At 40.8% G+C, this 135,106-nt stretch overlaps 1 protein-coding gene across 4 annotated transcripts; it reads left to right on the top strand.

Moving 5' to 3' along the window:
* Positions 1 to 61,192: 61,192 nt before the first annotated feature.
* LOC134343967 (mesoderm induction early response protein 3-like) lies at positions 61,193 to 133,876 on the top strand. Of its 4 annotated transcripts, none has more exons than XM_063042954.1 (13): positions 61,193 to 61,221; positions 65,427 to 65,451; positions 73,986 to 74,131; positions 77,971 to 78,105; positions 78,221 to 78,341; positions 87,169 to 87,251; positions 90,081 to 90,153; positions 102,981 to 103,132; positions 104,844 to 104,925; positions 105,024 to 105,118; positions 106,491 to 106,618; positions 114,484 to 114,629; positions 129,870 to 133,876. In XM_063042954.1, exons 1-13 carry the CDS (start codon positions 61,213 to 61,215, stop codon positions 130,328 to 130,330), a joined length of 1,656 nt encoding a protein of 551 aa, XP_062899024.1. In that variant the 5' UTR covers positions 61,193 to 61,212; the 3' UTR covers positions 130,331 to 133,876. The 4 variants fall into 4 exon arrangements, with proteins under 4 accessions (XP_062899024.1, XP_062899025.1, XP_062899026.1 ...); XM_063042955.1 differs by lacking the exon at positions 61,193 to 61,221 and adding an exon at positions 62,623 to 62,711; XM_063042956.1 differs by lacking the exons at positions 61,193 to 61,221; positions 65,427 to 65,451 and adding an exon at positions 68,867 to 71,498.
* The last annotated feature ends 1,230 nt before the right edge of the window (positions 133,877 to 135,106 follow it).

The raw sequence follows: 135,106 nt of genomic DNA, 5'->3' as shown, positions 1-135,106 counted from the left end.
ACAAAATAGTTACGTTTTGAAGGATCTTTTGGCCCTTTAAAGTCCGTAGGCTCCGTCCAAGAATAACCTACCCGGACTCACTATTCTGTCCTCCATGCATTGTCTGGCAAACGCTTTCCTTTTGGATACTTATGCTACATGTCTTTGAACCTGAATCCACAATTATCCCAAGACATTCATTCTCAACTGTGACTGGATATTACAAAAAATCCTCATGATTTTTTGTTTGTTTGCCCATCACTTTCATTGTTTATTTCCTAATTCTTGATCACTCTGCCAATAGAGTTTCTAGCTTCTCTGTGAATATTCTTCATAATTTAGAAGTTGTCCATCAGATATTCTTGTAAACTTCATTACTCCAAGCAAAGCAATAGCGATTCCCTACCATTGTAGCAGAGGGACATCAGGGACTGCTGTGTACTTTGCTTCTGAGAAATATGGCTCACTCCTGCAACTTTAGACGCAATGCTGTGGCCTGATAGTTTTGATAGCCTTCCTTGCTGTCATCTACAAATTTGCTGATCCAATTTACTACATTATCATCCAGATCGTTGTTATAGACGACAAACAACAATGAACCCTGCACCAATCTCTGCGGCACACTGCTTGTCACGAGCTTCCAGTCAGAGAGGCCGCCATCATCTACTACCTCTCTCTGGGTTCTCCTGCAAAGCCAATGTCTATTCCATTTTACTATGAATGCCAAGCAACTGAACCTTCTTGACCAATTGCCCACGTGGGACCTTGTCAAATGCTTGCTAAAGTCTATGCAGACAACTTCCACTACCTTGCCTTCAACAACTTTCCTGGGAACTTCCTCGAAAAACTAGATTGGTTAGACACAACCTATTAGATACAAACCCAAGTTGACTATCCCTAATCAGTCCCTGTCTATCCAAATATTTATACAATGGATTTCAGTTTATTTGCACACATCAGGACCAATAAATTTTGACCCAATTAAGCAGCTGCCCTAATTAGCTGAAGTTTCATGGAAATAATTAAAAAGGTATAAAAAAGTCAAAGTACCATTTAACTGTGTAACAAATTATGTATTTAAATGAAATACAGAACAAATGAAAACACTACCAATTCTACTACAGTACAATAAAACGGTATATTAATTAGTACCTCAACAGAGGAATTTATCCAGTGTACAATTCTTTTGATTGACAGTAAATGAACAAAATCAGCACACTTAGTGCAAATAATGGACTGCCTTCATATAATGCTATTGATGGTTGCATCCTCCAAATCTCCTTTACATTGTAGAATTTAAGATCATTATTAATACCTTCAAGTTCTTCGTAGTTCCTAGCTCGTTGAAGTAGTGAAATTGGTTTATTTTGACTCTTATCCTTTTTTGGCATCTCCATGCCTGAATGCTTGAAACAGCAGTAATCAAGATAGTTCTGAATTGCCTGACTGCTTATTTCTCACAACATCAGTGACGAAAACTTTTCTGATGACAAACACACGTAACTGACACTACTTTAAAACTTTGCATTAAGCATAGAGTGGTGTGTGACAGTCATACAAGTACATGTGACTGACAATAGTTAGAAACTGTTCAGCAACAGTCTCTGTACCAATTAAGCAGCATAGAGTTCCAAATAAAGAAGTTGAATCCTGGTAATTTTCTCAATTAGTTTTTGTTCTTTAAGAGTTATCCCAAATAAGAGGCTGCCCCAATTAACTAATAGCCCAATTAACCTGTATCTACTGTATATTCGGCCCCTTGGAATACCTTCCAATAACTTACCCACTACTGATGTCAGTCTCACCTGCCTATAACTTTCTAGCTTATTTTTAGAGCCTTTCTGAAACAATGGAGCAACCTTGGCTATCCTCCAATCCTCCAGCACCTTAACTGATGCTAAGGATGTTTTAAATATCCATACTAGGGTCCTCTGCAGTTTCTGCATTAGCCTCCCACAAGGTCTGAGGAAACACCTTGTCAGGCCTGGAGGATTTAACCACCTAATTTCCCTCAAGACAGTAAACACTTCCTCCTTTTTAACTAGCAACTCCCCCACCCCAAGGATATTGGTTTCCTTCCAATTCAGTTGCAAACCAATTTGATTGTTTAGTCCCACATTCCCTGGAATAATCATACATCTGAAGCTTCCCTTCTGCACCATTTCCTTAGCAACTGCTCTAACAAACTTGCTTCTTTATTTTATGACAATGATTTATTCTTTAAGTGGACATCCATACTTAGCTGGAACCTTCCACCTACTTTCTTAAATTTCTTGTCTGTACTCAAAATGACCAGATATTCTGGGACACAAGTCCTAGCCTGCTTTAAGTATAGGTCAATCCAGAAATGGTGCCAATATCCCATGGATTCCACACATCACTCTTGGAGCCAAACATTGCACCCTCTGATATGTTCAATTTGCACTTGTTTCAAGGATCGATCTACAAATTATTAAGCCTGATGACATGCATTCTAATTTAGTCCATAACTGCTTAAAGTGTTTCAGCAAGACATCATTCCTTTTGGGGTCAATATCATAAATTCTTCATGGACTTCACTCTGTAGAAGCCACCCAACCTTTGAGCATCCAAGTACAGTAAAGGCTATGAAGAAAAGCATCTATTACCGTAACCATACCTTTCTCCTTCCAACGCAGTGTTCTTTCTCATTCTCAGTTTGAATGATTTCATATGCCAAGGTTCAAAGTCAGATTGTCCATTCTGCAAAGACAGAGTCCCTCATACCTGATGACAATATCAAGGCTGAGGTTTCTTCCAAATCACAGCTAGAAAGACTCAATGTCCAGCAATGGCAAATGTTTTCTTGTAATATATTGCAAGTGCTAGTAGCAGATGGTGCTACAACAGTAAATGTTTTCTCCCACATGTTGCAAAAGAGTGTTTCTTATACAATGTCTGCCAGATCTCAAGAGACAGCCCAGAAGAGACAACAGACTAGTAGGTATTGGTCACTATAGAGTATTCTAAGGCATTCCTAGGAAATCCATGACTTACAGAATTGTACCCTGATGACTTCAATTGTTGTCTTGTGGATGTGCTTGCAATGAGACTTTGGGAGTTAATTCAGGTATTTTTCTGATTCTTATTAATTCGTTCTTTAGATAATGTATATCACTGGCAAAGCCAATATTATTGATCATGCCTAATTGAGTTGATTACCAGAGCAGTTGGAATCACACATAGACGAGGTAAGGGCAGGACATTACTTTCCCTAAAGAACCGAATCAAATGTTTTGTTTTAACAATTGAGTGATTTTATGATCATCTCAACTGATACTAGCTATAATTTCAAATGTCTGTCATAAATTTAAATTCTCCAGCTGTTGTGGAATTCAAACTTGTATTTCTACAGGGATAGTCCAAGTCTTTAGATACAATTATAGTAAATTGATCATGATACTGCTATACCCTAATTATTTAGCTCACTTAAGTCCTGTAGTTAAAGTACAAATGTACACACATGAATATGAGCAATGAGGCAAAATGTTCAATTAGTGTGTGATTTGCTATGCAGGAATATAATTTACTTCATGTGGATTCTCCAATTAGTGGCTAGTACGCCAAACGAAACAGCATTAGCTACAAAGTGATGGCATTGAAAGCTGTAACAGCTGGTGAAACTGAGGGTGGGAAATGATTATTATATAGAGTTTCCAAGGATGTGAGTGCAGTTAATGTTACCCTGCACCTGTTGGAAATAAGTGGCTCTGGAAGCTAGCTTTTGATCTTCATGTAGTAGGGGCAAAATAAAATCATGGATTAAGAAATCCACCTGACTGTGACAGTGGTCTTCTTTCTAGTGTGCATTGACTTGGCTGATGTGACAAATTACCTGAGGATGTCAAAAAGGAACCAAAAGCAACGTCACTCAATTAAGCAACACACACAAAATACTGGAGGAACTCTGCAGGCCAGGCAGCACCTATGGAAAAGAGTACAGTCAACATTTCGGGCCAAGGCCTCAACTTTTTTTCTCCAATCCTGCCGAAGGGTCTTGGCCCAAAACATCAACTGTACTCTTTTTCCATTGATGCTGCCTGGCCTGCTGAGTTCCTCCATCATTTTGTGTGTGTTGCTTGGATTTCCAGCATCTGCAGATGTTCTCTGTGATTGGGTAACTCAGTTAAGTTGTTTTAATGTGGGCAGTGGTATGCTTACAGTGAGCCTGTGGTGCAAATATTTGTTTTTCAGCTGGACTTTTTTTTAAACCTTCAAAACAATGTAAAGCCATCTAATACACTATCAAGTTGAGAAAACAAGGTAAGATTGAGCTAATTGGAATGGATATTTGCACTGATGCCTTGATTATTTGTCACTTTTTTCACAACTTCATTATTCCCTTCTAACCTAACAAAGAACAAGATTCATATACAGTTTTAAACAAGATGGCCCAGCAGCTTCTGTGGTCCAATATGTTTTGAATCTATAGTACAGATCTGTACTAATTAACTAATTTTAACTAAGACTTATAATTGATATCTACGCTAATCGGTATCTAATTAACCTTAACAGTTCTTAGAACATGTACTACTAGTAAGTCTTCATTTAAAAAAACAACAGTTCTGCTCAGAGGCAATTTTGTAGTCCAGCTGTTCTGTGGTAAGACCCCAGCCAAGTCCCACGGGTGCTGGGGTAGAGAACTTAATCTGTAATAATTACATAAAAACAACTCATGAAACAAACTGGTCTTACATCGTTTGATGCTCTGCGGACGAACATATTATAGAATTTTGTATCAGGTTTGATCACGATTTAGAGTCAAGAACTTTTAAATCTGAGTAAAGCAAATTATGTTTCAGGGACAAGTTGGCTATGGTAAATTGGAGAACTAGATTAAAAGCTATGACAAGGAATCAATAGAAAACAGAAGGAATTCATAATTCTTAACTTCTTATCATTGCGTTCAGGAAAAACACAACTCAGGTGGATGGAAGTGTAGGAAGTGCAGGAAAATTGGATTAGAGGAAGAGGCTAATGAAGCAAACAGGAATAAGACTGAAGATTGGGAGCACTTTAGAATTTACTAAAAACAAGCAAAATGAGGGAGAGAATGCAGAATAAGAGTCAAACAAAAAAATAATGGAAAAGCAGGTTGTGAATGTTCCATTAGATGTGATTTTTTTTTAACTTTGTAAAAGTATAATGAGAAATGGTTTACAAATTAGGAGCTGGGGTAAAGGCCCCTCATTCCTATTCTGTCATTTAATAAGATCATGTGTGATACAGCTGTAACTTCAGCTCCACACTTACAACCACCTGTGGTTAACCTTTTACCCTCTTGTTTATCAAGTATCTTTCTACCTCTGCCTGAAAATTGTGAAGCAATTCTGATTCTGATTCCTTTATCCTTTAAGGAAGAAAGTTCCAGATATTCTCAATTCTCTGAGAGAGAGAAAAAATTGTCTTATCTCATTTTAAGCCATAACCCCTGGTTCTAGATTCTCCTAGAGGAGGATACATCAACACATCAAGTATACATTGTTGTGTCCAATGCACAGCTATTTGTGATTTCACATGGTAATATTAGAATTGGCTGAAGAAAAGAACTTGTGATTAAGTGAATCTCAGAAGAGGTAGTGAAAGATCATACACGACACTTCTGCTGAAGCTACTAATAATCTAATGTTATCGTTCACATCTCCAGTGTGCTATGCTTGTTTTGTCTTCTGGGAAAGTCGATTTGATGTGCAGGACTAGAAATAGCTAAGGCTCTGATAGTATTATTTATGGCATTACAATACTCCTCCACTAAAGAACCCTTGGATGGAAATGTACATAATTTAAAGCTGCTGCTGTAGATTCAGATGGAGCCCTGAAATATGAAACAACTAAGGTGCAGAGCAAACAACATACAGAGGAGCTCATGACTCAATGTAATATATGAACCATTACAGATGGCAAAAGGCATTCATCTCTTTCCAGCCTGTCTTACACAATACTGTAATGCTCATTGTCTTCCAATATTTTGTTTTGCTTATCTAAAAGCCATGTGATCTCTCAATTAGAAGCAACAATCCAGATTAAAAAGTTAGACCAATTAGCAGCAGAAAAACATCTGGAAATTCTTCTCTGATACTATGCTGTTAATAAAACAAATCTAGCTGAAACAAGTGAAGCACTCAATTTAGGGAATCCAATAAACCAGCATTGTCCATACGTACCAATCTGTACCTATAAAGCATGCTTCGGAGGAACAGGTAACTTTCGACTAATGGTTCACAGCTTGATTGCATTTGTAGAATGTATAAATGCTGTTACATCAGGATGAGATCAGAAACTAGATACTTTAAACTAACTGATTCACTTATTTTTCCCCCAAAGTCTTTGCACCACCTACAAGATACAAGTCATGAGTAAGCACTTCCTTAGGTGATTGCAGCTCCAGTTTTGCTCAAGAAGCTCATCACCTTTCAGAACAAAACCACTTAAGTTTATTATTTTCATTTTCCTAATAATCCGTTTTCCCTTTCAGATGATTTCTCTCCAAGATAAAACAAAAAGAAGTTCTCCAGTGTTTCCACATAACTCAAGACATTTAACTCTAGAGATCAGACTTTTAGATCTCTGTTGCACTATCACGCCAGTTCAGATACCCCTTTACATCATATCTACAAAACTGGAATTCTGTACTCAAACATCATTTCATCCATTTTGGTCACATTTTACTTTGATTTGTTTTTTTCATTTTTGGTAATATAGTTCAATACCTTCTTAACTATGTCAATTACATTAGATCAACATAGTGAAAGACACTATAAAAATTGTCAAATCTGTTTCAATTTCATTGTTGGCTGTGTCAAAACTATTTATTGAGTATGTGTAGTGGTTTTCCTTACCATGTGCAATAAGTTTAGAAATCCAAATCTTTGTGTATCATCAAATTCTGGGTATGTTCACTCTAAACTACCCTTCATCCCAACATATTGTCCTTGTTGCTTCAGTCAAATAGTTAATTTAAGTTATAACTCTGTTAAATTATTTTTTTTAAACTTATTCTGTTAGACTTTCTTCCCAATCATTTGCTGCATCTGTGCTGTTGGTTCTCCCAAGACCATGCAAGATTTTCACTAATGTTTTCGTATTTCCACTGAAAGATTGAAGCTGCAAGATAGTGTTAAAGAAAACTTAGATTTGTGGTTGCAGTGCACTGGAATAAATGACATTTGTTGGAGCAAGAAAGAAGCACAGATAATCAGATCAGTGGCAAATGGACTGCTCTGACATGGATGCAGTGGAATTTCTTCGGTAGTGTTATTGCTGCTAACTTGAAACTTCATATAACTGAAAGGTTTTGTGGTGTCAGTGGAATCCATTCAGAGAATAAAATCATAGAAAGGTTATAGCATGAAAGGAAACTATTTAATCAGATTTTTTGTCCCTCCATATTCTTTATGCTGAAGGCAAATCTCTCTTTTGCCCATTAGTATCTGTTGATCAGGCTCTATGTTTCCCCTTCACAAACTTGAACTTCTCATAATGACATGACATATCAAAAGCATTGTTTCTTCCCTTTGTTATTACCATGTCATCCTCCGAATCATCTAGCCTGCAGGTTAAGAAGTCTGAACTCATCAGCAGACTGTACATAGCTCTTTGTTCCACAACAGAACTGAGCTACATGATTCAATTTCTATTTTTTATTATTTCTATTTTGCACTATACTTTTCTATCTGAGTGAGGGAGGGGTGGGTGGTGGGGGGAAGAGAGAGATATCCTAGCGCCACCAAATTAATATAATCACGAAGAAGGCATGCCAGCAGATATACTTCATTAGAGTTTGAGGAGATTTGGTATATCACCAAAGATTCTAGCAAATTTCTACAAATGTACAGTAGAGAGCATTCTGATTGGTTACATCTCCTCCAATACACAGGATCAAAAAAAGGTTCAGGGTGTTGTAGACTCAACCAGCATCATCATGGGCACTAGCCTCCCCGCCATCAAGGATATCTTCAAAAGGTAGTGCCTCAAGAGGAGGCATCCATCAGTAAGGACCCTCACCATCCAGGACATGCCATCAGGGAGGAGGTACAGGCACACACTCAATAGTTTAGGAACAGCTTCTCCTCGCCGTCATCAGATTTCTAAATGATCCATGAACACTACCATAATTTTTTGCTGTCTTTTTGTACTATATTTAATTATATATTTCTGTTTGTAACCTGTGGTAATGCTGCCGCAGAACAACAAATTTCACGACATACGATACGTCAGTGATAATGAACTTGATACTGATAATAAACCAGATTTTGAAGCTATGAAAACAACAGGAATTCTGCAGATGCTGGAAATTCAAGCAACATACATCAAAGTTGCTGGTGAACGCAGCAGGCCAAGCAGCATCTATAGGAAGAGGCGCAGTCGACGTTTCAGGCCGAGACCCTTCGTCAGGTCCTGACGAAGGGTCTCGGCCTGAAACGTCGACTGCGCCTCTTCCTATAGATGCTGCTTGGCCTGCTGCGTTCACCAGCAACTTTGATGTTTGAAGCTATGACTCTTTTTAATGATTCCTGTGCAATGAGAACAGTTCTTAGCCTTTAACTATTATTTATGAGCAAGCACCAGACTTTTAATTGTATAAAAACATCAAGATGACATTACAATTTAATTCAGTAACTGTCTTCTTGAATGAAGTGTGTTTTGTTTACTATGCTTCCGGTAAGAAATGTCGTTCTGTACCTTGATCTTTCGAAAGAATAAGGTAGTTAATTTTTGTGAATCTAGTTAACTCTCACCTACTTTGACTAAAATTGTCTTTTGAACACGTGAGGAAACATCTTGCAGAATTTTTCAGAAGTTTTCCTTCTAGCAATCTTTTCTACATTAAAGTATAGGCATTTCATCCAAAAGCACCTGAGTGTCATTGTTCAGTATTATGCTTTGATGCACACAGAGTCAACAAAACCACGGATTAGTTGTGGACTTCAGGAAGGAGAACTGAGCGAACACACACACACAAACACACACACACACACACACACGCACACACCCTTCAGTGAAGTGGAAAAGGTGGACACCTTCAAGTTCCTGGGTGTAAAACATCAATACAATCATGAAGCACGCACATCAGCAGCTCTACTTTTCTGAAGTTTGAGAAGATTTGGTACGTCACCAAAGACTCAAAACAAATTTCTATAGTTGTATGGTGGAGAGTATTTTGACTGCCTGCTAGGGAGGATGGTAAGAGGCTGCAGGCAGTTGTGGACTCAGCCTGCTCCATGATGGGCATGATGCTGCCCATCATCAAAGACATCTTCAAGGTGCAGTCCTTCAGAAGGTGGCATCCATCACTCAGGACCTTTACCTTTCATAACATTCCCTCTTCTGTTTAATACCATTGGATGAGTAGGTACAGCAGCCTGAAGACTCACAGTCAGCCATTCAGGAACAGCTTCATCCCCTTCACTGGCAGATTTCTGAATAGTTCAGAAATCCATGGACATGATTTTGTTATTCCCATTTTTTTGCACTATTTATTTTTAGAATTCAAAGTTATTTTATGTCTCCGATGTACTGCAGAAAACAACAAATTTCAAATCATCAGAGTCTGTCATAATAATTCTGCTTATAATAATGCTTTGGCTTTTTTTCTTGCATGACTCCCAGTTCATCACTTTGGAGATGCGTTTCGGAACAACTACCAAGTCATAGATGCCATTTGCTACGTTAAATTGATCCCATGTGAAAATCATGTTCATAGGGACATGAGAAAAGTAAAATAATACAAGAACTTTTAATGTAGGTTAAAAAAAAAGCAATGACTAGCAGGGAACAGTGCAGTAATAACAGGGTCATCGTGATGAGAGATTTTAATTTCCGCAATGTTGATTGGCATCTCCCCAGAGCAAGGGGTTTAGATGGGGTAGAGTTTGTTAGGTGTGTTCAGGAAGGTTTCCTGACACATTATGTGGATAAGCCTACAAGAGGAGAGACTGTACTTGATCTGGTATTGGGAAATGAACCTAGTCAGGTGTCAGCTCTCTCAGTGGGAGAGCATTTTGCAGATAGTGATCACAATTATATCTCCTTTACCATAGCATTGGAGAGGGGTAGGAACAGACAAGTTAGGAAAACGTTTAATTGGAGTAAGCAATCCGCTGACAAATGCAATCCAGCTGGTCTTCCACTGAGTGAACACTGGAGGCAGCACCAAGAGGAAGGCCAGCCCCCTATCCAGCATGTTGCATCACAGCCTCTCCGGTGTCTCCTCTCATGGGCAGTTGCAACATCGCAGCATGAAGCCAAGTGTGCACTACAACCGAGGCTACACAGTGCCCCCACCGTTGGTCTTTCCATAAACCAGTGAACTAGATTTGCACTATTCTAAGTTACCAATGTCCAACAGAGTCTTGCAATCACAAGAAAAATGTCCAAGACAATCACTCACTGTTAGACCACGCACTGCCTTTGTGCACTGACTCGGACTCCTTTCTGTAGCAGGCAGCAACATGGTCCGCACCAAGTCCAGCTCCTCCTTACGAGCAACTTGGTAACGGGGTAGACCTTCATTACTTTAAGTTTGTAATGTCCAGCAGTGTCTTGTGATCATAAAAAAGACATTTTAAAAAGACCCTTGGTTGGTCCCAGAGAGGCTGCTGCATCCAAGCATGCCAGCTTCTTATTGAAGCCCTTTTATATCATCCTCTATGTTCACAATCTCATCTAAATTTGTATCAGTTCTTCAGACAAATTGTTGACACAGATTTTGAATTTCTAAGTCCCAGACGTTGTTTGCTGCGATAGTTTATTAATCACAGCCTGCCAAAGGGAAAAGAGTCTTAATATTCCCATTCTATGACCAATTCACAATCTATCTCAGAACATCACCACAATTTCACGATCTGTATGGGATTTTAATAAAGGGATTCCAGAAGTAGTCCAAATAGATAACATGTTGGTTCTATTCTAGTCCCAGCTTCAGTGAACTCCAACGTTGTTGTCAAACATGACTTCCCCTCATTAATCCATGCTGATCCTGCTTAATCCTATTATTCTTTTGTAAGTGTTTACTACACCATTCAATACAGATTCCAGCATTTTCCTTACCACTGAAGTTAGGCCAACAGAGTGGTATTTCCACGTTTTCTCTCTGCCTCCATTCTCAGGTTTTCCATTCAGTAATCAACAGGAACAATTCAAAGATCTGAAGAACCTGAAGAGATGATAACCAGAACAATCACCATCTTAGAAGCCAGCTCTTTTAAAATTTTGGGATGTAGATCATCAGGCCCTTGGTATTTATCAGCTTTCAAGCTCGCTAACTTCTCTAATACTAATTGTTAACTAAAACATTCTCTAATTCTCATTCTAATGAGACCCTTAATTCTCTAGTCTGTCACAATCTTACACAAGTATAAGTTATCCTGCATTTTCCAGTAAGGAATGTACATTTGCCCTACTAGTCATTGCTTTTTTTTTAACCAACATTAAAAGATCTTGTATTATTTTATTTTTCTCATGAACATGAGGAATGTACATTTGGAAACACAGAAACCCTAGAGCACAATACAGGCCCTTCAGCCCACAATGCTGTGCCGAACATATACTTAACTGAGAAATTACCTAGGGTTACCCATAGCACTCTATTTTTCAGAGCTCCATATACCTGTCCAGGAGTCTCTTAAAAGACCCTATCAGATCCGCCTTCACCACTATTGCTGGCAGCCCATTCCATACACTCACCACTCTCTGCGTAAAAAACGTACCCCTGATATTTCCTCTGTAGCTACTTCCAAGCACCTTAAAACTGTGCCCTTTCATGTTAGCCATTTCAGCCCTGGTAAAAAACCTCTGACTATCTACACAATCAATGCCTCTCATCATCTTATACACCTCTATCAGATCACCTCTCATCCTCCGTCGCTGCAAGGAAAAAGTCGAGTTCACTCAACCTATTCTGATAAGGCATGCTCCCCTATCTAGGCAACATCCTTGTAAATCTCCTCTGCACCCTTTCTATGGTTTCCACATCCTTCCAAAAGTGAGGTGACCAGAAATGAGCACAGTACTCCAAGTGGGGTCTGACTAGGGTCCTATATAGCTGCAACATTACCTCTCGGCTCCTAAACTCAATCCCATGATTGATGAAGGCCAATGCACCGTATGCTTTCTTAAATACAGAGTCAACCTGCGCAGCAGCCTTGAGTGTCCTATGGACTCGGACCCCAAGATCCCTCTGATCCTCCACACTTTCAAGAGTCTTACCACTAATATGATATTCTGTCATCATATTTGACCTACCAAAATGAACACCTCACTCTTATCTGGGTTGAACTCCATCTGCCACTTCTCAGTCCATTTTTGTATCCTATCAATGTCCCGCTGTAACCTCTGAAAGCCCTCCACACTATCCACAACACCTCCAACCTTTGTGTCATCAGCAAATTTAGTAACCCATCCTTCCACTTCTTCATCCAGATCATTTATAAAAATCACGAAGAGTAGGGGTCCCAGAACAGATCCCTGAGGCACACCGCTGGTCACCGGCCTCCATGCAGAATATGACCCGTCTATAACCACTCTTTGCCTTCTGTGGGCAATCCAGTTCTGAATCCACAAAGCAATTTCCCCTTGGATCCTATGCCTCCTTACTTTCTCAATAAGCCTTGTATGGGGTACCTTGTCAAATGCCTTGCTGAAATCGATATACACTACATCTACTGCTCTACCATCATCAATGTGTTTAGTCACATCTTCAAAAAATTCAATCAGGCTCATAAGGCATGTCTTTCACAAAGCCATGCTGACTATTCCTAATCATATTATGTCTCTCCAAATATTCATAAATCCTGCCTCTCAGGATCTTCTCCATCAACTTACTAACCACTGAAATAAGACTCATTGGCCTATAATTTCCTGGGCCCTTTCTTGAATAATGGAATAACATCCGCAACCCTCCAATCTTCCGGAACCTCTCCTATCCCCATTGATGATGCAAAGATCATCGCCAGAGGCTCAGAAATCTCTTTCCTTGCCTCCCACAGTAGCCTGGGGTACATCTTATCTGGTCCCAGTGACTTATCCAAGTTGATGCTTTCCAAAAGCTCCTGCACATCCTCTTTCTTAATACCTACTTGCTCAAGCTTTTCAGTCGGCTGTAAGTCATCCCTTTGATTTCCAAGATCCTTTTCTATAGTGAATACTAAAGCAAAGTACTCATTAAGTACCTCTGCTATCTCCTCCGGTTCCATACACACTTTTCCACTGTCACACTTAATTGGTCCTATTCTCTCGAATCTTATCCTCTTGCTCTTCACATTCTTGTAGAATGCCTTGGGGTTCTCCTTAATCCTGTCCGCCAAGGCCTTCTCATGGCCCCTTCTGGCTCTCCTGATTTCTTTCTTGAGCTCCTTCCCGCTAGCCTTATAATCTTCTAGCTCTCTATCATTACCTCGCTTTTTGAACCTTTCATAAGCTCTTCTTTTCTTCTTGATTAGATTTACAACAGCCTTTGTACACCATGGTTCCTGCACCTTACCATCCTTTCCCAGTCTCATTGGAACATACCTATGCAGAACTCCACACAAATATCCCCTGAACATTTGCCACATTTCTTCCGTATATTTCCCTGAGAACATGTGTTTCCAATTTATGCTTCCAAGTTCCTGCCTGACAGCCTCATATTTCCCCTTACTCCAATTAAACACTTTCCTAACTTGTCTGTTCCTATCTCTCTCCACTGCTATGGTAAAGGAGATAGAATTGTGATCACTGTCTCCAAAATGCTCTCCACCTGACACCTGACCAGGTTCATTTCCCAATACCAGATCAAGTACAGCCTCTCCTCTTGTAGACTTATCTATATATTGTGTTAAGAAACCTCTTAAACACACCTAACAAACTCCACCTCATCTAAACCCCTTGCTCTAGGGACATGCCAATTGATATTTGGGAAATTAAAATCTCCCACCACGACAACCCTGTTATTATTACACCTTTCCAAAATATGTCTCCCTATCTGCTCCTCGATGTCCCTGTTATTATTGGGTGGTCTATAAAAAACACCCAGTAGAGTTATTCATGTGTGGTTGAATGATAGTTCAACTTGAACTTGAAGGGGGTATAGACAAGTAACATGAGCAGATGAGAAGTTGGAACAAATGTGGAAAAATATGAGGTAATTTACATTCGTGCATATATCAGGAAAACAAAGTTTGTTTTAAATGTTGAGAGATATGGTCATTTTGAGGTCAGGTTGAAAGGGTTGAAGGTCTGCATATACATACGTCACTAAAGGCCAGCATGCGGGTGTAGCAAGTAGTTGGGAGTACAGATTATAGTTTCATGATTCAAGTTTATCTGTCGCCTGCATATCAAAACATACAGTGAAGTACATCATTTGCATCAATATCCAACATACCCAAGGATGGACTGGGTGCAGCCACAGATTCTGGAACCGACATAGCATGCTCACAATGCTCGACAGAATAACACTAAACACAGCAAGCAACAAAACAATAATAGCAAAAGCTAGCGCTGTTCCTCCCTCCCACACATGCAAATACACCGTCCTTTAACCCGAAGACAGGCCTCCACTTCCAGCCTCCAGCAGACATGGGCTCAAGGCTGCAGAAACTGGGCTTTGACCTTCCCAGCAGAATTGCAGGGATTCACAATCTCTGCTCTGGCTAACGGGCCTCGACTTCTGGACCTCCGATTCGACCCTCAAGCCTCAGTCCTCGGTAGCGATCACAGGACACACCAATCATCAAACACTAGACTTCAAAACTCCAGTCTCACGGATTCAGGAACCCAGGGTGGCATCAGAACTCATACCTCCCACCCACATGGAACTGCGACAACAGAACCCACCAACAACTCGCTTACTGGTGGGGAGGTGGTGGGGGCGCATTCACTCTTTGCAGGTCTGAGGCTCGACCATGGATGTACCACATCCGTACTGCCGGTTTTTGAACATGGAATGGCGACTTAGACTCCAGTCTCACCAATAATTTCCCCATACCCCTACCACCAAACTCCAACTCCCCACTCTGTCCTCAAAACCATCCTCGTGAACCTAAAACCAATTCAACAATTAAAAAGCAACGTAATCTGAGCTTTGACTCAGCAGAGGTTGTCCTTTATTAGCAGAAGTTTTGATTATAGGCTGTGTGCATAGCATACAGACAGAACCTAAAAATCAAGGCTCCAGAGATCAAGACAACTAAGAGGTGGTCATGGGAGGCAAAAGGACAGTTACAGGATTGCCTTGAGTCAGTGGACAGAGCTGCGTTCAAGCACTCATCTGTGGGTCTGAATGACTACACCAGGGTTGTAACAGACTTTATTGTAACAGCTGTAGATTGTGTGGCCCCAGGGTCTACCCCAATCAGAAGGCCTGAATGAACCATAAAATACAGAATTTGCTGAGAGACAGACCAGAGGCATTCAAGTCTGGAGGTCAAGAATGCTGTAAGAGATGCAGGTATGATCTCCAGAAAGCCAGCTCATGGGTGAAGTGGAGGTTATGGACTAGACTGGAATCAACGAAGGATGTTCAACCACTGTGGCAGGTTCTGAAGGCTGTAACCTCCTACAAAGTTAAATCTAGAGACATAGGGGACAGCAGAGCTTCATTTCCAGATGAGCCCCAAGCCTTCTATGATTGCTTTGACCATCAGAACAGAGAGGAACCATTGTGCACTCTCAATACTCCTGATGATCCTTTGGTCTCAGTATCTGAAGATGACATGTAGGCTGCCTTCAAGAGAGTGAAGCCAAGGAAAGCATCCGGTCTGGACGGAGTACCTGGCAGAGTACTGAATACCTGAGCTGCCCAACTGGCTGGTGTGTTCACGGCTATCTTCAACCTTTCACTCTCACTGTGGATGAGCCAGGAGGTACGTCATCTGCTGAAGGCTAGATCTGTGGCATTCAAGTCTAGCGACCCAGGTCTGTACCAGAAAACCAGGTATGACTTGCGGAGGGCTATTTCAAGGGTGAAGAAACAATTTAGAATGAGGTTGGAGGCAGCATCGGAAGCATAACAACTCTGGCAGGGTTTGCAAGACATCACTTCCTACAAAGCAAAACCCAATAGCATGAATGGCAGCAATGCTTCACTATCAGATGAAGTCAATGCATTCTGTGCCCGCCTTGAAATGGAGAACACAACTACAGCTGTGAAGATCCCTGCTGCACCTGATGACCCTGTGATCTCTGTCTCAGAAGCTGATGTTAGACCGTCTTTAAAGAGAGTGAACACTCACAAGGTGGAAGGCCCCGACGGAGTATCTGGTAAGGCTCTGAAAACTTGTGCCAACCAACTGGTGGGAATACTCAATGACATTTTCAACCTCTCACTGCCATGGGTGGAAGTTTCCACTTGCTTCAAAGAGGCAACAATTACACCAGTGCTTAAGAAGAGTAGTGTGAGCTGCCTTAATGACTATCACCCAGTAGCACTCACATATACAATGATGAAATGCTTTAAGAGGTTGGTCATGACTAGACTGAACTCCTGCCTCAGCAAGGACCTGTACTCACTGCAATTTGCCTATCATCACAATAGGTCAATGGCAGATGCAATCTCAATGGCTCTTCACACAGCCTTAGACCACCTGGACAACACAAACACCTACATCAGGGTGCTGTTCATCGGCTATAGCTCAGCATTTAACACCATCATTCCCATTATCCTGATTGAGAAGTTACAGAACCTGGGCCTCTGTACCTCCCTCTGCAACTGGATCCTCAACTTCCTACCTGGAAGACCACAATCTCTGTGGATTGATGATAACACCTCCTCGCTAACGATCAACCCTGGTGATCCTCAGAGGTGTGTGCTTAGCCCGCTGCTCTAGTCTCTATATACCCACGACTGTGTGGCTAGGCATAACTCAAATACCATCTATAAATTTGCTGATGATACAACCATTATTGGTAGAGTCTCAGATGGAGATGAGAGGGTGTACAGGAGCAAGATATACCAACTAGAGGAGTGGTGTCACACCAACAACACACCAACTTCAGAAAGGGTAAGACAATGGAACACATACCAATCCTCATGGAGGGATCAGAGTGAACAGCTTCAAGTTCCTGGGTGTCAAGTTCTCTGAGGACCTAACCTGGTTCGAACACACCTATGCATCTATAAAGAAGGCAAGACAGCGACTATACTTCATTAGGAGTTTAAAGAGACTTGGCGTGTCAACCAAAATACTTTATACTTTATTGTCGCCAAACAATTGATACTAGAACGTACAATCATCACAGCGATATTTGATGCTGCATTTCCTGCTCCCTGGATTACAAATCGATAGTAAATATTAAAAATTTAAATTATAAATCATAAATAGAAAATAGGAAAATAGAAAGTAAGGTAGTGCAAAAAAACCAAGAGGCAAGTCCGGATATTTGGAGGGTACGGCCCAGATCCGGGTCAGGATCCGTTCAGCAGCCTTGTCACAGTTGGAAAGAAGCTGCTCCCAAATCTGGCCGTATGTACCATGGAGAGCATTCTGACAGGCTGCATCACTGTTTGGTATAGGGGGGAGGGGGGGCTACGGCACAGGACCGAAAGAAGCTGCAGAGGGTTTCGTTTAGTTTAGATTATGAGAACACTCAGCCTCGTGTATTGTCACTTAGAAATGCATACATGCATTAAGAAATGATACAATGTTCCTCCGGAGTGATACCACAGAAAAACAGGACAATCCAAAGACTAACCCTGACAGATCCACATAATTATAACATATAGTTAAAGCAGTGCAAAGCAATACCGTAATTTGATGAAGAGCAGACCATGAGCACGGTAAAAAAATGTCTCAAAGCCCCGATCGACTCCCGAGTCCCCGATAGCAGGCGGCAAGAGGGAGAAACTCCCTGGCATAAACCTCCAGGCACCGACAACTGTCGATGCATTTGAAGCATCCGATAACAGCCGACACTGAGTCCGTCCATCCGAAAACTTCGAGCCTCCGACCAGCCCTCCGATACAGCCTCCCGAGTGCCATCCTCTGCCGAGCGCCGTCGACCTCGCCCCGGCCACCAAAACAAGCAAAGCTGAGGATTCGAGGCCTTCTCCTCCGGAGATTCTGGACCACATAGTAGCAGCGGCAGCGAAGCGGGCATTTCAGAAGTTTTTCCAGATGTTCCTCTGTACTCTCACATCTGTCTCTGTCAAATCAGAATTGTGCACGGTACCCTACTTGACAGATTACAGATATCATTCACCGGAGAGGCCGCACGCGTTGCGTTGCGCTGCCATCTTCTCCTCCTCCTCCTTGGCTCCATCTTGGCTACTAGCCAACAAAGTACCCAGGACATCTTCAAGGAGCAGTGACTTAGAAAGGCAATGTCCATAATTAAGGACCTCCAGCACCTAGAGCATGCTGTTTTCTCACTGTTGCCATTAGGTAGGAGGTACAGAAGCCTGAAGGCACACACTCAGCTATTCAGGAACAGCTTCTTCCCCTCTGCCATCTGATTCCTTAATGGACATTGAACTCATGAATACTACCTTACTTTTTCATATATATTCTGTTTTTGCACGATTTTAATCTATTCAATATACATACACTGTAATTGATTTACTTATTTATTTATTTTTACCTTTTTTCCTTCTATATTATATATTGCTGCTAAGCTAACAAATTTCACAACACATGCCAGTGATAATAAACCTGATTCTGATTCTGACAGTGCATCATACCCACCTGCTTCAAGCAGACTTTAATCATACCAGTGCCAAAGAAGAGCCTGGTAAGCTGCATCAATGATTATTGCCCAGTAACGTTTACATCCATGGTGATGAAACATTTTGAGAGGCTGGTGTTGAAGCATATCAGCTCCTGTCTGAGTGGATCCACTCAATTTGCCTCCCAAAGTAACAGGTCCACAGCAGATGCCTACTCACTGGCTCTTCATGCAACCCTAGAGCATCTGGACAGCAAAGATGCATACATCAGGATGTTCTTTATTGATTGCAGCTCAGCATTTAATACCATTATCCCCTCAAAATTAATCAGTAAACTCCAAGACCTGGGCCTCAGTACCTCCTTGTGCAATTGGATCCTGTATTTCCTCACATGTAGACACCAATCAGTTCAGCTTGGCAAAAACCTCTTCTCCACAATCTCCATCAGCACAGGAACACCACAGGGAAGTGTGATTAGCCCCCTGCTCTACTCACTTTACATCTACGACTGTGTGGCTAAGTACAGCTCCAACACCATATACAAGTTTGCCGATGACACCACTGTTGTGGACTTTATCAAAGGTGGTAATAAATCAGCATACAGGAGGGAGATTGAAAATTTGGCTGAGTGTTGTAATAACAGCAACCACTCACTCAATGGCAACAAGACCAAGGAACTGATTGTAGACTTTAGGAGAGGGAAACTGAAGGTCCATGAGCCAGTACTCATCAGAGGATCAGAGGTGGAGAGAGTCAGTAACTTCAAATTCCTGAGTGTCACTATCTCAGAGGACCTGTCCTGGACATAGATCGCAAAGAAAGCACAACAGAACCTCTACCCCCTCAGGAGTCTGCGGAGATTCAGCATGTTATCAAAAACCTTGACAAACTTCTATAGATGTGTAGTGGAAAGTGTGCTGACTGTCTGTATTAAGGCCTGGTATGAGAACACCTACAAAAGGCAGTGGATTTGGCCCAGTACATCACGGGTAAAGCCTTCCCAAACATTGAGCACATCTACATGAAACGTTGCCACAGAAAAGCAGCATCCATCATCAAAGATCCTCACCACCCAGGCCATGCTCGTTTCTTGCTGTTGCCATCAGGTAGAAGGTACAAGTTCCTCGGGACCCACTCCACCAGGTTCAAGAACAGTTACTACCCTTCAACCAGCTTGAAAAAAGGGGATAACTACACTCATTCTATTTCTGGTGTTCCCACAACCGATGGTCTCACTTTAAGGACTTTTTATCTTGTTATTTCATGCTCATTATTTATTGCTATTTATTTATATTTGCATTTGTATAGTTTGTTGTTCATTGATCCTGTTTACAGTTACTGTTCTATAGATTTGCTGAGTGTGCCCACAGGAAAAAGAATCTCAGGGTTATATGTGGTGACATGTATGTACTCTAAAAATAAAGTTTACTTTGAACTTTGAGCATATTTCTGGTGTCTTCACTTATTGATTTTTGTAAGTTATGTGCATTTGGAGTGGCTGTGTCAGTTAAATAAGTTGTTCTTATTTATGCAACACAGACAAAATGCTGGTGGAATGCAGCAGGCCAGGCAGCATCTCTAGGAAGAAGTACAGTCGACGTTTTAAGCCAAGAACCTTCGTCAGGACTAACTGAAAGAAAAGATAGTAAGAGATTTGAAAGTGGGCAGGGGGGAGGGGAGATCTGAAATGATAGGAGAAGACTAGGGGGAGGAATGAAGCTAACAGCTGGAAAGCTGACTAGCAAAAGGGGTACAGAGCTGGAAAAGGGAGAGGATCATGGGATGGGAGGCCTGGGGAGAAAGAAAGGGGGAGGGGAGCTCCAGAGGAAGATGAAGAACAGGCAAGGGGTTATTGTGAGAGGGACAGAGAGAGAAAAAAGAGAGAGAAGAAAAGGAAATAAATAGATAGATAGATGGATGAATAAATGGATGGATAGATGGATAGATAAATAAACAAACAGATAGATAAGGGATGGGGTAAGAAGGGGAGGAGGGGCATTAACGGAAGTTAGAGACATCAATGTTCATGCCATCAGGTTGGAGGCTACCCAGACAGAATATAAGGTGTTGTTCCTCCAACCTGAGTGTGGCTTCATCTTTACAGTAGAGCAGGCCGTGGATAGACACATCAGAATGGGAATGGGACGTGGAATTAAAATGTGTGGCCACTGGGAGATCCTGCTTCCTCTGGCAGACAGAGCGTAGGTGTTCAGCGAAACAGTCTCCCAGTCTGCATCGGGTCTTGCCAATATATAGAAGGCCACATCGGGAGCACTGGACGCAGTATATCACCCCAGCAGGCTCACAGGTGAAGTGTCGCCTCACCTGGAAGGACTGTCTGGGGCCCTGAATGGTGGTGAGGGAGGAAGTGTACGGGCAAATGTAGCACTTGTTCCGCTTACAAGGGTAAGTGCCAGGAGGAAGATCGGTGGGAAGGAATGGGGGGGACGAATGGACAAGGGAGCCGCGTAGCCACCAAACCTGATGGCATGAACATTGATTTCTCTAACTTGCATTAATGCCCCTCCTCCCCTTCTTACCCCATCCCTTATTTATTTGTTTGTTTGTTTATTTATTATTTTTTATCTTTTTTTTCCTCTCTCTTTTTTCTCCCTCTGTCCCTCTCACAATAGCTCCTTGCCTGCTTTCCATCTTCCTCTGGTGCTCCCCTTCCCCTTTCTTTCTCCCTAGGCCTCCTGTTCCATGATACTCTCCCTTCTCCAGCCTCGTATCCCTTTTGCCAATCAACTTTCCAGCTCTTAGCTCAATCCCTCGCCCTCCTGTCTTCTCCTATCATTTCGGATTTTCCCCTTCCCCTCCCACTTTCAAATCCCTTTGCAAGTGGGAGGAGCAACACCTCGTATACTGTCTGGGTAGTCTCAGCCCCTGGGCATGAACATTGAATTCTCCAACTTCTGGTAATTCCCTCCCCCTCCCTTCCCCTATCCCTATGTCACTCTGCCCCCTCCCCCAGCTGCCTATCACCTCCCTCTTGGTTCCGCCTCCTTCTACTACCCATTATGTTTTCCCCTATCCCTTCTTCACCTTTCCTGCCTCCACTCCCCCACCCCTTTATCTTTCACTTTGCTGGTTTTTCACCTGGCACTTACCAGTCTTCTTCCCACCCTCCCTCCACCTTCTTTATAGGGCCTCTGCCCCTTCCCTCTTCAGTCCTGATGAAGGGTCTTGGCCCGAAACGTTGACTGTTTGTTTCCACAGATGCTGCCTGTCCTGATGAGTTCCTCCAGCGTGTTGTGCGTGTTGCTACAAATCTCTTACTATCTCTTCTTTCAGTTACTGCTGACGAAGGTTCTCGGCCCGAAACGTCGATTGTACTTCTTCCTATAGATGCTGCCTGGCCTGCTGCGTTCACCAGCATTTTGTGTGTGTGTTGCTTGAATTTCCAGCATCTGCAGATTTCCTCGTGTTTGTGTTCTATTATATCCAGATGATTATTATGTATGGTCCTATCTGTAATAATGGATCAGTCATAAGATAATTTTTTGGAATCTGATTCTAAAACTGGATCAGGTTTGTATTTATAGTCATCATCATCATCAGGTGCCATGCCCAGTTTCAGCTTTGACTGCCATGGCCCACGCACTCCTGTATTGGGTCAAGTGGATCAGTTCATTGGTATTCATATACAGTTTTCTGGCTGCTGTCTCCATCAATCTATGTTCCGTCCCTATTCTGGTATCTGTCCCTCACTTTTCCTTCGCTACATCGACGACTGCATTGGCGCTGCTTCCTGCACGCATGCAGAGCTCGTTGACTTCATTAACTTTGCCTCCAACTTTCACCCTGCCCTCAAGTTTACCTGGTCCATTTCCGACACCTCCCTCCCCTTTCTAGATCTTTCTGTCTCTATCTCTGGAGACAACTTATCCACTGATGTCTACTATAAGCCTACTGACTCTCACAGCTATCTGGACTATTCCTCTTCTCACCCTGTCTCTTGCAAAAATGCCATCTCCTTCTCGCAATTCCTCTGTCTCCGCCGCATCTGCTTTCAGAATGAGGCTTTTCATTCCAGGACGAGGAAGATGTCCTTTTTTAAAGAAAGGGGCTTCCCTTCCTCCACCATCAACTCTGCTCTCAAACGCATCTCCCCCATTTCACGCACATCTGCTCTCACTCTATCCTCCCGCCACCCCACTAGGAATAGGGTTCCCCTGGTCCTCACCTACCACCCCACCAGCCTCCGGGTCCAACATATTATTCTCCGTAACATCCGCCACCTCCAACGGGATCCAACCACTAAACATATCTTTCCCTTCCCCCCGCCCCCCCCCCGCTTTCCACAGGGCTCGCTCCCTACGCGACTCCCTTGTCCATTCGTCCCCCCCATCCCTCCCCACTGATCTCCCTCCTGGTACTTATCCTTGTAAGTGGAACAAGTGCTACACATGCCCTTACACTGCCTCCCTTACCACCATTCAGGGCCCCAGACAGTCCTTCCAGGTGAGGCGACACTTCACCTGTGAGTCGGCTGGGGTGATATACTGCGTCCAGTGCTCCTGATGTGGCCTTCTATATATTGGCGAGACCCGACGCAGACTGCGAGACCGCTTTGCTGAACACCTACGCTCTGTCCGCCAGAGAAAGCAGGATCTCCCAGTGGCCACACATTTTAATTCCACATCCCATTCCCATTCTGACATGTCTATCCACGGCCTCCTCTACTGTAAAGATGAAGCCATATTCAGGTTGGAGGAACAACACCTTATATTCCGTCTGGGTAGCCTCCAACCTGATGTCATGAACATTGACTTCTCTAACTTCTGCTAATGCCCCAACTCCCCCTCGTACCCCATCCGTCATTTATTTTTATTCACACATTCTTTCTCTCACTCTCCTTTTTCTCCCTCTGTCCCTCTGACTATACCCCTTGCCCATCCTCTGGGTTTCCCCCCAACTTGTCTTTCTCCCCAGGCCTCCTGTCCCATGATCCTCTCATATCCCCTTTGCCAATCACCTGTCCAGTTCTTGGCTCCATCCCTCCCCCTCCTGTCTTCCCCTATCATTTTGGATCTCCCCCTCCCCCTCCCACTTTCAAATCTCTTACTAACTCTTCCTTCAGTTAGTCCTGACGAAGGGTCTCGGCCTGAAACGTCGACTGTACCGCTTCCTAGAGATGCTGCCTGGCCTGCTGCGTTCACCAGCAACTTTGATGTGTGTTGCTTGAATTTCCAGTATCTGCAGAATTCCTGTTGTTTGTGTCTCCAGCATCATTTGTCTTTGTCTTCCTCTTGCTTTCTTCCCTTCAATTGTTCCCATAATTACCGTGCATTCTATCTCCTCTTTCCTAATCACATGTCCAATGAAGTTACACTGTCTTCTCATGATCTCATACATTATTTCTCTTTTTTTGTTTGCTCTGTTCATGACATCCTCGTTAGATATTCATTTCATCCTTAATATTCTTTGCATCCTCCTCAAAAACCACATCTCTGCTGCTACAATTCATTTCCTCATGTTACTAGATATTGTCCAACATTCTGAGCCATAAAACATTAATGGATAAACGTAACATTTCAGTACTCTGAGGTCGGTTGTCATGCATCATGCCTAGTTTAGTATTGGTCAGTGTACTCTTCATTCTCGTAAAGGTGTCTTTTGCCATCCTTATTCTTTTTTTGATGTCCATGTCGCACCTGCCATCTGATCTCACCCACCTTCCTAAGTAGCAAAACTTCTGTACTTGTTTTATGTCTTTTCCATTTGTTCTCAGCCTACAGATAGGATTCTCCTTCTTTTTGGATATCACCATACATTCTGTCTTTTTGCAATTGATAGGAAGACCCATTTTTGCACTTTCTTCAACAATTATATCAATTGAGTTTTGTAGTTCTTCCACCGTACTTGCAATTAACACAGTGTTATCTGCATATCTGAAATTATTGGTGTTTTCACCGCCAACTTTGATTCCCAAGATGTCTCTTATTTTTTGTAATATTGTTTCACTGTACACATTAAATAAATCAGGGGAGAAAACACATCCTTGTCTAATGCCTCTCTTGATTTTTGCAAACTGACTCACTTCTCCATCTATTCTTACAACGGCAGTTTGTTCCCAGTACAGATTTCTGATTAGGTGGAGGTCTTTCGAATCCAGATCTAGAGTTTTCTATAATATTTCCAATAACTTATTGCGCTTCACTTTATCAAATGCTTTTGTGTAGTCGATAAAACAAACAAATCTTTTTGCACTTGAATAGCTCCTTCTTAACATCAATACTGTGTTTCTTGTACCTTTGTCTTTCACAAAACCACTTTGTTCTTTGCCTATTTCAGCTTGTATCTTACCTTTAGCTCTTGTCATCAGAATTCTTAGAAGTAACTTGGTGATATAACTCATTAAACTTATGGTCCTATGTAATTCACATTCTTTTGCTCCAGGTTTCTCAGGAAGAGTGATAAATACTGATTTTTTCATCTCTTCTGGTATTATTCCAGTCTCATGAATGTCATTGATTAAATCAGTAAGTTTTTGATTCCATAATCTTCAAGGGCGATAATTTGTTCTATTACTAATTCATCAGGACCTGCTGCCTTTCCTTTCTTCATCTTATTTATTGCATTACGAACTTCAGATTTTAAAATACTTGGACCTTCAATGTTTTTCTTAATTTCTGGTTTTTCGCCTCAATCGTCTTCAAACAATTCCTGAATATACTCAGTCCATCTGTTCATAATCTCATCTTTTTCCATGATAATGGTACCGTCCTTTGCTTTCAAACATCCACCTGAAGAACAGAGGAGCTTTTTACCAGTGATATTCTTGATTTGTTGTTGTACCCTTTTTGGATCAGTAATAGGGATTCTGTCTATTTGCTCACATTCCTGGTTTAACCATTCTTCTTTGGCTTTTTGACATAAGCTTTTAACTTTTTTATCCAACGACTTATATTCTGTAGGATTTGTTTTCTTCTGTCTCCTTTCTTCGATTAGATTTTTGATTTCATCTGTCATCCATTTATTCTTTGTGCTTTTTTTCTTTTTAGGAATCACCGACTTTGCTGATTCTACCAAGCCATCCTTTAGAGCATTAAATTTCATTTCTACATGATTGCTATCATCTTTCTAGACTTTGGAATCTATTCCTTACTTCAATTGTAAATTTTTGTCTTAAGTTTTCTTCTTTAATTAATTGCAAATAGTCAAAGGATTGTTCAGGTTTTTGCTTCTTTAGTTTTTTTAATTTTACTTTTACATGACGTACTACTGGGTTAAGGTCACTATTACTGTCTGCACCAAGATATGTTTTGCATTGAGTCAGTGAGTTTCTAAATCTTTGGTTTATAGTAATAAAGTCAATTTGCTTTCTAGTGTTATCACCTGGACTTTTCCAGGTCCACAATCGTCTTGGATGGTTTTTAAAGTAGGTGTTCATAATGACCTGATTATTCATCCTGCACCATTCTACCCATTTCTCACCTCGTTCATTTCTTTCCCCTAGTCCAAATTTTCCTATGGTATTTCCATCAGCACCTTGTCCTACTTTAGCATTTAGATCTCCCATGACAATAACAATATCTTGAGATTTGCATCCATTCTTTGCTTGTTCATGCTCTTCATAGAATTTATCTATATCCTCATTTGTTCCCTCTGTTGTTGGTGCATATACCTGTATAATTGCTAAATCAAATGGTTGTCCTCTGAATCTAACAAGGAGCACTCTTTCTGATATTGCCCAATGTCCTAAAACACTTTTTGCCATGTTTTCATCCATAAGAATTCCTACTCCATCAGTATGGGATGTTCCACAAGAATAAATTAGTGTTTTATTTCTATTCTAACATGTTCCAGCACCTATCCAACGAACTTCGCTAATTCCCATGATGTTAATCTTTAGTCTTTCCATTTCATTTATCACATTGTCCAATCTTCCTGCTTGATATTGGGTTCTTACATTCCAAGTGGCAATAATTTTCTTTTGTGTTACCTGAATTTTATGAGCAGTAACTTGATGACGGTTGGGGATCCCCTGCTGACCAGAATCAACCCTACCAAGCAAAACATTTTCAAAATTGTCTTGAAGATCCTCTTGACGCTGTTGTTGTGTGATACATTTTATGAGTTTGACCATGGTTTTCTTAGCAAATAGATTCTAGGAAACCTAGTATCTAGCAATGGTGGTTTGCTATTGCTTACCGTTGGGCGAACTAAAAAAATTGTCATTTCTCTTCCCAAATTTTCATCCGTCTGTACTATAGCCGTTGACATTTGAGATCGTAGCTCATCTGCCTTCTCCATCATAAGTTCAGTCACTGAACCTGCTGGATCTGCTGTTGGCCTTCGCTCATATCCTGAGCAGAAACCCTTGCAGGTGCTACCGTTCCGGGTCAGAGCGGCCCTGGGAGCAATGAATGACTAAGGAGTGACTAAGGAGACCAAAAGCTCTGAAAGTCCCCAATCAGAGCCTCATCACTGGTTGCAGTTTCAAGTCATACCCAGGACAACTATTTATAGTAAGATATAGTTTCTTTTATGAGTTTGTATTTTAAAGCAAGATTTTGAATGATGTTTGCCACTTGATTGTGCCTGTGTAAGTAATCAGATTGAGTTAAACTACTGCAGGATCTTAGAATGTGTTGGATTGTTTGTGGTTTTTCTTGAGATTTTCTACATTTATCGTCTTGAATTTGTTGGTCTTTTATTAAGTACTTCTGATAATTTTTGTCCTAACCACCTGGTCCTGTATTGTCACCAGGAACCCTTCTGTTTCTGGGAAGAGGTATCCAGCTCTGAGCCAGCTGTTTGTCACTTCCTTGTCACATCTAGTGTGCACAGATTGTAGAGGACCAGGCTCTTCTGTTGGTTAACTTTTTCTTCTGTGATGATAATTTCATTTTTCTGAGTTGTGCTTTCATTTAAATTCAGTGGTGTGCACTTCTTATCAGAATTGCATATGCTTGCGTGGAGTGCTGAATCCTGTTTTTGTTGATAGAAGTATATCCTTGGAAGCTTTATCTGACTGTTGTATAAATTTTTTATATCTGTTATTCCTCTCCTCTTTCTGCCCTCGGTTGTGTTAATCTATGTGTATTTGTGTGTACATAGTGCTTTTTAAAAATTGTCATTTCAGTTCTTATTTTTCTTTGTAAATTTTCCAGATTAGTTTTAGACCAAGATATTGTGCCAAAAGAATGTGTTAATGTGGGTATAGTGGTAGTGTTTATTGCCTTTGTTATATTTCTACTACTTTACTTTATACTTTATACTTTACTTAACTTTATTGTCACCAAACAATTGATACTAGAACGTACAAACATCACAGCGATATTTGATTCTGTGCTTTGCGCTCCCTGGAGTACAAATTGATAGTAAATATTAAAATTTTAAATTATAAATCATAAATAGAAAATAGAAAAGGGAAAGTAAGGTAGTGCAAAAAAACCGAGAGGCAGGTCCGGATATTTGGAGGGTACGGCCCAGATCTGGGTCAGGATCTGTTCAGCAGTCTTATCACAATTGGAAATAAGCTGTTCCCAAATCTGGCTGTACAAGTCTTCAAGCTCCTCAGCCTTCTCCCGGAGGGAAGAGGGACGAAAAGTGTGTTGGCTGGGTGGGTTGTGTCCTTGATTATCCTGGCAGCACTGCTCTGACAGCGTGTGGTGTAAAGTGAGTCCACGGACGGAAGACTAGTTTGTGTGATGTGCTGGGCTGTGTTCACGATCTTCTGCAGCTTCTTCCGGTCTTGGACAGGACAACTTCCATACCAGGTTGTGATGCACCCTAGAAGAATGCTTTCTATGGTGCATCTATAAAATTTAGTGAGGGTTTTAGGGGACAGGCTAAATTTCTTTAGTTTTCTCAGGAAGTAAAGGTGCTGGTGGGCCTTCTTGGCAGTGGACTCTGCTTGGTTGGACCAAGTCAGGTCATTTATGATATTGACCCCGAGGAACTTAAAGCTTTTGACCCGTTCCACTTGCACACCACTGATGTAAATTGGGTCGTGCAGTCCGCTACTCCTTCTGAAGTCAACAACCAATTCCTTCGGCTCGCTGACGTTGAGGGATAGGTTATTGTCTTTGCACCATGCTACCAGGTTCTTAATTTCCTCTCTGTACTCAAACTCATCATTACCCGAGATACAGCCTACAATTGTGGTGTCATCAGCAAACTTATATATAGAGATCGACGGAAACTTGGCTAAACAATCATGGGTGTACAGTGAGTACAGCAGGAGGCTGAGTACACAGCCTTGTGGGGCACCGGTGCTCAGAGTGATTGTAGAGGAGAGCTTGTCCCTTATTTTTACAGCCTGGGTCCTGTCTGTGAGGAAGCTGAAGATCCAGCTGCAGATCTGAGTGCTAAGGCCCAGGTTCCGGAGCTTAGGAATCAGTTTATTTGGAATGATGGTATTAAAGGCAGAGCTGTAGTCAATGAAAAGGAGCCTTACATATGCGTCTTTATTCTCCAGGTGTTCTAAGGAAGAATGTAAGGCCAGAGAGATGGCATCTGCCGTTGACCAGTTGCTCTGGTAGGCGAATTGCAAAGCATCGAGTTTGACTGGTGGACTGTGGTTGATGTGTGCCATAACGAATTGCTCGAAGCACTTCATAGCAATTGATGTCAGAGCCACAGGCCGATAGTCATTCAGGCATGCCACCTTGCTCTTCTACGGCACTGGGATTATCATTGCCTTCTTAAAACACGAGAAGGTCTCAGACTGAAGCAAGGAACAGTTGAAGATGTCAGCAAACACTCCAGCTAGCTCGCTTGCACAGGCCTGGAGAACCCGTCCCGGGACGCCATCTGGGCCCGTCACCTTCCTTGGATTTATCTTCAGGAAGGCCCTTCTAACGTCCTCCTCGGTGATGATAAATTTCGATGCCACCAGGTCCGGTTCATCCGGAGGGAGCGGGACGCTCCTCTTCTGTTTGAATCTTGCGTAGAATACGTTAAGTTCGTCAGGAAGAGAAGCACCACAGTTATTGATATTCCCAGCCTTTTCTTTGCGCCCAGTGATCTCATTTAGACCCTGCCATAGTCTACCGGCATCCCTCTGGTTAGCCTGGGCTTCCAACTTGGCTCAATATTGCCTCTTGGCACCCTTAATGGCTTTCCGGAGTTCATGCCTGGATTCCGTGTAGTGACTGGTATCCCCGGACCTAAAAGCCGCAGCTCTAGCCTTTAAAAGGGACTTGACCTCATAATTCATCCAAGGTTTCCAGTTAGGGAATACCTGGATCATCTTGCGAGACACACAGTCCTCCGTGCATTTCCAAATAAAGTCCGTGACAGCTGAGGCATACTCATCGAGGTTAGCTACCGAGTCCGTGAATACTAACCAGTCCACCGATTCAAAGCAGTCACGGAGGACCTTATCCGTTTCCTCCGTCCAACGCGACACTACTTTTGACACCATGACCTCCCGCTTCAGTTTCTGTTTGTAAGCCGGGAGGAGGAGTACGGCCTGATGGTCCGATTTTCTGAAGCGAGGTCGTGGGACAGAATGGTAGGCATCCTTGACTGCTGTGTAGCAGTGGTCAAGTATATTTGGGCCTCTAGTGGGGCAGGAGACATGTTGGTATAACTTTGGCAGCGCCTTTCTGAGGTTGGCCTGGTTAAGGTCCCCGGCTGTAATGAGCAAAGCCTCCGGATACCTGGTTTCAAGTTCACTGATGTTGGCATACAGTATGTTCAGAGCACACTCCACGTCCACCTGGGGGGGAATGTAGACCGCTGTTAGTATGACCAAGGTGAATTCCCATGGCAGATAGTAGGGATGACACTTCACCGACAGGTGTTCCAGATCCGGGCTGCAGGAGCTTGTCAGTGCCACTGTGTCCAAGCACCACCCAGTGTTGATCAGTAGGCAGACACCACCTCCCCTCGTCTTGCTCAAAGACGCCGTGCGGTCCATCCGATGGATCGAAAATCCCTCCGGTCGGATGGCACAGTCGGGGGTGGCAGGGGAGAGCCAGGTCTTGGTGAAACAGAATACACAGCAGTTCTGCATCTCCCTGCAGTAGGTGAGTCTCCCTTTAAGATCATCCACCTTGTTCTCTATGGCTTGCACATTAGCTAGTAGGATGGTGGGCATAGGGACCCTGAAGCCCCTCAGCTTCAATCTGACCAGCAGCCCAACTCTTTTCCCACTCTTCCTCGGTAAATAGTGCATCTTTCCAGGTTTCCATTGATGCAGTGTGTTATTGGCAGCTCTTTGAGGTTGGTGGACGCGTCCCGCGGGGATCGATCGGTGGGTCGCGTTGTCGTGTGCTCCGGGTCGGGCCGAGTGATGGGGGAGGCTCCGCTGCCACTACCAGCTGCCGGGGGCCCAGGCTGTCAATTGGGTCAGGCCCCAAAGCCAACACTTAATCCCGGATGGCCGGGCTCCTGGCTGAAACAAGTTCGTGAGCTGAGTCATGGTTGCGGAGGCCTCCGCTCCAGCCGAGCCTCGGGCTCAATTTCCAAGGTCGGCAGCAGAGGCCTCTCTTCTGGCAGCTGTAGATGTCCACCAATGGGGCTTTATGGTGGTCTCTCCGGGGAAGCGTCTGGGGCACCTTGAGGTCTCCGACATCACTTCTGTGTGGTCGTGTGCTCCGGAGAGATGCTGGTCAGAATGAGCTGCGTCTCCAAGTTCTCCGGCATGGTGGCAGACCGCGGGTCTCTGAGAATGTGGTGGGCCTTGGACCAGGCCTCGCTGGTCGGGTCTAGGTGCGGTCCGGAGTTTAAGAAGCAATTCTGGCGCAGTGATCTCCAGCTGGGTCAGTAGCTTCGCCAGGGTGTTGTTGATCTTGCTAGATGTAGGAGATTGTAGGTTTAGAAGGGTTTCTCGGGTATAGGATAGTGTGGAGGGCAGTTTGCTCGGAAGAGCACGCACAGAGTTGCCAGTTACCAGTGCCATCTTGAATGTATTGAGCTCTGTTTGGCAGATTTTCGTAAGCCTTGAAGTAAATTCTGCAGAAAATTTTCCCTTTATCCCTCTATGATCTATTTTCTTTGCTTGTTGATATCTCAAGTACTTATATGTTTTATATTCATCCATCGGTTGTATTGTATCCTGCTGCTCTGTTTTGTTTTCTATTAGCTCTATTGCACCTTTCTTTATGTTTAAGATTCTGCACCTACCTAGTCCAAAGTTATCTATCTTTCAAAAATAGTTCTACTATTTGAATTAATTGTTTTAGCTTTACTGATGAAACAGCATATCAAATCATCCATTATCATTATTATTATTATTATTTCTTCATCTGATTTTTGTTTTTGCACAGTTGTCTTTTGCACGCTGGTTGTATGCCCAATTGGTTCGGTCTTTCATTGATTCTACTATGGTTTTTGGATTTATTGAGTATGCCAGCAAGAAAATGAATCTCAGGGTTGTATCTGGTGACATATATGTACTTGGGTAATAAATTTACTTTGAACTTTGGAAAGACAACGGGCCAAATTACTGCAGGGAATTTAAAACAAGGTGAATTTAGTTCACTTTGTTATGTTCACCATTAAGATGAGTCTACAATGACAGAAGAATTTGCACTTCGGTAAAACTTTCCCAATCTCAAGTGCTTTATAATCAATAAATTACTTTTTGACATGCAGTCATGTTAACAGCATTTGTGTACATAGAAATCCCTCAAACAGTACCAAGGTCATCAAGCAGTCTACTGGGGGATCTCAATGGGTCGAGCAGCGATGTTTATGACTCCAGATTGCAACATCTGCAGTCTCTTTTGTTTCCAGTACAAAACCATGTGTAGCCTCAGGGTCGCTCGGCTCACTGTCGTCTAGGGAAACAGCCCTCAGCCCCGCCAAACTGGGTAATTAGTTTGTGTGGATGCTGTGTGATGTACCCCACCCCGCTCAAATAACAGACAATACACCAGATATGATTAAAGGATTTACAGTTATAGATATTACTGGAACTATATAATTAATAGAGAATAAAATATAAAAGCTAAATAAAAGGCGCCACACTTATCAAAGTTCAATCTCTTCGTGCACAAACAGTTGGAGCTCAGGACCCTTCTTCTTCACCCTGTGACCCCTCAGACCACCTCGACCGGCCGCCAGAGACCAACAACAGTGGTTGACCAGACACTCCACACGAGTCCGTCTCCGTCTCCTCTCCTTGCCGAACGTCCCGCTCGGGGTCCGACCCCGTTAGCGGACTCACAGCACCCGGTCCATCCTCTGTCTCTCTCTTTTCCGCCTTCTGCCCCAAAACCCCGTGCATACAATATCCTCAGACACACCAAAAGCATAACAACTATCGCAATTGGTTCATTTGTCCGCATATCAATAGATAATCCAAAACAAACTGCTAGCAGGAAGGACTTTCTCAGCCATTAACATAACAAAGAAGCCCTTTCAATTATAACATAACAAAGAAGCCATTTAAATTAGACTACACAGTGACATAAAAAAAAGAAACCCCTTACACTCTCCCCCCACCAAATAAAGTATTGTTCTCATGACTTCTAAATAACTCGCCGACCCGTCCTGAAGACACAGAAACCCATCCAAATACACACAGTGACATTGCTCCCCAAACAGTGGACCTTCCGCCGGTCCATGGGCGCTACATAGGCCAACCTATCTGAGAGCTTCCTAATCCTCTGAGACCTCCGCACCCCCTCACCTAAACCCTAAAGGCTCAGACACTACTAGGGATGCCTTGGAGCAACACACATAAAAGTTGCTGGTGAACGCAGCAGGCCAGGCAGCATCTCTAGGAAGAGGTGCAGTCGACGTCTCGGCCTGAAACGTCGACTGCACCTCTTCCTAGAGATGCTGCCTGGCCTGCTGCGTTCACCAGCAACTTTTATGCGTGTTGCTTGAATTTCCAGCATCTGCAGAATTCCTGTTGTAGGGATACCTTGGGCCTGCTTGCCAACTCCTCTCTCATTCAGGCCACCATTACAACTCGGAGCCCCCTGTCCCATGTCCGGGGCCCCGCTTCTTTTCCTTTCTGGTCCTGTTGTAACTCAGACTGCCCACAGCTAGCACTCCCCCCTACACCTGACTCAGTGGGAGAAGGGCTAAAGGTCTCTTCCTCAATCACGGGGAAGTAAGCGAAAGGCAGCATGTACACATGTCCAGCACAACATCCTTCGAATCCGTATTCTTCCTCATTCCCTCGATCGGTAGCTGCTGTTTAGGTTTCTCCAAACTGAAACATTTAGCCAGGGTTACTCCTTCAGCTTCCTGCAGTCGAGACGTCAGCTTCTTCGGGGACTCCTTCAACTCTCGCCACAGCCTCCGCAGTTCTGGCTCACGGTTCTTGGCCATCTCAATCTGGGACGCAGTTACCCCACCAGCTTCTTCCACCCTGACCTGAAAAGCAGCAGTTAAAGGATGTTTAGCCTCCAGTTTTTTCTTCCTGATGATGTCTTCCAGGTCAACTTTCAGTTTTTCCACTTCATTTAAACTGTCGACAGTCGTCTTCAGGTTCCTTTCAAGCGTCTGCCTCCCTTTTCCGAGATCTGTCCTCCATTTCTTCACCTCCTCGGGAGTGTAGTCAAACTCCCCTCCCTGGGCTCTCGGTTTTCTGTTGGCCTGAGTCAGAACACTTCCTTGATCTTCCCCAACTTGTAAGTCTTCCAATCTTTTCTGAATCAACGTCTTGAGTTTCTGCTGATCCCTTCGAAGGTGGGTCATTGTTTCTTCTGGATTAATTCATCAGTACATGACCGCAGTGCCGGCTCGGAATTCCGTTGCTCCTTCTCCACGTTGACGAGCGTGAATTCCAAGTCTGCAATGGTCGTCCCACAAGCGCGGCACTCAGTCTCCGGCCGGCATTTCTGAGCACTCAGTTCAGCAGTGCAAATCCCTTCTCTCCCCTGTGTCTCATTCAGATTGACGACCTGGGTTTCCACCCCCAGGTCCACCACCGTCTGTTCCAACACCAGGAAGTTCAACTGGTATGTCGGGTCATTTTTCTCACATTGCACCAAAATCCTCCAGCCAAAAGCTCCTCCACATTTGACATTTCGCTTCTGTCACCCGGGCTTAGCCATTCGTCTCACCTCGCCTCATAGTCCCCCAGGCGAATCCAAGCTCTAGGCGGTCATCCACATACGCCAAAACTCCACACACCTTCACTTCCCCCATGGTCTTCCTCATGCCCTGCGGGAAGGATGCAGGTGCTCCGGATATGCCCTTGGGCATCTTTTTGGATCGGAATAATCCTAGGGAACTAATAATGGCCACCTTCGGCTTGGCAGCTGCACTCCTCAGGATCTGGCAACATCCACTCCTCAGATCCAGCACATTAAACCACGTCGCATAATCCACACACACACTGCCTTCATCTTCCATGGCGCCAGGGTCCAGTTGCCGCGACCTCTCTCTCACTGAGGTGTCTTCAGCGGTCAACTCCCCTCCCTCGTGGTAGTTTGGAGTGTCTACTAAGAGGGTCTCACCCTCAGCTACTTTCCCCAGGCCGTACCACCGCTGGGTCTCGTTTAAATTCGGTACCGGCTCAAGGCTGCTACACACGTCCTCAGAAGCAACTCGACACGCTGGGTGCCCAGACAATACCCCATGAACTCCAAGGTCATTAACCAATCATCGTCTTCTGGATAACTACTGGCACTGGTACCCAAAATCTCCAGTGCCCTTGCAGTTGTCAGGGGCAAATGCTTCAGACACCGGTTGTAAAACGAACTGTACAACAACTTGACCTGCGCCCCGGGGTCGAGGATAGCTTTAGCATCGCTCACCTCTATCTGTAATGACACCCTGGGGCGTGGTCCCTCTAAGCTTCAGGAATAGGGTCTTTTCCTTTCGGAAGTTCATTGGTACATTGCTGGGTGCATGCTTCCCCAGAGACCCCAAGCCATTCCCCCACTGGGCCTCCACTAAGTTTCCCGACACCTCTCTGATCAGCTGAGCAACTGGGGGAGGGGCTGATCCCCTGAAATGATCCCCCTGGTGCTGCAAGCAATTTAGCTGCCCTCCTAGCCAGAGAAGGTACACTGAAAACTTTCCCCCCTCTTTCAAATAACTGACAGCTGTCACTACGGTGTAAGTGAACCTGATAGCTCTAACACCGTCACCAGCCCGCCTACCTAAACTTTCAACCAATCCCTGTCACTCTCCCTCAACCGAGCACTGCCACTCACCTAACAACTGAGAGATCTGCTCCGCCCACGTCTCGCATGCCTCCGCCCCTCTTGGGGTGGACACTATCCCAAACGCCAGGCAGAGCCTGTCAGAGCTAGAACATTTATTCACAGACACTACCTCCAAATCAGAACACTCTTTCCTCTCTCTCCCAACAGCATGGACAGCCCTGAGTTCCACCTCCAACTCGTCAATACTAGTCTGAACTTGAACAAAGACCTCACCCGCCATGTATGCAGCAATAATCAGCAAATAACCCACAGAGACACACATTACTGATTTAAACAGGGCCACCACACAGCATACCAGTAGATCCAATCCCGGACGAGCCCCCACAATGTAGCCCCACCCCCGGCCAGCCTCAGGGTCGCTCGGCTCGCTGTCGTCTAGGGAAACAGCCCTTGGCCCCGCCAAACTGGGTGAATAGTTTGTGTGGATGTTGTGTGAGGTACCCCACCCCGCCCAAATAACAGACAATACACCAGATACGATTAAAGGATTTACAGTTTATAGATATTACTGGAACTATATAATTAATAGAGAATAAGACATAAAAGCAAAATAAAAGGCACCACATTTATCAAAGTTCAATCTCTTCGTGCACAAACAGTTGGAGCTCAGGACCCTTCTTCTTCACTCTGCGGCCCCTCGGACCACCTCGACCGGCCACCTGGGACCAACAACGGTGGTCGACCAGATGCTTCACACGAGTCCGTCTCTGTCTCCTCTCCTCGCTGAACGCCCCGCTCAGGGTCCGACCCCATTAGTGGACTCACAGCACCCAGTCCATCCTCTGTCTCTCTCTCCCGCCTTCTGCCCCAAAACCCCGCGCATACAATATCTTACAGACACACCAAAAACATAACAACTATCACAATTGGTTCATTCGTCCTCATATCAATAGATAATCCAAAGCAAACTGCTAGCGGGAAGGACTTTCTCAGCCATTAACATAACAAAGAAGCACTTTCAATTATAACATAACGAAGAAGCCATTTTAATTAGACTACGCAGTGACATAAAAAAAAAGAAACCCTTTACACATGTCCAGCACTGCTGATTCAGGACACCAGTCAGACTTAGCTGGTCTTATCTCAAGGGTGTTATCTTTACTCTAGAGTGCAAATTTATCATGATTACAGTAAAAATCTCATAATACAATGCATTCAGGACTTCGGTGGTGCAGAAATGGCAGATTTCTGGACTATCAGATGTTATTCCTAGTAACGGTTCAAGAAACTTTTAATTCACTTTTTTTTAAGATGTTGCTCAGTATTATGATACATTTTCCAGATAGCCATCTAAGTTTAAAGGAAGTACAGGAACCAGGACCCTGTTCAATTGACAGGGAACACAAGGACTGGGGACCTGTGAGTAGAGAGAGTGCACAGGTGCTCTGGTCAGTAGAAACAGAGTGTGGGTACCATCGTCCTGGTGAATGGAAAAAGAGCACAGAACCAAGGGAGCAGTGAGTGGGAAAGGAGCACAGAACCAAGGGAGCAGTGAGTGGGAAAGGAGCACAGAACCAAGGGAGCAGTGAGTGGGAAAGGAGCACAGAACCAAGGGAGCAGTGAGTGGGAAAGGAGCACAGAACCAAGGGAGCAGTGAGTGGGAAAGGAGCACAGAACCAAGGGAGCAGTGAGTGGGAAAGGAGCACAGAACCAAGGGAGCAGTGAGTGGGAAAGGAGCACAGAACCAAGGGAGCAGTGAGTGGGAAAGGAGCACAGAACCAAGGGAGCAGTGAGTCCAAAAAGAGCACAGAACCAAGGGAGCAGTGAGTGGGAAAGGAGCACAGGAAGTGGGGACTCACTGAATTCAGAAAGAGTGCACAACCTGCGACCCCTGTAAATTGAATTAGAATGGAGCAAACCATACCAAGTGAATGGGATGAAGCACTAGAATTTCAGAATAGTCAGAGAGGGAATTATTAGAGTTTTACTGTATTCTGAAGATGACAATGTCATATTCCCTCAATACCACATTAAAGTGTTAGCCTCAGTCCCTAGAGAAAGAGTTGAACCCAAAATTGATTCAGAGCTGAAAGACCACCAGCTAGATACAAGCTCCAAATAATTAGCTGGCACAGACCTCTGTATGACTATGCGAATTATCTATGAATCGGTTTACTGTTGTTTCTTACACTACAACATAGATTATATTTGAAAAGTACTTCGTGGGCAGTAAAAATGCAATGTCCTAGGGTCATAGGCAGTAATTTATAAATATGATTATTTATTTCCTTTCCAAACTCAGACAGCCATCCAAAACGTCTATTGAGTGGAAACTGTCTTCCCTCACAATCTAAGTCCTTTTTTATTTATGCTTGAAGGAGAAAACTGTATATAGTGACAATTATATAAAAAGAGTCACCAGAACTAGAAACTTGGACTCCATTAGGGTTACTTATGAATAAAGCACATCCTGTGGAATGTGAAAACAACCACAGAAGTGTCTGATTATAATAAAACTTAAGTGGTTCACAAGTGTCCTTTAGGAAGGGAATGAGCTTGTTGGGCCTGATTTATGTCTGGTTCTTGTCTCACATCAACATGGCTAAGTCTAATTGCTCTTCGAAGTAGGCAATTGCATCAAACATCAGCAAGTGGTTCAAAACAGGCCATTATTAGCTTTTCAGAGCATTTGAGAGTATTTAAGAAAAAGGGTAGCCTTGCAAAGTGACCCGTTGTGGAGAAACGTACTAAAGAAGTAAACTGAGAAATTGCTCTTTCTCAATCAATCTGAATTTGAAGAGATCAACTTACACTTTGTTCATTAAAAAAATGTTTTGTAGCAAAAGCCAAAGAAAGTTACAAAAATAATGCTTACATCATGACTTAAAGTTAAAGTTGATAATCTAGATAGCAACAATATGAACTTTAATATATCAGCTTTAACATAGCCAAACATTACAATGTGATTAACTCTGGCATTAAGCCACATAAGAAGATATCATGGCTAGTGGTCAAAAGCTTGATCCAAAATGTAGTTCTAAGGAGTGGTTTAATTGTTAAAGGAAAACATAAGATTATGAGAAATAGGAGCACGAGTAAACCATCTGACCCTCCTGTGCTGACATTGACTAAAATAATAACTAATCTCCAAATCAGGAAACTTTTTCCCTTACCCTTTGCCTCCATTAATGTCCAGAAATCTGTTCACTTATATTCCTAATGAACACAAGGACTGAGGCAACTCCATTCTCGTGAGCAGACAGTTCTAAAGGTTCACCACCCTCCAAGTAAAGAAATTTCCCCTTATCTCAGTCCAAAGTGGCCTACCTTGTACCCCTGGTCCTGGGCTTCTCAATCAAAGGAAAAGTCCTCTTTATTCTAGCCTGCTAAGCTCTTTTAAAATTTTGCAAGTTCCTCATACTCATACTTTTCTAAAATCAAAATTATACTTTTGAAAACTGTTTGAAAGTTCAATCCTGGCAGACATTTGATCCAATGAGATTGAAATATAATGCTGAACAAAATACATCCATTCATCTTGTATGTTTTTCCATAGTAAAGATAACTATCATCCGGAAAATGTACTTTCAGTGCCTTTGGTTTTAGCTAGAGTTTTGGTGAAACTCATTGTTTTGTTAATTGATTAGGATTCTACATAAAGCACAAAAAAATGATGCTACTCAAATGGCCATTTATTAGCTGTTTGAAAGTGCTATATAATTAATTCCACTCACTATGCAGTCCTGCAATGCTTCTGGATGCATTATATTTGTGTGGGGACATATGGAAGTGTCCCTTTAAGAATGGAGTGTACCATATCAACAAGCACAAAATGCTGGGGGAGCTCAGCGGGTCAGGCAGCATCGATGGAAACGAATAAACAATCGATGTTTCAAGCCAAGACCCTTCATCAGGACTGGAAAGGAAGGGGAAAGAAACCAGAATAAGACGGTGTGGGGGGCGGGGGGCGGTGGAGGTGTAGAAGCACAAGTTAGAAGGTGTTAGGTGGCTGTGGGAGGGGGGATGAAGTGAAAATCTAGCAGGTGATAGGTGGGAAAGATAAAGAGATGGTGAGGGAGGAATCTGATTGGAGAGGAGAGTGGACCATGGGAGAAAGGGAAGGAGGAGGGACACTAGGGAGTGGTGATAGGCAGGAGAGGAGAACAGAAAAGGTAAGGGGGGGCCAGAGTGGGGAATTAAAGAAGAGGGAAGGGGTAGGGGGAAAATTACTGGAAGATGGAGAAATCGATGTTCATGCCATCAGCTTGAAGGTTACCCAGATGGAATGTGAGGTATTGCTCCTTCAACCTGAGTGTGGCCTCATGGTAGCAGTAGAGGAAGTCATGGATAGGAATGGGAATGGAGATTGGAATTACAATGATTGGCCACTGAGAAATCCTGTGGTGTACCACATCATACAACTTCTTGATACATTGATGACATCACTGTACCTCGGCCGAGAGTTTAATGCTGTCAGTAAAGGATTTTCTATCATTAACTTTATCTCCTCTTACTTGTCTTTTCAAACAGCAACCTTAAGGACAATGCATTGGCACTGAGTTTGGAATGCTGCTACTTGAGGGAATAGCAGGAAATAAGAAGAGGGACTCCCTCAGTAGAGCAGTGATGATCCTGCACAGCCCAGTCAGACAGCTTAAAAGAAATGGAGTGATATAGCTATTTGCCTATGGGTGAAATAAATGGTAACACTCCTGCAGGTGAATAATATTGTCAATGTCCTGGGTGAGAAAATAGAATTGCAACAGTACATGAAGGCTGCATTGTTGTTAGTGTTGTGGGCAGAAATAGATGAGATTTGAAGTCTAACTCCTCCATAAGCTGTACACAGCATCTCATATGAGTACTTTTTAGTATCATCAGAGCTTTGTGTGACCTGAGTAACCTGGAACCAAAGGAAATAGCTGCTGATTGTGGTGAGGTCGAAAACTAGCTGAGAAAGATGAAGAGTCTGAACTTTCTGTTGGAGAAGGCTTTGTGAATATTCCTAGCGAATGAGAGAATTCAGATGAAACTATTGAATATGCTGGCCATAATGTAGAATAGCAACCAGTACGGAGATGTCACTTAAGAAATACGAGGCAGTTTCACTGAGGACACAATTTCAAGGTGCAAGGAGGAACAACCCCACCACAAGAGTTATGGTAGTGTTGCCTTGTTTTCACAGCCAAATCAAAATGGCACTAAAGGTGATTTCAGTGGGAAATCAGCAGATCATCTGAGTGCAAATTGTGGGAGACCTCACGAAAAAAGCTCTAGGCCTCAGAATGCCTGTTCAACATTGCCCAGAGTCAGAAGAGGATAAGGATATAGAGCAATCTCACTGGGGAATCTTGCATGTCATCAAATGAGACAATGAGGAAGTGAAAACCAGGATGCCAAACAGTTTCTATTGTACACCACAGAAGGGTAATAAAAGCAGTAAATTTATTGACTGAGGAAGCTATAAGAATGCATATTGAAACAGAATTTGGGCAGTGTATCTGAAATACTTCACCATTTTCTGTGGAGCCAGAGTAAAACTGTAATAGACACTCATGTAAGAGGAGATTGCTAAATTATGAGGGCCAACCAGAAGGATTCCTCATGGAGAAGATTGGCTCCAGTAGCTTTTCACAATTATGAGCTCCAAGCAGGCACCAGTTTTCACCAGTGTAGTCTGCAGTAAATTGCTCACATTGGGAATCATTTTTGAGATGATCAAAGCATTAGGCAGCTAGGACATCCAGGAGCCATTCAAGCCTCTGGCCCTACTTAACTAGACCGTTGGTCAGGTGGGCTTGGGAGGAACCAAGAAATATCTAGCTAGCAAGTGCAGATGAAAGATTATCAATCTGAAATTTTAATTCTGTTTGTCTACAGATCCCGCTTGATCTGCTGAGTGTGTCTGGCTTTACCTATTTATAGATATGACTAGATGGATATGGGATTCCATTGAAACTCATAGTATCTGGAAAAGATATATGAAAGGTTTCACATGCAAGATACAGTTAAGAATTCAGTGAACAAAAGAGCCCAATGTGATCAAACTATAACAGCTATGTTTGAAAATATAGGCTGTAGTGAACATTTTCTTACTTTGAAGATGATGCTCTTCTTTGAATTGTTTTCTTTTAAATGTACTTCTTTGTAATGGTGTTTATCTCATGGTTCAGATATAATTGAGGGTGGCACTCTTGTTTAGGGTGTTATACCCCCCTATCACCAGGTGTAGCTAGTAAATTAGGAGGTATACCTAGTTATACCTAGTGATCTTGAAGGAGCATCAAGGAAGGAAGGCGGATGAGTTGAAAGGGAACTTGCAAGTGGTGATGTTACATCTACTTGCTCCCTGATAGCTGTTGCAGGTTTTGAGAGGGTTTACAATACTCACCTTGCTGATAAACTGCAATGCACAACTGTAGACGGTGCACTCTACAGTCCCAGAATGCTGATAACAGGAAATCGAATGTTTAAGGTAGCAGTGGGTTGGCAGCCCAGTAGGCTGTTTAATCTGGATGGTTTCTTGGATGTTGAAGTTGCACTTATCTAAGTAAACGAAGTATGCCCCATTTTTCTCCTGACTGGTGCCTTTCAGATGGGGGAAAAAAATCATTGAGGATTCAGGAAGTCATTTATCACAGGAGATCTAATCCCTGACCCGCTCTTGTGGCCATAGTTTGTCAATGCGTGGCTCAATTGACTTTTTGGTCAATTTGATAACATCCAATGGTGTATGGAATGGACAAATTTTGAGGAAAGTACAAGAGGAAACGGAGGAGTTGTTGCCCATAATCCATCAATGCTCTTTGAAGATGGGGCTACTGGCAAAAGACCAGAGAGCAAAATATGTTACTTCCTTTTTAATAGAGGGAGTAAGGATAATTCCAGCAATTACAAGCCACTCAGTTTTATTTTGGTGATTGGAAAGTTTTTCAAGGCATTGTTCCAGGACATGTTTAATAGGTAGTTAGAGGAAAATGGACTTGTTAAATGTAAAGTGTGGCTAACCTATTTGATAAGGGATGGAGTTGATGAGGGTACTGCAGTCAAAGTGGTGTATATGCCATTTGTCCCACATAATAAGCTTATCAGCAGTATTGAAGTACAAAACGTCAAAGAGACATTGAAGCATGAAGGAAGGCTAAGTAGCAGACAATAAAAGTTACTAGTAATTGTTACTTTTTCTGACTAGAGAAATATGAATAGTGGCATTTCCCTGGAATCAGTGATGAGACCATTGCTTTTCTGTGATTGATATTAATAATTAGAAACCATGGCTTCTAAATTTGCAGTCAACAGAAATCTTGTCAGTATTATGAGTATTATAAGCTATAAAGAAGAGTGATAGATGGACCCCCATCCCTTTGGTAAGTGATCAAGAACTAGAGGTCACAATTTTTCGAGTGCAAGAAAGACGAGACTGTGCAGGCGCGTGACGTAACAGGACAGCGCGGAGAGTTTAAAAAGGAAAGTTGCTACCAACGGCTTTCTTTTGGATCGGGACTACAGAGCGTTGTGGGAGCTGAATTCTGAAGGAAGGCAGTTTTTTTAAAAACTTCTTCGAGTTCAAGAAGGACAAGACTGCGCAGGCGCGTGACATAACAGGACAGCGTGGAGAGTTTAAAAAGGAGACCACCCTATACAGCAGGCAGCAGAGTGAGTGGTAGCAGAGTGGAGGGCTTTGGCTTCAACGGGCTTCGGCGGTAAACGGAAAGAGGCGGGAGCGAAGCACCAACTCTTTTTTTTCTCCCCCCCCACCTTGCTTTCGCGAATCAGCACGGACAGACAGGAACAGCAGGGCTCTCACAGCTAACGGTTTAAAAGGTTAATCTGTTTGTCGAGGTAAGTGGGTGAGTAGACTTATTTTTCCTGTTTCATTCCTGTAGAATTAGGTAGCATGCCTGCAGAGTTAGTGCTTTGTTCAGGATGTCAGATGTGGGATCCTGGGAGACCTCCAGCCTCCCTGATGGCCACATCTGCACCAGGTGCACTGAGATGCAGCTCCTCAGAGACCGTGTTAGGGATCTGCAGCTACAGCTTGATGACCTACTGCTTATCAGGGAATGTGAAGAGGTGATAGACAGGAAGTACAGGGAGGTAGTCATCCCTAGGCTACAGGGGTCAGAAAACTGTGTGACTGTCAGCAGAGGGAAGGAAAATGCCCGGATAGTGGAGAGCACCCCTGTGGCTGTCCCCCTCAGCAACAAATATCTTGTTCTATATGCTGTTGAGGGGGATGACCTGACAGGGGACACCCACGGTGACCGGGTCTCTGGCACTGAGCCTGGTGCTGTTGTGCAGGAGAGAACGAGGGAGAAGAGGAATGCGGTAGTCATAGGGGATTCCATAGTCAGGGGAACAGACAGGAGATTCTGTGAGCCTGATAGAGATACCCGCATGGTGTGTTGCCTCCCAGGTGCCAGGGTATGGGATGTCTCGGATCGGGTCCAGAATATTCTGAAGGGGGAGGGTGAGCAGCCAGTTGTCTTGGTACATGTTGGTACCAATGACATAGATAGGACAAAGGAGGAGGTCCTGAAGAGGGAGTTGGGAAGGAAGCTGAGAAGCAGGGCCTCCAGGGTAGTAATCTTAGGATTGCTACCTGTGCCACGTGCTAGCGAGGGCAAGAATAGTAGGATCAGGCAGATGAATGCCTGGCTGAGAGACTGGTGTAGGGGGCAGGGCTTCAGACTCTTGGATAATTGGGATCTCTTCTGGGGGAAGTATGACCTGTTCAAAAAGGACAGGTTACACCTGAACCTGAAGGGGACCAATATCCTGGCGGGAAAGTTAAATAGAGCTGTTAGGGAGGGTTTAAACTAATTTGGCAGGGGGATGGGAACCGGAATGACAGAGCGGAGGAAGGGGAAAACAGAAATAAATCTAAGGTAGTGAGCAGTAACGATGTCAGGAAAGACAGGCAGGTGATGGGGCAAATTTGTAGCCATTGGGATGAGTTGCAGTGCAATAAAGTTGCAGTGAAATCAAAGCGAAAAGTACTAAATACTGGTCTTAAGGTGTTATACTTAAATGCACGCAGCATAAGGAATAAGGTGGATGATCTTGTTGTACAGCTACAGATTGGCAGGTATGATATTGTGGCCATCACTGAGACCTGGCTAAAGGATGCATGTCTCTGGGAGCTGAACGTCCAAGGATACACGGTGTATCGGAAGGATAGGAAGGTAGGCAGAGGGGGAGGCATGGCTTTTTTGGTAAGAAATGATATTAAATCATTAGAAAGAGGTGATATAGGATTGGAAGGTGCAGAATCTTTATGGGTTGAGCTAAGGAATAGCAGGGGTAAAAGGACCCTGATGGCAGTTATTTATAGGCCTCCAAACAGCTGCAGTGATGTGAACTACAAATTACAACTGGAAATAGAAAAGGCTTGTCAGAAGGGCAGTGTTATGATAATTGTGGGGGATTTTAACATACAAGTGGATTGGGAAAATCAGGTCAGCACTGGATCTCAAGAGAGAGAATTTGTAGAATGTCTGCGAGATGGCTTTTTAGAACAGCTTGTTGTTGAGCCCACTAGGGGATTGGCTGTACTGGATTGGGTATTGTGTAATGAACCGGAGATGATTAGAGAGATTGAGGTGAAGGAACCCTTAGGAGACAGTGATCATAACATGATTGAGTTCACTGTGAAATTAGAAAAAGAGAAGCCGAAATCTGATGTGTCGGTATTTTAGTGGAGTAAAGGAAATTACAGTGGCATGAGAGAGGAACTGGCCAAAGTTGACTGGAAAGGGACACTGCCAGGAAAGATGGCAGAGCAGCAGTAACTGGAGTTTATGCGAGAAGTAACAAAGGTGCAAGACGGGTATATTCCAAAAATGAAGAAATTTTCGAATGGAAAAAGGATGCAACTGCGGTTGACAAGAGAAGTCAAAGCCAAAGTTAAAGCAAAGGAGAGGGCATACAAGGAAGCAATAATTAGTGGGAAGACAGAGGATTGGGAAGTTTTTAAAACCTTACAAAAGGAAACTAAGAAGGTCATTAAGAGGGAGAAGATTAACTATGAAAGGAAGCTAGCAAATAATATCAAAGAGGATACTAAAAGCTTTTTCAAGTATATAAAGAGTAAAATACAGGTGAGGGTAGATATCGGACCAATAGAGAATGATGCTGGAGAAATCATAATGGGAGATAAGGAGATGGTGGAGGAACTGAACGAGTATTTTGCATCAGTCTTCACTGAGGAAGACATCAGCAGTATACTGGACACCCAAGGGTGGCAGGGAAGAGAAGTGTGCGAAGTCACAATTACGACAGAGAAAGTACTCAGGAAGCTGAATAGTCTAAAGGTAGATAAATCTCCCGGACCAGATGGAATGCACCCTCGTGTTCCGAAGGAAGTAGCTGTGGAGATTACGGAGGCATTAGCGATGATCTTTCAAAAGTCGATAGATTCTGGCATGGTTCCGGAGGACTGGAAGATTGCAAATGCCACTCCGCTATTTAAGAACGGGGCATGGAAGCAAAAGGGAAATTATAGACCTGTTAGCTTGACATCGGTGGTTGGGAAGTTGTTGGAGTTGATTATTAAGGATGAGGTTACAGAGTACCTGGAGGCATATGACAAGATAGGCAGAACTCAGCATGGATTCCTTAAAGGAAAATTCTGCCTGATCTTTTAAGGAAATTACCAGTAGGCTAGACAAGGGAGATGTAGTGGATGTTGTATATTTGGATTTTTAGAAGGCCTTTGACAAGGTGCCACACATGAGGCTACTTAACAAGATAAGAGCCCATGGAATTACGGGAAAGTTACATACATGGATAGAGCGTTGGCTGATTGGCAGGAAACGGAGAGTGGGAATAAAGGGATCCTATTCTGGTTGGCTGCCGGTTACCAGTGGTGTTCCACAGGGGTCCGTGTTGGGGCCGCTTCTTTTCACATTGTACATCAACGATTTGGATTATGAAATAGATGGCTTTGTGGCTAAGTTTGCTGATGATACAAAGATAGGTGGAGGGGCCAGTAGTGCTGAGGAAATGGAGAGTCTGCAGAGAGACTTGGATAGATTGGAAGAATGGGCAAAGAAGTGGCAAATGAAATACAATGTTGGAAAGTGTATGGTTATGCACTTTGGCAGAAGAAATAAACAGGCAGACTATTATGTAAATGTGGAAAGAATTCAAAGTTCTGAGATGCAACGGGACTTGGGAGTCCTTGTACAGGATACCCTTAAGGTTAACCTCCAGGTTGAGTCAGTAGTGAAGAAGGCAAATGCAATGTTGGCATTCATTTCTAGAGGAATAGAGTATAGGAGCAGGGATGTGACGTTGAGGCTCTATAAGGCCCTGGTGAGACCTCACCTGGAGTACTGTGGGCAGTTTTGGTCTCCTTATTTAAGAAAGGATGTGCTGACGTTGGAGATGGTACAGAGAAGATTCACGAGAATGATTCCGGGAATGAGAGAGTTAACATATGAGGAACGTTTGTCCGCTCTTGGACTATATTCCTTGGAGTTTAGAAGAATGAGGGGAGACTTCATAGAAACATTTTGAATGTTGAATGGCATGGACAGAGTGGATGTGGCAAAGTTGTTTCCCATGATGGGGGAGTCTAGTATGAGAGGGCATAACTTAAGGATTGAAGGGCGCCCATTCAGAACAGAAATGCAAAGAAATTTTTTTAGTCAGAGGATGGTGAATCTATGGAATTTGTTGCCACGGGCAGCAGTGGAGGCCAAGTTATTGGACGTATTTAAGGCAGAGATTGATAGGTATCTGAGTAGCCAGGGCATCAAAGGTTATGGTGAGAAAGCGGGGGAGTGGGACTAAATGGGAGAATGGATCAGCTCATGATAAAGTGGCGTAGCAGACTCGATGGGATGAATGGCCGGCTTCTGCTCTTTTGTCTTGTGGTCTTATGGTCTTATTATCAAATACAGTGAAAAATAAGTAACACTACTTTAAGTAATGTGTGCTTAGAGTTTGGAATATCCTGGTTATGGAAAATGTGAAGATGGTCCTATTGCCATCTCCACAGGGGAATTGGTGAATAAATATTTGCAAAGTTCAATAAAGAGCTGGGGTTTTAATCTATGAATCTGTGAATATCAAGATTAAGTAGTGAGGCTTTCTCCTGCTAAAGATGCTCTTTGCTTTACATAGATGGCATGAATGTTACTTGCCACTTATCAGTCCATGTGAGAATATCATCTGATTTTTGCTGCATTCAGGCATAGACTGCTACTTCTGATTTTCTGGTAGAATGACGAATTTGCTGAGGCTACTGAAGACGGCTATGTCTAAAGTTCTTCCTTGTGAACTCCAGCAGTGACTATGGCATTTTCCAGCAACTCAAATGGAGAATTTTCTCTTCAATTCCCACTGAGTTCAATTTCTACCAGGCATTTTGATGCCATGCGTGTTCAAGTATTGTCCAGACATTAAGGTCAGTCGCTCTCATTTCACACCTGGAATTCGGTTTTTATATTTATATTTGGCCCAATATGTTTATGAGGTTTGGAACCAAGTGGATCAGGGGAAACATAAATTGAAATTTCTCAGTGAGTGTTGCTTGAATACATCTTTTCATAACTACTTTCATCTACTCTCCTTGGGCAATACATCAAAGTTGAGGATGATTTGTTTTCGCTGGACTTTTAAGGATCAAATGCTGGATCTGCATACTCTACCAGAAGGGACAGCTATAATAGAAAAACAGAGGGACATGCAGGAGGGAAGGGTTAGATTTATCTTAGAGTAGCTTAAAAGGTCAGCACAACATTGTGAGCTGAAGGGCCTGTACTGTGCTGTTGTGTTCTATGTTCTTTGTTCTATAACTTAATGAGATGGATATGTTGTCAGAAATATTATGCACTCTTTGAGTTGTTTGAGCATATAGCCCCATCAGAAAACTGCCAAGTGATCAGTGCTTTCTGCATGCTTTTCCGCTAATATGAGCGATCTTGTTACATTTTTCCACAAGTAACCTTGAGGAACCTTTTTTTCATTCTCCTGGGAATCACTTTCTGTGACATAGCTCAGAATAAAGTGCTGTGTCTCAGCACACAATATCATTGCCCAATATGGAGTTGATGGAGATTGAGCGGAGCCTCACTGCTGGAGATATTCATCAGAGTACCTCCACTTTGCCAGCGGATTTGGAGAATTTCATGAGGACAGATTATGTCACCAGTGCTTTGAGATGTTTATTTCAGATTATCAATATTTCTGACAAGTTAAAAGGGTGTGAGGATCATCCCACCAAAACAGATGACAGATTTAGTGTTCAAATACATTTTTCCAATGATGCTGGGTTAAGTTTGGACCTGTGCAGAGGAGAAAGATACAAGGTCCTATGTTGTGATTATTCTGCACGGCTGCATGACAGAGGTCTGTTGGATCTGTGGGCTGTTCCCAGGGATACACACAGAGATGGACATTAAGTGCTGCTGGGAGACCATCAACTTAGTGAAAAACATCCTTCAGTCTGCCCAGAGGATGATGGCCTGTCAGTGCATCGAGGTGTCCACGGAGGAATGCTGCAGACTGGCACATTCCAGCCTGCAGGAGTACTTGCTGAGGGGTACACTGAAGCTCGGTGCAGTCTCTGCAAGGGGTCAGTGAGAAGGACTGCAGTGTGGAGTTTTTCTGCTACTGGAGAGGAAGTCCCTCAATTATTGTCGTAGTATACCACCCTCGAGTGCCTCTAGTGCAGCAGTGCATTGATATGTAGGAATATAATACAACAGTACAGAAAACATTGACTATGAATGTAAAGAATGAAAAGGCATTGAACAGTTTATTCTTGTAAATATTTTATTATCAATTAAGTTTGATTTGATTAAAAAAAAGATTGGGCTCACTGAAGCCAATAGTGAATTTTGATAGTGGTGTTTCCTATCACTTGAGACATAGCTCCCAAAATACTGGAAGTGATCTATTTGGATTTTGTTATGCATCTTTATAGTTGGGAAGTGGATTGATGAAAGAACTTTACTCCTTGATGTTCCATCTAAGACCCATCCTTTCCTATGCCTCAGAAGAGGAGTCATCGATGGTTTCATTTCAACTGATAAATCAATGTCATTGTGCGCTATAGGTCAGTGACTGAGGTTGAGAAAGATTCAATAGTTTCCTGCTGGCTATACCAAAGAATTGCTACTCTCCAGTGGGAAGTTAATGGGAGGCGAAGTTAAGTTTTGTAACAAGGATGGCTGAGAAGGGGGTTGAAAAAGCACACAACTACAGGTAGTGGAAGTCGGAATTCAAAACTGAAAATGATTAAGTGAACTGCTTTGCCCTAGATAACTGTTTTGAAGGCTGTTGGAACTGCATTTATCCTGGAAGCTGGAGAGTACTGTGCAAAAGTCTTAGGCACGTGTCAAAAAAATTTGGTAAAAGGAAGATACTGTTACAGTAATTTTTGGGTTTAGGTCATGTACACTTAGCAAATGGCTTTGGCCACCGGTCTTCTGTTCCTTGACAATGTACTGTGGATTGAGTTTGTAACAATGCATTTCCTAAAAGCTGTGAATATCAGAATCCCAGACCATTTGTAACAATGCATTTCCTAAAAGCTGTGAATATCAGAATCCCAGTCCATTTGTAGCAATGCATTTCCTAAAAGCTGTGAATACCAGTCCAGACGTTGCTGGCACTGGTGGGATGGATGTAATCAGGAAGTGTGAAGTTTGTATGTAGCCTCAAAAGAAAGCATTGTCTATACTTTGTAAATATGGATTGTCCTTTTGTGTTTAGCAAATAAATATTGAGCCCCACGCTGGGCCAGCAGATCTTTCCACCTAAAGCATCTCCATATGATGATGCCTGCTGTACCTGGTTTTGTCAAATAAAGAAGCTGCTTTGTATCTACTAGTAACTCTCTCTCCAGTGATTTCATTCATGCAACAACATTTGGAGTTAGGAGTGGGATACCTTCGTGACCCATCGTGTGGCCAGCGATCCTAGCACTCTAAGTATTTTTCTAAAATAGCACTCACACTTCGATCTGTTCGGGTCGGTGGTACACGGGAACACGAAGTATCACGAGTGAAGAGAGCTGAACTGGTAGATATAAAAGTGGTGTATGCGCGTGCATGTGTGTTTATGTAAGTGAGGAAACTTTGCGTGTTAACTTGGTGAGACGGAGCCACCAGTTGCAGAAGGTGGTTACCGACGGTTCAGGATGCCAGAGTAGGGGCGTGTATACTCGTTCGGGGAGCTGCATTTTAGTGTATACGTTTTGCAAGTGTGATGCAAAGAAATACAGCAGGCATCATGAGTTCAGGTACTAAAAAGTGACAGATTGTGGAATACATATTCTGCGGTTTTAACTATGTGCTGTTTAACTGGTATCCGTCTTTTATATTTTGCGTAGTGTGGGAATTGGTGTGGGATTATCTCAGGGAGAGGTTTTACCCAGATTGATCTACCAGAATGGCACCTATTGAGGTCAGGCAACGTCAGTTTGAGAACCCTGATGATCCGAGCCAGCCCTTGACAATGATTACGACCATTCATAAGCCCTTCACCCCCGGGGAGAACAGAGCATCTTGTCTGAATTACCCTCACTTAAAGTCGCCTGTGGGAATTCAGAATTCTGGCGTAAACTCAAGGAAATTGTTGAAATTCACCAGATGCACCCGAAAGATATACACGTGTTGGTGAAAGCGAAGTGCCTGAGGAATATGTGGGACTGTATGGCCCAGGGGGTGCGGGATGGTACATGGACAACTACCAGGAGCGCCAGTAATGAAGAATGATGTCACTCTTTTAAAGGGGAAGTGAGGCAGCGACTGTGGGGAGGCAAGAGCAGCTGGGGAACGATAATGGCAGTGACCCAGAGGGCTGACGAGACAGCCATGGATCACGCAGAAAGTAGGTATCAAGTTTACGAGGAGTATTCCGAGTTGGCTAATCCAGGGAGGGATGACGAAGTCTTCCTGAAAATGCTGAAGGAAGGCCTGAGCTCAGCCCACCAGGAAGTTTTAGATTTAGGCATAATGGTGGGGTCGACCTACTCTACGATAGTTTAGTGGGCCACTGAGGTAGACCAAAGGAAAGGCAAGAGGAATCGTAAAGTGGGTATCGTGGGTGCAGCTACTACGACGACATCGAGGGTTTGTTTTAGGTGCCAATAACCAGGGCACCTAGCAAAGGACTGCCGGACCAGGTATCAGACAGTGAAGGAGTTGATATGCTACAGCCTATCGGGACATGGCTGGAGACAGTGTCGAAAAGGAAGGGGAAAAACCCAGGCGAAGGTGGCGGCAGACACCTAGACACTCAGCCCATCAGCACCCAGATTATCCAGTCTGACTGCTGATCAGATCATAGAGCTAGTAAAGACGGCTTCTAAATCAGGAAAATAGCTGGCGGTGGCCCCTACTGCTGGTAACCCGCGGACGTTCACAACAGCATTGTTCGGGGGCCAGCAATGCAATATGTTAGTCGACACAGGGGCATCGGTATCGATAACTAACCTACCCTTGCCAACAACCCGACATGCTATTTATATTATGGGACTAGGAGGAGAAACAGTAAAAGCTGAAAGAAGCGAGTCGCAAATACTAGAAATCGGGGGAGTGCAGCTTCCAGCGTATTTCTGGGTATGTCCAAATAATGAGGGCACGATCCTCGGAATAGATATCATAAGAGAAGCAGGAACTGTTATAGTTTCGGGAAAGGGAGAAATAATATGGACAAGTCGGGGCAGTGTACAACCAACAAAACACACAACCTGGCTAGTATAGGCGCAGCTGCCCCGATCATTAGAGACCGGAGCCCGGATGGTGTTTATGGTTTATTTTGTCAGCAGTTCCCAGCTGTGTGGGCCAGACACAAGCAAGATTGTGGTCAGGTAAATATAGACCCAGTTAAAATAGATGGGCACCTGCATATCCTAGAAAACCTGACGCGCTGGCAGCTGTCCAGGGTATAGTGAAGGAACTAAAACACCAGGGGATACTCAGAGAGATTGCGGCCACTACTATCTCGCCTATATGGCCAGTAAAGAAACCCAATGGGTCATATCAGTTAACAATAGACCACACCGCCCTTAATAAGACCACGCCCAGATTGCATTCCATCGTGGCGAGCCCTGCGACATTCCTGAATGGCCTGTCTCCAGAACGTAATTTTTTTTCAGTCCTGCAAATCGCTAATGGGTTTGGGGGGGCTCCCTTTGGCACCGGAATCCCAGGACCGATTTGCCTTCACCCTGGGTGGGCGGCAGTATACGTGGACCAGACTCCCCCGGGGATTCCACAATAGTCCAGCCATTTTTCATAAAGTCATGGCGCAGACTTTAGAAAAGCTCAATTTAACGCACTACCGGTCGACCATCTTACAATATGTAGATGATCTACTCATTGCTTCGGAAGATGAAGTGGGCCATTTAGGAGCGATGGCCAGTGTTTTAGAGGCACTGCAGAATCAAGGCTCTGCTAGGCAAAACAAACCGTACAGTACCTGGGCTACACCATTTCCCAAGGGTGGAAGGACATGTCCGATGACAGACGCTCGGCGATCAGCTCCATGCCCCGTCCAGTCAACGTAAGGGGAGTGAGGAAGGTGATAGGTTTGTTTAACTACTGCCGAAATTTTATACCGGGGTTCTCAGCACTAGTGGCCCCGATACAGGCCTTGATTAAAGGAGGGAAGCCCCCTCCGGTAGAAGTAAAGTGGTGGTCAGAAGAGGAAAAGGCCTTTACAGAAATCACGAAAGCTCTGGTTTCCGCACCCACGCTAGGGTTACCAGATGCAGCTCGCCCCTTTCACCTATACTGTAGTAACGAGGGAGGGTACTACAACGTGGTAGTAGTGCAGGACCATGGGGACACTAGAAAGCCAGTGGCCAATTACTCTATGAAACAGGACCCAGTTGCAGCTTTAGACTCCCCCGCTGCGTTGCGAGTAAGCGAACCAGTTGTGATGATGGGGCAACTGATCCTACACACAACCCATACCATTGTAGAGCTCCTGAACACGGGGAGGCTGAGAGCAGTCACCGATAGCCAAGGAGCAGCTTGGGAGGCAGTTCTCATTCCAAAGGACAAGTCAGTAACTATAGTTAGAGACACTGGGGAGAATCCCGCGAGCGCTATCCTAACAGAGGGAGAAGCACATGAATGCCAAATGGAAATTGTGAAGGAAGAAGATATCGGTGTGAAGGAACAGCAGATGAAATCGTTATAAATGGGTCTAGGAGGTACATAGATGGGAAACCACGAACTGGGTGGGCCGTGGTAAAGGAAACAAGTGAAGAGTTAGCTTCAGGAGCACTGCCAGGGGGCTGCTCAGCTCAGGTAGCAGAACTGGTAGCTCTACGCTGCAGTGAGGGCAGACGGGTAAATATATATACCGACAGCCGGTATGCATTCGGGGTGGTGCATGATTACCTAATGGCTTGTGTATAACTTCAGCAGATGCTAATATTCAGCATGGGCACCTAATACAACAGCTACTGGAAGCAGTGAGCCTGCCAGAAGAGGTGTCAGTGATTAAGGTAAAAGCGCACCAGAAGGGTGAGAGCATGGAACAGAAGGGAAATGAGTGGGCAGATGTTGCTGCGAATAGGGCAGCAGAGGAACAAGAGACAACTGAAATTGCAAGCGTGCAGGAAGGAACGAGAGAAGCCAGCTTAGTAAAATTAAAAGAAGAGGTGGAGACAGAAGAGAAGGGAAAATGGAGGAGAAAAGAGCCAAAGGAGGGACCGGACATGTGCTGGACACACGGGGAGGAAAGAGTGGAGATGGCCCCACCATGTATTAGGCAGATACTACTGAAGTTATATCATGGGGTGATGCATCAGGGAAGGCAGAGCATAATCACAACCGTCCGGCAGGACTGGTGGTGGCCAGGGATGGGCAGGGATGTTGAGAAATTCTGCCGCCGTTGTATTATTTGTGCCCAGCATAACCCCAGTAAGGGCAGAAAGCTACAGCTGGCAAATCAGCCTCAGCCGAGGGGACTCTGGGAAAACATCCAGACAGACTTCACAGGGCCCCCGACAAAAAGCGGGGGAAAAGCTACCGGCTATTAATTATGGATCACTTCACCCAGTGGGTAGAGGCTTTCCCAACAAGGGACTGCACCGTCCGCACCGCTGCATGGATCCTAGTTCAGGAAATCCTCCCAAGGTGGGGAACCCCAGTTCAGGAGGATTGAGATCAGGGAGCACATTTCACGGGGAAAGTGATGAAGGAAATGTGCCGACTGCTGGGAGTTCGACAACGGTTCCACGTACCCTACCACCCCCAGAGTTCAGGGATGGTAGAAAGGATAAACCAAACAATCAAGAATGCGTTAGCCAAAGCTACAGCTGAGACAGGAAAGACATGGGTTGATGTATTACCAGGAATCTTGATGAGATTGAGCACAACCCTGAACCGCACGTTGGGTCTCAGCCAGTACGAATTATTGACGGGGCAAGCAATGCGACTCCCTTATGGGGTAATTACGGGTTGTGGGGAGCCTGGGGCTTACAGGGCTTACAATGACCCAACATGTGAAAGACCTTTGTAACCAACTTAAAGTGTTGAAGGACTGAGCGAAACAACAGCAGCGAATCGCTGATCAGAGAGAGCCAGAGGGAAAGGAGATAGTCCTTCCACAGTCCGGCGACCAAGTTATGGTGAGGGTGCTGTCGGAAAGGCCACGGTTTGCCCCCAGCTGATGAAAACATACCCGGAGGAAACGCAAAGGCAGAAAACACTGAGAGCGTGGCAGAAGACACTAAGAGCTTGTTGGAAAACCACAAATAGCCTGTTGAAGTGTGATGATGATGGTACTCTGTAAAGAAGGCTGGTTGCTGAAGGTAGATGATTAGTTTAATAGCATAGAATAGAAAACTATTGGAAAATAGATGCGGAGGGATTTTTAAGTAAAAGCAGAGGCAGCAAATTCCACAACTTAGATGGCATTTCAGACTGCACACGGCATCTGAAAGCAGTCACCCCTAGTCTGAGGAGCTGGGCCCTTTTCAGCAGTTGGGCCAGTGAGCGACCGGACAGTTCGGAAGGGGTGCCACCGGGGAGAGGTCCTTGCAGACATTTACATAGAGGCCACCCCAACCCATTCCCATAGATCTATGAGAGGGCCTGTCGGTGCTCCTGGAAAGAGAGTTTTAGTGACCAGAGAATGAAGGGCTGAAGACGAAGGAATGTGATTAAGCTGCAGTCAGCCTGCAGGGAAAGAGCCGACAGGCACCCGAAAGAAGCCGCATTTCGAAAGACTTGTTCAAATTTCTGGAATAGCCTCTCTGCTTAACGTTTGGTAGGTAGTGATTAGGGAATGCTAGGGTAGATATCGAGGCACACAAAACTGGGGAATTTCGAGGCAGGGCGTTTTTGCTGCCCTATTTGAGTAGATCCTCTTAGGTCGGCCTTTCCTGGTACAAATTTATTTTTGTCCGGGGGGCCAAGAGGAGGGACTGCTAGAGTGATTTTTGGGTTTAGGTCATTTACATTTAGCAAATGGCTTTGGCCACCAGTCTTCTGTTCCCTGACAATGTACTGTGGATTTAGTTTGTAACAATAATGAAATGAAAAGTTAATAAATATCAAAAAATTACAATAAAGTGCAGTAAACAGTAAAAATAACTACAAACCAATCAATAACACCAACAGAATCAACACACTCATTCGTAGGACCAGTGATATTTTGGGGATGGAACTGGACTCTCTGACGGTGGTGTCTGAAAAGAGGATGCTGTCCAAGTTGCATGCCATCTTGAACAATGTCTCCCATCCACTATATAATGTACTGGTTGGGCACAGGAGTACATTTAGCCAGAAACTCATTCCACCGAGATGCAACACGGAGCGTCATAGGAAGTCATTCCTGCCTGTGGCCATCAAACTTTACAACTCCTCCCTTGGAGGGTCAGACACCCTGAGCCAATAGGCAGGTCCTGGACTTATTTCCTGGCATAATTTATATAATATTATTTAATTATTTATGGTTTTATATTGCTATATTTATACTCTATTCTTGGTTGGTGCAACTGTAATGAAACCCAATTTACCTCGGGATCAATAAAGCATGACTATGACTATAACTATTTGGTGTGACCTCTCTTTGACTTTAAAACTGCGTTGATTTTCTTTGGTACACTGTCGTGTAGTTTTAAAAGAAAATCAACTAGTAGATTGTTCCAAGCATCTTGAAGAATTTGCCCCAGTTCTTCTACTGACTTTGGCTACCTCACTTGCTTCTGTCTCTCCAGATAATCCCAGACAGCCTCAATGATGTTGAGATCAGATCTCTGTGGAGGCCATACCGCTGGGTGCAGAACTCCTTGTTCTTCTTTTTGCTGAAGATAGCTCTTTATGACCTTGGCCATATGTTTGGGGTCATTGTCCTGCTGCAGAATGAAGTTGGGACTGATCAGCTGCCTCCCTGGTAGTATTGTGTCATGGATGAAAATCTGCTTGTACTTCCCGGCATTTAGGATTCCATTAATTCTGATGGATGACCAATTCCATTTGTAGAAATGCAACCCCAAACCCGCAGGAAACCTCCACCATGCTTCATTGTTGGCTGCAGACACTCATCCATGTAGTACTGTCTGGGTACAGACAAACTTTGTCCTGTTTGAGCCAAAAATTTCAAATTTTAACTCTTCAGTTTGAGCACATGCTGCCATTGTTCAGCACCCTAGTCCTCGTGGTTTTGTGCGTAAGTGAGTCTCGAGACTTTGTTTCCACTCTGGAGGAATGTTTCTTTTTAATGGCAACTCTTCCATGAAGATTACTTCTGACATGACTTCTCCGGACTATAGAGAGGTGTGAGCTGATATCAGTGCTGGACTTCTTCCAATTTAGAAGGGACATCAGTTCAATATAGTTTTCATCTGTTGCATTCAGTTTCTGTGGCTGACCACTGCATTTCTGGTCCTTAACCTTCCCCTTCTCTTGTTCTTCTTCAGCACATCTTGAAGGTGCTGTCTGCCATGAAATTTCTGCTTGAGAGAGACTGGACGTTTCTGCTTGGGCTGATGCAGATGACTACCTTGTGTCTTGTTGCTATGTTCACTCTTTTCATGATGTAGGAACTAATAATTTGAAGGTTAAGCTGTCACATCTGCCACACCCTCATCTTCTAGGTTGGTTGTCCTTTGGTCAGTTTGATTCCTTCTACACCCATTTCTGTTTCATGTTAATCAGTTTAATTCATTCAACTCATTATGTCATTGATCATTAGCATCCTGTTTGTTATCTTTGTTTAATCATACACTGGGCTATACATCAACAAAGTAATCAAACTTTTATTTGAATGGTGGTCTACTACTTAATATGTTACTTTCTTGAATGAAATACAAATATTTCTCTGTAATATTTAAATGTTTGGAAAATGAATGTTTGAAAATCTAAAATTTGCTCTTTTCTACAGACATACTAATGCAGAAGACAAAAATAAACATCTAAAGCAAAATTTATATAAAAGATCTAGGGTGCCGAAGGGCTTTGAGATGTCAGGAAGTGAGTCTACACTTTGGGATACCTTGTCTGTAACCATTCATGGAGCCCAGGATTTAAGTAACTGATTCAGATGAGATTCTGGTTAATAGTGACCCAGGATATTGATGCTGAAGTGCCACTAATAGCAATGCCATTGAATATCAAGCAAGAGAGGGTTAGACTCCCCTTTTTAGAGATGGCCATTGCCTGGCACTTTTGTGGCATGAATGTGACTTGATACTTATCAGCCTCGGACTCAATGTTGTCTAGTTCTTGCTCTATTGAAAGTATGCACTGCTTTATTCACTGAAGTGTTGCAAATGGAATCGCGCATTGTACAATCACTACCACTCCTGACTTTATAATGGAAGTAATATCATTGATAAAGTAGTTGAAGATGGCTTTGCTCTGAAGAATTCCTGCCATGATGCCCTATGGATTGAACCTCTAACAATTGTCTGTGTGCGAGGTATAACTTCTTCCAGTGGAGTGTTTTCTCCATGATGCTCCTCGACTTCATTTTCATTCAGGGTATTTGATGCTACATACACCCAGATGAAATTAAAGGCAGTCACTCTCACCTCCGGAATTCAACTTTTATGACCTTGTTCGGACCAAGGCTACAATGGGGTGAAGAGTCGAGTGGCCATTGTTATTGAAAAGTATGTGCCACTGAACAGTATAGCAATAACATCTTCCATTTCTTTGGTGAAGCTTGAAAGAAGACAGGTTGGATTTAGATGCATAGAGTCGTTCAGCATGGAAACAGACCCATCAGCTCAAGCTAAGCTTATCATGTTTGTCCATAAACATCTCAACATTTTGTATCCATGTACTTGACATATATATTTATCCTGATGTTAGTGAACAGAACATATCTGAATAGTTCTGAAGTTTGTCAGGTAGCTGTTCATGTTGTATTGTATTGGAGCAACCTGGGTAGAATCCTGGGTCTTTGCTGCTAAGGCAGACATGTTATTTGATCCCATGGTCTCTACTATATCAAGTGTATTTTCTTGTTAACACATTGAATGGATCAGTTGTCTGGAGACAAATTCCTGTAATAATGGGGATCTGAGGATTGATAGCCCCAGTGCAGGGTTTAGACCCAAACTGTTTCCATTACCCCCAAAGATGTTGCTCAACCTGCCAATTTTCTTTAAATTTCACCTCCACTCGTACTAAAACTGTGCTCTGGGGAGAAATCTCTTACTATAGAGTCATAGTAAATAGTATGTAGTCATACTACATCACAAAAGCAGGCCATTCAATCTATCTAGTCCATGCCAACCTGATCTGCATAGTGTCATCTACCTCCCCCCAGACCATAGCCCTCCATACCCGTCTCATCCATGTAACTATCCAAACTTCTCTTCAATGTTACAATTTGACCCACACCTGCCATCTCTGCAGGCAGCCCATTCCACACTTACAGCACCATGAGTAAAGAAGTTCCTCCTCAGGTTCCACTTAAATATTTCACTTTCCATGTTAAACCAATGACCTCTAGTTCTAGTCTCAGCCAATCTGGGGGAACAATCCTGCATGCATTCACACTATCCTTATAATTTTGTATATTGTAGTAAAAAAAAAATCCCTCTGTTCAGCTATTACCAAGTCAATGTTAGATCCAGTTTGTGATCTTGCCCTGCATCCCAAAGACTTTTGGACCAAAATTCTGAAATTGCATTTCATTTATACTTTTATATTTATATTGATTCAATCTGTAGTTTCCAAGGAAACAAATGTTCAAACAATAATACAAGAAGGTTTTAGGATGGAATGTGGCTGCTCCTCCTATTAAGGCCATACTTAAGATGAACCCATGTGAGAGCAATCCAGTTCATTCCACGCCTATGCCCATTGCCCTGCAAAGTTCTTCCTTTCATGTATTAATGTGGATTCATTTTGAATGCTCCAATAGCATCTACTTCCATTGCTACTCAGGGCACAGTATCCCAGAGATTACTACTCATTGTGTTAAGGAATTTTCCCTCATGTTACCCTTGCTTCTTTTGTCTAGTGCCTTCATTCCTTGGCCCATGGTTCTTGGCTCCTTTACCATTAGCAAATGGTTTCTTATTGTCAGATCTGTCTGCTGTCTTTTTATTTTATTGTAAATACATCTGTCCCTTTAAATTCCACTCTTAGGGAAGTCAAGTCCCGTTTCTCTTGTAATGGAAATAACCAAAGTCCCTCGTCACTGGAATCTTTTCTGTAAAGCCCTTCTGTATGCCTCCTGAATTCTTTAGACTTTGTGGCACTGAACTCAGAGATAATAACCCAGTTCTGTTTAGAACAGTGTTTTAAAGGGCTCAGCCTTACTTTCTCTTTGCCTCCAATAACATCTTGTTTTCTCCTTGCTTTGTAACAACCACAATCTCAACCTGCCCTGCTTCTTCCTAAGAATTATGCATATTTACCCCCAAATATTACTGTTCTTTATGGAATTCTTCCATTGGGTTTATGTTGTCTGGGTATAGTAAACTTTGACATAATACGCGCGGACGCAATGCAATTATATTTATTGTTCGCCTTGAACAATATTTGTTTTCAGGAATATATGAATATATGGTGTCATTTCCCAAAACTAAATTTCCATAAATGTAATTATCAGAAACAACAGAACCAAATGATGAGTCGGGGAAAACTAGCTCTGGGCTCACCTAAAGGGAGCCCGAAACCCAATTTCTAAATGAATCCGAACATATGAAAAAAACGACATTATTATTATGGGTTCGAGAACGCAACTAAGTGCAATCACTCTGCTCTGCGAACGAACGGACAAGATGACTGTGGGTTTTGTTATCTTTTTTTAAATAAACGTACTTTTTAAACGTTTCGCACATTCCGTCTGCACACAGCATTAATTTTAAAAAAAACTTCCTAAGAAGAAGTGGTTGGGCAATGGGGAGGAAATGAGATGTTGGGTGGAGAGGAGGAGAGGGGATGCTTGTGTTGGGACGGGACAGGACAGGAGAGGAGAGGGGAGCGGAGCGGTAAAGTTGAAATGACATTTTTTCGGCAGCTCCACCAATGGTAACAAATGTTGCAGAGCTCCTTCTGCCTCCATCCGGGTCTCGGGCTGGCCAGCTCGCTCTCCGGGAGAGGTAACAACATGGCGGAGGTAAGGAGACGCTGGACCGAACGACGAGTTCGGACCGGCATTGCGGGCCAGCCGAGCAGCCCCGACACCGGCAGACACCCCCTCGCTCCCGCCGCCTCCCCGCTCCCCCATCAGAAGGACGCGGCGCCGAGTTGCGGCGGCTGCCCGGGTACTGGGCGCCGCTCCGGTAGATGGAGGGACTGGGGTAGTTGTGGTGGGCTGGGGAGGAGAGAAGGGTACGAGGGATGTGGGGGTTGGACCGCCGGCGGCCCGGCTCCGGGCAGGGACGGGCGGGTGATGTCGAAGCCGGGCGCCGCGACAGGCCCGTTGAGATTCTTTGGCCGGCGCAGTCCCTCAGCCCGCGGCCGGTGACGAGGAGGCGGAGTTGTTTAGGAAGAAGCTGGAGTGGTTGCGAGACGCCGTTTCGCAGTTCCTTGGGTTAGTGACTGGAGGAGGAGGAGTAGCCTCAGCTGGCTGAGGCTCGGGCCGAATAACTTTTAGATAGCGGTTAAAGGCAGCGGATCCTGGCCAGAGAGAGGGGTGCGAATGGGCAGAAGATGCAGAGAAGGTTGGGAAAAACGGGCGGGGCGGAGAAGTAAAGGAGTGAGAAGGGTGAGGGAGAGAAAATAAATTCAAAGCAGAACTTAGGGGACCGTTTAAGAGTAGATGGCAAAAATAAGTCGTTGAGAGAAGAGTAAGAGGAATGGACATAATGGGAAAAGGGACAGGGAGGAAAGTGGATCTGGAAGAAAACGAAGTAGGGAGAGATAGGGGAAAAATAGCATAGGTAGAATTGCATTAAGCAGAGAAAAGGGGAGTTGATAAAAAAGCATGGGCAAGGGTTGACAGAGAAAAGGAGTTAGAGAGGGGGCAAAAACAGTCTTCTGGGAAGAACAGTGGTTCAAACAAAACCGTGAAAGTGTATGTAAAGATTCTGCATCAGGTCTTGGAGGAAAGATTGCGCGTATATAGTCATACAAGGGAAGGGTGGGCAAAAGTTGGTGGTGATGAGTGGAATGATGGGCAGGTGGAACTGGGGTTGGTTGTAGAATGGGATGGGAAAGATGCGATAAATTAAAGGAGAAAAGACCTAGATGGACAGGGTTGTGTGTGTTGCATGAAATTGTTCATACCATACCATTGGGCTGTAAGTTACCTAGGCTGAATATGAGAAGTTGTTCCAATTTATATTTGGTCTCTCTGTAACGATGTAGAGGGCTAAGGTCGGACAGCACAGTATAGGATTTGGAGGGCAAGTTAGAGTGAAATGCTACTGAAGCCTGAGGTGACTGCTGTAAACAGTACAGATTCTCCACAAACTGTTGCCTCTTCTATACTTGGATTCTCTAGTGTAGTAGAGGCTATGTTGTGAGCAGTGGATCAAGTTGAAAGAGGTCCAGCTGAACCTCTGTCTCACTTCAGGTCTGTAAATGGTGGTGAGGGAGGAAGTGAAATGACAGATGTTGCAACCCCTTCAACTGAGGAGTTGACCAGCTATTGTCAAGGAGGGAGTAAGTATAACGAATATTGCCAATAGTGGAAGCTGATAAATTGTGGAAGAGTAAAGAGAAGTAAGGTGTAAGAAGTAAAGTCAGAGAAGGGGGCAGGAGTACTGAAGGGATAGAGGGGGAAACAAAGCATGAAGGATAGGAAATAAGACTGTAGAAAGGGGAGAGAGAGAAAATGAAGGGGAAAATAATGGGGTCAAATTGGATAGAAAATGTAAGAAGACCAGGATAAAGTATCTTTAAAATGCCTGAAGGACAGGGAGAGAATTCCATTTCTTAGTACTAATGACTCAGCCTGCCAGTGGATGGATTTGGAGGAGCTCAAATATCTTGGGGCGTTTTAAGAGGCTCAGAAAAATTAGGAAAATAAGCTGAAGATGAGGGCACAGACTCTATGGCTCAACCTTTTTTATGCCTTTAACTGAGGGGTCTGTGGACCACAGGTTGGGATCCCCTACAACAGAGGAATTTGAAAGTCAGATTAGGAAAATTAAAAATGAAGGCATTGGTTGTCAAGGAGTTAAGTCTATGTCAATGAGTACAGGGAGAATAGCTGAATTGGATTTGGTGTGATTTTTAAGTTTACACATTCTTGAAGAACAGCAAAGAAAGTCTGAGCTGTGGAGCACTGAAACAGTCATGGTTGTGGATCACAGAAGTATGGGTAAGGGCTCAACAGATCATCTGAAGCAAACTGGAGTCAGATAATCTTGTGATGGATCAAATATGTGGTGATAAGTTCATCATGGCATCAAATCAGATACCATGGTACTTTAATCTTGTGGAGTGGGAGATGGAGATGATGGTGGAGACTGAAAGTGATGGCTTGAATCTTACTGTTCATTACTAGGAAATGTTAAATGAAAAGCATACATTTAGAGAATAGATGATTTATAAGAACTTGACCTGCATGTGGTATCTGGTGTTGTTTTGAATTGTGTTCACAAGAATCAGAATGAAAATGAGGATTGAGTGGGGGAGATACAGCAAAGCTCCTCGAGAAATGGAATAAGAGAAAGCTGGTGATGTCTTTAGCAAAAGGGAGAAGAAGTGAAAGATCTCTAGAGAACCTGAGAGGAGCTGACCAAAAAGGATGTGAAGGGACAGAATCTCCAAAGAAACTGGTAAAGTGGAAAAGGAGCTGGTCAAAATTCGATCTTTATGATTAGGGGCCATGTGGAAGCGGCATGAGAGCCTTTGTTGATATATGGAGGAAAAGAGAAACTAAGGAGGGAATACAGCAGCTAGATAGCAAGTGGCAAAAGTCAGTGGTAGGTGATCAGGAGTGAGATGAGAGAACTGGGGCTGAGCAAATTGCTAGAAGAGCATTAGCCTGAGAGATTGAAACAAAAGCTTTGTATCTGTCCTGGAAAGAAAATAGCCAAAATACTGAGTAGGTCAGAAGACAACTGGGATAAGTGAAACTTAATGTTCCATTGAGACACCAGCAGAAAAAAGTTAGTAATCAACTAGGAGGTAATTTTATAAGTGCAAAATTTACTAAAATTAAAAACAGAAAATACTGCAAATGACAGGTAGTATTGATGAGAGAGGGGAAAAACAATCTGTTTAATTTTCTTGATGTCTCATTTCTGGTGAAAGGTCTAAAATGTAAGTTCTGGTCCTCTATCCAGAAGTGACTCCCTGATTTGCTCAGTATTCCCAGCACTTGTTTTTGCTTCAGATTTTCAGCATTTAGAATATTTTACTTTGGAAACACAAATTTCAGCTAAAGTGTAAGCAGGGAAAAGTTGTACTTTCTTCTGCAAAGATGTGACAGCTTAAAAGCTGATCGTGATGATATTTTAAAACCAAAGCTAAGCAGAGATTTTTTAATCAGAAATCCCTTAAAGTTATTATGGAGTACTAGGTGCTTTTGTCTAATGGCTAGACGGGAAAGAGAGACTAAATGTATCAGGACATATTCAACTCTGATCAACAAATTATGAGAATAAAATTCTGGTTAGGTTTCTGCCAGACTGTTTCTTTCATGACTGCACCAAATCTACCAAACCAGTTCAAGGATTGAAGAATTTAATCCAAATTGATTCTCTGTGATTCCTTTTACTTTAATATAACGATTGAGAGTAGAAGAAATTATAAAATGTCAATGGTGAGGGAGAAACAGCAATTATTCCAAAAGAATGGATGGAGATTACATGGCTTTTATAGAGAAAACAGTTTTAATGGAGAAATATCTTGAGGTGTGCTCCATGTGCAGAATTGAGCATGGCGCTGATGTGAATTTATTGTTAAGACATTTTCAAAGCTTTGTGTACCTGGTTTTTGAAGAGGCATTTTATTTATTTACATCAGTGGAATTGGTAAATGGGTCTATTAAATCTTCAAAGTAACTTCTAGTTATTTTAAATCAGATTGTATTCCTTATTATTGATGTTAACAACTTTTTTGCTGCTGTAATGAAATGAGAAAGCCATTACTATAAATATTTTCAGTGAATATTTTATACATATTTTCAAGCTGTGTTCCAAAACACTACATAATTACATGGGTTATGAAAATGTTTTGTTTGCAGATGTGCAAGTAAGTTTGAGTAGAAACTTCAGCAAAAAATACTTCTGCAAAGTAGCATCCCTTTTGCCCAATTCCCAGTAGGTGAATAGAAAGCTTTGGCCCCAATGTTCAGTGTGTGATATATTTTATGCATTGGATGTGAATATTTTGTTAATCCTTGCATTTTGAAATATTTTATTTTAGGCTTCCTATGGAAGTTCGAGTCCAGGTAAGTGCTGATCTACTTTACTTTTGGGTGTGACCCCTTGTAGTTTAATTTTTAAGATTTGTTTTAAAGAAAATAATGTATAATATTAGTGGCTCCACCCTGCAGTTAACATAGGCGTGCAACACAAATATATGTATTATATAAAGAGGATGCATTTAATCATTTAAATGATGTTCTTTTTGGTATGGCGTTTTTTGAGTGGTAATTTTTATTCTATTTGTAGTTGTCCTTTGCAACAACTAGAACAAATACTAGATTTCATCAAATTATTCAACTTTTATTAACCTACTTTTTGTTGTACGATGAATTTTAGAAAACATGCAGTCCTTGCTTTAACAGGCATTTTGTTACCTTACATTAATTCAGTTGATGGCAAACTGTCTTAAAATCTAACATAATTACTGTTAGAGTGATTTTTGGGTTTAGGTCATTTATACTTAGCAAATGGCTTTGGCCACCAGTCTAATTTTCCCTGACAATGTACTGTGGATTTAGTTTGTAACGATGCATTTCCTAAAAGCTGTGAATCCCAGTTCAGATGCTGCTGGCGCCTGGGATGGATGTGAACCAGAGGTGTGAAGTTTGCATGTAGTTTCGAAGACAGCATTGTCTATACTTTGTAAATATAGATTGCCCTTTGTGTTTAGCAAATAAATATCGAGCCCCACTCTGGGCCAGCAGACCTTTCCAGTGAAAGCGTCTCCGTATGATGCCGGCTGTACCTTGTTTTGTCGAATAAAGAAGCTGCTTTGTATCTACCAGTATCTGTCTCTCCGGTGATTTCATTCACGCAACAACAATTGGTGTCAGGAGTGGGATACCTTCGTGACCCATCGTGTGGCCAGCGATCCTAGCAGTCTCAGTGGGTGAGTATTTTCTAAAATAGCTCTCACACTTGGAGCTGTTCGGGTCGGTGGTACACGGGAACACGAAGTATCACGAGTGAAGAGAGCTGAACTGGTAGATATAAAAGTGGTGTATGCGCGTGCATGTGTGTTTATGTAAGTGAGGAAACTTTGCGTGTTAACTTGGTGAGACGGAGCCACCAGTTGCAAAAGGTGGTAACCGACGGTTCAGGATGCCAGAGTGGGGGTGTATATACTCGTTCAGGGAGCTGCATTTTAGTGTATACGTTTTGCAAGTGTGATGCAAAGGAATACAGCAGGCATCATGAGTTGAGGTGCTCAAAAGTGGCAGATTGTGGAGTATATACTTTGCAGTTTTAACTATGTGCTGTTTAACTGGTACCCGTCTTTTATATTTTGCGTAGTGTGGGAATTGGTGTGGAGATATCTCAGGGAGAGGTTTTACCCAGATTGATCCACCAGAATGGCACCTATTGGGGTCAGGCAATGTCAGGTTGAGAACCCTGATGATCCGAACCAGCCCTTGACAATGATTACGATCATTCATAAGCCCTTCACCCCCGGGGAGAAACAGAGCATCTTGTCTGAATTGCCCTCACTTAAAGTCGCCTTGTGGGAATTCAGAATTCTGGCGTAAGCTCAAGGAAATTGTTGAAATTCACCAGATGTACCCTAAAGATATACACGTGTTGGTAAAAGCGAAGTGCCTGAGGAATATGTGGGACAGGATCGCCCAGGGGGTGCGGAATGGTACATGGGCAACTACTGGGAACACCAGCAACGAAGAAAGATATCTCTCTTTTAAAGGGGAAGTGAGGCAGCGGCTGGGGGGAGGTGAGAGTAACTGGGGAACGATAATGGCAGTAATTCAAAAAGCTGATGAGACAGCCATGGATTATGCGGAATGTAAATATCGAGCATATGAGGAATATTCAAGGTTGGATAATCCAGGGAGGGACAACCCAGTATTCCTGAAAATGCTGAAGAAGGCCTGTGCTCAGCCCACCAGAAAGTTTTAGATTTAGGCATAACGGTGGGGTCAACCTGATCTGTGATAGTTTCATTGGCCAGTGAGATAGACCGAAGAAAGTGCAAGAGAGATCATAAAGTGGCTAAAGTGGATGCAGCTGCTGTGATGTCCTAGAGAGTTTGTTTTGCTTGTCAACAGCCAGGGCACAAAGCAAGGAACTGCTGGAATAGACGTGGGAGGGTAAAGGAGTTGATATGCTACAGGTGCGGCCTATTGAGACGTGGTTGGAGGCAGTGTCCAAAAAAGAGGAAAGAAAAACAGATGAACGTCACAGCAGACACACAATCTCTCACCTCATCGGTGCCCAGTCTGTCGGTCGATCAGATCACAGAGCGAGCAAAGACGGCTCCAAGTTCAGGAAAAGATGTGGCGGCGGGCCCGCACTGCCAGCACTGGTGACCCGCAGATATACACAACAGCATCGTTAGGGGGACGGCAATGCAATATGTTAGTGGACACAGGGGTATCAGTATCAATAACTGACCTACCCTTAGCACAACCGGACACGCCATTTATATTGGGGGTGTAGGAGGGAAAGCGGTGAAAGCAGAAAGAAGCGAGTCACAAATATTCAGAATCGGGGGAGTGCAGCTTCCAGTGTATTTCTGGGTACGTCCAAATATCAAGGGCTCCATCCTTGGAATAGACATCCTAAGGGAAGCAGGAGCTGTTATAGATTCGGGAAAGGGAGAAATAATATGGATAAGTCAGGGGCAGCGAATGCGTACAACCAACAGAATACACAGCCTGGCTAGCATAGTCGCAGCTGCCCCGATCACCAGAGACTGGAGCTAGGATGGTGTCTATGGGTTACTTTGTCAGTGGTTTCCAGCAGTGTGGGCTAGACACAAGCAAGGTTGTGGTCGAGTAAAGATAAACCCAGTTAAAATAGAGGAGGGTCTGCATAAACCCCATAACCAGTACCCTATAAAAACTGATGCACAGACCGCTGTTCAGGGTATAGCGAAGGAACAAGGACACCAGGGGATGCTCAGAGAGGCTGCGGCTCTTACTAGCTTGCCTATATGGCCAGTAAAGCCCAGAGGATCATGTCCATTAACAACAGGCTATACCGCCCTTAAGACCAGGCCGAGATTGCAACTCACAGTGGCAGGCCCTGCAGCAATCCTGAATGGCTTGCCTCCAGAACATAAAGTTTTTCCAGTCCCTCCAAAGGCAGACATTACTGCGAATAAGGCAGCAGGGGAACAAGAGGCAATTGAAATTGCGAGTGTGCAGGAAGAAACGACAAGTCAGTTTAGTAAAATTTTATGAAGAGATGGAGGCAGAAGAGGAGAGGTGGCGGAGAAAGGGAGCAAAGGAGGGACCAGATGGGAGCTGGACACACAGGAAGGGAAGAGTCGAGGTGGCCCCACCATGTATTAGGCAGAGGGGAACAAGAGGCAATTGAAATTGCGAGTGTGCAGGAAGAAACGACAAGTCAGTTTAGTAAAATTTTATGAAGAGATGGAGGCAGAAGAGGAGAGGTGGCGGAGAAAGGGAGCAAAGGAGGGACCAGATGGGAGCTGGACACACAGGAAGGGAAGAGTCGAGGTGGCCCCACCATGTATTAGGCAGATACTACTGAAGTTATATCATGAGGTGATGCATCAGGGAAGGCAAAGCATGATCACAACCCTCCAGCAGGTCTGGTGGTAGCCAGGGATGGGCGAGGATGTTGAGAAATTCCGCCGCCATTGTATCATTTGTGTCCAGCATAACCATGGTAAGGGCAGAAAGCTACAACTGGCAGATCAGCCTCAGCCGAGGGGACTCTGGGAAAACATCCAGATAGACTTCACGGGGCCCCTGACAAAAAGCAGGGGGAGAAGCTACTGTCTAGTAATTATGGATCACTTCACCCGGTGGGTAGAGGCTTTCCCAACAAGGGACTGCACCGCCCGCACCGCTGTATGGATCCTAGTTCAGGAAATCCTCCCAAGGTGGGGAACCCCAGTCCAGGTGGATTCAGATCAGGGAGCACATTTCACGGGGAAAGTGATGAAGGAAATGTGCTGACTGCTAGGGATTCGACAGCGGTTCCACGTACCCTACAACCCCCAGAGTTCAGGGATGGTAGAAAGGATAAACCAAACAATCAAGAATGCGTTAGCCAAAGCTACAGCTGAGACAGGAAAGACATGGGTTGATGTATTACCAGGAATCCTGATGAGACTGTGTGCAACCCCGAACTGCACGTTGGGTCTCAGCCCCTACGAATTATTGATGGGGCAAGCAATGCGACTCCCTTGTGGGGTAATGACGGGTTGCTGAGAGCCTGGGGCTTACAGGGATAGAATGACCCAACATGTGAAAGACCTTTGTAACCAACTTAAAGTGTTAAAGGACTGAGCGAAACAACAGCAGCGAATCGCTGATCAGAGAGAGCCAGAGGGAAAGGAGATAGTCCTTCTACAGCCCTGCGGCCAAGTTATGGTGAGGGTGCTGCCGGAATGGCCGGGGTTTGCCCCCAGATGGATAGGACCACAGACGGTACTCCTAACCAATGATACTTGTGTCTGTGTGCAAACTCGGTGAGGCAGCCCCTGGAAACACTGGACTCAGGTTAAAGCATACAACTCACCTTCTTGTTGCTCCCACAGACAGAGTGGGGGACCAAGTGTACCCAGTAACCATGTAATTACAGAGAACCTAAGAGAGGAACACCAGCCGGCCATGCCAGACCAGACCACAGCTGATGAAAACATATCCGGAGGAAATGCAAAGGCAGAAAACGCCGAGATCGTGGCAGAAGACACTAAGAGCTTGTTGGAAAACCATGAATAGCCTGCTAAAGTGTGATGATGATGGTACTCTGTATTGAAGGCTGGTTGCTGAAGGTAGATAATTAGTTTAATAGCATAGAATAGGAAAAAAATTGGAAAATAGACGGGGAGGCATCCTTAAGTTAAAGCAGAGGCAGCAAGTTCCACAACTTAGATGGCATTTAAGACTGCACACGGCATCTGAAGGCAGCCACCCTCAGTCTGAATGAGGAGCTGGGCCCTTTCAGCAGTTGGGCCAGTGATTGACCGGACAGTTCGGAAGGGGGTGCCACCGGGGAGAGGTCCTTGCAGACATTTACATAGAGGCCACCCCAACCCATTCCCATAGATCTATGAGAGGGCCTATCGGTGCTCCTGGAAAGAGAGTTTTAGTGACCAGAGAATGAAGGGCTGAAGACCAAGCAATGTGATTGCAGTCAGCCTGCAGGGAAAGAGCCGACAGGCACACGAAAGAAGCCGCATTTCTAAAGACTTGTTCAAATTTCTGGAACAGCCTCTCTGTTTAACATTTGGTAGATAGTGATTAGGGAATGCTAGGGTAGATATCGAGGCACACAAAATTGGAGAATTTCGAGGCAGGGCATTTTTTTGCTGCCCTATTTGAGTAGATCCTCTTAGGTCGGCCTTTCCTGGTACAAATTTATTTTTGTCCAGGAGGGCCAAGAGGAGGGACTGTCAGAGTGATTTTTGGGTTTAGGTCATTTACATTTAGCAAATGGCTTTGGCCGCCAGTCTTCTGTTCCCTGACTGTCTACTGTGGATTTGGTTTGTAGCAATGCATTTCCTAAAAGCTGTGAATCCCAGTCCATTTGTAACAGTGCATTTCCTAAAAGCTGTGAATACCAGTTCAGATGCTGCTGGCGCCTGGGATGGATGTGAACCAGATGGTGTGAAGTTTGCATGTTGTTTTGAAGACAGTATTATCTATACTTTGTAAATATGGATTGCCCTTTGTGTTTAGCAAATAAATATCGAGCCCCACACTGAGCCAGCAGACCTTTCCACTGAAAGCGTCTCCGTATGATGCCGGCTATACCTTTTTTTTGTCGAATAAAGAAGCTGCTTTGTATCTACTAGTAACTCTCTCTCCGGTGATTTCATTCACGCAACAACAATTGCAACCCAAATATTGGGTTAAGCATTAGAACAAAAGTGTTAATATTTAAAATCTGAAATTATGGTATAACAATGGCGACCTCTCTTTCAGGCAAAGAAACTTAAGTATTTTATTAAATTTCTTGGCTGTGGCATTTAATCAGCTATATACTGATGATTGTCTCTCGCAAATCTGAAACAATTAAGATACTGTTCAACGAATGAGAGAGGAACCAGAGGACATGCTAAGCTAATTCACAAGAAGTTGAGGCAAGTGATGCTCTTGTTAGGTTTATTATGAGATTATTTAATTTGAATTATTAATTTCACTTCATAGTGCCTGAGGATATACTGGAGATTAGTAGGTTTGTCACTATTGTACAAGCTTTTATCACTGGTTAGGATACAGTTTTTCAGTTTTGAATTGCATCTGCTAATACTTTGGTGCATATGCATTTGAATTAATGTGGGTATTTTTATTGAATAAATTGAACATAATATAGTGTTAGGTGTGGTCATTTTCCTCTTCTTATGTTAACCAAGATAAAACAAAAGCAAAATGCTATCGTGCTAACAGTGAAATTTGTTAAAATAATGTCAGCCAGCAGAAGTCTGTTGATCAACAACTTGGTGCTATAACAGTGTGTCCACGTATCTCTCATGTCAAAAGTAGTTTCTATTAACTATTCAAAGAATTTGTACTGTACTGCTTAAGGGTAGAGAAAGTGTATATATAAATGGAAATTCGGCTTTTGTGCAAAGATGTAAATTTATTGTGGATTTTTGGCTTGGAATCTATATACAAACTTGTGTATAGATATTTTAAAATGTGCCTATTCAAATTTGATTAGAATGCTTTCCTTGAGTACAAGTACTTCTGATCATGTGCTAATGAGCCCGGCTACATATTTTCTAAACTTGGAATGTATTTCAGTCATACAAAAGTCATGGAATCTTGGTAGATTTTTGGGTTTTCCTGCCAAATATTTACTTTGCAGCTATGTTGTCATTAGTGGGACATCTGTCTTTCTATTTTGGCTGGTTTTAGAAATGTTTAAGTTGCTAGCATGTGCACATTTGGGATAATAGACACAGGAAAGAAAATTAAAACTTGCTGATTATGTGAAATATCCTGTTATGTTTATTACATCACCAGATCTCCATCTCTGCCCTGGTACTGAATCAGCTTCAAAGGTGATGATGTTCAGGTTGATTAAGATTTCTCCTCCTCTTTGAGTGGCTAAAAATACTCCTGTAAGCTAAAGATGCATTTATAAAAAAGGGTTATCACATTATTTTTGGCCCAAACTCTTGTTTTGAGCTGCTAATCGAAATGTACAGGGGATCCATTTCCTTCCATAATTGATATCTTTTACTGACCAGTTTGATCATCTGACTTGAATCCCTGGGGGAGCTGGAGTAGGTTTGCTATCTAATTCTCTTTTTGTTGTTTCTTGGAATCTGCTGGTCAACTTCATAGAAAGTATAGTTTATCCCATGCTCCAGTTTTGGAGTTTTCAGCTTTTAAAACTTGTTCTTATTTTCATTTTATTTCAAGGTTATCTACCATCTTTCAAACTTTCTAAAATGCATCTACTTCACTGTTGAAATTACCTTTCATTTTCATACTGTGATCATCCTCTCATCTTTGTATATGGTAACTAACAATGCTGGTTTTTTTTAGCGGGGAAAGCTAATTCTTTTTGATTATGGGAACTCCTGTACAGAAAATGTGAATAATTGTGGAATTATAGCTTCTGGTGAGAAATGAAATGCCATTTGTTTGGAAGTCATAAGTCCTCCTGAAGGAATTGTCAACTGAAAACTAGTTTTAATATTTCAGATTTCTTGCACTGCCATTTGCCAGTGTCATTTCAAGATCCCATAATTGATGCTCCTCTACTTGGGATGAATGTATTTTAAATTTTTAAATGTTTCATTTTATGACTTGCATTTAGTGATACTGGTAGAAATCAAAACTCGTGGACCAGATCAAACGGCAAAACTTAGCGCTATGTTTGGTATTAACTGATGAAAGTCTCAGTGGACTGTTTTATGAAAATGGCACTGAGCTACCAAAAACAAATGATTTAATTTTTTTTAGTTGCTCAGTACAGTGGTCTAGTTTTCTGGCAAAAAGCTGATCCAATGGAGAAGGGGTTGTTGGGATCATGCAGTCATATGCTGTCAGAGCCACTTAGTCTGTTGTGTTGTAGCAGTGACTAGGAATCATTGTGAGACTTATCGAACTCTGTTGCTGGTGCTTTTTCTTTCATTATTCTCCCATTCAACAACTTCATTTGGCTACTTTTAATGTTTGTTTATGATATTCTGTCTGTCCTATGTTTTATTTAAATTACTTAAACACATCTGAGTTTTTTTTGCTTAAATGCTAATATATCCCTCCCTACTTTCATTTTCACTTTCTGTTGGCATTGAGCAATACTAGAATTTAGTATTTTTTCATATATAGTGATCTTTTGCCTCTAATAGCTGTAGTTTCTTACACGTTTTGGAACTGAGTACTTTGTAGAGGAATTCTGATTTTGAATCTTCATATTAAATAACCAAATCTTTTGAATTAGCCAAGTTAGTCTTGGGCAAATGAAATCCTATCTGGAGTCATCTAAATCAAATCATTTAAACTTACACTGGTATCTAGTATAAGCAGTTTGTGAAGTGATTGATTTGCCAGAACACAATATAAGATGTATCACAGATTTAGTATACACTCATTTCATTGTTTTTACTTTATAGTTGGCTCATTATCGTCTGAGGATCATGATTTCGACCCTACAGCAGAAATGCTAGTGCATGATTACGATGATGAGCGAACACTTGAAGAAGAGGAAATGTTAGAGGGAGGGAAGAATTTCACATCAGAAATTGAAGATTTGGAAAGGGTATCTATTTTTTTTAAACAGTGAACTAACTTTACATTTGAATTGTTTGAAATTGAAATGGTGCTGCTTTGTCACAAAATTCATCAATAGTCTTTATAGCTTAATATAATGTAAAGACTTGTAATGTAGGACTATCTTCCATGATCATGAATTATTACTCGCTTAAGAATAGCTGGTGGTTGGGTTCGTAACTGGATTTTTTAAAGTAACATTCTGTTTCTTTCACCTTGTGCTAAAAAAAATTGTAACATGCTAAAAGAGGAAAAGCTAAGTCAATGTATTCTGTACAGAGTGTATACCCATTAAAGAAAAATGTTTTCCTATACTTATCTGTATACATTAAAAGGGACATTACCAGGAATTTTTATTTATTAATGGGATGTGAATATGGCATTTATTTTCTATCCTTCTCCTTATGAATTGAATGCTTTGATAAGAGAGCTGGTAATGATGGTGCTGTGTCTGAATTTGCATTTTCCAGTCTAGGTAGGAACAGCTGATATCCATGGTCATAATTACTACTGTTATTGGATAAAATATATATTTTTAGCAGATAGAAACCAATGTCGTTATGGAACATTTTCTTTTAATCTTTCTACTAGACGGTGGGAATATTAGCCATATAAATGGAGTCTGCATGCACTCTTGAAAGCAGGGGAAAGATATCAAAGCCAGTCAAACTATGTTGATTTTTTCCAATGTATTGCTGGAAGTTCAAGCTTTTGGCTGAGAGGTTTGGCCCAAGCCTTCAGTTTAAACTTTTGGGCAATGTGAAATTATATGGATTATGAACAGGGAATTAGGAAAAAGGGAAAACCAAATTGACTTTTTATGTTAATTTCAATGTTCAAAGTGAAACAGCTGTCATTCAACAAACCGTAAACACAAGAGATTCTGCAGATGCTGGAAATCCAGAGCAACACACACAAAATGCTGGAGGAACTAAGCAAGTCCGGGAGCAACTATGGAAGTGAATAAACATTTGAAGTTTCAGGACTGATGAAGGGTCTTGGCCCAAAATGTCAACTATATATTCCCTTCCATGGATGCCGCCTGACCTGCTATGTTCCTCCAGCATTTTGTGTGTGTTGCAGTTGTTTCTCAAGAATGACAATAAAATTTCTGTCAAATATGAGAACAACTAAACTTTGGACAAGTTTTATCCTGTAAAGTTTGAGATTATTGCATTAAAATTCTCTCTAAAAATATGCATGAAGCCAAATACCCTGGAGTACTTCTCATGAGATAGATACTGTGTGCCATTGGCTGGAGAATTTCATTCCATAACAGTCTTTTTGCTTCATTGTCTGGCATGTCCATGTATAACCATCAAACCAGAGGTTCAAACTTTATGTGAGAAATGTAGAAAAATGTTTGGGGGCAGCGTTAAATTTGCTTAAAAATGAGATGCCATGTTAGTGAACTTGTAATATAGTACTAGTTGTATTCTAAACAGCAATAGCAACTTGGAATATAGAAAACTAAGTGGTCGCACAATTAACAGATAAAATCAAAGTTCTGTAATCCTGTCTCACATCACGAATGCAAGAAGTAACAGGAAGAGGAGGCCATCCTCGCTGTTAATGAGACCCAGCATGAATAGCAGAAACAATAATGATGCATTTGCAATGATCTTCAATGGAATGTGCCGAGTAGAGCCTTCAGGTTAGCTTTCCTCTAAGAATTTGGCATAGATATCAGTGTTCAGCCAATTTGATTTACAAACGGGAAAAAAAAAGGCTGAGATCCCTGGATACAGGAGAGGTTCTGGAACTAACTAGCATCCCAGATACAGAACTGAAATATGGATTCCAGAATTAACTTGCCTTTAGCAAGCTCTTTAAGCATAGTTATGATATTAACATTTAATTTAGAACGCATACAATTGTTGAGATACATACTGTTAAAGAATTGCAGAAAAAATACAACTCTGATAATTACCAGCAAAGACAGAAGTTGTTGTCAACAAAGTTAACAAGCAATGCGTACATGCCAATAATTTGCTCTTTACTGTTCGTTTTGGGTTTTACCTGAAGCTCCTAGCTCCAGCCTTGCCACATCCATGATTCAAACATGGACCAAACAATGGATATGATGTGACTGACTACTCATGACTTGGAGACCGTATTTGACTGACTGACTCATTAAGATTCCTAGTAATAATAAAGTCAAAAAATTTTAAAGGGATATCTCACCATTTGTCAAGAGTTCTACCTTGCATAGAATATGATGGTTGTGTGTGTGTGTTTTTAATGAGGTCGGTTTCCCAGTGCAATCACTGGGGCCAAATACAATCAGCTGCTTCATCAGTGTGAGTCAGGAATGGGGCAGTTTGCTAATGATTGCACTGTGTTCAATTCCATTTGCAGTCATCACTAATCATGCCTGCATGCCGTGACATTTGAATGTTGTTCAGGCATATGCTGACGAGAAACAATTCAATTTGTTAGCCAATAAAAATCTACCCAAGATGTTCAGTGACATTTTTTTCTAGTCCCCTGCCCTCCAAGTTTGCTGTGGCTACAAGAGCAAGTCAGGGGTTGGGCATCCTGAGCAAATGACTTGCTTCCTGACTACCCAGAGCCTTTCGTTTACAAACAATTCAATCCAGGACCATATGGCCTGCTTGGCTGCCACACTGTCCACCAACAGACCCACCTCCGACCCTGCCCTCCTTATTCACAGGTGTTACCCCAAGGTTTCAGTGTGAATCACTGACAATGTAAGCAACTTTCTGAAGCTATTTACAGCAATATTTTCCCCAAACTCTTGACTTGTACCACCACAAAAGGCAGGGGAAACAGACACACAGGAACATTTCCACTAACACATTTTCCTTTAAGTCCTGCGCTATCTGATCTTAAAAGTCCTTTACAGATCCTTCAGTTCTGAGTCTTAATCTGGCTGTTCCTTACCCAATATTATGTGCAGTATCTTCTACAAAAAGATTGGAATGGTTTATGAAGGACATTTGGGGGTAAGAAGAGCCAGCTTATTATCTTCCTGTCATTGATACCCACATGATATAAAAACATTTTTTTTTTAAAAATCACCAGGCCTAGGAAGAACAGCAATTATGCTGCATCAATTAGATTAATATGGGATGTACTTCTATGTGCCTTTCCTGATTACTCTTTTCAGGCAGAACTCGCATTCATGGAAGCTTGGTGTACGGTTCAGGACAATGGCTAATTTATTTTTCCACAGCCATCTGTTCATCATTTTTAAATGTTATGAAATCTGTTCTCCATCAATCTTTAAAGAAATTATCTGTCCTTTATCACATTGCAACTTAAATATCCCCTTACCTGAAATGCAGTCAAAATGCTAAATTTTACTTTGCATCTAGTCATTAGTTGCTTGGTTCACTGCTTTGTTTTCCACCAAAAGATGCATGCTTGTTTTGAAGAACCTCCTGAAATAAATTCCCTAAGTATGTGCAGGGTCTGCTTTGAATCCTTCATACTGGATCACCTATTTTCAATTATTATGAAAGTATTAGCTTAACAATTCATCTTTATTGCCAAAGGACTGTTTTACGTCCTTTGTTTTTGCTTTTTATTCTAAACTCATGTTTATTTTTGTCTTGCACTTAAAATTACATTCCAAACTCTCTGTCTGCTTGTGGGAATGATAGAAGCACTTTTGGATGGAAATGCAGATTGGATCTTGTGATTTTCATTTCTAAAACTAGTTTGTATTATTAAATCTAGTTTGCTTGGAATTTATTAAATTTTTTTTTTAATAGTTAATAAAATGTGAATGAAACTGGTAATTCTAAATGGTTAGGGATTCCTTATCTGTCATTGAACAGTGAATAAATAATTTGTGTTTAACAGGAGAGCAACATGCCACTCGATGATTTGCTGGTACTCTATGGATATGATCCTCCTGTTCCGGTGTTAGAAAATGAAAATCCAGGGAGTTCTCCAAGTGAACTTGCTGATGAGTTACCTGACATGACTCTTGATAAGGCAAGCTTTATAATTTCCATATCTTTTTTGCAATGTATATATGTATGCTTGAAGAATGTTATTTAATGTGTACACTCGATTTTGTCCAATATATTTTCTTATTTGGATTTAACAGGAGGAGATAGCAAAAGACTTACTTTCAGGTGATGATGAAGAAACGCAGTCTTCTGCTGATGACTTGACTCCATCTGTAACTTCTCATGAAACAACTGATTTATTTCCCCGACATTTAAGATGTAAGTTATGGGTTAAAAACAAAAGTATCTTATCAAAAACTTTCGGTCTCCAGTTATATCCACAGGTTGTACAATTAGCAACTTAAAAGAGCATGCAGCTGACTAACATGTTATTAGATCAGTGCATCACAAATAGTTCAATACTTGCAGCTCATCTTTGTTTCAAAACCAGCATGTGTATATTAGCAGATATGTTTTTGGATCATGTAACTGTACTTGATCTATGCTCATTCAGCACCATTACTGTCATTTGTAAGTGGGATTAGTGACAGGTCATCTTGTACATTATAATAGAAAATAATGCTTAAGTATTTTTCAACATTTTTATTGGAGGTAAAAATTCTGTGTTGGGAAAGGACATTTTTTTTGTGTGTTTTATGCTCTGGATTTTACTATTAACTGGACAGAGCTTCCAAAATCATCTGATCCTTAACTCATAACCTTGGCTGTGTACTCCATACTTACTGGATTCGTATTTCATAATGCAGTTTTCCTGAAGGCCTCTCTCATAGCATTTGGTGAATGAGTATGCTTACTGTGATATGTGGTTAGATTGTACAAGATCCATCACTACAATAAATATATCTGTTGACAAGGCATCTATCTTCTTGTTTGGGTATCACACATGAAGTTCACAGGAAAGTATTCCAACCCAGATGTCAGTTTCTTGTACGTGAAAGTATTTTTTTTTAAAGCTGCAGTGTTTATTGAAGTATGTACTACAATCTTGTTTTAGCTATAAATGTGAAAACCAAGAACAGTGTTGTACAGTTCCTTGACATAATGGGCTATAATTGAGATACTTTTTTAAAGAGTGCAGTGAAGTATTTTATATGAAAGTACTTTGAAATTCATCTTTTTCTAAACACACTTTGCCTAATTACAGACATATTTTGTACCTCAAAGTGATTTTGTTAAATTTCATAAGCCTAGGGATAGTAACTATGTTTTTAAAAAAAATACATTTGGAGATCTAGCCTTTTCCATATTCAGCTGAACTGTTGATGGATATGTGGGACCATGTACAAATATTGTCATTTCAGTGACTATTACAAAGACCATTATTGTTTCAGTTGTGTATATATTTACCTGATGTTGGGAATTTTGTCCCCAGGAATGAATTGTAGGTTTATCATGTGGAAAAGCAAACAATTATTTGCGTGGCTTTATAGTTATTGCCAAGCCCAAGATGGTGTCAACGCAGGGAAATCTTTACTTTCAGCAATCATTTTAAACAAAATGATTACTTGCATGTTTCTTGGCAAAAAGTATGATAATGGGCATACTGATCATCATTCTCTCGGAGTAAGTTAATTTTTAAAGAGTAATAGCATTTTTCTAACACAATTTCCTTTCTTCATTCATTTTAGAGACTCTTCCCTTGTCTCATGTATTGTAACATTTCCCCTTTGCAGCATGTAAATGCTTGGCACTATTTTCTCACTTGGTTGAGTTCTGTGTTCTCTTGTTTTCCAGCTTGGATTATTGATCTTCAAGCAAGTTGTCTGCTGGTTTTAAACATTACACAAAATGTATTGACGGCTTCGTTGTGGCAGATGGCCACTTCAGTTTGTTGAAATTATGCTTGAAGCACAACCTGGCATTGTGCGCTATATGCTTGGAAGTCTCCTCCTGTACCAGACGGGAGAGTCTGCAAATCTCCAAGAAAAGCATCCATTGCAGGAGTGAGGTCTGGGAGCCAGGTAAGTTGGCCCCCACCATAAGCCTGCTCCACAGGTGCCAAGAAATATGGTTCCTCCTAAGGTTACCACTCCTGCTGTGGCTCAACTTATTGGCGCTGCTTTGTATGAGGAGTCAATCCAATGTAGTGCCAAGCAAACTTGATGCCAGGATGTCACTTCTTTTACTCTTGCACCATTCTATTTCCACCAAACCTTTCCCCACACCACCCCTTTCCATTGCCACTATTTCTGCTTTCTCCCTTCTCCCTCAAACTTGCCACAACATCTTTTCTTTTGAAGGAAAGATGTAGGAAACTCCTTCTGGAATGTGTAGCAGTTGGTCAGGCATCATTCATTATTTGCGCTGACCTGTTTGAGAACACAAACTGCTGTTGACAAATTCTCCAGAGATGGCAAGAATTTTCCTTTATAAACAACAGGAAATGCGGATATTTGATTGTGTTGCTGTCCAAAAAAAAGTAATTGGTTCTTCATTTTATTCTGCTAAGATGAGGTCCAGAGACCCAAACAATACAGATTCCTGTTCTTATCCAAGGATTACTTCATTTGAAGATGAATCAGATGATATTTGGAAGAGTTGCATCCATATTTGGGCACTACCTAAATCAGCCTTAACGTCTTTTGTCCTTAACATTATCCAAGTTAGTCCATTTCAACTCGTGGCATGAGAGTGGGTGAAGAATTTTTAGCTGGTACTTTCACATTTTATTCTTCTTGCATTCTCCTTAATCTTTATCTTTGAAGGCATCTGTGACAGTATTATCACTATTACTACACTGTGTTTGTACTTGCTCAGCTGCTGATGGAGTCAAGAAAAAACCTTTTCTCCATGATGAAAAGGTTGTTGAATACATCTTTGTACCCGATGCTATTTCTACATCTGTCCTTTGTGGGCTCTTTTGAAATTTGGCTGATGTTTTGTTTCAATGTGACTGATTACCCACAGGAAGCCTCTGAGATTTTGCATTCAAAGAAATGATATTAAAGTGCAATGTTCATTTTAGTCTTGCGACACCATCTAAGGTGACAGCTTCTCTGTGACCCATCAACACTAAGATCTATCTACATTTGAATTATTGACTTGTCAGGACTGCTTATCACACCAGAGCATAAACCCCAGTCCAGAAACCCTTGTCTTCAGAACTCTGGGGTTTCTCATGACTTGGAACCAAGGTCATAAACATGGCACTGTTTGAATTCAAGAAATGTTGTATGCATGTGGTTTTATTACAGAGCAAAGGGGATCTTTGAGCTACTCATCTTTCTACCTTGAACTATTTGTGATCAATTGGAGTTGTAGGTATTCCCCTCCTCCAAACAGAAAAACGCTGGAAAGAGAAAGAAATAAGTAAGGCAACATCTTTGGAAAGAAAATTAGTTTAACTTGCTGTTAACTCCGTGCTCAGAAAAGCCTTCTCCAGCTATACTCCACCATTGTAAATTCCCATTTTCTGTACCAAGTTTTATAGCAGATACTGTCTTTTCCTTAAGTGTGTGGGATGTCAGCTTTGTTTTCTGGATGTGTTCAACATTTTTAATATTGGTCCATTGCAGTTTCTTTTTTGAGATTGCTGTATTTAAGATATTCTCTACTCATCTCTGGACCAATTTCAGGATTCTTCATTTGGAAATATAACCAGACGCTGTCTTGCATTTTGAGGTCAAATTGTGTCTTGTATTGTAGTTCTTCTTTTGGCCTCCAGTTCCAACCTCTTGGCCTATTAATTGTTGCATTCTTGACAAATAAGAATATCTGTATATATGGTGCATGATTCCGTGGCATTTCAAAGATTGCTTTTTCTTGCACCTATTCATGAAGACTTATTTCTAGAGTGTTGGCAGTTTTTGAGTACTGATCACGTGTGTATTCCAATCCATTTTATTGATGGTGACATTCGGTCAGTTGAGCCAACTGTAATTTTATTTAATTGTTCAAGAACTGAAATGGTTACTGCCTTGGTTTTCAAATGGAAAGTGGTCATTTGATACCTGTTGATTTGTGTTAACACTCGACAAACCAATTTATTTCAGATTTTTGCACGTTTAAAAGATAGTTTGATTGATATCCACTTTATTTTGTAAATTCTAATTTGTTCAAGTTTTTCTTTCTCATTGAATATTATATCAAAAATAATTTATTGTATTCTTTTTGGAACCTGGCTTTGAATAAAGCACTCCAACTAATTTACTCAAGAAAAATAAGACCTCAGTAAATTTCATACTATTTCTTGCTGATTTTGAAATATGAACAATAATGGCAACTGTTATTCTTTCAATTCACTAACTGATGAGAGCAGTTCGTGTTCAGTTGTAGAAGACCTTGCTTTTTAATGTTCTTCAGTACTGTATATTTAATACATTGGATGTATATAGTTATATTTTTGTTTTCAAATTAAGATAGCAAAGAGCATTTGACTTCTCTTTCTTGCCCACAATACTGTTTCTTCAAGCAGTCTTTGTCACCAAAATTTGTATCTTAACATTGTGCTTGTCCAGACAAGTATGAAAGACATCCAATTTATAAGTCTGACCCGATGCATAAAAATGCAGAATTAGCATTTACAAATCTCATTTCAGTCCCTATAGCTTCTCTAGCTACTTTACTCCATCATTTGAGCTAAGCTTTATTCTTTACTAATTGTTAGTGCTGACATCTGTTTAATAAGTTGTGTAAGGAACACTCACAATGCACTGGAGGAACTCAGCAGGTCAGTCAGCATCAGTTGAAAAGATTAGTCGACGTTTCGGGCCGAAACCCTTCGTCAGGCCTGAAGGAAGAACTTTGGGGAGGGTTTGAAGAATGCTGGTAGTTGAAAAAAACAGTAATTTTAAAGATGAAGGGGTGGGGAAGGGGAAGCAGGGAGGTGATTGGCAGGAGAACAATGCGAAGTAGTAGAAGGAGGCGGAACTATGAGGGAGGTGATGTGAAATAGGGATAGAGGAAGAGAGGGGAGGGAATTACCGGAAGTTGGAGAAATCTATGTTCATACCAAAGGTATATGAGGTTTTGCTCCTCCAACCTGAGTTTAGCCTCATCATGGCAGTAGAGGAGGCCATGTATGGACATATCTGAATGGGAAGCAGAGTTGAAGTGGGTGGCTACCAGGGGATCCTGTCTGTTGTGGCGGCTGGAGCGGAGGTGCTCGATGAAGCGGTCCCCCAATCTGCGTCGGGTTTCACCGATGTAGAGGAGGTCGCACCGGGAGCACCGATGCAATAGATGACCCCAACAGATTCGCAAGTGAAGTGTTGCCTCACCTGGAAGGACTGTTTGGGGCCCTGAATAGTGGCAACAGAGGAGGTGTAGGGACAGGTGTAGCACTAGGCTTACAGGGATAAGTGCCGGGTGGGAGGTCCGTGGGGATGGACGTGCGGATAAGTGAGTCGCGTAGGGATCGATCCCTGCGGAAAGCGGAGAGGGGTGGAGAGGGATATGTGCTTAGTGGTGGGGTCCTGTTGAAGGTGGCGGAAGTTGTGGAGGATAATGTGCTGGATCCGGAGGCTGGTGGGGTGGTAGGTGAGGACAAGGGGAACTCTGTCCCTGTTGTGGTGGCGGGAGGATGGGGTGAGGGCCGAAGTGCGGGAAATGGAGGAGATGCGGGTGAGGGCATCATTGATGACGGCAGAAGGGAAACCACAATCCTTAAAGAAAGAGGACATTTGAGATGTCCTGGAACGGAAAGCCTCATCCTGGGAGCAGATGCAGCGGAGGCAGAGGAATTGGGAATAGGGAATGGCATTTTTGCATGTGGCGGGATGGGAAGACGGTATGAACGTAGAATTCTCCAACTTCCGGTAATTCCCTCCCCTCCCTTCCTCTATCCCTATTTCACATCACCTCCCTCATAGTTCCGCCTCCTTCTACTACTTCGCATTGTTCTCCTGCCAATCGCCTCCCTGCTTCCCCTTCCCCACCCCTTTATCTTTAAAATTACTGTTTTTTTCAACTACCAGCATTCTTCAAACCCTCCCCAAAGCTCTTCCTTCAGTCCTGACGAAGGGTATCGGCCCGAAACGTCGACTAATCTTTTCAACTGATGCTGACTGACCTGCTGAATTCCTCCAGTGCATTGTGAGTGTTCATTTGACAACAGCATCTGCAGATTATTTTGTGTTTAATAAATTGTGTATCCATTTAGGTGAACATCCCATCGGTTAGCTGTTTTTAAATGTAATTACACCACTTGTCCTTTTTATACATTAACTGCATCAATTAATGTTAATTCTACTGATAGAAAAAGTTGATTTGCTAAAGAACTGTTGGTAAGTTTTTCTTTCATTTTGTCTTTATCGAGTCAGCGAATCTGTTTCAACAAAATTGTGTTGGTACATTACATATTTAACTGGTTAATCAGAGATTGGCGAAGAAGAGAAGCAGCTACTGGAGTACTTTTTGGTGCTCAGACAAAAAAAATTGGACCTGTGTAGTTTCTGATTTTCTTTGTGCTTTGCAACTCCCAAAAAAATAGACAATTCTTCTGGTTGCTTTTGTTGAACTTTAATGCTGTTATCACAGAATAGTAGTAAGTAGAATTTTTAGCCATGTAGTTGACCAAGTAATATCTAAGGGGTAAAATTTTCTCCTAGGGGCAGTGATGTCCTCAATTTCATGGGAGGGATGTGAGAAGGTGAAATAAATATCCAATTCAGAGGCTATTAGGCATGAGAATTTTAAGCAACATCTTAACCCCAGCATTTGTGTACTTGATGACTTAATAATGTTTTGATATCTAATCAGTAATTTGAGGGAAAACTTTGTAATTGTTTTATTTAACCCTTGGGCCAATACTTTTAACTGAATTTTCAATGTTTTTAGTGTGATTAATAAAATCTTCGATCTTCAGGAATATGCTGAATATCTATGGAAATTTAGATCATTGCCTTTTGTAGGGCAGTATCTGAGAGCTTTATGTTGAGTTAATGTAGAAATTTACATCAGTCCCTAAGATTTCCTTTGACATATGTCGCTGCCTTTTGGTCAAGCCGAATCAATTTCACATGATAGGTTATTTAAAATCTTAAAACCTTACAAGGATGTTTACCATTATAAGAACACTGATGTAAACAGCATATGCAAGTTATCAAATTTTTATTGTACACTTTCACTGAGTGGACTTGAAAGTGTAATTGTGATAACTTTTCTTTTTTAAATCTTTTTATTGAGTAAGTATACAAAAAAGGTAAGCCATATAAACATTAATACAATGTTAAAGTATAATAAAATTCCAAAAGATAACAATACCAAAAAGAAAATACTACAAACAATGTAATTTAAGCATAAGAAACCAAGATAACATAATAGTATACTAGATTTTATATATATCAATGGAAAAAAAAAGAAAAAAAAACCCCCAAAAAAAAACCCACCGTGCAACTAACTAAAAGCAAAGCAAAGCAATGGGCTAACTTGAAACCAAACAGAGTTAAACTTAAAATCACGTCCTCAATCCCGACCTCCATTAAAACAGTGAAAAAAAAACAAGAAGGGTAAATATTACATTAAATGAAAATATCGAATAAAAGGTCCCCAAATCTGTTCAAATTTAAATGAAGAATCATAAAGGTTACTTCTAATTTTCTCCAGATTCAAACATAAAATCGTCTGAGAAAACCAAAAAAAGGTAGTTGGAGCATTAAGCTCTTTCCAATGTTGTAAAATACATCTTTTCGCTATTAAAGTAAGAAATGCAATCATTCTACGGGCTGAAGGGGAAAGATTACTAGAAATTTTAGGTAGTCCAAAGATAGCAGTAATAGGGTGAGGAGAGATATCTATATTTAATACCTTAGAAATAATATTGAAAATATCTCTCCAAAAAGTTTCCAAAGTAGGGCAAGACCAAAACATATGAGTTAAAGAGGCTATCTGCCCCGAACATCTATCACAGAAAGGATTAATATGCGAGTAAAAACGCGCTAACTTATCTTTGGACATATGTGCTCTATGAACCACTTTAAATTGAATTAGGGAATGTTTAGCACAAATAGAGGAAGTATTAACTAATTGTAAAATCTGCCCCCAATCATCCACAGAAATGGTAAGCCCCAATTCCTGTTCCCAATCTACCCTAATCTTATCAAATGGAGCTTTCCTAAGTTTCATAATAATATTATAAATCATAGCCGATGCACCTTTCTGACATGGATTAAGGTTAATTATCGAATCTAAAATATATATAGGAGGAAGCATTGGAAAGGAAGAAAGTATAGTACTTAGGAAATTTCTAACTTGTAAATATCTAAAAAAATGTATTCTTGATAAGTTATATTTATTAGATAATTGTTCAAAAGACATAAGGGAACCATCTAAAAATAAATCCAAAAACCGTAAAATACCCTTAGTCTTCCAAGTTTGAAAAGCGCGATCCGTAAAAGAGGGAGGAAAAAATATGTTACCTAAAATAGGAATCGCTAACCCGAATTGATTAAGATCAAAAAATTTTCTGAATTGAAACCAAATGCGCAAAGCATATTTAACGATCGGGTTAGAGACCTGCTTAAGGCGTTTCGAATCAAAAGGAAGAGAGGAACCTAAAATAGAACCAAGTGTATAACCCTGAACAGATTGTAATTCCAATGCTACCCATTTAGGAATAGATAGTATGTCCCGGTCAAGTAACCAAAATTTCATATGTCGAATATTAATAGCCCAATAATAAAATCTAAAGTTAGGTAATGCTAAACCTCCATCTCTCTTAGCTTTCTGTAAATGTATTTTACCCAGTCTCGGATTCTTATTCTGCCAAATAAATGAAGAAATTTTAGAGTCAACTTTATCAAAAAAAGATTTAGGTGATAACTTTTCATATGTTGTTTTCACTGTACACATGATCATTTATAGCAACAGTATTTTTGACTTAAGATTTGAAACCAAGATGCATGCACTCTGCTCTCTCGAATAACACTTGACACAAAACCTTTTTGTTATGAGGGCATATTTCTTTTAAGATATGGAGGGTGTAATGCATGGCATTAAAACATATTCAGAGCATGAATTCTGAATATTGTGGAAAATCTGTAATCGAGAAGGAAAACTGATGTTCTTGGTTAAGAATGACATTTCTCATTAGAAGCACAAAACAAATTTTTAGCCTTTATGTGACATTTGTTTTTGCCTTTTACAGCAAGCACTGTCTTTGATGGTGATAAAGAATCTGAAGATGAAGAAGGACAGGATGATTGTGTTCCTTCTGAAGATTTGAAAAAGGTAATTGAAGCTTAATGTAGAATATTTAAATTTTCCACTTTGAATTTATGTTCTTCAGAATATTTTGTTTGTCCCTTTGATTTTTGAAGGCAAGTTAAAATGGCAGAATTATCTATCCCAATACCCACAGGAAAGCTCGAGCTGCGTTTCTAACTCTGCATAAAAGTTCCTCAGGATTATTAAGTTCTCAAGAAGTTGACCCAGATTGCCTCAGTGTGAAATTAATCCAGATTTGAAACTCTATTGATACATTTGTGATCCATTAAATAGTGCCTTATGAAAGGATAACAATTAATAGAACAAAACGTGTAGTTACTGTTGCTATTTTAAAAGTGTTTTAAAAATAGTGGGTTCCAGTTAATTGGTTAATCGGGGCAGCCACTAATTTGGGACAATTCTTCAAGAACAAAAAATAATGGATAGAAGTGGCCAGGATTTCTTTCGTTTATTTGGGACACTGGGTTGCTTAATTGGGGTAGGAGACTGTTCAAAAAGTAGTTATTTTGGTCACTGATAGTTGGCGAGAAATAAGTAGCAAGACAATTCTGAGTTGTTCTGCTCACTGCGGTTTCAAGCATTCAGGCTTGGAGATGCTAGAAATGGCCAGGAGTGAAAATGAGACAACTTTACTACTTCAACAATTTGGGAACGACTAAGAATTTCAAGTTATCACTGTTATCTTGAATACAGTGAAAATGAAGATTTGGAGAATGCAGTCGTTGATAGCGTTATATGAAGGCGGTCCATTATCTGCACTAGGTGTCTGTATTGATTTTGTTCAGTCAATCAAAAGAACACTGGATGAATTCCTCAGGCAAAACTATAAGGAACTACAGTTTTATAGTAGTGTAGTTGTATTGTTAGTGTTCTAATATGTTCTGCATTTCATTTAAATACATAATTTGTTAATCAGTTAAATGGTAATTTGTTTTCAATCCACTTAAAAATATTTCCATGAAACTTCGGCTAATTGGGGCAGCCACTTAATTGAGTCAAAATGTACTGGTCCTGATGCCAGAATCCACTGTATATATTGGAGAATTTGTGTTAGAGCAGATTTGTTAGTCAGTCTTCTATAATTTGGAGAGCCCCTAGAAATAAATGTAATTTATTTTTCCCAAAGATTTCTGTACCATTTCTGAATCCTTTTCCACTCACCAAAATTTAAAGTTGAAGAATACATGCAGTTTCCCTATTGATGTAGAAGTAATAACTCAGAAGTTTGTTTGATTTCTTCTTGCTCCTCTTCTAAAGGCGATAATACATATTCAGACAAAGTACCTTGGCAGCTGATGGTCATTTTACATCTTTTTCCAAGTTGTATAGATTAATAGCTGCTTGACTAGTATTTTTGAATCATGGTTAAGTTATCTGATTTGTTTTGACCTCACTTCATAATTCATTGAGGAGATACAATTAAATGATAAGTAAGAGTGGAAATAGTGGCTCATGTTTTTTTTTCCTCACTGGTCTTCATCAGTGTATTCCACTCTACAATTTCAACTTCTGTTTTAGTGAGACTTGACTCATGCTGTGTAATTATTTTGTTCAAGTCAAGAAAGAGAGTTAATTTTCTCAAGGGGGCTGAATTTAATTCATATAGCACCTGTTAAGTCATCAGGGCATCTAATAAGTTGCTTTGATCTTATACCGGCTTTGAATTTAATCTGATTTTAAGATTTACTTCAGGGTAGAAATATAATTCCTTAATGGATTGAGTGAGTTTTGTGGGTTACTGGAAATTTGGGTAGAATGGTGGAGGGTAGTTGACTTTGTGAAGTCAGATTCTGGTAGGACATGGAATAAATGGCAGGTCCTTGGGAGCATGAATGTATAGAGAGACTTTAGGGTGGAAATCCATAGCTGTCTGGGAAAACTTGACCACGTGTGTGATAGGAGAGTGAAAAAGGCATTTGGTATACTTTCTTTCAAAGGCGGAGGCATTGACTATAAGAGTTGGGACATCACATTTCAGCTGTAGAAAACATTTGTTAAATGACACTAACAGTATGGTATATAGTTCTGGTTACCTCACGACAGGAAGGAGCAATAAAGAGAATGCAGAACGTGTTTACTAGGACGTTGTGAGCAATAGAGGGCTGTAGTTATAAGGAGAGATTGGATATGTCAGGTTTATTCTCACTGAGTGAGTAGTGACCTTATAGAAGTTTATAAAATTATGAGGGGAATAGGTTGTTATTTCCCAGGATAGGGGAATCTAAAACAAGAGAGCGCAGTTTAAGGTGAAAGTGGAGAAATTTAAAGGCGATCTGAGGGTTAAATGTTTCACGCAGAGGGGGGTGAATATCTGGAATGAACTGTCAGAGGAGCTAACAGAGGCATGTACAGTTATAGCATTTACAACCAGATTTGGCCAATACTTGGACAGGGAGGGAGGGATATGGGCATAATGTGGCCAAATGAAATTAACTCCGACAGACATGACAGTTGACATGAATGTGCTCTTTCTGATGGAAAATAATTGTGTTTAAACTTAGCTTCGTGTAATGTTCAAGATTTATACTCCCCAGATTTAAGATTTCTTCAGTGTGGTTCAAGAAGATGGCTTACCATTAGGAGAAATAACAGATGGCAATTGTGTGCTAGTCTTGCTCATGATGTCCTGCGCTCTGAATCAGTTTAAAAAAATTACAGCAGAGGATAATATGTTGAATTAAAATTATTTATCATCAATGCAGAAGGTACCTGGTGTTTCAGTGTATCAATAAATAATATCAAATTAGAATCTCTTTAATTGCTTTGTTGCTTTCTGGAAAGTAAATATTTTAGCTGGATAATGATGACTGATTATGGATTCTCCTTGTTTAGGAAATAATGGTGGGTTCAGAGTACCAAGCTGAAATTCCATCAACGCTTTGTAAATATAAAGATGGAGATAAAGGTGAGGGATATCTTTTATGGATTATATATTATAAAATATTCAGGACTCATGACTTTTCTCCAGGTGATCCCTAATAAATCAGTACTTTTTTTCTATAATCACTATGATTTTGAATCCACGGAGCTGCATGAATTAAGTGCATTGGGATAATGTCAGCTTTGAGAATCTACAGATACAATTGTCAGGGTTGGTTTGGGTATTTTGAAAGAAAAGTCATAGTCACAGAGTACTACAACACAGAAACAGGGCTTTAGCCCACCTAGTCCATGCCTGCATAGACTTCCACCTAGTCCCATTCATACTTGCAGTAGACTACAGCCCTCCATACCTTGCCTACCCACATACCTATTCAAACTTCTCTTCAATGTTATAGTTGGACTTGTGTCTACAATGTATACTGGTGGTTCTTTCCATGTGCACCATCCTCTGGGTAAAGAAATTCACCTTTAGCTTCCCCTTAAATATTTCACCTTTTGCCCAAAATCAATAACCTCTAGCTGTAGTCTCATCCAGCCTGTGAGGGAAAAGCTATACTCCCATAATTTAGTATTCATTTATATTATCTCCCCTCATTTTCCTGTGCTTCAGTGAATTAACCTTTCCCTATAACTCAGGCCCTCAAATCTTGGCAACATCTTTGTAAATTTTCTCTGTATTCTTTGAGCTTCAATAATATCTTTCCTGTGACCAGAACTGTACTCAGTACTTCAGATTGGGCCTCAACAACGTCTGATACAACTTTAACATAATATTCCATGATCTAATTTATGAAAGCCAGTGTGCTAAAAGCTCTTTTTGTAACCCTGTCTACTTATGATGCCACTTTCACGGTATGATAGATCTGTATTTCCAGATCCCTTTGTTCTGTGACACAGCTCAGTGCCCTGTCATGTACTGTGTAAGTTTTAACGTAGTTTGTCTTTCCAAAGTGCAATACCTTACCCTTGACTACTTTAAATTCCTTCAGCCATTTTTCAGCCCGTTTCCCCCAGCTAGTTCAGATTACTTTGCAAACTTTGGTAGCCTTTCTTGCAGTCCACTACACTCCCACTCTTGGTGTCACCTACAGTTTTGCTGATCCTGTTCACCACTTTATCATATAAGTCGTTCATATAGATAGTAAACTACAATGGAAACAGCTTCAATCCTTGCGGCACGCAGCCACAAGCTTCCAGTCAGAGAGACGGCTGTCTACTACCACTCCTGGCTACACCCGCTAAGCCAATATTGAATCCAGTTCACTTGGATGAGATGGTGGCGCGCACAGATGTAGTGGCTTCTGCAGGACCAACCAAAGGTGATATTGTCTTTGTTAGAAGTATTTGTTATGATTGCAAGACCCTTCTGGACCCTAAGAACTTAGTACTGCAGAGCTAACCCATCAGCAAATGCTTGTTGGCAGTGAAACTAAAGGAGCTGAACTTGGTGCGGATCGTGCTGTTACCTGGATCAGAGAGGTGTCGGAGTGGGTGCACGAAGGAGTTGTATAGACCAACAGCGAGTGGTAGTCTTAGTTGTTTTTCTTGTGATCACTTGACCCTGATGGACACTGATAATCTGGAAGGCTGCACGTCCAATTCACTGGTTTATTGGTGAACGGCAGGGGAGCTGAAACAAGGACTAGGCCTCAAGCTGCAGTGTTGCCTGTTTGCCGCCACTCAGAAGAGAGGCATCAGAGCTAGTGCGCTGGCAGTATGGTGTGTCATTGCTACCCACCAATGTTCACTTGGCAGAAAACAAGATGCATCGTGTTCAACTGTGTACTGATGCAACATTCATAGACTCAGGGACTTGGACTATATTTTATGTGACTGTATTTTACTGCTATCTTATATGTGCTATGTATGCTTAGTACTGTATATGGTTGTGTTTTACACCTTGGTCCTGCTGTTTTGTTTGACTGCATTCATGGGTGTTCATGTATGGTTGAATAACAATTGAACCTGAATGGCAAGTGACCTAACCTCCTTAGAAAGACCTTTGACAAAATCCTCTTATGCAGAATTATGACAAAGACCTTGCTGAGGTCCATGTAGACCAGGGGTCCCCAACCCTTTTTTTGGACCGCAGACCGGTTTAATATTGACAATATTCTCACGGGCTGACCGGTTTTGGGAGGGGGGGGGTGGTGTTCAAGTAGGGTTGCCAACTTTCTCACTCCCAAATAAGGGACAAAAGTAGCAGTCAAATACAGGACACTCGTGTTTACCCCAAGAAAGACTACCATGACCATGAAGCCTTGCGCGGGCACCTATGTGCACATGAGTGTACGTGCCAATTTTTTTTTCTACAACTCGGTTTTGGCTTAATCTTCCCAATTCTGTTGTGAAACTACACTGTACATACATTATTTCTACTTTATATAGGCTGTGTCCTCATCATTTCATTCCTGCTTTTGCTAAATGTTCATATTATTTTAGGTTTTATGTGTTATTTGGTATGATTTGGTAGGTTATTTCAAGTTCAACAGTGCGTGACAGGGAATGAGGAAAGGTGCAACTGACTCATATTGTTTTATATCGCCAAATCATATTGTTTCCTCGTGGCCCAGTAGCACATGCTTTGTGGCCCGGTACCGGTCCACAGCCCGGTGGTTGGGGACTACTGATGTAGACAACATCCATCTGCTTTTCTTCATCAGCATTCTTGGTACCTTAAAAGCTCTTAAGATTTTTAGACATGACCTGCCATGCACAAAACCATGTTGGTTATTTCTAATCAAGCCCTATGTATCCAAATGTTTAAATGTCCTGTCTCTTATATACCTGCCAACAATTAACCCATAACTGACTGCAGGCTCACCTGCCTGTAATTTTCCATCTTGTTCTTAAACCCTTTCTTAAATAACAGAACAACATTAGCTATCCTCCAGTCCTTCGGCACCTTACCCGTGGTAAAAGACGTTTCAGATATCTCTGCCAGAGCCCCTGCAATTTCTGCACTAGCCTTTGACAAAATCTGAGGGGACACAAGGACCTGGGGATTTATCTACTGTATTTCACGTCAAGACAGCAAGTACCTCCTCTTTTGTAATCTCAGTACTGTCAAGATTGTTTAATGTCATTTTCCGTAAACAAATGTAAGGAAAATGAAATAATTGTTACTCCAGATCTGATGAAGTACATAAAACACAAAAGGAAAGAACACAGTCATAATACTAAAAAAACACACGCAAATATACAGTTGCAAGAAAAAGTTTGTGATCCCTTTGCAATTACTAGGTTTCTGCATTAATTATTCATAAAATGTTGTCTGATCTTCATCTAAGTCAATAATCGACAAATGCAATCTGTCTGAACTATAACACACAAACAATTGTACTTTTCATGTCTGTATGAACATTTCGTTTAATCTTTTACAGTCCAGGCTGGAAAAAGTATGTAGAACCTCTTTTTAGTAGCAATAACCTCCATCAAACATTTCCTGTAGCTGCTGATCAGACTTGCACAATGGTGAGGTGGAATTTTAGACCATTCCTTCATATAAAACTGTTTCAGTTCATCAATATTTCTGGGATATCTTGCATGAACAGCCTGCAGGTCATGCCACAGCATCTCAATTGGGTTAAGGTCTGGACTTGGCCTTTCCAAAACCCTGAGGGAGCAAAGCAGCCCCAAACCATGTTGCTCCTTCCACCATGCATCACTGCCTGGTATGGGAACTGTACCTCCCTTAACCTCAGGATCCCAGTGCATCTGTAGTTGTGAACTTCCCATGACTCAGGACATTTACAAGGACAGGTGTGTAAAAAGGGTCTATAGGATCATTGGGGACCCAAGTCATCCTGACACAATCTACTCCAGCTGCTACCATCTGGGAAGCAGTACCGCAGCATAAAAGCCAGGACCAACAGGCTTTGGGACAGCTTCTTCCACCAGGCTATCAGACTGATGAAATAATGTTGATTTGGGTGTACTCTGTATTACATTGACTGTTCTATTTATTATAAATTACTATGATTGCACATGGCACACTTAGATGGAGATATAACAAAGATTTTTACTCCTTATGTACGTGAAGGATGTAAGAAATGAAGTAAATTCAAAATTCAGTTGTGATGAGGTTTTGGTGTTGGTGTGCATTTCCCTTATTCCTCCAAACATAGTGGTGTGCACTTCTGCCAGAAAGTTCAACTTTTGTTTCATCTGTCCTCAGAACATTGCCCAGAAGTGTTGTGAAACATCTAGGTGGCCTTTTGCAAACTTGAGGCATGCAGGTGTATTTTTATGGAGAGCAGTGGTTTCCTCCATGGTGTCCTTCCATGAAGTTCATCCTTGTTCAATGTTTTTCTTATAGTAGACAAAAGAACAGAGACCTTAGCAAGTTCTAGAGATTTCTGCAGGTCTTTTGTTGTTATCACCTCCTTCAGCATTGTATGTTGTGCTCTTGGTGTGATCTTTGCAGGATGCTCACTCCTAGAGAGAGCAGCAACAGTACTGAATCTCCTCCATTTGGAGACAGTTTCTCTTTCTGTGGACTGATGAACACTCGGGTCTTTAAAAATGCTTTTGTACACTGTTCCGGCTTCGTGCATCTCTACAATCCTTCTTCTAAGGTCCTCTGAAAGTTATTCAAGGCATGGTGCACATAATCAGATCTTTCTAGAGAAGAGTAAGCTATGTCAATATCCTGACTTTGTCTTTTTATAGGGCAGGGCACCTCTACAACCCACACTCCATCTCATCTTGTGGATTGGAACACCTGACTCGAAATAGCTTTTATACAAGGCATTACCTCAGAGGTTCACATACATTTTTGAACCTGGACCGTGTTTGTTTAAATGGTGTGCTCAGTATTGACAAGAAAAAGTACAATTGTTTGTGTGTTATTAGGTTAGGCAAATTATGCTTGTCTATTATTGTGACTTAGATGAAGATCAGACCACATTTTATGAGTAATTAATGCAGAAAACCAGAAAATTGCAAAGGGTTCACAAACTTTTTCATGCAACTGTGAATACTTAAGATAGCTTAAATACAGTACGTTGATTTTATGTCCATTAAGTGACACTAGGCTATAGATAAGGTGACTGACAGGAAATAATAAGGTAGTGTTGGTGTTAGTGGGACTTACTATTCACTACTCTTTTGCTTCGGTTTAGTAGTCTCTTTGTCTGACTCCCAAATGAATATAGATACAAAACATCCATTTCTTTTGGCTCCATGCATAGATGACCACGCTGATATTCAAGAGGACCAATTTTGTCCCTTGCTATCCTTTTGCTCTTAATACACCCTTAGAAGCCCTAGGGGTTTTCTTTCACATTGTGTGTCAGAGCAACCTCATATCCTCTTTTTGCCCTTCTGAATTCTCTTTTTAGTGTTCTCTTGCATTTCTTATACTTCTCAAGCACTACATTTGATTCTGATTGCCTCTATCTGATATGCGCTTCCTTTTTCTTTGCCAGAGCCTCTGACTTGATAACCAGGGTTACCTCAACCTGTAAGCCTTGCCTTTATTCTAACAGAGGAACAGAATAGATTCTTACTCCTAATATTTCACTTTTTATGCCCTGTCACTTACTAAACATATCTTTGCTAGAAAGCAACCAATCCCATCCTTGTCTGCTAGATCTCTTCTAACGCCATCAAAATGGACCTTTATCAGATTAGAATTTTAACCTTGGGACTAGTCATATTCTTCTGCATAATTATCTTGAAACTAATGAAATTATGATTGCTTGATCCAAACTATACAACCACAAGTTATTTGTCACCTATCCTCTGTCACGCCCTAAGAGGAGATACAGTATCATGCTCTCTTTAGTTGGGGCTTCTACGCATTTGACAAACTCTCTCCCATTCAATCCTTTTACAGTATGGGTGTCCCAGCCAATATGTTAAAAGTTAAAATCACCAACTATCACAACCATATTTCCTGCAGCTATGTTATCTCTACAGATTTGCCTCTTTAAATGACTGGTAGGTCTATCATATCGTCCCATTCATGTGGTCATTTGTTTTTTATTTCTCAGTTCTACCCATATTGTCTCAGTAGACAAACTGTCCAGTGTGTTCTCTTGAGCAATGCTATTGTGATATTTTCCCTCATGAGTAATGCCATATACATGTGTTAGTTTTACATGGAAGAATAGATAAATTGGTTGTATTGACCGTGGTGTATTTAGACTTTGGTTTACACTGAAGAGGATACTAATCAGAATTTGACCATATGAAATTCGGGTAAATACAGATTGTAATGGTCTGGTTTCCATAGCTAAGGAAGGATAAGGTTGTGATAGACTTACTGTAACAAAGATTTGGCCGAATACTAGGTTCTTGAAGTGGCAGGTTACCTCGAGATGACTGGGTGTATATTTCCTACAGTTTAGAGCAGGGTTCCCCAATTAGTTTTCCACAAGGGCCAAAATGTCCAGGGTTTTTATTCATGGCGCCAGTAAGTTGTTTTATGGGCAGATGTTGTTGCTGCTATGACCATTATTATTATTATTAGTAGTAGTAGTAGTGGTGGTAGTAATAATAATTTAGGCCTGGGATTCTCAAAGCCCATGTTGTAGGTCACACAAGAAAACAAAATGCAGTCTTGAAACAAAATAAGTCCAAAACCAACTATTTAATTATGACTCTAGCTATCACAAGTGTCAGCTGTCCCATTGAGAACTCATCTGGGAATGAACACGCACACACACATACCCCCCCCCCGTTTCTGTTCTTTCATTTAATCTATTTGTTCTTTTTAATTAAGCTATGTAGCATATGAAGTGTAGCTGTAAATGAAATTATCTGTATTGTTGTAATATTATTATATCACAATAAGATTGACAAATGGACAAAAATAAATTGATTCACTCACCAATCAGTGAGGGAAATGACAGCGACAGGATAAGGCAATCCTTCTGATGTTGGGCCTGTATTCTGTTGTGGCAATCCTGAGGCACTGGCCAAGATGTGCATTGGAGAGTCTGTTTCTGTCCTGGTTCTTGATAGAGTGCTTTGAAGAAAACGATGACTCACATATGTACGTGGAGGGGAACAGTGTGAGTAGGAGCATTGCAATAGCTCTCGAGTTTTTGAATTGAGCTTGGGGAACCACGTTGATCCAAGAGTCACTCACCCCAATGTCCTTGTGTTGTGCTTTGAGCAACTCAGATGTTCCCGTTTCCAAGACCTCCATCTGAAGAGATGCCTCATCTATGGAAGGCACCAGCCTTTTGGCCTCTGCAATCCGCTGGCCGACAGCCAAAACGGAGAACGGCTATCTCAGGAAGAGGAGGATGTCACCTGAGAGTTTAGGGGAGCTTTCAAATCATTCCCTGAAGTTTTCTGCCAGGCTCATCACGAAATCCTTCATCACTGGATCCTCCCGCATTTCGTTCTTCTCGCAATGCTCCCGCAGACGTGGAAAGTGGAACTTTCTCCCATGAATGTCTCGCTCCAAAAAGTTCAGCTTTGACTGGAAAGCTTAATCGCCTCGTACATGTCCGCAACAGTGTGGTTGTTGCCTTGTAATTGCAGATTAAGTTGATTTAGATGAGACATGATGTCACACAAAAAAAGAACGTGCTATCACCTTGTTGTCGCTTAAAAAACCTCTTAAATCCTTGGGCTTTTTGGCTCTGGAGGCTGGATAAAAATGACACAAGCTCATCGCGCAGGTCGCACACCCTCTCCAACACAGGGCCTTTGCTCAGCCAGCGAACATCATTATGCAGCAAAAGATCTTTGTGTTCCGCTGACATTTCCTCCAGCAATACTCTGAAAAGGTGATGTTGCAGACTAGAACTCTCATGAACCAAATTTACCAATCTCGTCACAGTATCCATGGTCTCTTTCATTTCCCTGCACAGTTTAGCACACAACACTGATTTGTGAATAATGCAATGAAATGCCAAGAGTCAGACGAAGGGTCTCGGCCTGAAACGTCGACTATACCTCTTCCTAGAGATGCTGCCTGGCCTGCTGCGTTCACCAGCAACTTTTATGTGTGTTGCTTGAAATTCTAGCATCTGCAGATTTCCTCGTGAAATGCAAAGAGTGCTGGGTTAACTGCAGCAAACCTGCTTACCAAGTCCTTGTGTTGTCCCAGCATCGACAGAGCCCCATCAGTGACAACGGACACCATTTTGCTCACATCTAAGCCATTCTTCTTAAAGAAATGTGTTAATTCATTAAAAATTATTTCCCCACTTGTGCGCCCAGGCAAAGGAAGCAAAGTAGCTCTTCCCAAAAGGTCTTCCCATCAAAAAATCTTGCAAACGCAGATAGCTCTTCTGTATTGGTTTGGTCACAGGACAAGTCTATGGCTAGTGATATGGCTTCTGCTTTCTCCAAATCGGTGAGTAGATTGGAAAAACACTCCTCTGCTAAAACTTCTACTCTTGTTGCCGTGTTAGCCGACAATGGCACAGTCTTTAATAGCTCCACAACCGTTTTCTTGGTTTTCTCATCATGATTTAAAACTTCGCCAACCATATCAATTGCACACGTTTTAATCAACTCGGCATCACGCGCTCTACGGGGGTGAAGGTCAAGTGTACAGTGTGGGATGAGGTTAAAATAAATTAGAGCAGCGCGTGCTTTATTTACATGTTATGGCAGGTGCATTCACGTAAATGCCAGTGGGTCGGCGCGGTCCAGACCTGGCCCGCAGTCCACCTATTCGGGTCCTCTGGTTTAGAGGAATGAGCGATGATCACTTTGAAACAAGCAAAAGTCTCATTCAGCATGCCGGGATATATGCCTGGATGATGTGCCCTTATTAGGATGTTTAGAATCAGTATTTGTTATCTAAATTTGGTCATTCAGGATGGAAATGAAAAGAATTTTGTTATTTCAAAGAAAACTAGAAGATATTTACAGTCATCCAACTGAATTGCTGAACATTGGAGACGGAGTGCAATAGATTTATGTTCATATGGGAATCAAAGTATAAAGAGGTAGTGCAGGAAATTGATGCCAAGGTAAAAGATCGACCATGATCTAATTAAACAGTAAAACAGATGGCTGTTATTTTTAATGTTTCCAAAGCAAGGGCCTTCCTAATTTCTCCAGAGTTCAGTGTCCACTCCGCCCACTTTCACCGTGACCACCACTTTTAGTTTGGCTTTGTCAATTTTTGTTGCAGACTGTCAGGTTCAGAAGATTTGTTGGCTTTCTGGTCCCTTTATTACTTCACAGACTTACTAATTATTTTTAACTTCCTCATTTATTGGGCCATTGATGCACTGCTATGTATGGAAGTAAAAGCATAAAATATTCGGTTTAATAGCCCAGATTTAACTTGCTCTATTTCACAATTTCTCCTAAGTAAATCTCTACCCAAATTTAACTTCATTAAAACTCAAAGAAATCTGTTTGTTATGTTTTTGCCAGTTCATTCGCATGGCCAGTTTTACCTTTCTCATCAGTTTTCTCATCATTGCGTTGTGTAGATTTTAAAAATCTGCACAAACCTCGGGCAAATTGCTCAACTTACAGTAGTGTGAGCTCAGTCTTTTAATTTATTATTCAATTTTCTTAGCTCTGGGCAAAACATTTTTCCAGTGGATTTTTTTCCAGATATCTCTGTGTATGTAACACCTTGTGACTTAATCTGTGTAATCGGTTTTAAGTTTGATTATATTTGGATGTCATTGTGAAACAATGTGAAATTAAGAGATTCATGATCAATTCTCTTTTTAATTTCAGAAGATCTAAGCTATTTCTTCAAATTTAAAAACTGCTGTCACTAATGTTTTTTGTTGTTCCTTATTTTTGCATGTAGTTGATTCTATTTTCTGATTGTCGGAGCCTAGAGAAGTCTTGACAATTGTGGTTATGCCATCCCTACTTTTTCGTTCCACAGTTGTTCAAAAAGCCACTTGATTTGCCTTATTCAACTTCAAAACTTGTCCTTTTGAAATCATAATTATCTGTTATTTCTGTTTGTCTTGTTATGGATGCACCTTACAATGACTGAAACTGCCTTTAATCTTGAGCTTTTAGCATTTTTCTGTGTTTGATCATTTTTTGTTGGTGCATTGCAATAGTAAAAGTCTCAGTCCATTCTAGACACAATCTGTTTAACTTTCCTTGTCAGTACACTGCTCTGTAACCTTATGATTACTTCTGTTCTACATGTCCTTGGTCTTTCACAGCATAACTCCATTCTTAGTTCTGCCAATGTCATTTCCCATTCTGGAACTCTGTAGATATTCTTAATCCTTGCATCATATGGGTGATGCATAGCCTTTAAATACTTTTGATAGTTGTTGATTACAATTTCTTTCCCATTAACTCTCCTTCAGCATTTCCTTCTCTGCTCTCTTGAAAAACCTTTTGAAGATGAGGATATCATATGTGTTTTTTTCATTTGTCATGAAAAAAGAAAATATTTCTTGCTTGCTGGTAAAGTTATTAGATGAAGTTCCTGCAACGCTGCATTCTCATTCTCATTTTTGAATGAAATGCAGTCATATATTCTCCCTCCCCATCTTTGACCACTGATCAGATTTCCATATTGTTACACATTTGTACTTAATGAAGCAACTGTGATTGCTTCTGGGATCAAGTGCAATTATAACTATTCCCTTTTCTGATCTGTCCCAATGTTCAAAGCTCCAACTCAGTTCACTGTTGATGTAGTTGTTTGAAACCTCGCTGGTCTCAACTTAAACAGTTATAATACATAATCTGGTCTGCCATCTGTAACAAATCTTTTGTTTCTGGGATTTCAGTTATTTATTTTTAATGTTAGATTATCCACTAAAAATAAATAAATTATAGATGTATTAAGCCATTAGATTTTTGATATGTGTTTAGTCATGGAGTCATAGAATACTGCAGGCTCTTCAACCCACCCAGTCCAGACCGACCCAGTCCCATCTACCTCTACTTGGACCATACTCCTTCAAACCTCTTTCATCCAGCTTCTCAAGTATTACAATTAATCCTGCATCTACCACTCAGACCACGACCACGAGAGATAGGAGCAGAATTAGGCTATTCGGCGTGTCAAGTCTGCTCCACCATTTCATCATGACTGATGCATTTTCCTTCTCAATGCAATTTTCCTGCCTTCTCCCTGTAACCTTTCACACCCTGACTATTCAAAAACCTATCAACCTCACCTTAATTACCTGGCCATATGATCCTCCCTCGTTCTTCTGTATTCGAGCATAGGCCCAGAGCCATCGAAAGCTCCTTATACAATAACCATTTCATTCTCGGAATCATTTTTGTGAACCACCTCTGAATGCTCTCCAAATCAGCATATCCTTTCTTAGAAAGATTCTTCTTACATAAGAATCTGATTCTTGAAAGATCATTACCAATGGCTTCATAATCTCCCCGCTACCTCTTTCAGAACCCTGGGGTGTAGTTTATCTGGTCCAGGTGACTTATCTACCTTTTCAAGCACCTTTTCCCAGTAATAGCAATTGCACTCATTTCTGCTTCTTGACGCTCTCACACTTCCAGCATACTGTTAGTGTCTTCCATAGTAAAGGCAGATCATATTACTATCTCTCCTGTGGGTTTTTCCAGCGGTCCGATATCCACTCTCACCTTAATATTACTCTTCATATATCTGAAAAAAGCTTTTGTATCCTCTTTGATATTATTGGCTAGTTTGCCTTCATATTTCAACTTCTCCCTCCTTATGGCTTTTTTTTATTTGCCTTCTGTTGGTTTTTAAAAGTTTCCCAATCCTCTAACTTACCACTAATTTTTTCTCTGTTATATTCCCTCTCTGTGCCTTTTATGTTGGTTTTGATTTCCCTTGTCAGCCATGCTTGTGTCATCCTGCCTTTAGAATACTACTTCCTTGGGATCTATCTATCCTGCACCTTCCGTGTTTCTTTAGGAAAGTACAGCTATTGCTGTTCTGCAGTTGTCTCTGCTAGTGTCCTCTTCTAATCAACTTTGGCCTGCTACTCTCTCGTGCCTGTATGATTCCCTTTATTCTACTGTAATACTGATATATCCATTAGCTTCTCCCTCTCAAATTGCAGAGTGAATTCCATTATATTATGATCACTCTCCTTTACCTTAAGCTCCCTAATCAAATCCAGTTTATTACACAACACCCATTCCGGAATAGCTGAGTGGGCTGAACCACAAACTGCTCTAAAAAGCCAGTTCGCAGGCATTGTACAAGTACTGTCTCATGGGATCCAGCATCAACCTGATTTTCCCAATCTAATGAAGCTGCATATTGAAATCCCCCAGGACTATTGTAACATTGACCTTTTGACATTACTGCTGGCACAACTTCTACACTTAGTGCCATCAAAAAAAAACTGTACGCACTAAACACAGGTTGAAAATATGAATTGCCTGAAGTTTTTATATGAACTGGAGCAGTAGTTGGTGGAGGCAGTTCATCATGTCCTGCATGCTAATTTGGGTTGCATGAGATCCTCAAAGCTAAGATGCACTCCCTTTCAGTTCACACTGTGCAACCAGTCTAATTTCATCTGCTATTGCTTATTATCTGTTCACATTCCAATGAAGTGTCTTGGGGCATACTGCTATGTTAAAGGTGCTGTCTAGGTGGGAATTCTGTATTGAAAATACAATTCTTCCAACTTTTCATAGTGACATCAATGTTTTAAATATAGAATATAAATTCTTATCACTGGTACAATTATTTGAAAAACTGATTTCTTCATTTGCAGAATGAAGGACACATTCCTAGTTATGAGCATTCATTTCAGAATTTTGTATGAAAAAGAAGGTAGAAATTGCACTGAGAAACTGTTTTGGAATGTTGAATGTTTATCATCAAATTCTTTCACCTATGTATTGGTTTTTAATTGCATGATGTGTCTGGATATATTCATGCTTCATTCAGAATTAAATTTAGAGTAACATGTATTTTATTTCCAGTCTATGAAAATGAGGACCAGTTACTCTGGACTCCCTATTTGCTTCCTGAAAGTACAGTAAAGGAGTTCTTGCATGAAGTAGCTAAGAGATCTGCAGATGAGAAAGGTGTTGGTAGTATACCTGAAGAGACGCATGTAAGGGACAATGAACAGGTGAATATTTACTGAATGATATTTCATTAGAGATAATTTTCGTAGAATCTCCGAAAATATAATTCCAAGTGCATTAGAATAGTAACATTCCCAACTAAATGAAGGAGGTGAGTTAAACAAGAGAAACACTATTTGTCAGAAATTAGAATACTGTATGGAGCAGTTGATTATTATATGGCAATAAACCAGCAATGACTAACTTTTAAAGAGTTAATATAATTTAATAAATACTTTAGAGCAAAATTCTCAACAGAAAGTGGTTAATTATGTCTACCAAGAGATGTTAAAGATAAAAGATTATGATGTTGCCAAAGAAACAATAAGCCTGACATTTGGGTAAGTCTCAGAATTCAGCAAGCAGACTGAAGGATTATTTATTTTTAAAAAGGCAAACTAGAGCACAAGGGGATTCTAGTGAGAGACGACAGATTAAGTGAGTGTACTAGAGAAAGACATGGTCCATAAGACGTAGCAGCTGAATTAGGTCATTTTGTTCATCGAGTTTTTTCTGCCATTCCATCATGGCTAATTTGTTATCCATCTTAACCCCATTCTCTTGCCCTCCCTCCATAACCTTTAACACCCTTACTAATCAGAAACCTATCAATCTCCACTTTAAATATAACCAATGATTCGGCCTCCACATCCGTTTGTGGCAATAACTTCCACAGATTCACAACCCTCTGGCTAAAGGAATTACTCTTCATCTCTTTACTGAAGGTTCACCCTCAGCACATCCACACCATCTAAGCCTTATGTTGGGCTTTGTTATAACAGCGCCAAAGACAATGCAATCTTATAAAAGTAGGATAGAAAGTTAAAATAGCAGGCAACTTTTCTCTCTTTAGCTGCTTTCATTAGTGTATTGAATGGATGACACCTGTAACTTATCCCCGGCGCAACTTTGGCATAGTTCTATCAGAGATACTCCCTTGTAGGCTATCTATCCCTTCCCAATTTCTCTACATGTTAAAACAAGCTTATATTCTCTTTCCTTGTTTTTGACAAAAGGTCTTTGACCTGCAGTGTCTGTTCTGTTTCTCTTTCCACAGATGCTACCTGACCTGCTGAGTGTTTCCAGCGTTTTCTGCACCTACTATGATTTTCATTTCACATTTTGATAAATGATAGGCTTCTATTTTAGGAAGGAACCATATAAGTACAGAAAGTGTCAAAAATGGAAGTATTCAATAGGGGGAGCAAAGAGAGTTTTTTAAAAAAGTGTTACTGGCTAGACCAGCATTAATTATCAAGCATCAAACCTCAGAGATAGCATTATCTGGTAACATAAAAAGTACCGTATAAATCTAAAATAAATTAAAGGTTATCCAATTCAAGGGCGGGACTATTATTTTAATTCTGTTAAGGAAGTGAATACTGGATGAATGAGCAGAATTCTCTGAAATTACCAGAGAGTTTGGGACTGCAATTGCTAAAGAAGAAAATCTGAAGCTAAATAGTAGTGATTAAAGTCCTTTATTTGCCTTGTGTTTAAGGAACAGAAATAAAGGTTGTTATGATAGGCCTTAGTTTGATTCTATGGAAGATATGTTAATTATGTTTGTATATTATTGGAAGTTTATAGAAAATGGTTGAATTTAATATTTCTTAGTAATTTGATTTGGGCTCATTCCCAAGTGTTGATCATCTTCAGCTGGAACTGAAACTGTCCTATATTAGGAATTTTAACTTTTTGAATTGCTTTTGACAGGCACTCTATGAACTTCTAAAATGTAACTACGTTGTTAAAGAAGCACTTGGAAATTACCGTTCAAATATAAAGATTGCACAAGGTAAAAATACTAATATACTTTGTTTAAAAATGCTTTAGTTGTGAACTTAAATAATTTTGGAATTTTTTTGTGGAAATATCAATTTTTATTATCCACAGATGACCAGTCAGCTTGGACAGAAGAGGAATGCAGAAACTTTGAACTTGCTCTTCGACTTTATGGCAAAGATTTTCACCTAATACAAGCTAATAAGGCAAGAAAGATGCAATGATATTTACTTAAATTTGGTTATAATTACTTAATGTTATAATGGATTTACCTACAAATCTCTCATCATAATATTATTTAATTCCATGAACCTGGTGAGATGTAATTTTGTAATTTTGTCATTTATTTGATGTTGAATAAAACCAATTATTATAGTGCCTTGATTAGCACCACCCCATGAAGCACTGATTTGTTACTACTTTTTGGTACTTTTTTAAAAGGAACTACTCAGACTATGTGCAACTGTACTGAGAACTTAGCACAAATTTTTACCCTTTGCTGGTGCTGTTGGTGCTGACAGCTCAATGCAGAGAGGTTGCCATTAAGGACTGTTGCTGAGCAGCTTAAAGGATGCAGTCTCCAAGTACAAATGTTGGGTCATTGCGAGGGACTGTCAGCACCAACTTCATGTCATGACAAAGTACCTCTATGATCTGTCATCGCCACCTGTTGGATTTGATGGAACATGCTATCTCTCCTTGGGCTGCACAGCTTTTCCCAGTACTAACAACTCAACAACCAGCAAACCACACAAAAATGCTGGAGAAACGCAACAGGTCAGGCAGCATCTATGGAAATGAATAATTAGTTAACATTTCATGCCAAGCAGCTTCCATCACAAGAGGCTAATTTGGTGCCAGTGTGTAGACACAGTTTTATCAAGATCTGTTCCCATCAACTTTAATTTTAGCGCCTTGCCCATGAAAATGGTCAGTGTCTTAAGTTTATCGTTGAAAAATACCTATCTAATGTAACTCATTTCTTTTCTGGAATATAAATAATGTAGCCAGAAGAATGACCATGAAAGTAGAAAGTGAAAAAGCTGCAGATGATACAAATCTGAATAAAAACTGAAAATATTGGCACTACTCATCAAGTCCAGCAGTATGTGTGGAGAGAGGTATTGAACGACTGTTCAGATTGATGACTTTTCATCAGAGTTTTAAAAATATATTTTAAACTGAGGGGTGCAGATAACAAGGGAAACGTCTGATACTGTAGAGACCAAGGGAATGAATGACACAAATGACTCTGATTACAGCCAAGAAAGGGTGGTGAAGGCTTGTTACTCTCAGCTGGTCTGTCTAAAGAAGCTATAGGTTGAAGTAGGAACCTGAAAACTCTACACTTTTTTGTTTGACATGTAGATACATCTAAAGAAGTATTTTGTACTAAAGGTACATGAATGTGAGTAAAATGAATTGCTTTGGCAGAAGAGGTTATTTGGCCATTTGATTACTAATTTAATTAGCTCGGCATAACATTATGGGACAAAAGGCCTGTTCCTGGGCTATAATGTTCTATGTTCCATACCTTTGCTTTTTGCCTCCAATCAAGGTGCTTGTTTTTATTTTTAGGTCAAGAATCGCTCTGTAGGGGAATGTGTGGCTTTCTACTACATGTGGAAAAAGTCTGAAAGATACGACTATTTTGCTCAGCAAACTAGATTTGGGAAGAAGAGGTACAATGTTCATCCTGGAGTTACGTAAGTAGATACAGTAAATGATGAGATTGCAGTAGGCAGATAACAGCTGGAAGCTCTTATTGGGAAAGCTGACTTAAGGTAAAGTTAGTTGGTGTTGAGGAACTCATACATCTGCATCTTGACAATCCTGAAGCAGTCTGACCATTTTAATTTTGCTGACTTTCTTGCTTACCTTAAAGGAACTAAACTTTGTCCATTCATTTGAAACCTACAGTAGTTTTTTTTTATTGTAACTTCTAAGTTTCATGTACCTTCATTCCCAGGATCAGTTTTGAAAAAGCAGGTAGGAGCTTGATTTATGTTTGAAAATTCCAACTTAACCTGTATGGTATCATTTTCTCTCCCAAAGCCCGATGAATTTTTCATTTCATTTCATTCATTCAGTCTTTTGATGTTTATTGTTAGATCTCCTTCCAACACTCACTCAGCCAGTATATTCCAGATCATGGAAAAATTGTGTCCCTGGGTTAAATCTTTTTTTCTGTGTCAATCACCTTAAATATGTTGATACCAAAGACTGCAACTGCAGAATCTGGACCAACATGCAAAGAGCTGGAAGAACTCTGTAAGTCAGGCAGGCATGTTTAAAGGGAAGTGGGTAGATGAAGGTTTTACCCTTCATCTGGAGTCAAAGTAAAGGAAAGATAGCCTGTAAAAAAAGTGGGTGAAGGGTGGAGATGATAGGCAGAGGAAGAGGGGACAGTGGAAGTGTCATCAGAAGCTGGGAAGTGATCAGTGGAAGTGAAAAAGGGCTGAAAGAGATGGGAGAGGAAGGTGGAGCATGAGAAAAGGGAGGGAGACCAGTGAGTGGCAGGTGTGGGTGATGGACAAATGGAGAGGTAGAAGGGGAAAGAGATTATAGTGTCATAGAGCACTCTTGCACAGAAACAAGCCCGTCGGTCCATCTAATGAATGAATGAATGAAATTTATTTCGGTCAGTACAAACATAACAAAAAGCATAATTTTCAACAATGATTTCATAGGACAAAATTACAACAAAAAAACATAGATGTTCTTAAAAACAGACCGAAAGGGTGTAGGCTGAAGCGTCAGCTTATTACGCCTAACCCTCTTACTTATACAATAACATATTTGGTGTCAATCATCACATCAAAACAAAAAATTTCATAATCTTTTAACACAAAATCTAATTCCAAGTATCATTTATTTACATTACTCCCATTCATTTTAAATCATGTGTTTTATATTTGTTCATTAAATTATCTTTAAGTAATTTTTTAAACTTGTTAAGTGTGGTGCATGTTTTTAAATTCTCACTACAACTGTTCCATAGATTCACCCCTCTGACTGAAATACAATGATTTTTTAAATTTGTTCTTATCCTTTGTTTTTGAAATATACATGTTCCTCTCAAATCAGGTTGACTTTCTCTCATTTTAAAAAAACCTTTGGATACTTTGTGGTAGCTGTCCATTTTTTACTTTATACATAATTTGCATTATTTTAAAATCTACGAAATCTCTGAATTTTAAAGTGTTTAGTTGAATAAATAGTGGATTGCTTGGTTCATAATAACTTGTCTTATTTACAATTCATATGACTTTCTTTTCGAGTAGAAAAATTGAGTTTGTATTTGTTTTGTATATATTTCCCCATACTTCTACACAGTAAGTCATGTGTGGAACTGTAACTGAACAGTATAATGTATACAAAGATTCCTGATTTAAGAAATCATGTGCTTTGTACAGTATTGCAACAGATTTTGACATTTTTGCTTTGACATAATTTATATGTGGTTTCCAGCTTAATTTATTATCTATTACCACTCCTAAAAATTTTGTTTCAGATACCTTATCAATTTCAACATCATTTATTCTAAGTTTACTATACGAGTTTGGTACACAGTTTCCAAATATTATGAATTTAATTTTACTTAGATTCAGTGATAATTTGTTAGTATCAAACTATTTCTTTATAATTTCTAGTTCTTTCTCCACTATATCCAAAAGTTGTTTCAGATGTTTCCCATTACAAAATATAGTTGTATGATCAGCAAATAATATACATTTTAATGTCTGAGAGACTGTACATATATCGTTCATATACAAAATGAACAGCAATGGACCAAGCACTGAACCTTGTGGAACCCCACAAGTTACCCTCAAAAGTTATGAATTCGAGTTGTTTATATGTACATACTGATACCTGTCTTCCAAATAACTACTTAACCAGTCATGTGCTACCCCTCTAATACCATATCTTTCTAATTTTGTTAATAATAATTTATGGTCAATGGTGTCAAGTGCTGTTTTTTAAGATCAAGGAATATTCCCATTGTGTATTCATTTCTTTCTATAGTATTTGATATTTCTTCTAAAAAATCTATTAATGCTATTGTAGTGGTTCTGTTTTTTCTGAAACCATATTGCTGTTCACAGAGTATATTATGTTTTGTTATAAAATCATTTAACCTTCTTACAAATATTCTTTCCAATATTTTGGAAAACTGTGAGAGCAAAGAAACTGGTCTGTAATTTGAAAATACATGTTTATCTCCAGCTTTGTATATTGGAATGACCTTGGCTGTTTTCATTTTACTGGGAAATTTTCCAACAGTCAAAGACTGATTGCAAATATGAGTCAGTGGTTTCACAGCACGGTCAATGATGTTTTTAATTAAATATATATCATATCCATTCCAATCTGTTGATTTCTTGCTCTTTGATTTATATACTATATCAATTATTTCTTTTTCCTCAGTGCTCTAATAAACATAGTGTAATCTGTATTTAACTGTTCTTCTGACTAGTCTCGTCGACCGTAGCCCTCAGTACCCCTCCCATCCATATACTTATCCAAGTTTCTCAAAACTGTTACAGTCGAATTGTATCCACCGCTTTAGCCTGGCAGCTTGTTCCACACTCGCACCACCCTCAGAGGTTCACTCGATTGGGCAATTGAGTCAAGGTGGTTTTTAAGGAGAGAAAAACAGGACAGAGGCGGAGCAGTTACTGGAAGTTGGAGAATTTGGTGCACCAGGCTGTAGACCAGTGGTCCCCAACCACCAGGCCGCAAGGAAACGGTATGATTTGGTGGTATGATGAGTAAAAAACAAACATCGCTTGAGAGTTTAGAAGAGGTGGTAGGGGACATAAAAGGCCTAACAATGATGATAACGCAGAGACAGCTGAGGCCAAGCCTGCAAAAAAAAAAGCTTCCTTCAACAGAAAATACAACGAGTTGTACATAAAATATGGCTTTAATGCGACAGGTGACTCACACGCTCCAAGCCCCCTGTGTGTGATATGTGGAGACAAGCTGTCTAATGAGGCAATGAAGCCCTCAAAACTGCTTCGGCACCTTGAGTCCAAGCACCTTGCACTTAAAGACAAACCCGTTGAGTTTTTTGAGCGGAAAAAAACGTGAGCAAGCAGGACAGAAGCAAGTGCTGAGAGTCACCACCTCCACAAATGCTGCTGCTCTGAGAGCGTCGTACTTAGTGGCTAGCCATATTGCTAAGGCTAAGAAACATCTGTTTGAGCAGCTTTGCGAGGAAATGGATGCTAAGCGGGATTTTCTGCAATAAAACTAAATTGCGGAATAGATTGGACACAAGGAACCCCCTTCGAGTATCAGTGTCTCCCATCACCCCTCGATGGCACCGTCTCGTTGCAGGGAAACAAGCCCAGGGTTCCCACTGATTCAGTGATATTGGTGTGTTGCAATGATTTTATATGTTCATACGAGGAAAATATGCGCTGTGTGATTAATATTAAATTCGTTAGATAAAACCTTTTAGAAACGAAATTGAGTGTATTAGCCACTTGCAAGTGACTTATAGTTGACATCACCTATATTCTGGTTGTGATTATACCCCCCCCCCCGGGTCAGCCGGTCCGCAGGAATATTGTCAATATTAAACCAGTCCGCAGTGATAAAAAGGTTGGGGACCCCTGCTGTAGATTACCAAGGCAGAGTATAAGATGCTATTCTAATCTGCATTTAGCTTAACTTTGGTGATAGTGGAGGCTGAGGACAGACTGCTTTGCCTCACATCTTCATTCTGTCTGCTGTGCCACCTGAATCTCCTTATGGCAGGCCTTTTTCATTCACTTCCTCATTCCCACACCTATACATCTGTCTTTGATATGTCTCTCTTCACATTCATCCCACTTCCCAACATTGTATTTTGCAAGTCTTCCAGCAAACTGCAATTATGTCTTGCATTCCCCATACATGTAAACTACCCCCCATATCCAAGAAGAGTGACAGATTGTGGTTGCAGCCTGACTTTGCCACGTTGAGGACTACCTAGCTTTTGATACATAAAGCTGAACTAACTACTAGCTCAGAATTAGGTGCCTGGGATAATTTGATTTTCAACAGTTGAACAAATTAGTTTAGTCTGTTTCTTTTGAAGATAGGGGAGCAAATTCATTCTACAGACTATGTTTTTTCCTACATTGACATTTTGTGTCTATCATATCTTTGGTACGGGATAGGTGTAACTACCACATAAATCTACACGTAACTAGTCCAATATGATCCACTGTGTGAGCAGTAAACTTCGTTACATACTTGCTTGCATATGTAGTTGTTGTTTCCGCTATCAATGATGTATACCCGTTGTGATAAGGAGTGAAATCCCCCCCCCCCCCCCAGCTTAGCTGCATATGCTTGGTTCCAGTGCCACGGTAGTTGTAACCTGAGATTCACCTGATTGGAGTAGATTTCCATCAATATCAATACCAAATGGGTCTTCTATGTCCTAATGATCTTAAAGCTCCTTGCTGCAGAATGTCCACCAGTATTTAATTGTGGTGTCTAAGCCATATGTTAGCAGCATTTTTTCCAATATTGAAGAAACCAAAGCCGCGTACAGCGTGTGGTATAAAGTTAAAGATTGTGTTCTTGTTAACATGGACTGGAATATTTCAGAATTGCCGTATTGCCATCTATGGAGTCCAGAACTGCATTTGCTAACGCATCACAGGCTGCTGTGTAGTTACTATGTAGTCCACAAACTTTGTAGTAAAATTATTTATTTTAGTTAGGGTATCTTCTGTGAGAGATATATTGTTTCATTTCCTCTCAAATTCTGTCTCTTGAGCTTTCAACACACTCAAAACACAGCTTAGGAAGCTGTCCAGTCGGCAGCTGAAAATCCTATATGTGGTTGAATAGGTGTCTGGTGGCCATATCCATGAGGTACAATGAATAGCCCAGGAAGCACACAAGGCCTGACCTCATGGTGCAACACCAAGAGGTTCTTTAATGCTTGTGGCTTCCCCACTCGCCCCCACACAGATCATAGCAAAATACAAGCATAGTTTAAAAATTGCATGTTACCATGATAGTGAAGAGTACCAAAACTGTGCATAACTCAGTTTCAGGTATATTATCACTGACATATCTTGTGAAGCCAAGGAAAGACGTCGGGAGTAAACCCTGAGGAAGAAGTCCAGAGCCAGGGTCCCTAAGGCAGCTTAATGTTGCTTACAACTTCACCTTGCCCTTCCTTGGACTACATCAGTGACGTGGAGAGGGGGAGCCCACTGCATGGGCAACAGCCAGTTCTTCAAATCTTCCCGCCCAGGCTTGTGCCCTGGAGAGGACACAGTCCACCAGAGGCTCAAACCCATGATCCCCTGGGATCAACGGCTGCCTACATCTTGTGAAAGTAGTTTTTGCCGCAGCAGTAGTCCAATATATTAAAGTTATTATAAACTACAATAAGAAAAATATAAAAATTAAATAATTAGTGCAAAAAGAGAGTAAAATAGTAAGGTACTCTTCATAGATTTATGGACCATTCAGAGATCTGATGGCAGAAGAGAAGAAGCTTTTCCTAAAATGTTGAATGTGTGTCTCTCAGACTCCTCTTTGGTGGTAATGAGATGAGGGCATGTCCTGGGTGGTGAGGGTCCTTAATAATGGACGCTACCTTCTGAGCCTGTCTTGTATGGTGGGGAGGCTTGTGCCCATGATGGAGCAGGTTGAGCTATTATTATATTATTGATTATTGTATTGTTCAATATTTCTGCAAATTTCTTTTGCATTTTATTTTAACCTTATGTTAATATTTTCCCTTTATTAAGCATAATTTAAAACTTCTTGACTCTTTCCACCAGATGTGCCTCTGTTTATGCTGAGAATCCTGTGGCTTATTTTGAACCTTGTTGATTGCTTGAAAGCAGTTAGAGATGTCATTCCTATTAGGGTATTTTATTGCATTGATTAGCAAACTTGGCAATTGCTTTCTCAATAAGTAACCAATAATTGAAGTATTCTAGCCTTTTCTCTCTACCGATTTTCATTTTTTTTAAAGTAAAAATTGTTTCTTCCATACCCAACATTTTAAAAGATCACACAGGGCAAATTAAGCACTGAACCAGCTCTGCCTTGCTTTTTGTCAGCTAATAGTTTTTGAGAATCTGTATTATCTATTCCTGGTCCAGTTGTTTTTAGTATGTGGAGTGAAATAACTATTTTCTATTGTATGTGAGAAGTTTCCTAAACAAAAGTAATTGTTTCCTAACATCAGTAACTTTAAGTTGATTTCAAGTTTTCAAATATGGTATCCTAGTTATTTACTACTGTTTCATGTTTGGTGTTTAGTACCTTTTGTTTATATGGATCTTCTCTGCAAAATATAATATGGTCAAAATTTGTATACTAAAATCACGAGACCCTTGTTTTGATAGGTGTCATAAAGCACAGCACAAATACTGTATGGATCTACCCTATTTTTGTTCCTTTTCAAATACCTTTCCTAGTCCCTTTTAAAAGCTGCACGAACATCTGTCAACGTTTCAGGCTATGCTTTCCAGATCACAAGAATTATGATTTTTTTTATAAAATTCTTAATTTCTTTTGAAATTACTTTAAATCTTTATCCTACAGTTATCGATAAACCTACTAGTGAACCATTTTCCCCTCATTTACTATTCCAGTATCCTAATATAATTGTAGATACATGGGCAAAGAAGTGACAGATAGAGTATTGTGTAGGGAAATACATGGTCATGCACTTTGATAGAAGAAATAAAGACATAGACTATTTTCTAAATGGGAAGAAAATTCAGAAATCAAGTGTGTAAAGGGACTTGAGAGTTTTTGTGCAGGATTCCCTAACAGTTAACTTGTAGGCTGAGTTGGTAGCGAGGTATAAAAGACAATGTTAACATTCATTCCAAGAGGACTAAAATATAAAGGCAAGGATGTAATCCAAGACTTTATAAGGCATTGCTCAGACTGCACGTGGAATACGGTCAGCAGTTTTGGGCCCCTTATGTAAGAAAGGATATGCTGATAGTGGAGAGGCTCCAGAGTGGATTCGTGAGATTGATCCTGGGAATGAAAGGGTTAATATATGGGGAGCATTTGGTGGCTTTGGCCTGTCTCATTGCAACATGAAAGGCCTACAGAGAGTGAATGTGGAGAGGATGTTTCCTGTAGTGGGAGAGTCTAGGACTAGAGGGCACAGCTTCAGAATAGGGCAGCCCTTTCGACAGAGATGGGGAGGAATTTCTTTTGCCAGAGGGTGGTGAATCTGTTGAATTCATTGCCGCAGATAGCTGTGGAGGTCAAGTAACTGGGTATATTTAAAGTGGATGTTGATAGGTTCTTGATTAGTAATGGCGTCAAAGGGTGAAGGAGAATGGGGTTGAGAAGGATAATAAATCAGTCATGATGGAATGGTGAAGAAGACTCAATGGGCCAAGTGGCCTTATTCTGCTCCTATGTCTAGTCTATGGTCTTATTAGCTAAGAGTATTTTCCACTGTGCAGAAGCTTTAAATATGTGTGTGTGTTGGCAGATCTGGTGAATAATCATCATCATCATAATTGGATTTAAACTTTTTATTATACACTAATGTAATTTCAGAACTTTTCTTTTTAAGGGATTACATGGATCGCCTTGTAGACGAGGCTGAGATGGGAATGTTAAGTCGATCAATACATTCTCCATCTATTTGTTCTTCTGTCAGTAGACCTGAACCAATTTCTGATCAGCATAGTCTAATGAGCTCTGGACACGAGTTTTCTGGTAAGAAATTTGATATCATTTGCAAGCAATGGTTATTATCTAAGAAATCAATATACTTGAATATGAAAGCGTTTGAACTTTTACAATACAAGTAAGTTTTATACTAATAGAGCTTGTGTCCAAGCTTTTATCTTTGTGACAAAACGATGCATAACATTGTGATTCAAGCAGTGACACCTCTGTTAATTTGCATATGTCTAGATTTTATGCAAAGCTCGGCATCATGTTCAGGAACTTTCCTGTTTATGATTGCTCATTCCAATTCCCCAGGCTCTTCGGTAAGAATCTAAGTCAGTATAGGACTGTTGTTTGATCTTGGATAACTGGATTCCAAGAACTTATTAATGTTCTTGTTGATGGAAGGATCAAGAAATGAGAGATACAGAAAGTGTTTGGTCGAGAACCAAAAATGACATGAGGAAAATGTTTGTGTTTAAGTTCAGGAATGCATTGCTAGGGATAATAGTAGAAGCAGATTCAATTGAACTATTCAAAAGAGAGCTGGATAAGTACCCAAAAGGAAAGAATATGCAGAACCATGGGTAAAATCAAGGGGGTGTGTCTTGCTGGAAGCTTATATGAAGTGGACAGGCCAAATGGCCTCTTTGTACCACCTTCATCCTGCCATCCAAATTTTCTCTGTGGATAACCCCTCCAATGTATCTTCTGAGTACTGTTGTGATATTCTCCGTAATCAGTAGTGCAATCATTCCATTTTTTTGCCCCTCCCCCCCGTATCATATCTAAAATAACAAAACCAGAAACACTGAGCTACCAGTCCTGTATTTCTGTAACCACTTCTTTGTAATGACAACTCTATAAGACTTACGTTCCAATCTACATTGCTTCCTATACCAATACTATTTATGTTGGCAAACTTGGATAAACTCTTTGCATTCACTACGTCCTGAATATTTATACTGAAATATTAAGGCATCCATTACAGCGGAAATGGCAAGCAGTTACCCAGTCATCTATTTAATAAGATATGTACAAGTATGCTGATGGGATTCTATGATAGGCCACCAAGAGATGGAGGAACATCTATGTTGACAGATTATGGACAGGTTCTGAAACTACAGGGTTGGCATGAGTAGGGGAACTTCAACTTCCCCAGTATAGATCGAACCTTTCTTAATACAAGAAACAGACGGGATGGGATTTCTTCAGTAAATCTAAGAGATTGGTTGGTTCTTGAATAGTTAGGGCATCAGAGGTTACAGGGAGGATGCAGGAAAATGGGATTCAGGAGGATAATAACCAGCCATGACGGAGGGGCCTATTCCGTGCTGTATCTCAATAAATACATTTTTAAAATTGTGCACCTTTGCACAAAAACACAAGGACAGCGGTGCTGAACAGTGGTGCAAATGCTCTGGATTGATGAGTCAGGACGCTGTTTGTCTGAAGAAGAGTTGGAGAGTGCTACAGAGTTGAGTGTCTGCAGTCAACAGTCAGCACTGTGGAGTCTGCAGTCTGGAGTCTGAGTGTCTGCAGTCAACAGTCAGCACTGTGGAGTCTGCAGTCTGGAGTCTGAGTGTCTGCAGTCAACAGTCAAGCACTGTGGAGTCTGGAGTCTGAGTGTCTGCAGTCAACAGTCAAGCACTGTGGAGGTTTCCTGTAGGTTTAGTCACATTTTTACAAATGGAGTCGGTGATGGGTCAGAATTGACGGAATTCTAAATTCTTGGAGGTACAAGCAGGTGCTGATCCATCGCGTAATACCACCAGGGAGGCATCTGATCAGTCCCAACATCATTCTGCAGCTGGACAGTGACCCCAAACACATGGCCAAGGCCATAAACAACTACCTTCAGTGAAAAGAAGAACAAGGAGTTCTACAACCAGGCAGTATGGCCTCTACAGAGATCTGATCTCAACATCATTGAGGCTGTCTGGGATTACCTGGAGAGACAGAAGCAAGTGAGACAGCCAAAGTCTGCAGAAGAATGGTGGCAAGTTCTCCAAGATGCTTGGAACAACCTACCAGAATTGATGCGGTTTTAAAGGCAAAGGGTGGTGGAGTTGTGGTATGTGTAATGAATTATCAGAGAACACCGTGGAATGTAATCAGTTGTTATATCCCATGGTGTTCTTTGATAATTCCTTACACTGTCCAAGGTTACAGTTAGGGTTTAATTTGGACAAGTGTGAAGTATTGCACTTTGGGAGGTCAAGTGAACAGTGAAAATTATAGACTTAATGGTAGACACCTTAATAGCATTGAGGTACAGAGGGATCTTGCAATCCAGGTCCTTAGTTCACTGTGCAAGTGGATAAGGTGGTAACAAAGGCATTTCAAATGCTTACCTTCATTGGTAGAGGTGCTGAGTATGAGTAAGGAAGTGGTGCTGCAGCTTAAGAGAAGTCTAGTCAGACTGTACTTCTCCATTGTAGAATAAAAACCATCATAGAATCAATGAAAGACCGCACCAACTTGGGTGTTCAACCATTGTGCAAAAGACAACAAACTGAAAATACAAAAGAAAGAAATAATAAATAAATAAGCAATAAATATTGGGATCGTGAAATGAGTCCTTGAAAGTGTTTGTGAGAACATTTCAATGATGGGGCAAGTGAAGTTGGATGAAGTTATTAGACCATACGACATAGGAACAGAATTAGGCTTTTTGCCCCATCGGGTCTGCTCCGCAATTCAATCATGGCTTATCCTTTTTTCCCCTCCTCAGCCCCACTCCCCAGCCTTCTCCCTGTAACTTTTCATGCCGTGTCCAATCAAGAACCTATCAAGCTCTGTCTTAAAAATACCCAACAACCTGGCCTCTGGAGCTGCCTGTGGTAATATATTCCACAAATTCATCATCCTCTAGCTAAAGAAATTTCTCTGCATCTCTGTTTTAAATGGATGCTCCTCTATCCTGAGGCTGTGCCCTCTCTTCCCCCCCCCCCACCCCCGCAAATGGGAAACATCCTTTCCACATCTTCTCTGTCTAGGCCTTTCAATATTTGAAAGGTTTCAGTGAGATATCCCCTCATCCTTCTAAATTCCAGCAAGTACAGATAATGAGCCATCAAATGGTCTTCATATGAAAAACCTTTTATTCCTGGAATCATTCTTGGGAATCTCCTCTGAACCCTTTCCAATGCCACACCTTTACTTCGATGAGGAGCTCAAAATTGTTCACAATACTCAAGGTGAGACCTCACCAGTGCCTTATAAAGCCTCAGCATCACATCCCTGCTCTTGTATTCTCGACCTCTTGAAATGAATGCTAACATTGCATTTGCCTTCCTCACCACCGATTCAACTTGCAAGTAAACCTTTAGGGTGTTCTGCACAAGGACTCCCAAGTCCCTTTGCATCTCAGATTTTTGGATTTTCTCCCCATTTTAGAAAATAGCTTGCACATTTATTTCTTCTACCAAAGTGCATGACCATGCATTTTCCAACATTGTACTTCATTTGCAGCTTTCTTGTCCAATCTCCTTATCTGTCTAAATCCTTCTGCAGTCTGCCTGTTTCCTCAACACAACCTGCCCCTCCACCAATCTTCATATCATCTGCAAACTTGGTAACAAAGTCATCTATTCCATCATCTAAATCATTGATATGTAGCATAAAAAGAAGTGATCCCAACTCCAACCCCTGCGTAACACCACTGGTCACTGTCAGCCAACCTGAAAAGTATCTCTTTATTCTCGCTTGCTGTCTCCTACCAATCAGCCAATGCTCTAACTGTGCTAGTAATTTTCCTGTAATACCATGGGCTCTTAACTTGGTGTTAACCTCATGTATGGCACCTTGTCAAAGGCCTTGTCTGAAAGTCCAAATATTCAAAAAATATGCATCTCCTTTATCTATCCTTCTTGTAATCTCCTGAAAGAATTTCAGCAGGTTCAGGCAAAATTTTCCTGGGTCACCAAGTACTCCATAAACTCATTGTAAACAATTGACTCCAACATCTTCCCAGTGCTGAGGTCAGGCTAACTGGTCTATAATTTCCTTCCTGCTGCCTTCCTCCTTTCTTAAAGAGCGGAGTGACATTTGCAATTTTCCAGTCCTCTGGCACCATACCAGAGTCGAATGATTCTTGAAAGATCATTACTGATGCGTCCACAATCTGTACCACTACCTCTTTCAGAACCTTGGGGTGCAATTCATCTGGTCTGGGTGACTTATGCACCCTTAGATCTTCCAGCTTTTTGAGCACCTTCTCCCTTGTAATAGTATCTGCACTTGCTTCTCTTCCCTCGCGCCCTTCAACATTTGGCACACTTCTAGTGTCTTCCACAGTGAAGACTGATGTAAAATGCTCATTTGGTTCATCTGCCATTTCCTTGTCCACCGTTAATATTTATCCAGCCTCATTTTCCAACGGTCCTATATCCAATCTCATCTCTCTTTTATTTTTACATACTTGAAAAGTTTTTGCTATCCACTTTGATATAGTTTGCTTTCATATTTCATCTTTCCCCTCCTAATGATTCTTTTAGTTGCTTTCTGTAGGTTTTTAAAAGCTTCCTAATCCTCTAACTTCCTGTTAATTTTTGCTTTGCTCGATGCCTTCTCTTTGCTTTTACATTAGTTTTGTCTTCCCTTGTCAGCCATGGTTGTACTATTTCGCCATTCGAGTATTTCTTTGTTCTTGGAATACATCTATCCTGCATCTTCCTAATTTTTCCCAGAAACTCAAGCCATTGCTGCTCTACTGTTATCCCTGCCTACATTTTCCAATTTACTTTGGCCAACTCCTTTCTCATACCACTGTAATTTCCTGTACTCCACTGAAATACTGCTATGTCAGACTTTATTTTCTCCCCTTTGATTCAAGAGCCTGATAGTTTAGGTGTAATAACTGTTCCTGAACCTGGTGGTGTGAGTCCTAAGGCTCCTGTTCCACCTTTCTGGTGGCAGTAGCAAGAAGAGAGCATGACCTGGTTGGGTGTCCTCAATGGATGTTGCCTTCCTGTGACAACACTGCACGTACAGTATATGTGCTCAGTGCTGGGGAAGGCTTTACCGGTGATGGACTGGGCTAGATCCACTGATTTTTGTAAGACTTTCCGTTCAAGGGTATTGCTGTTTCCATACCAGGCTGTGATCCAACCAATCAATATACTCTCCACTACACATTTATAGAAGTTTGTCAGAATTTTAGATGTCATACCGAATCTTCACGAATTCCTAAGGAAGTAGAGACACAGCTGCGCTTTCTTCGTAATTGCACTTGCGCACAGAGCCTGGTAGAGGTCATCTGAAATAACAACACCAAGGAGTTTAAAATTGCCGACTCTCTGTACCTCTGATCCATTGTAGGAAGGATATGGAGGGGGTGCAGAAAGGTTTTGTCAAGATACTGCTTGGATTAGAGGATATGAATTATAAGGAAAGGTTGCGTAACGTTGATTAGTTTTCCCTAGAGCAGGGACGGTTAAGGGGAGACATGGTAGAGGTTTCTTAAATTGTGAGAGACATGGGTTATGTCAACAGACAGAATCTTTTCACCAGGGTAGAAAAGTCAATCACCAGGGGACATGTTTTAAGGTTAGAAGGGGAAGTGTACAGGGGACAGGGAAAGTGTGAAGTGGAAGAGGCTTTTAAATAGGTATACGGATATGAAGGGAATGGAGGGGTACATATGATACACATTCTGTATAGATTGTCATCAGATTGCCACATAATGGGATGAATGCCCTGTCCAATGTTGTACTGTTCTGTGTTCTATAAAATCTCAAGGACGTTATGAATTTAAGTGAGTTGGACAAATAGAAGCGGATGAATTTAATGGTGTTTATCCATTTGGACTAAACTCATGAGGTATACAGATAGAGAGAGAGAGAGAGAGAATCACTTTCCCAGGGCAGGGGAGTCTAAAACAAGAAGGAATAGTTTAAGGTGAGAGGGGAGCTACTTAAAGGAGACCTGAGGTGTAAGCTTATCACACAGGGTGGTGAATATTTAGAAGCAGCCACCAGGGGAGTTAATAGACATAGATGCTTCTATAATGCTTAAAAAGCGAGACTTCCGGTAGCGCTCATGGAGTGAAGTCGCGTTCTTGACTCGCTCCATTACCTCTGAGTTTTTTTTCTCTATGGTCAGCTATACTTTAATTAACCATTAAGGCATCAACTCTTACAATACTTTGAATTAAACTGAATTCTCCGACAACTGGATGGAACTTAGATCTGCTATGTCTAAGAACGAGAAAGACGGCAAGGATGGTAAACCTCCGGTTAAACCGAAAGGTACGGATCTCCCCCCGACTGAATCACCGGTGACTTTGAAAGCGATAGCGGAGTTAATTCAGAGGGAAATCTCAACCTCTGTTAGGGAGATGATTCGTACGGAAATTGCAGGCCCTGTTAAAGATCTGATTCATACGGAAATCTCAACTAATTTCCAGAAAATTGCCGGTTTAATTGATAAGATGCAAACATGTATTGCGGAACATCAGTCGGCTATATCTGATCTTCAAAAATTCGCGCAACAAAGTGAGCTTAAGATGGGGAAAATCGAAGAAACAATTAATGTAATGAAGAAGAAACTTGACTTTTTGACTTTTAAAAACTCTGACTTGGAATCTAGAATGCGACGGCAGAATTTACGAATGATTGGCGTGAGGGAAGCCGCTGAAGGTAACAACCCCATGAAATATTTCTCCCAACTTTTAAAAGATGCATTCCCTACTGTATTTCCTGACCAACCACCGCTACTGGATCGTGTTCACAGAATCCCATCATACTCGTCTAGGTCAGATAGACCTAGGCATGTTATTTTACGTTTTCATTACTTTCAAGACAAGGAGAGACTGTTTCGATTTGCTCGATCTAAAGGTTTCATTGATTTTTCGGATCTTAAGTTCCGATTCGTGGAAGATTTCAGTAAACCAATCTGGGACCAACGGGTCCGTTACAGATCCGTGATGTCGGAATTCTATAAGAGGGATTTAAGACCAGCGCTGCTGTACCCTGCACGTCTAAGGATTCGCATGTCAGATGGAGCCCTTCGTTTTTTTGATTCTCCATCGGATGCCCAGAGTTATCTGGATCAACTTTCATCTCCAACATCTTAATTGCTTTCTTTTTAATTTTCTCCGTCGATCGGAGGCTGTGAATTGGTTGGTTTTAACTTTTCTGTGCCCTATTTGGGCAGAAAAGTTTACTTTCGATTTCTTAATATGGCTACTAAACTTTCTTTTTAACTGCGTCATTTCTTTCTTTTCCCAGGGGATTCTGGATGGTTACTTCCCTTTTGTCATCTTACGTATTTCCTGTGCGGCCTTAAATTTTGTAGTTTTTGTTTAAATTTTATTCTGTTTTGCTTTTTATAATCACTTTATGTTAATAATCCTATTTTTTTTGTTGCTGTGTCTATTCATGAGTTTGAGGTTTATTGTGGTTTTTTTTTAATATATATTTTCCGGCTTTTGTTCTGTTCTGTGTGTATTCTAATTGAGCTAACTTTTTTTTACTTATTTTTTTACTGTTTTACAGTTAGCTGATCCTTTTCATATTTATACCTTTTTTTTAGGGAGCGTATACCGGAAGTCATGGGGGTAGTTTTAGCGCTTGCTTCTTTCTGGCGGGTCTGCTTTAGATTTTGCCTTGGGGTCTTGGGCTGGGGGGTGGCGGGAGGGGCTTCACGTTTTAGTTTGTTTTTCTTTGGGCTATATACATTATTGAAGTACTGGTTGCGTCCTTTTCCCCGGTATCTTTTGTATGTTCTGTTCCCTCTCCGGGTTTGTGGGTCGCGCCTATTGTCAATCCTCCCTGTTGTGGGTTGACTTTAGGATTTATGGAGTCTATTATTAATTTTGTCTCCTGGAATACTAATGGTCTTAATCATCCTATTAAAAGAAAAAAAGTTTTTAAAGTGTTCCGGAGACTTAAAGCACAAATTTTATTTTTACAAGAGACCCATGTACGGAGGGGGGACAGACTACGTTTTTTCAAATTTTGGAAGGGACAACAATTTCATTCGAACTCCAATGCTAAGATTCGAGGCGTCTCTATTTTTATAGATTCCTCAGTTACTTTTATACAACAGGATATTATCTCTGATCCGAATGGTAGATTTTTATTGGTTAGTGGTTTACTATTTAATAAAAAAGTAGTTTTGGTTAATGTTTATGCTCCTAATATGGATTGTCCGGAATTTTATAAATCATTGTTTGATCAGTTTCCGAATTTGAACGAGTTTTCATTGATTTGGGGCGGAGATCTTAATACCTGTTTATCTCCAGCTTTGGACCGTTCAGCTCCTTTACGGACTTTACCTAATAAATCTGCAAATTTGATTAATTTTTTCCTTACTGATTCTGGGTCGACGGATATTTGGCGTTTTCTGCATCCTCAGGAAAAAGATTTTTCCTTTTTTTCACATGTTCATCATTCCTATTCAAGAATTGATTATTTTTTTATTGATTCTCGTCTCATTCCTTCAGTGATTAAATGTGATTATGATTCTATAACCATTTCGGATCATGCTCCACTTAAGCTTTCTATTAAAATTATGGCCAATATACCAAACAATAGACAATGGCGTTTTAATTCGCTGTTGCTTCAGGACTCGGACTTTGTTAATTTTATGAATGAACAGATTGAGCTTTTTTTTATAATTAACCATACAGAAGATATTTCGGTTAACACTCTTTGGGACACTTTTAAAGCCTATATTCGGGGTCAGATTATTTCGTATTCCGTTGCTTTGAGGAAGAAACAGAAGCAGGAGGAGATGGCAATTGTGGACAAGATTAAAGAAATTGATAAGAAATATGTTATGGCTCCTTCTGAGGAGCTATACAAACAAAGAACTGAACTTCAAATGGAACACAGTTTACTACTCTCGTCCTCGATTGTAAACCAATTAAAGAAAACAAGAAGTGATTTTTATGTTCACAGTGATAAAATTGGCAAGCTGCTGGCTAATCAATTGAAATCTAATTATGTTAAATCTCAAATCAATCAGATTTATAACCAAAATGATCGATTGATATTGGATCATGTGGGGATTAATCAAACCTTTTGTGATTTTTATTCTTCTTTATATCAATCAGAGTCTCCTTGAGATTCTAAATATATGAATGATTTTCTAGATAAGTTAGACTTTCCTCAGATTTCACAGGATATGTCTTCTTTATTAGATACTTCCATTACAATGGATGAGATTAAGAATGTTATTTTTTCTGTGAATCTGGGGAAAGCTCCTGGCCCTGATGGGTTTACCGTTGAATTTTATAAATGTTTTGCTTCTTTATTGATTCCCTGGCTCTATAAGGTTTTTGAGGCTTCTTTGAAACTTGGTAAACTTCCGGAATCTTTTAATAGAGCATCAATTTCTTTAATACTAAAGAAGGATAAAGACCCTGCTCAATGTGCATCTTATAGACCAATATCTTTATTAAATGTTGATTCTAAAGTCTTTTCTAAGTTATTAGCAAATAGACTAGAAAAAGTACTTCCTTCTATTATTTCGGAAGACCAAACGGGTTTTATTAAAGGTCGTTACTCTTTTTATAATATTCGTACATTGTTAAATATCGTTTATACTCCCTCACAAAATGTTCCTGAGTGTGTTATTTCTTTAGATGCCGAGAAAGCTTTTGATAGAGTAGAATGGCCTTATTTATTTAAGGTGCTTGAAATGTTTAATTTTAGCCTGAAATTTATATCCTGGATTAAACTGTTATATCACTCCCCTGTAGCCTCGGTTCGTACTAACTCTTTAAACTCACCTTTTTTTCCTCTCTTTCGTGGTACTCGACAAGGCTGTCCTCTTAGTCCCCTATTATTTGATATTGCATTAGAACCTCTTGCAATTGCTATTCGAGAATCCTCAAATATTACTGGGATAACTCGGGGATTAAAGTCCCATAAATTATCACTCTATGCTGATGATTTACTTTTATATATTTCTAATCCTGAGAGATCTATTCCTGCTGTTTTAGAGTTATTAGCACAATTTGGTCTTTTCTCAGGTTATAAATTAAATCTTAGTAAGAGTGAACTTTTTCCGATTAATAAACATCTTCCCTTATATTATAAATTTCCATTTAAATTGATTAATAATTACCTTTCATATCTTGGGATTAAAATTACTTGTAAACATAAAGATTTATTTAAGACTAACTTTTTACCATTAATAGACCATATTACTCAACTTTCATCTAAATGGTTTCCTTTATATTTAACTTTGATTGGTCGTATTAATGCAGTTAAGATGTTTTTTTTGCCAAAATTTTTATATGTGTTTCAGGCATTACCAATTTTCGTTCCTAAATCTTTTTTTGATAAAGTCGACTCTAAAATTTCTTCAGTTATTTGGCAGAATAAGAATCCGAGACTGGGTAAAATACATTTACAGAAAGCTAAGAGAGATGGAGGTTTAGCATTACCTAACTTTAGATTTTATTATTGGGCTATTAATATTCGACATATGAAACTTTGGTTACTTGACCGGGATATACTATCTATTCCTAAATGGGTAGCATTGGAATTACAATCTGTTCAGGGTTATACACTTGGTTCTATTTTAGGTTCATCTCTTCCTTTTGATTCGAAACGCCTTAAGCAGGTCTCTAACCCGATCGTTAAATATGCTTTGCGTATTTGGTTTCAATTCAGAAAATTTTTTGATCTTAATCAATTCGGGTTAGCGATTCCTATTTTAGGTAACATATTTTTTCCTCCCTCTTTTACGGATCGCGCTTTTCAAACTTGGAAGACTAAGGGTATTTTACGGTTTTTGGATTTATTTTTAGATGGTTCCCTTATGTCTTTTGAACAATTATCTAATAAATATAACCTATCAAGAATACATTTTTTTAGATATTTACAAGTTAGAAATTTTCTAAGTACTATACTTCCTTCCTTTCCAATGCTTCCTCCTATATATATTTTAGATTCGATAATTAACCTTAATCCATGTCAGAAAGGTGCATCGGCTATGATTTATAATATTATTATGAAACTCAGGAAAGCTCCATTTGATAAGATTAGGGTAGATTGGGAACAGGAATTGGGGCTTACCATTTCTGTGGATGATTGGGGGCAGATTTTACAATTAGTTAATACTTCCTCTATTTGTGCTAAACATTCCCTAATTCAATTTAAAGTGGTGCATAGAGCACATATGTCCAAAGATAAGTTAGCGCGTTTTTACTCGCATATTAATCCTTTCTGTGATAGATGTTCGGGGCAGATAGCCTCTTTAACTCATATGTTTTGGTCTTGCCCTACTTTGGAAACTTTTTGGAGAGATATTTTCAATATTATTTCTAAGGTATTAAATATAGATATCTCTCCTCACCCTATTACTGCTATCTTTGGACTACCTAAAATTTCTAGTAATCTTTCCCCTTCAGCCCGTAGAATGATTGCATTTCTTACTTTAATGGCGAAAAGATGTATTTTACAACATTGGAAAGAGCTTAATGCTCCAACTACCTTTTTTTGGTTTTCTCAGACGATTTTATGTTTGAATCTGGAGAAAATTAGAAGTAACCTTCATGATTCTTCATTTAAATTTGAACAGATTTGGGGACCTTTTATTCGATATTTTCATTTAATGTAATATTTACCCTTCTTGTTTTTTTTTTCACTGTTTTAATGGAGGTCGGGATTGAGGACGTGATTTTAAGTTTAACTCTGTTTGGTTTCAAGTTAGCCCATTGCTTTGCTTTGCTTTTAGTTAGTTGCACGGTGGGTTTTTTTTGGGGGGTTTTTTTTTCTTTTTTTCTATTGATATATATAAAATCTAGTATACTATTATGTTATTTTGGTTTCTTATGCTTAAATTACATTGTTTGTAGTATTTTCTTTTTGGTATTGTTATCTTTTGGAATTTTATTATACTTTAACATTGTATTAATGTTTATATGGCTTACCTTTTTTGTATACTTACTCAATAAAAAGATTTAAAAAGAAAGAAAAGAAAAAGCATTTGGGACAGGTACACGGTTAGCAAAGGCATTGAAGGATACTGGCCTAATGTTAGCAAACTGGATTAGCATTAATAGGCATCACAGTTGGTATGGATGAGTTGTGTGATTAGGGCCCATTTCTGTGCTCTGTTCCTATGAAACGTACCAGTTCAATCTCCTACAGTGTTGTGCTATTAGAACGGGAGTAGGTGTTGGCAGAGGAGTAAAGGTGAACCAGAAATTATGGAATGAAAAATTCCTTTGGAATGCCAAAAGGCAGGTGGAGATGTCTGGTGGAAAATAGAGAGTGTTTGTTTAAATGTAAAGATTGGTGGGGAGAAGTGGAAAGGAATCCATCTTGCCTGGGAGGCAAAAAGTAAAAGCAGAGAAGTGGAAAACAAAATGGTCACAGATGAGAACTGTGTCAGCTATTTTGGAGAGGAAACTATTTAAGAAAAATAAAGACATTTTGAAAGCATTTGTTTCGTAAACGTTATCAACAGAATAGGTGCTGGAGGAATAGGAGAATGGAATGGAGCCCTTGCAGGAAATGACTCTGACGGATATATAGTTGTGAGAGTCCATTGCAATGGATGTTGTTCACTGACTTATCTGACGATGGACCTAGTGAAGTCGAAGAGTTATGTTTATAGTTCAACGTAGGCTCAGGATACGGCACCTTGTATTGTGATTGGGCATGTTAATATCCTAGGGACTCTGAATTCAACAATATGAAATAACTAACATAAGAACATAAGAAGTAGGAGCAGGAGTAGGCCATCCAGCCCATCAAGCCTGCCCTGCCATTCAATATCATGGCTGATTTGTCTGTAAATTCAGCTCCATCTACCTGCCTTTTGCCCATAACCCTTAATTCCCTTACTATGTAAAAACCTATCTAATTGTTTCTTAAATATGTTTAGTGAGGAAGCCTCAACTGCTTCCCTGGGCAGAGAATTCCACAGATTCACCACTCTCTGGGAAAAACAGTTTCTCCTCATCTTCATCCTAAGTATTGTCCCCTTAATCTTGAGGCAACATCCTGTAGTTCTAGTCTCACCTACCAATGGAAACAACTTTCCTACTTTTATCTATCCCTTTCAAAATTTTGTATGTTTCTATAAGATCCCCTCTCATTCTTCTGAACTCCAGAGAGTATAGTCCCAGCCGACTCAATCTCTCCTCGTAGGTTAACCCCTTCATCCCTGGAATCAACCTGGTGAACCTCCTCTGCACTGCCTCCAAAGCCAGTATACCCTTCCTCAAGTATGGAGACCAGAACTGCACACAGTACTCCAGGTGCGGCCTCACCAGTACACTGTATATTCCAGCATGACCTCCCTGCTCTTGAATTCAATCCTTCTAGCAGTGAAGGCCAACATTCCGTTTGTCTTCTTAATAACCTGTTGTACCTGCAAGCCAACTTTTTGCGATTCATGAACTCCCAAGTTCCTCTGCACAACAGCATGCTGCAGTCTTTCACTATTTAAATAATAATCTGCTCTTCTATTATTCTTTCCAAGGTGGATGATCTTGCATTTACCAATATTGTATTCCATCTGTCAGACCTTGGCCCATTCACTGAACCTATCTATATCCCTCTGCAGACTCTCCACATACTCTGTACAACTTGCTTTTCCACTCAGTTTAGTGTCATCAGCAAATTTTGCTACGCTACACTCAGTCCCCTCTTCCAAATCATCAATGTAAACGGTAAACAGCTCTGGGCCCAGCACCAACCCCTGCGGCACCCGCTTCACCACTGACTGCCAACTGGAGAAACACCCATTTATACCAACTCTCTGCCTTCTATCGGTTAACCAATCCACTATCCATGCCAATACACTTCCTCCGACTCCCTGCATCCGTATCTTATTTATAATATGTCTCTTGTGCAGCACCTTATCGAACTGGCAAGTTCTAATGAAAGATCAACACCTGGAGTAATTAACTCCTCTTCTCTCACTACTGATGCTGCTTGACCTGCTGAATAATTCTAGCACTTCATTTATTTTTTTCTCTACCATCTGCAGTGTATTGCTTCTCCATTATATTGGATTTCACAATTTAGCGATTTTTTTTGTTTTTTTTTCCTGTTTTCTTTCATCTCCTGTACACATCTCCAGAAACATCAACTGTGATTCACAAGCCTTCACTCTTCTGCTAAAAGCACCACTCTAATAATATTTTTGGTTTTGGGGATCAAGAAAGTATAGATTTTTATGTCAAGAGAAGCACGGTATAGATGAATAATATGTTAATTTGTACTTTATTTTATAAAGTAGTCCTTATTTATATCTTAATTTACTTGTTCCACCTCCTTTTCAATGTTTCCTTGAATCTTTTGTGTCCACTAAGCTACCAGGCTAGATTAAGTACTGAACTCTATAGTGTGAACACATCCTCTTTTCTGAACAGTCAGCTGAGTTGAGCTGCCTCTGGTTATATTTAGGCAAAGTATGTGAAACAAAATATAATTTATCCTTGTAGTTATTTGAGCTAACATCAAGTTATAGAGTGCCACAGTAGCTTAGCATTTAGTGTGACGCTATTACAGTTCGGGATGTCAAGACTTCAGTTCAGGCACAGTCTGTAAGAAGTTTGTGCTTGATTTCCTGTGAGTGTGTTTGTTTCCTCTGGGTGCTCCGGTTTCCTCCCACACTCCAAACACATACCGGTTAGAACCTACTGGTTAGTAGGTCAATTGATCATTGTAAATTGTCCTGTGATTAGGCTAGAGTTAAACAGGTGGGTTGCGGTGTGGTGCAGCTCGTTGGGCTGAAAAGGCCTGGTCTACATTATAACTCTAAATGAAATCAGTTGGAACGGGTGTCAGGATGGTGCAGCCGTTAGCACAACACTATTACAGCTTGGGATGCTTCAGGTTCAATTCCGGAACCATCTGTAAGGAGTTTTTGTATCTTCTTCCTGTGAAACACATAGGTTTCCCCCTGGTGCTTTAAAGATGTACCAGTTAGTAGGTTAATTGGTCATTGTAAATGATCCTGTGACAAGGTGAGTTCCTGGGTGGTGTGGCTCATTGGGCCTGAAGGGGCCTGTTTCATGCTGTATCTCTAAATAAATAAATGTAAAATGCACAGTGTGCCTCCTGAGGATCCAACTTAAGCATCTAGATGGTAATATCTGCTCTATTTTGTACTTATCCGTGCATTTAATAACTAGTGAGACTTTAGTTAATGTAAATATGGCGAATAAAAATTAAAAGTGATCTCATTGTTAGGTTGTGTTTATTTATCCTTTTAAGTATATAAATCTTTCACCATCTTTTCAAGAATTAAAATAAATTGTGATATAGTTATAAAGCCGAAAGACTTAAATTTTACTTTTCTGTCTTTTAGCACTGACCAGCGTGAGTACACCTTGCAGCGCTGCCGATGTGAACTGTTTGGATTCATATAATTTTCATCCAGTGGAGAGTTTACACACCAAGGGACCAACTACCCATGTGCCTGCTTTAATAGACGAGTCACTTGGTTTGCCTACAAATGGTGACACAGACTGTCTAAATTTATTTGAGACTGGATTCTACCATTCTGATTTAAACCAGATAAACATGTGCAACAGTGAGTCTGAAAGACCGGCAAAGAGATTGAAAATGGGGATTTCTGTTCAAGAATCTTTTATCAATGACCTTTCTGTAAATAACCTGGATGTGGATTTTGAAAATCACACACATCACATCACTAGTGCCAAAATGTCTGTTTCTGTTGCAGATTTTAGCAGCTTGCCTAGTAGTGAAGCAAATGGCTTCATTAATCCCTGTGCACTACACCAGCATACGGCTCTCCAATCAGAGTGACTCCATTGAAACTTCTTCTGAAATGGTGGTATGCAGTAATGTTGAGCTTGGTGGATGAGCCATCGAGATTGTTCAGTCATTCACTGGAAGTTTGAATTTTTTTACTATGACATCAGTGATGTCTTTTTACCTATAGAACTTTAATCTTGATTTCTCAAGAGTTAAATAGCCATTTATTTTCAGTCCCTAGTAACATAGAAATTTGAGAGATTATGTTCATATAGCAGAGTTGGGGACTTAAAATTGAACTTTACGACACAGTCCTGAATTCTCACGCTATTGCATCTCCTTTGTAGTTGAAGAACCATTTCACCTCCTGACACCACCTTTGGGAATCTGAAACAATAGAAATGGCTTCCATGAATGCACACTACTGTCACAGTAGTGGGTATAGAGGAATACTAATGTTTACAGGTACCTGGCCTTGTCCCTGGCTAATGTAGCATTTTGGAAGTGAACTGTGCACAACCTGTGCAAAGACCTGCATGAACAGAGCCTTCTCATCCATTCACTTAAAACAGAGCACTTCAGTTTATGGTGCCATGAGCGCATCCTTTGGAAGAAAATTGATGGATGAAATACAAGTGGGAGAAAGCCTACAGACTTGCAAATGTTGGGCATGGCTGCCATCTGTAAACGGGTTGGAACTACTGCCAGATTTCTGTGCTGAGAAACTTTTCAAGCTTTTATTGATTAGATTAAATATTGAATTTTGTGATAATTGTATATTTGTTTTTTTAAAAGACTTTAAAGATTGTATTATAGTGTATCTCAAACTGCGCAGTGCATTATATATCTTATGAGATTTCCTGGGGCAGCTGAAATCGTCTCGACACAACTTGGGACTTGCCACTTTTAATCACAATTCTGTTTGACACTTAAGCCATCTTGCAGCAGTTCATTATGTTTTGTATCCATGCCCACAGTGTAATACAGTGAAACCTTGAACCAAACGGAAGCTCTACTATTTTGTAATATATATTCCAAATTTTTAGTCTGTTGTAAACTTCGCAATTTCTCTAAGTAAAAGTTTGCAATAAAGCACTTGTTGAACTGAAACAAGAAAATACTGAATTTTAAATTATAGTAATTATTTGATTAGGTGTACAGTACCTAGTATCCATTTTACACAGCAGGAAATAAAATGGTACTTTTATCTGTAAATTGTTGTTGATCATTATCAAGTTCTGATTAAGAAATTTTGGAATTCCCTACCTGGTTTAGTATTAGAAGATACTCGGAATCCAGAAAGATAAGTGTCCTTTAAGCCTATTTATAGTACATTTATTGTCACATGTTTCATTTTGTAGTTTTTGCATTAGTGTTTATTGCTTTGCTTCCTAGTTTCTAAAGACATGTAGGTCATTAATATTAATGTAATTCTTACTGTTGAGCATCTGCTAAAATTGTAGTTAAGCTCTGCTGAGTACCTATTCTCACATTATTTTGTTTTTTTAAATTACAAGAATTTACTATACCACATTTGAGAAAAATTTTACTGTTTTTCCAAGTGATTTGAAAGTGTGACGAAGGTTAATTAGCTGGGATACACAACATGATGAACTGCTTTTGTACAATGTAAATATTTACATTCTGTCTGGAGAATCTATCTTCACCCTTGCCCCTATATTTGCACAATCCCCTAAAACTTAGTGCAGAAATTTTACACAAATACTGCCATTTTAAATGCGCAAGAGTGAATACTGTGGTTTGAGAGACTGAGTTGATTTACTGTGTAGATGAGTATGACTGTAAAGTCATACTATGCTTTCAGTTTTTAATACAGGAATCTAGTATGGTAGATGAAGCTTTAGGTTCTGAGACAGTACAGAGTGGCATAAAGGTACAAGACACAAGTAACGGGTAGCCTTGGCTCTTGCCGGTATAGTGTGGAATTCTGATTCATGTCATCAGCTTATAGCTTGTGTTTATGTGCTGATCTATGCATTTGTCTTCTGTGGGATTTTTCTTTCTAATGTTAACTAAACTCAGTCCTGTACTTGTGGAAATGCTATACATATCCCTTCATTTATATATTTGAGCGTGATGACTGGAATTGCAAAGGCTAGTCTGTAGTAATGTTCACACAGATTTATGACTGATCACTTGCATCAGTTGCACTTTTTGAAATTTTAAAACCATTCCTAGTGCATTATAAATACAGAAATTAACTATGCATTCAGACTTTGTAAGGTTCCCTTGGCAAACAGTAGTGTTTTTTTTTATTACAGGGTTTAATTTAAAAGTTACTATTACTGATTTGCTTGTGATTTTTAGAGAAAAAATAAAATCCTTATTGGTATGTATTCTCTTGCCAGTTACATTGATTAACTTCTAACTGAGTAATACAGTTTATTTAAAAGCATTTAGTCCAAAATTTAAACTGTTTAACCTTTTTTGTTTGGGGCTAATGTTATTTACTTGTTACAATGTTTAAATATTTTGAAATGTGTTTGGCGTGTAGAAAAAAATGTCCTTCATCCTGCACGTTGAACAAAGATCATTGAAATATCTATGATACGCTACCAAAACTAAAACCAAATTCTTAATGGGAACTGATATTTTAGAATTTTGTAAATTTCCTTTTTTATGTTCATATTAAACAGGGCAATAATTTGAGAGAATGTAATTATGTAGAATTTATGCATCTAGTAAACTACTAAGTTTAAGTTTAAAGTGTCATGAAATGATGCTTGCTTCTTTCTAAATGAGAATCTTATTTAACCACTGGGATGTAGAAGATTTGATGTTTATTGTCAAGCTTTGTTGACTGCTGGCCAAAGATGATTGTCTTTCCTTTCCATTTTGAAAAGTCTGTTCATATACTAATACATTTAGAACTGTAACTGGTGCTGTGGTGAATATAGCAATACTTCACCAAGAAAAGAGACCATGTTTTCTCGCTAGTCTAAATGATTAGTTTCCTAATATTAACTGATCCAGTTACTTGAAGGTTTTACTTGTTTGATGGCTGAAGAATATCAAGGATAGGTCATTTAAAATACTACAGTTTTTTTCTTCTTGGCTGAAGATAACTATCTGTAGTGAGAAAATCTCCCAGTTGTTGAATTTTATGATACTTTATCCAAAGTCTGTAGTATGAATTAAAATTACTTATTGAAGGTAAAATAGTGACAAGTTGAACTAACTGTAATTGTATACAGAAATTTGAAAAGTTGATACATTGCAGAAGAGGGAGTTTGTACAATGTTTGTGAAGAATGAAAGCAATGTGGTATTGATCAATATAGATATGCTACTTAAATGCTTCTAGTAAAATAAAAGCACTAGCAATACTGTTCTGAAAAATTGGTGCTACAGCTCCTCTTCAACTACTGTTGTAGTTAGTAATAGAGCTGCCAGTGGGGAAATGGGTTATTTGTTGACAATCAAGACAGCATTCAGTTTTGAAGATATACAAGAAGAAAGCTCTAACATTGTGTTTTGTTTTAATATTTGTATATAAATACTGAAGGTTTTTGTTCAGCATTATTTTGTACTTCTGTTGTACCTTGATGTGTGGTGTATACCATTTCCAGAAATAAAAAGTCTGGAAGTCTCATCTTTATTTTGATTAACTATAACTTTAAAGTTGATGTGAAAGTACATTGTTCTCAAATTCTTCTAAAGGCTTGATTTCATGCTGTAAACCATTTGTACAAAGCCCAGCAGAAAATTTGTGACTCTCAACTATCACCAGTCTGATTGTTAACAATAGTTTCTAGTCAGCAGAAAAAATGTGCCTGATTTGTCTGAAAATAGGAAATTATATTGAGCATTGAAGTTCACTTGTATATTCCAAGGTGGCGCATGCCTACGAGTATACTGAGCTGCATTGGAATTGACTGTCCTATTTCTTGAGCAGAGTAATTCAACATTTTACTTTTATGAGACCTAGGAGCAGAATTAGGCCATTTGGCCCATCAGGTCTGTCCACCATTCCATCATGGCCGATTTATTATCCCTATCAATTCCATTCTCCTGCCTTGTCGTCATAACCTTTGATTAATCAAAACCTAACAACCTCCACCTTAAATATACCCAATGACTTGGTCTGCAAAGCTGTCTGTGGCAAAAAAAAATTCCACAGATTCACCACCCTCTGGCCGAAAGAAATTTTTCATCATCTGTGTTCTAAATGGGTGTCCCTCAATTCTGAGGCTATGTCTTCTGGTCCTAGACTCACCCACTATAGGAAACATCCTCTCCATATTCACCCCTTTCAATATTCGATAGGTTTCATTGAGATCCTCCACCCCTTCCCCCCAACATTCTTCTAAACTCCAGCAAGTACAGGCCCAGAGCCATCAAATGCTTGTCATCTGTTAACCCTTTCATTCCTGGAATCATTCTTATAAACCTCATGCCCACCCATACTTCATTAGATAAAGGGGCTCAAAACTGCTCACAATACTCCAAGTGCAGTCTGACTAATACTTTATAAGCCTCAGCATTACATCCTTTTGTAATCTCGTCCTCTCAAAATGAAGGCTAACATTGCATTTCCTTCCATACCACTGACTCAACCTGCAAGTTAACCTTTAGGGAATCTTGCACAAGCTCTGCACCTCTGATTTTTGATTTTTCTCCACATTTACAAAATAGTCCATGTCCTTTATTCCTTCTGCCAGAACGCATGACCATACACTTCTTTATATTGCATCTGCCACTTCTTTGCCCATTCCCCCAATCTAAGTCCATCTGTGAAAAACCCTGTTTTCTCAACATTGCCTGCACATCGTAGGCAAATGGCCACAAGGCCATTGATTCCTTAATC

Source organism: Mobula hypostoma, chromosome 3 (assembly GCF_963921235.1).
Source record: "Mobula hypostoma chromosome 3, sMobHyp1.1, whole genome shotgun sequence".
Taxonomy (NCBI): Eukaryota; Metazoa; Chordata; class Chondrichthyes; order Myliobatiformes; family Myliobatidae; genus Mobula; species Mobula hypostoma.
Note: the sequence above shows the minus strand (reverse complement) of the source record. Positions and strands in the feature narration are given on the sequence as shown.

What these genes read in the sequence shown, in the direction of transcription:
- LOC134343967 (XM_063042954.1), top strand. An exon ending in CTATGGAAGTTCGAGTCCAG is followed by an intron (nt 65,452 to 73,985) that starts GTAAGTGCTGAT and finishes TTTACTTTATAG; the next exon opens with TTGGCTCATTATCGTCTGAG. An exon ending in ACCTAATACAAGCTAATAAG is followed by an intron (nt 105,119 to 106,490) that starts GCAAGAAAGATG and finishes TTTTATTTTTAG; the next exon opens with GTCAAGAATCGCTCTGTAGG.